Source organism: Ailuropoda melanoleuca, chromosome 2 (genome assembly GCF_002007445.2).
Source record: "Ailuropoda melanoleuca isolate Jingjing chromosome 2, ASM200744v2, whole genome shotgun sequence".
Classification (NCBI taxonomy): domain Eukaryota; kingdom Metazoa; phylum Chordata; class Mammalia; order Carnivora; family Ursidae; genus Ailuropoda; species Ailuropoda melanoleuca.
This window is the reverse complement of record NC_048219.1, coordinates 81313637-81457815: the sequence shown is the minus strand read 5'-3', so window position 1 is coordinate 81457815 and position 144179 is coordinate 81313637. Positions and strand designations below refer to the sequence as shown.

The 144179-nt window shown below is 43.6% G+C and overlaps 2 protein-coding genes across 2 annotated transcripts; one reads left to right on the top strand and one right to left on the bottom strand.

Moving 5' to 3' along the window:
* The first annotated feature begins 54018 nt into the window (after positions 1 to 54018).
* On the top strand, positions 54019 to 110922 carry TSPAN2 (tetraspanin 2). The gene is made up of 9 exons (XM_034641754.1): positions 54019 to 54036; positions 54754 to 54831; positions 71008 to 71110; positions 81430 to 81527; positions 83328 to 83402; positions 84694 to 84792; positions 86037 to 86108; positions 106006 to 106089; positions 108461 to 110922. Exons 1-9 carry the CDS (start codon positions 54019 to 54021, stop codon positions 108524 to 108526), a joined length of 693 nt encoding a protein of 230 aa, XP_034497645.1. The 3' UTR covers positions 108527 to 110922.
* An 8804-nt stretch (positions 110923 to 119726) lies between these two features.
* Positions 119727 to 124341, bottom strand: TSHB (thyroid stimulating hormone subunit beta). Its single transcript, XM_002925312.3, has 3 exons — positions 124279 to 124341; positions 120500 to 120662; positions 119727 to 120064 (listed from the first exon to the last, which is right to left on the bottom strand). The coding sequence occupies exons 2-3, from the start codon at positions 120659 to 120661 to the stop codon at positions 119810 to 119812; spliced, it is 417 nt and encodes a 138-aa protein (XP_002925358.1). The 5' UTR covers position 120662; positions 124279 to 124341; the 3' UTR covers positions 119727 to 119809.
* Between the last annotated feature and the right edge of the window lie 19838 nt (positions 124342 to 144179).

Here is a 144179-nt window from a genome sequence, read left to right as displayed (position 1 = left end):
GAAAGAGAATGACCTCCAGCCAATAGCCAGTGAGGAACTAAGGCCCTGTGACCAACAGCCCATGAGGAACTAAGTGCTGCTAAAAATGACACAAATGCACTTGGAAGCGGATCCTTCCTTGACCGACCCTTGATGTGGACAGCAGCCCAGCCCATGCTCTGCAGCCTGTGAGAGACCCTGAAGCAGAGGGCTCAGTTAAGCCATATCTCGAGTCCTGACCTACAGAAAATTGTGAGATGAGAAATGTTGATTCAAGCGACTAAATTAAGGATAATTTGCTACGCGGCAACAGGGAACCTAACACAGGATGGGTATCTTTGATAACGGATGTGTACACATGGTTCTAGTTTCAAAATTTCTTGTCCTTAAGAATGACCTTGGAGTCTATCAAAATGCAGATTCTGGGCACCAGACCCAAAGATTTTTATTTAGGTACTGGGGATGCAGCACTAACTGGACAGCACTCTTTGGAAAAGGACCCAAGGAATCACACTTGTAAAACAGCTGAGATGCTGGTATCCAGGTGGGGGAGGAAGGGCTGCATCTGGCAAAACAGAAACACCGTGCAATTCAGAGATGTGGGCTCTGATGCCCTAGAACAGGCGGGGCAAGAATCCAGGAACCCTGCGGAAGTTGGCCTTCAAGTCTTGACTTCTTGCTCTGAAATAAAAAGGAAGAACAACCCTATGGGGAAAGACACATAGACATTTTGAGAGAGGAAGGAGGGAAAGCTTCGGGCCGCTCCAAAAAAAAGACATGGAGCCATCGACAAAGCCTGCAGAAGTGGAACAATTGTTCAAGGTTTAAAGAGAGAAGAAAGGATTTGGAAGAAATAGACTCCTTGAGGAAGCTTTGGTAAGTCAGTAAGAATGTTTTAAACAATAGTCAAAAGATGGTGAGGGCCAGAGGATGACTAATGAGCATAATTTGGAGGAAAATGAGGGAGCACACGCACCTCACTCTCCTCACTCTGTGGGCCATTGCAAGTGGGAGGAGGGAGGTCTATGTTGGAGAAAGTTGCGGGAAGAGTATCCAAAGAAAGGCTGGCCTCTGCTGTGATAAGGAGGCAGAAAGAAGGCTTTAAGGAAAGGTGAGGGAGGAGTTAGTCCTCAATAGAACAAGGGTTCTCCTGGGCTCAATGGAAGGGTCCCAGAGAGGGGAAGCAAAGGTATCCTGGGTGGGAGTGGGGCTGAACTGAACAGAAAGAGAGGAGGACAGGAGACACTGCCTGAGGAGGTGAAGGCTGAAGGTGGGCTAGAGATTCCCGATCATAACAGAAAGACAGAGCAGATACCAGATAAATTCATTGAATTAACTTGTCCCCGTAATCTAAGTTAAATGTTGATCCATCATCAACATCTACAGCTCCCCTAAGAGCAGGTCCAGGATGATGGCTGACAGTGCCAGGATCTTGCAGGGAGGCCTGCCTCAGAGAACTGGTGTAGAGCAAGGTTCAGGTCTCAGGAGAGCAATGTGACATATTCATACTCAAAATGTTTAAAGTCTTATATCTATTCTTTACAACTTCCCCATGCATCTCACAGAGGAACTTGCCTGTGGTTAAGCTGATATGGAGGAAAGATCCCTAGGCTAAAGTCTCAGAGATTGGGTCCTTGTCCCAGCTCCACCCCAACAAGCTATGTGTCCTTAAAAAGCCGTTCACCTCCCTGATGCCATTTGTGCAGTGAGGGGGCTAAACCAGATGTTCCCTCAAAGTCCCTTCCAGCTCCAACATCCTAAGAGTCTGAAAACACGCAACCCTAAACCAGGTCTAGGAATCATGTGGTTTTGTTTTTGGAAATTTAGCTTCAAAAGAAAGAAGGAAAGAATTTCTGCCCTTATCTGTCACCTTCTGGAGACTTCCTATCCATTGGTAGGATTCCCAGTGGGAAATGTTTTGAAATAGTGGGTATTCATGAAATGAAATTCTGGGGATTAATCTGCAATAAAGGCTGAAAATTTTCTGAGTGATTTTTCCCAAATGTATGAGAAATCTTTATCCAGTTGGATGTGGGGCAGATTCTCTTCTGAAGCATCCTGTTTGCATTCTCAAGGCAGGGTTTGGTAGGAAAAAAGCACTTAGGCCCAGATATCTTGCCACTTACTCATAAAGCTGTTGGGGAAGATGCACTGACAATGACTGGTGAATCACGTCTGGGTCATTTCATGTCTAAGGTTTTAAACTATCTCCAAGTATTGCCACACACACATCTACATACACCTCACCACCAGAACCATGAGGCGGATTGTGAAAGAACTTCCGTCACATGGATGTAGCGAAAGTGGGACTTTCTCCTGACCTCCAGCATCCCTGAGGAATGCTCTCTCACCACCACTCACTTCTCTGATGGAAACCCTGAGGTCATTTAGTCCCATCTTACATCTTGGAAACTCAGGATAACCCAGTAGATGTCCCAACTCCTATCCCCAAACTTTACATCAAAGAGAAGGGATGAAAAACAGACATGGAAACTTCTTTGATTTCCAAATGCAGGAATTTTGATTACCCTGGCCAGGCACTTGGGGACTTTGCTTACTTTTTCACAATATATTGCCAGTAAAAATCAAAACACCCTTTACAATGGTACACTGTATAGTTGAAATATTTTATCCTTTTTTTCAATCATTCAACAAATATATATTTAGCACTGTGCTGGGTGCTGGGAGGGAACTCAGTATCTAAGCTATGAATTACTATAATACAATGAAATAAATTCTATAATAGTGGCATGTGAAAAGAGGTTCATAATTAATTCTGCCTCAGGGTAGGGAAGCTGAGGAAGGCAAGTCTAAAACAGTGAGTAAGAGTTTGAAGATGAGTCAGAGCTAGCCAGGTGATGAATGGGATTTGAAGGGCATTCAAGGCAAGAGAAATAGGTGTAGGGGGGCAGAAATGTGAGATTACCTGAGCAGTATTTGGAGACCCAGTATTTGGAGTCTGATATGGCTACAGCATGGGGTTCAAAGCTAGAAAACAAAGGGATAGAGAGGAAGATAAGCAGGTTTAGGACAGCCTGTAAAGGAACAACAGACTAAAGACTATGGTCTTCATTTTTTAGGCAACAAGAGACAAAGATAATAATTATCATGATCAAATTGGTATGTTAGAAAGGTCATTCTGATAGCAATGAAGACAATGGATCAGGAAGGAAAGAAGAAAGACAGAGAAAGGTCAAGATCTATTACAAGGGCTAGGAGAGAAAGGATATGTGTAGAACATAGCATATTTTACTGTCACTCTTTCTTTTTGCCCATCCAATTCCCACATACAGATAAACTCCTACAGACAGGTACCATGTCTCGTTCACCTTTGTATCCCAGCCCTGAACAGAATGCCTGGCATAGTGTAGGCATACAATAAATGCCATCCATAGGTGAATGAATGAATGAATGAATGAATGGGAACTTAAAGTAGGCAGTAACAGTGGGGATGTAAAAAAAAAAAAAAGGACATATTTAAGAAGTATTTTCTGTTTTCCAGAGTGGTTGTACCAGTTTGCATTCCCACCAACAGTGCAAGAGGGTTCCCCTTTCTCCACATCCTCGCCAACATTCGTTGTTTCCTGTCTTGTTAATTTTTGCCATTCTGACTGGTGTAAGGTGGTATCTCATTGTGGTTTTGATTTGTATTTCCCTAATGGCTAGTGATGTTGAACAACATTGAATATTATGCAGTTGTTCAAGAATCTGAAGAGCTCTATTATTTGCTTTTTTAATGTCCATGATATGATTAAGGGGAAAAATACTTGCAGGAATATATAGTATATAATACCACTTTTTGAAAATAAAATACACACATAAAAAAGAAATATTTTCTGGGGAAGATTCTAAAGAATTTGGTCTGAGGAAAATGGAAAAATCCAAAGTTTCCACATTGTATGACTAATAAGGTCTTTAAGATTTTTTTAAATATAGGAGGCTGAACAGGTTGAGAGAAAAAGGCAATGAGTTGAGTTAAGAGCACATTGAATTGGAGATATCTGTGGTCCAAGGCCCTAAAGTCCAGTAGACAGTTGGAAATATGCATCAGGACTTCAGAAGAGTTCTTTGGCTGATTTTTACTCATGACCATTCATAGAAGCAGGTGTACCAAATTTTTCAGAATCTACGCTTTTTAACATGTGCTGAAAACTTTGTTTCCAAAGAAAAAAGTCATTTATGGAACATAAGAAACTGGAAGATCGGTAGAAGAAGGAAGGGAAGAATGAAGGGGGGTGGTAATCAGAAGAGGGAATGAACCATGAGAGACTATGGACTCTGGAAAACAAACTGAGGGCTTCAGAGGGGAGAGGGGTGGGGGATTGGGATAGGCTGGTGATGGGTATTAAGGAGGGCACATATTGCATGGTGCACTGGGTGTTATATGCAAAAAATGAATCATGGAACACTACATCAAAAACTAAGGATATACTGTACGGTGACTAACATAACATAATAAAAAATTATTTTAAAAATAAAAATAAAGGGGCGCCTGGGTGGCACAGCGGTTGAGCGTCTGCCTCCGGCTCAGGGCGTGATCCCGGCGTTCTGGGATCGAGCCCCACATCAGGCTCCTCCGCTATGAGCCTGGCTTCTTCCTCTCCCACTCCCCCTGCTTGTGTTCCCTCTCTCGCTGGCTGTCTCTATCTCTGTCGAATAAATAAATAAAATCTTTAAAAAATAAATAAATAAATAAAATAAAAATAAAAATAAAAATAAATTATTTTAAAAAGAAAATGAAAACTGTTCAAAGATCCCTGCTTCATTACTCATGAAATAAAAGCAAAGAGGAGAGGAGGAGCCAAAGATAATCTTCTACTCTTTGATCTTTGAATCTGTCACAATGAAGTCCTCATATCTTCAGAATCCCAAGGGAAAGGTTCCCATGAGCAGCAGTTCTCCAAACATTAGTTAGCTAGATTACCACAGAGCATAAAAAACAATGAATTTTTCAGCAGAAAATCCTAAGATTCTTCCCTTTGTTTTCGTCTCACATACCACTCCTAAGAATTCTCAGGTAGGAGATGCTTTCTTGGAACCATGGAACACAATGGAAACCTAAGGCCATATAGTACCTGGATAGAGTTAGAAGAATTGGATTTAGCTCCTTCTCCACCACTAATTGGCCATGTGACCTTAGGCAATTCTCTTTACCCTTCTGAATCATGGCTTCCTTATCTGTAAAATGAGGCCAGTCTTGATTTTCTCCATGTTTGTGTGTGGGTGTGTGGGTGTGAGTGTGTGTGTGTTTCTTTTCTTAAACATTTACCACTGATCTAGATCCTTCCATATGTGTTACTCGTTAATGCATCCCTAGGTCCCTAGAGTTTTGCAGGTTCAACTCCAACTAATTCAGGGACTCAAGAGGAAGCCAGATGACCATTCCACTGAAAGAATCAGTATATGCCAAGGCACTTCTTTATTACCATCCTTTGGTTTATTAGACTGACCCCAAGAAGACCTAAAGATATATACCTTCTAGTGTTTTAACTGGTGCAAATTTTGGTACTGAAAATGAAGTGCTACCAAAATAAAAACATAAAATGTAGGGGTGGTGTGGGAACAAGTCAATAGGCAGAATTTGAATGGCTGTAAGGACTTTAAGGAGAGCACTAATGAGAGCCTGAATTACCTTGAACAGTCAGAATCAGCCTTTGAGGAAGTAGCTGATGAGGTCTTAAAGGAAAGTAAGGAAAATCTTGTTGGAAACTTGAAAAACAGGGATCCTTGTTATACATAGCGGAAAGTTTAGGAGCACTCTCTCCTGCAATAATGTGAAAGGTAAAAATATGTACCTGGTATACTAGCTTATTTAGTTAAGAAGTTTTCCAGTCCTAGTGCTGAAGGTGCCACCGGCTTCTTGTGACTGCTTATATTAAAATGTGAAAGGAGACAGATGAGCTAAAAGGAGGACAGTTAAACTGAAAGAAGATGGGATTTGCTGATTCTGAAGATTCTGGGGCTCCCCAAATGGCAAACAATACTAAACTTAAGAAATTGTTCCCACGCAAAGATCAAATCCAGGACATTCTCAGGAAACAATGTTCTAGAGGTGAAGCCAAGAATATATCTATAAAATCCTTTGTTAAGACCTCAGAAAGTTAAAAGATGGGTCTTCAGGGTACTTTCAAACAGACAAAAGGCCCTCTAAAGAGTTTAAACATTTGCCTCACGGCACCTATAAATAAAATAATATGAGTCCTAAGAAGCTTAAGCACTTTGTCCTTTATCTATCTTAGCAGAAGCCCAAAGTAGAGAGGATTTACCTCAAAGAGATTTGTAGGTGTGGGTTTGTCAAATGGAGCAAACCTCAATGTGATTCACAGGAAGACCACAAAGTTTGAGAGAATTTTATGACCAGAAATACTGCCAGCTTGAACGGAAAGTAACAAAAAGAGTATAAAATAAAAAGAGGCCTTTGAACCCCCAAACTTCTACAAGCAATAAACAGGCTGAGAAAGCCACCTAGCTGCAAACACATGATAATTTTCATGAAAAGAGAAGGATGATTACAAAGGAGGACTAAGAGCCCAGAGAATGAAATCAAGAGCATGGAAAGTCATTTCCAGGCGGAAGTAGGGCTGAGTCCTAGTCAAAGAACTTACAACATCTGTCTGGCTGGATTTCAGAATTGCTATGAACCAGTGAGTCCTTTGTGCCTTGGTTCCCCCCTTGTCTATATTGGCTATCCTCTGCTGTGCCAACATTTTATGTTGTATGGATAGGGGACAGATAACTTGTTTCCCTAGTTCAGAAGTCTACAAATTGAAAGGAATTATATTCGGGAAGCTGTACGGAAGGGAACAACACCTGAGAACCTGGATCTGCTTTAGAAGATGAGATTCTTGAACGTGGGGCTGATGCTATAATGGGATGAAACTTTTGTGGGCCTTGGGAAGGGATGAGTATATTTTCCATGTGTAGGGCACATGAATCATCAGGGGCCAAAGGACAGACTGTGGTGGCCAGATCCCAAGATGGCCATGTATGATTCTGTACTTCCTGGTATTCACATCCCATGTAGTCCCCTTGCACGTTGCACAAAGGTTTTTCTGTGTGACCAATCGCATATGCCAGAGGTAATAGGATATCGCTTCTGAGACGAGGTTATGCAGCAACTTCTGTCTTGGGTGCTCTCTCTTGCTCTTTCAGATCATTCATGCAGGGGAAATCCAGCTGTCATGTCATACACAATTTTATAGAGAGGACTATGTGGTAAAAAACTAAAGCTTCCAGCCAACAGCCACATGAGTGACCTTGGAAAACCATCTAGCCCCAGTTGAGCCTTTGGATGACTGTAGCCTTGGCCAAGAGTTGACTACAACTCATGATGGACTCTGAGCCATGATTACTCAACTAAGTCATTCCTGGATTTCTGACCCTCAGAAGCAGTGCTTGTTTTTTTTTTTTTAATATGCTAAGTTTGGGGGCAATTTGTTATGCAACAATTGATAACTAATAAGGTCAAGACAGATTTTTTGTTTTCTTCTCACACACCACCCCCGAGAATTCTCAGGTGGGAGATGCTTTCTGGAAGCCATGGAACATAATGGAAACCTGGGCAGCTGTCCTAACTTGGACTTGAATAAAACTCTCTTCCATATTTTTTTTTTTTTAGAAAAGCTAAAAGGTTTATTTATTTTGCATCAACAAGCAGGCTTTTTTTTTTTTTTTTTTTTTTTTGGTGTGGAACTTAATGAGCTAATTCTAAAATATGTATGGTAACTCAAAGGCCAAGGAGAGTCAAGACACTCTTGACAAAGACAAAGAGGGAGGAAACCTACTCTAAACTTATCACACTAATTCTAAAACCACAAAAATTAAGAAGAGTGCAGGTTTTTGTGCAGGGATAAACAGACCAATGGAATAAAATAGCAATTTCAGAAATTCACACATATAAAAACACTTGACTTGTGACAAAGGTGACACTGCAGATAATTGGGGAAAGTATGATATTTTTCATAAATGGCACTGAACTGGTTGGATATCCATATGGAAAAAAATAAATTGAACTCACCTTGCACCCTACACAAAAATCAATTCTAAGAAGAATGTAGTTTTAAATGTGAAAGGCAAAATAAAGATTTTAGACATTAACATATAGAATATTTTCATGACTGTGAGGGAGGATATATTTCTTAAGCAGGAATTTAAAAATGCATCAACTGTAAAGAAAATGATTGATAAAATGGGAACTAAAATTAAGAACACTAAAATTAAGAACATCTGCTCAACAAAAGACACAATTAAGAGGCTACAAAAGCAAGTCACAAAATAAAACAAGGTATCAGCTATTTATATAACTGACAAAGGGTTTGCACCCAGAAAAAAAATATAAAGAATTCTTATGTGTTAATAAAAAAAGATATACAGCCCAACAGAAAAATGTGAAAGAGATCTGAACAGGCACTCTATAATGGATAATACCCACATGGCCAGTAAATAGGAGAAGTTGTTCAACTTTATCAGTCACCCAGAAAATGCAAAATAAAACCACAATAAGATCACTAGTTTTACATTTCCACGAGGATGGCTAAAACTTAAGGAAGCAAAAAATAATTGGTATTGGTAAGAATTTAGAGCATCCTAATTTCTCATACCCTTCTGGTGGTTGCATAAATTGGCATAACCACTCTGGAAAATACTTTGACATTAAGTAGTAAGATAAAGACACTGATACCCTGTAACCTAGACGTATACTCAAGAGACAGAGTCAAGAATGTTCATAGTAACTTTCTTTGTAGTAGCCCAAACTGAAAGCAACCCAAATGTTCATCAACAGTAAATATGTGTAAGTAAATTACAGTATGTTACAATGTAACATTATATAGCAATGAAACTTACTAACCTCAGGCATGTTTAATAACATGAATGAGCCACAGAAAGCAGGCACAAAAGAAAAATTGGGGTATAGTTCTAGCTAGATAACCTTCAAAACAGGGAAAACTAAACTTACAGCATTAGATGTCAATAGTTAACTTTGAGGACGTTTCTAGTGTGCAGACAGATGAGTGGGCACAAAAGACATGCTAACAGTGTCCTTTTTCTTACCTGGTGGGGGCTACACAGGTATTTGCTTTGTTATAACTTCCTGAGCACATTTATTCTTTATTAAACTGTATATATAGCGTGTATATACTTCTCATGCTATATTTCTTAATAAAAAAGTTAAAATTGATTAAGTCCTGTCACATAGCAAGCACTCAGAAAATAGTTTCTACTATTCTCTCAGCACCACCCTCACCCCTGAGCATATACAGACTTTGTTCCCCCAAAGGGCCCTGCAAGGAAAATTACAAGCTGTCTCAGCAAATACTGATCTTCCCCTCCCTCCCTATTTGGGACCAAGTTCCAGATGATGGGAGGGCCCCAAAAGCAGATTGCTTCATCGTTCCAACAGGCCCAGACTCAGGGGGAGACTCACAAGCGACCTCATACACCATTGCCGTCTGTCCCACAACTTTGTGAACTGGCGCAACCAATCTCGACGATAATTCAGTCCTGCTCGTCAAGTCAAAGATGCACATTTCCAGTGACCCAAAAATTCCCCTTCTAAATATACATCTCAGAGGTGCTCTTGCACAGCACGCAGGTGCAAAGGTATTTAACGTAGCATTATGTATAGTAGCAAAAAAAGAGAAGAAAAAAACCCTGGAAGAACCTAAATATCCATCAATCCAGGCACAGGGAAATAAATCACAGAGAAGTCACGCAATGAGCAGTTGTTACAATGAATGAACTAGATCTAATTTATTAACGTCAATAAATCTCAAAAATATATATTGGAGTAAAAAAAAACAAATTGTAGTAGGATGCACTTTATATACATTGATGCATTCAAGACAATGCATGTTGCTTAGGAAGGTATAACAAAATTATGAGAAAGGACAAGAGAGGGGTTATTTATGAGATGGGAGGGTAATGGTATTTGGAGAAGATGGCTATAGCAGAATCTCTAATATTTTATTTCTTTAACTGAGTATTTGAAACAAATATGGGAAAATATTAACAATTGCTTAAATCTGGTGGTGGGTATATTGGGTGTCTATTACATTATTGTGTGGTCTTACGTTTGAAATATTGTCTAACTTTTAAAAAATGATGGATGTAAATCACCACTCTGAAAACATTCTCCAGGCTCCTTCCTCCTTCACAAAGGATAAACTGTCTGATTCTGCCAGATTTTCCTCCTTCTTCAAGAAGCAAATGAAAATTGATGATGAACAAAAGTTGGCAGTAGGGTCATCAACTCTCCTCCAGGCTGTTCCTGACACAGAAGCATCTCTGACCTTGGCAGACACCCCCCCACCCTGCTTTGCACCCTGGAAAGCTGATCTGTAAAGACAACTGTTCCCTTGCCTTCAGATGGGGTTTGGTAAATGGGAGACAGAAGCAGAGATGACTACACAGAAAGGGAAAAAAGGCCAGGTATTTATTCCCTGGCTTCTTCCTGTAGGCCTACATGTTGGAAGTGGCTGCGTGTTTCTACTGAAGACCATATCTCCTAAACATGGGTCTCTCCTGGGCTCCGCTGTGGCTCTCAAAGGGTTAGAGCCATCCCCCTGCCTCCCCTTTCTTCTACAGGCCTGGGGGTGTGCAAGGGCTCCTTGACGTCACTAGCCCCAGTGGCTTCACCATTCCTTCTGGTTTCCCTTCATTCTGACCACATCTTAAAAATAGTCCCCTCCTTAAGTTCTCCTTCATTTCTTGAATGTGTTCTCACATTTCTTGAATGTGCCTTCTCTTTCCTACTTGGCACCCTGACCTCATGGAGCAGAGGGATGTTCACGAAGCACATGGAGGACTGGGAGAGTCCAAGTCCTCAGGTGAAGTGCACAGATAAGGCTCATACCTGAGCAAAGGCTTGGAAGAGGAGCAGAAATTTGTCAGTTGGTCAAAGAATTATGATGGGGATGGGAGAGGATGACAAGAGCACCAAGACTGAGGGAACAGCTTCAGGAAAGACTTTTGTATTAGGAAGACCACATGAAATTGCCAATATGAGACCATTTTTTGACATATCAAAAAAAGATTAAAAAGTCAATTTCATATGGTTCAACCTAATAATAGGATTCCAGTTATGCTGACCTTAAAGATGGTCAGACTATGATGACCCCTTGGGGAGGGGGCCTACAGGAGCAAGAAGAATCGAAAATGACCTTGTCCCCAGAAGGATGTCATTTTTAAATACCAAGGAAGGATGGGAATAACATTAATCTGAAGAGGACGAAAATTATCTTTGTAAAAAGGGATAAAATATTCTATGTTTCATTTCTATTTGAACAGAACCTCGGATGTCTTTCTGTTCTCCCTATATCTGCATCTGCAATCAATTCTTACAAAGAAGGTAAATGCAGGGGTGCCTGGGTGGCTCAGTCAGTTAAACATCTGCCTTTGGCTTAGGTCACCATCCCGGGATCCTGGGATCGAGCCCCGTGTCAGGCTCCTTGTTCCGCGAGGAGCCTGCTTCTCCTTCTCCCTCTGCCCGCTGCTCCCCGTGCTCATGCTCTTTCTCTCTCTCTCTTTATGTCAAATAAATAAATAAATAAATAAAAATCTTAAAAAAAAAAAAAAAAGAAGGTAAATGGGTACAGGTTTCCACATCTTGAGCCATAGCCCTGTGACTAGACAGGTCCTTATTATACTACCCTTTCATTTCAAAGATTAAAAAAAAATAATGAGGCATAGGCATTAAGAGTCTTGCTCACTATTACACAACTGTGTGATCCTCCAATTGGATATCTTGATAATGGAAAACTTCTAGAAGGAATGATTTTGGGAGGATTCCAAAGACACAATTCTATGGAGAGAGGGTGAAGATTATTACAGAAGAGTCAAGCCCTGATACAGATGAAGGAATACAAAGTTGCCTCAGGAGAGAGGCTGCTGAGAGCCAATAAGCTTGGCTGAAAGAGTAAAGAATGCATATGGCGGACTATTTCCTTTCATTAATCTTATCCTTGGACCCAAATTAATTTTTTCTTAGACTTGTCAGGCTGACCAAATTTATTATGAGCCTTCCCAGCTTTGGGAAGAATTAAAAGATGTATGATATATTTTTCCTGAGCTCATTCCCAGGCCCACAGTGCTGCTCTTCAGAACTAATATTTTGACATTTAATAAGCCAGGGAAATTAGGCCATAGGCCCTGCAGTTGACATTGGACAATTAAAAAAAATAATAAATGCTGGTAATATTTAAAGTTGGAGTTGTTTTCATCTCATAATTTCTCTCTTGACATTTGAGTTAATATATACTCTGGAACCAGATTTTCAGAAGCCTGTGTTGAGGGCGAAAGCAGCCTCTCTGGATTCCACACAGTTTGGAGAACTTAACTATCCAAAGTCCTAAGCTTTATCTGAAGGTCCAGCATGGCGTAGTGCCTGGGCCTTTTGAAGCACCACTCAGACCATTATAAGTATGTGCTTCGAGAGTAAAGACTAAGGGGAACTCTTACAGAAGCAGGGGGTGGTGGCCAAGCCCTACACCAGTTTGAGGAACTTGCAGACACACCTGTCTTGGTAGACAGCTGTGAACATCAGTAGTATTCCCAAGCAGGAAGAATGGCAATGTAGATTAAAGTACTCCAGGAGGACATCGCTCATAAGACTGTCTATGGGCTCAACATAAATTGGCAGGTCTGTTGTGGTTTCTAGGACTTATATTTATAAATAGAGTACTGAGTTACTTATTTCAGAACTAAATCACCAATCATAACCCCATTCCTAATGGGCAGAGGGGGAAAATGACCACAAGTCAACAAAATAATCAAAGAATTGTCCCCTAGAAGGGACCTTGGAGATTATCTAGTTTTTAACCATCACCCTGAAAATGAGAAAACACAAGCCCAGAGATAGCTAATGACTTGCTCAAGGTCCTATAACTAGGAAGTATGGTATTGTACTGACTAGGAGCCACTCCGGGATCTTCCTTCAATATATAGTCTACCATCTCACAGTGCCCAGGAACTTCTTCACCCTCTTCTTCTATACTAATATTTTCCTCTCCTTTGTTCAATTATTTCTGTCCTATAAGTTTGTACTTGTCTTCATAGAAGATACTGTATGCATCTCAAAATCAGTATTTCCGTTTGGTATAATTTGGGTGACATTTATTCGGGGTCTACAAGTGCCAGGCCTTGTGCACATACTAAGCACTCAGTCAACATTTATTAAACTGGACGATATATGGGAAGCCATGCTAGCATCAGCACATGGAAGAAGAGAAATTATGGGGGACAGGGATGGGAAATAGAACCAGCTAACGCACTTGGTCGTGATGTAATCTGGTCCTAAAAGAAGGCCGTGGTGGCCATAATAGGAATAAAAATGTGGAATTCATTTCAGAGTAAAATTGGATTCAGGAGAGAAGAAAAAGAGAGGAATGATAAGAAATTATATTTTACATATTTCAAATGTGAGGTATGAACTGGGCACACATTTGGAGAAGTCCCACAAACAGGGTGAAATGCATAAGCGTGACTCAGGCAGGAGTCAAGGTCAGAGTCCAGAGAAAAGATGGCTTAAATGGTGGAAGCAAAGCTTGCCTTTCTAGAAGTTACCTCGACTGTCTGCTAAAATTCTACTGCTTTGAAATATTTGAACTAGATCAAGGACTGGCAAAGATAGCAAAAATAGACTAAGTGAATAGGACAAGACCAGGAGCCCATGCAGGTTACCCCAGAAGCAAGGGCAGCCCTTGACCATTCACCCAGCCAGCTTCTTTCTACCCATCATTCCAAATGCCCCATCTCCTCCAGGAAGGCCTCCTTGTTTTGATGAGAACCACTAGCTTACCTGCCTCTTTTCCTAGATTTGGGCATGTCAGTCATCCCCATGTTTCTATTAGTGTTATACATGGCACTCCATGGTAAGTATTTTCTGATGATGCTGATGATTGCCACACCCTCCATGTGCCCATCTCCCCGCCTTTCGTTGCCCATCCTCCCACTGCTGTCCCTTTCCTCAGCCCCTGCTCCCAACACCCTTCCCCTCCAGGCTCCTTGAAGCTCTCGCATCTACCCGTATCCCTGATAAGTTCCAGCAGAGAGCAAGTTTTATAAAACAAAATTTTAAAAATGGATTTATGTCACAAAGGAGAAACCTGCTTAAAATAGACTTTGGCTTTGTAAATACTCTGCATATGTTAGAGCTACTCCCTAAATGTGGCAAAGATCTCTGTTTGATAAACCTCTAACTCAATCTCATTTTAAATATTTGTAAAATTTCCGCTAGAACATGCAACCATGACTGGTGGCACTGATGTTCAAAATAGAAGCAAGGAAATTGGATGAAAACATCAGACCACTAAGGCCACCCAAGTGGGGAAGCCAAACCACAGAGGAGCAGGAAGCTTCAGGGACACAGCCCTCTGGGAAAACCTTCAGCTTCCTCTTTTCCAGAACAAAAATGCAGTCATATGGTAGTTTATCTTATCATGAAAGGGGTGCCCGGCCCAAATACTGGAAGGTCAGGGGCTTTGTACACGGAACCCCAACAGCACACAGTGTATCACCAACAACCATCAGTATGTTGGAATTCATAGTCTTATAGATTACCCCAACCTGCAAAACCTTCACCAACAACACCCCATTACTGGGTCTTAAGAGGAAGAATCTGAAATCTGAAACCCTCAAAAAATACAACTTGAGGAGGTGTCCTCCCAAGTGCTTAGCATTTTCTGGTCGATCCATCACACCTGCTGTGTATCAGAGCGAAATGAGCAATTTAAGGCGTCTCAACCGCGGCCTGGTGCTTATGTGAAGAGAAGGAGGGTTCCCCGCAGAACATTTCCCACCACCACCGCTAACAATAGCGTCTTGTGTCCTAAGGCAGCCCCTCCAGTAAGAGCCCAGGCCAGACCCCACCACACCCAGGAATGGGAACTCCGCTGACAAATGCTTCTCATCTGAACGCAATCAGTTTATGGGGCATTATACAGAGCTACGAATGTATTCCATATGCACTCCATCTCTGAAATTCTGAGGCCTCAGCCCCAGACCAAAATCATATTATTACCATTGTTGTTGTTATTTAACATTTGTTGTTTTTACTAGTGCAAAGTGCAGCCCAATCATTTCATTAGTGTCTTATCATGTGAAGCCCAGTCCCTATGCAGAGACTGGCAACAGAGGTGAGCTGGAGAAGTGCACTGGCCTTGGTGTAGCCCTGGTATTCTTGCCTCACCCAACCCACCCACACCTCCCCCCCTTACCTTCCAAAGGAATGGCTTGGCCTGAGGTCTGTGTGACGTTTGGTTAGCAGGGCTGCCCTCGTGCATAAATAACAGTGCAGCAAAAGCAGAGAGAGCTCCAATCCCTCGGAACATTGTGGGGACTGGCAGGGCTCACAACCTTCAGGCCACAGCAAGGAAGGAGGACAAGAAGATGAAGCCAGGTGCTCTCCTTCTCCCTCAGGGAAGATGTTCACCAGCTGGGGAAAATGATGGTCAGTGCGTCTGTGCCTGTTGGAGAACCTTCCAAGAAAAAGATAATCAACTAGATAATTTCTGGAGGGCAGCGGCCCACTTACAACATTATCCCCAACTGTTTCTAAAATTCCAGGCAAATAGCACCTCCCCACCCCCACCCCTACTCTAGCACACTCAGGCCAAGTTCATGGGCCCATCAGTGTGCTTGAGCATTTCAAATCATTTTCATAGTAACCTAAACAGAAGGGACCTGGAAAGTGAATTGTCTGCCTGTAAAATCTTTCAGAGTCCAAAAGAACAGATCCATCCTTTGGGAGGAGCCCTCCCCCACACACACCCATGTCCACCATCCACTCTCCGTGTGGCTCAGAATCCATGTTTCCGTGGAGGCTGGTGCCCCGGAAGCATGTCTGCACCGCTCATATCAACATCAGCAGCTTTCCCAATGCATTAAAAAAATGTGAACATGGACTTTTCTCAATTGTAGGCATTTCTCCCATAAATTTTTGTTCCGCCCTTGGTGCCTGTTACCACTTGCCTATTAGCTGGAGCTAGCATAAGACAAAATAAGTGAATGAGTAGACACTATTAATGAGAAACTCAGAAACAAATACTCTTGCATCCTTCAGCAGTTTGTTTTTTGTGGTCTGGACCGCTAGTGTTTGTGGTTGAATTCGATCATGTTTGCTGGGGAAATCACTCCTTGATCATTTGAAGGAATTCAAGAGATCCCGTTTTACGGCGTTCAGAAAAAAAAACCCAGGTAGACTCCATGACAAGACGTTGCGGAAGGGGATTTTGAGCCTGGTCTGGTTCCCACCCTGGGCAAGTTCTTCCACTGACCTGATCTCTCCAGCCTCAGTTTCCATATCAGCAAAACGGAAATAAATAGAAAGCAATTGATGGGGGAACATTCTGAGACTAAAGGTGACCATGCGTTAAAGTGCTCCGTGCGAGGCAGGCACCCAGTAAACGTCAGGGACTGTTATTACCAGGATAAATGAATATGCATTTTAAATATCCCTAGCCCAATTCCTCACCCTTGCAAAGTGATCCACAAACGCCTCTCCTTTCCCTTCCCTGCAGCCAGAGGGCTGTTTCTCCAAGGCTGCTCTGCCCTCAGACCTCCCCGAGCTCCGGGAAGTGCTTTATACTACTTGGCTTCCAGGCTGGTTTGGGAGCTCCCGCCCAGAGCCACCAGCTCCAGACAGCCACAAACAGCCCCCAGAGAGCCCCAGGGAGCTGAGGTTCAAGTACAAGTGAAGCCAGAGCGAGAGAAAGTGTCTGCACACCTACAACCAAAGGCGTCCTGCCCAGGCCAAACCCTGCTGTTTCCTCAAAAGAGAGCCCAGAGCGCTCTCACACGGGGTCCACCCAGGCCCCAGGGTCACCCTCTCACAGCTTTGCCTGGACCAGACCCAGGAGTCTGCCACTCCTGGAGCTTTAATCACATGCAAAAAAATGTAAATTGTTCTCCCTGCAACAAAGAGCCCGTGCAGCCATGCAGAGAGAGCTAACCGCTCAGAGGTGCACAGCCTGGTGTTCATCACAAGGTGTTAATCAGCTGGCAGAAGAGCACAGTTGGGAAAGGCTCTCCAGGAAGAGAGAAAAGCTGGCTGGGCAGGAGTGCTGGCCCCGGCCCCCTCCCCAAAGTGGTTCCAGTTTGGGCTTCCTTAAGATGAATCTGTTTAAACAAGATTAAACAGGCTTGGAATTTGGGAGGGAAAGGAAGAAATTTAATTTAAGGAAAAAAAAAAAAAGCAAGAGAACTTTTCTTACCAAAAGACCCAAAACAAATCTAAACTGTAAAAACAGCTTTAGCTCTTAGCAGCTAAAAACAACACAAAACAAAACACCAACTTCCAGGCTGAACGTGTCAGTGTCCAAGGGAAATTAATTTCCTGGGGTCAACATATGACAGAAGAATTACAAAGGAACAATGAACCCAGAGTCACCACCTTCACTTTGCTTTAGAAAAAAAAAAAAGAAAAAGAAAAGAAACACATAGAGAGCTTTCTAGCTCTAATGCATTTCTACTTAGAACACCAGCCTCGACCACTATAAAATAAGAAAACCATGTACTTTGTTAGGATCCTGAAAACCCCATAATAGATCCACACAACAGGATTCAGGGTCAGACCCTTGATTCATACATTTACAATTCCGTCATTAACAGACATTTTCCAGGCAGCTACTCGGTGCCAGGTACCATGCCAGGCCCTGGGGCTACAACCAGGAGCCTGACAGAAATGATGCCCTCCTTTAAGAAGTTTCAAGACTCATGGGGTAGGAGGCTTAGGAACCTGCCACACTGGGTGCTGTGCAAACAGAGGTAACACAATTGGTCCTGCCCAGAGGGGTTATTGAGGCAACATATTGCCCTTGATATCGGCTCAGGTCATGATTTCAGGTAGGGTCACCAGGTCAGTCTCCACATTCAGCCAGTAGTCTGCTTGAGGATTCTCTCTCCCTCTCCCTCTGTCCCTCCTCCCACCACCCTCTCTCAAAAATAAATAAATACATCTTGAAAAAAAAGAAGAATGATCACCTCAGCAAAGGTCTTCCCTGCCCCCACTCATCACCCCACCTTGTATATACTTCTATCCTCACCTGGGACAATGAATGTAGCCACTGGCTTACATGACTCTCCCCACAGAAGATGAACTTCTCAAGAACAAGGGCTCTGAGAAAATGCAAATCAGAACCACAGTGACATACTACCTCAAGCCAGCCAGATACCTTTTGATGGCTGGTATCAAAAAGGTAAGAAACAACGAGCATCAGTGAGGCTATGGAGAGAAACTTCATGCATGTTGGTGGGACTATAAATGGGTGCAGCCACTGTGGAAGACAGTATGGAGGTTCCTCAAAAATTTAAATATAGAATTACCATATGATCCAGAAACTCTACTACTGAATATTTACCCAAAGAAAGCAAAAACATTAATTCGAAAACATATATGCACCCCAATGTTCATAGTAGTGTGATTTACAACAGCCAAGATACGAAAGCAACCAAGTGTCCATCGACAGATGAACGGATAAAGATATTATATATACATATACATACATAGACACACAATGGAATATTACTCAGCCATAAAAAAGAGTGAGATCTTGCCATGTGCAACAGCATGGATGGACCTAGAGTATATTATACTAAGTGAAATAAGTCTGAAGAAGACAAATACCATATGATTTCACTTATATGTGGAAGACAAAACAAAAATCAGGAACAGACATACAGAGAACAAATTAGTGGTATCCAGAGGGAGGGGCAATGGATGAAATAGGTGAAGGGAATTAAGAAGTTCAGACTTCTAATTGTAAAACAAAGAAGTCATGGAGATGAAAAGCCCAGCATAGGGAACATAATCGATAATACTGTGATAACGTTGTATGGTGACAGATGGTAATTACACTTATCACGGGGAGCATTGTGTAACGTACAGAATTGTCAAATCACTATTTTGTGCACCTGAAACTAACGTACCATTGCATATCCACTATACTTCGATAATAAAACTTTTTTAAAGAACGAAAAGATTTAAAAAAGAGAGAACAAGGACTGTGTCTCAGTGACACTTGTACTCCTAGCTCCTAGGACTGTCCCCAGACATAGAATGCATGCAACAGACATCTCCAATTTTATTTTATTTATTTAACTGTTCTGATTTTATGCACAATAATACAGGAGTATCCTCTGATGGCCTTTTGGGAACTGGGGTCCCTTAGAGCTAAGTTAGATGCCAGAAAAGACCTGCCCAGCATCGTTTGGAGGCCCATCACCTTGTATATTCCCAACTTCTCATAACCGCACATCAGACCGTGGGAGGACAAGAGAGAGGGTGGGCCCCTCACACTTGCCCAGCAATCTGTCATTTTCGTATCACTTTCATTTCCTAGAAGCTATTGAAGCCCTCCTTCCAGAGCGGAACATCTCTCCCCAGCACCCTGGAGTGCCGCTTATCCAGATTCGGCTGTCGTACCACGTCATGGGGGAGCCTAGCCTATTCTGGACTGGTTATCAGAATATGATTCCTCGCATCACCCATATGATCCTGGAGTTTCCTGCGCTCCTGTTGTAGTAACACCTCATTCCAGAGAAACAGTCTCACAATACAGAAGAGGCAAAGATGCGATTCAAAAAGGGCCTGGAATTTCTCAGAGATCATCAAAAAGCCATCAAGTCATCAACTACAAACATGGTCTCACAATCCGATTTCTACGTAAATCTGTTTTGATCTCCTACTCAGTGCAGAGAACCCCCCCCCAAACTCTCCCTTTTAACCATTCCCAACAAGCCTGCCAGGGGACTGCAACCTCTTGCACAGTCCCCCACCTCCCACCTGCCTTCTGACTGTACAACTCTCGGGGATAATCTTAGCCCTCTAGCTCTTTTACTTTCTGTTGTTTTCTCTCTTAACACCACTCCCCAGATTCGTCGCTACAAAAGAAGGCCCAGAAGCTTCCTTGATTTTGAAAGCACTGGTATCTTCTATTCCTCCATTTTACAGTGATAAAAACAGAATCACCCACCCGACAGGAAGCTTTCACGTTTCCTTCGTCTTGTCTTCCGCTGTCTACACAGCCCCCAGTGCTTCATTGGACCCCCAGATGCCACAACCGTTCTGATCACCCTCCTTTTGATACTGTCCTTGGATAATTCCCACTGTCTTTAAAAAAGACGTGCCCATGACTGAACACAATAATTCAAGTGTGGTTTCACCACACAGAGCGCTGCAGAACTTTCCATGAAGAAGAAACTCTATGAAGGAAGCTAAAGAATGCATTGCTTTTTCCACATTTTCTGCACATTGAAAGCACCGCCCCGTTCAAAGCTGGACCCCAGCTTTCCGAGGTGGGCACTCCTCTCCGCAGGGAAGGCGAGCTGGGGGACGTAGGCTGATGGATGGGCGCCTTAGCGCGTCAGAAGGGACTGTGTGTGACTGGAGGGGCTCTGAGGGCGGCCCCACCCAACCGTGCCCACTGCCAGGGCACATACCGTGTGACTCAAAGGCATTGAAAGCCATTGTTAAGATGCCACCATGTCAAGAGGAGGATGAAACGCTCAAACTTGCTACAATGAGTCCTTTCCACTAAAGGAAGGAAGGAGAGGTGTGAATGTGCCACCGCTGAGGGTTGTGGTTTACATCCAAGGGGGCATGAGGTTAGGGAGGGGTAGTGAGAAATACAAAGGATGCATCTCACCGGAGTGACGGGAGGCTGGAAGGGCGGCGCAGCTCCCATGGTGGCCCTGGAGCTCGCCTGGAGAAGCTGTCTGAGGAGGACCAAGCCCCGGCCGGGCTCCCAGCGAAGCACACGGCGACAGTGCCCTCTAGCGGGAGCAACAAGCACTCGCCGCCCTCGGGTCTGCGCACAGCGGCTGGGGTCTACGGATCCGTCCCCTTCTCCGGGCACGCATTCCACAGATGCTGCTGGAATGCCCACCGTGTGCTCAACACCACCCTAGACATGCTAGTGAGACATCATCACTCCTGCAGGAGGGTTTCAGGCTGGCTGTGGAGGCCGGACAAGTCGCGGTGGCTGTGTGTGTGTGTGTGTGTGTGTGTGTGTGTGTGTGTGTGTGTTCAAGGGCTGTGGCCTTGAGGAGGCAGTAATGGTGACACAGGATGGTCTTCCTGAGACAGGTGACCCTCGGGCTGAGATGTTTGCCAGACAGACAGGTAAGTGGGAAACAGGCCTTCCAGACAGAACAGCACAGACTGGAGGTGTTGTAGTCCCGTCTGGGAGAAAGACAACGTGAGGGCCACTGCCAGAGAAGAAGCTGGAGAGGGGTAAAGTGGGTCAGGTAAAGGAGGGTTTTGCTTTCATCCCAAAGGTGAGAGAAGCCAGAAAAACACAAATCAATTTTACAGATTTAAAAAGATTTCTCTGGTAAAGGGGGTGGAAGTTGAATCCCAAGGAAAAACCAAGGGCCTAAACCAAAGATGTCGGAGGCACGGAGGAGATATGAAGGAAGGAGGGCCTATAGGCCTTGGTTGTAGATGGGGTGCGGAGGGTAAAGGACACAGGTTAGCATGACAGCAATGTCACCTGTCAAACCAGAAACAAAGAGAAGGAGCAGATCAGGATCTGAGAAGGTGAGCTCAGTTCTGAACAGGTAGAATTAGATGTTCCTGAGGGACAGCCACAAAGAAAATGCTGGAAAGCAGCTGTTCATTGACTATTCAGTCTGGAGCTCTGGAAACTGATATGGGGGTTGGGAATAATCTGTGGCACTGAAAGGGAAACCATCTCAGGGTGCACAGTCTATATGAAGAGAAGGGAGAGCTGAGGACAGACACTTAGGGAAAGCACATTGGTAAGAAGCTGGCAGAAGAAAAGTTGCCCCCCAGGGACACCAAGAGGAATGACTGAAGTGGAAGGAGAACCAGAAAGGACTGAAACCATGGAAGAGAGCTTCAAGAACCGTGTGATCAATCTTGTCCAGTGACCACCAGGACTACGTGTCTTGCAATGGGTTGAAGAGTCCCTGTGGTCTTACGCACACTCTTCAACTTGGATTCTGAAAATAACAGTCTTTTTCCTTCTACCACTCCATCCAGGACTACCCAGGTACAATATCTCCTAGAGGATGCAAACCCTTGGTTTGATAACACTCCTTACAGGACTATAAGAATTCAATAAAATCATTTATGGAGAGCACCTAGAAAATTGCCCACCGCATAATAGGCTCTCCAAGCTAGCTCCCTCCCCCACTTTGATAAAACAATTAGGAAAATAAATCTAGCAGAATACAGACCCACATTGGATTAGCCAGTGTCTAGGCTGACCGGGTCTTGGCTCCCACTCCTGAACAGGGTAGCGGAGACTGGGCTCAGCTCACGTGGACAAATCTCTACTGAGTGGCCATTGTGGTCAGGTGGCTCACACGTTCAGCTAGGGGCCAGAATTTGGGTCCTGAGATTTAGATCCATTAATGACCTCAGTGGCCCATCACAGCAGTGGTACGAGGTAAGTATTATCATGATTCCCTATTTACAGATGAGGACATCGAATTTATAAATATTACATAATTCTCCAAATGCCACACATTCTTTCTCAGGAACCAGGGTCTGTTTTTAAACTATGTCATCCCCAGTGTCATTCTCGAAGACTTAGGAGGACTAGAGAGGAACACGCATGCACGCACACACACTGACTCTACTGGATGGCAGCCACTCTGAGCAGGAGCCCAATTTTTTCTCAGCTCCTCAGCGAGTTCATCGCCTCATCCTTATTCAGCTCCTCTCATTCCTCAGTTTCTCCATCTGGAAATGGGATGAACCAGCCTATGCCTCCTGCTTCCCTCCAGGGAGTGGCTCTGATGAGATCATGTCTGCATTGTTGGCTTGGACAGAGGGAAGGCCTCCTAACTTCCAGAGGTTAAGCGTATCCAGAAGCGCAGGCCAATGTCACAATGGCTGCTTGATGACGTGGCTCACTTCAGAGGCCTGGAGCGAATGGGAAGGTTGTGTGTGTGTGTGTGGGGGGGGGGTTGATGACGGTTCTCCACAAGGAGCAGCAAGGAGCTAAAAGCTAATTTCAATGGTAAACTTTCAAAAGGAAAGGTGGTAAGCCAACTGGCCAGGCTCAGCCAAATTCTAGTAAGATCTGTAAGTCATCATATAGATCTTGGAACCTGGGTCCTTTACTCTGCCCACACCCCTAAACTTATCCCTACTTCTGATTTTAATATCACTCCAAATCCAAATTCTGAATCCAAACACAGAAGCTGGGACATCTTTGTTGGACATAACGCTCTTAATGGGGTTCCTCAGAAATATCTCATGCCTCAAGTTTATCAATCTCACACTTTCTTCATCACTCATCATACTTTCTTCTCCAACCTCACTGTCTCACTGCCCTCCTCCTTCTCTACCATCTACACACACACACACACACACACACACACACACACACACACACACCCCTCTAGCCACTCCAAGCGGTCCAAAGAAATGAAACACCCTAAGGGCACCTCAGCACCAAAGCCTGCAGAAACAACACTCATGTGCCTGGAATGTTCCCCCGCCAACTCTTTGCCAAGCCTATCTCTTTCTCCAATCTATCTGCTCCTGAAAGCCCACTTCCTCTGCAAGATCTTCTTACATTAATCACATAAGCAGTTACCCCTGCCCCACCCTGCTTCAATCTGTATCGTAAAGCTGTTCCCGCAAGCTACTTTCTTACCTCAATTATTCATTCATCACTTTTTCTAACCTCCAGAATGCACTTAACCTTTATGTGTAACTGATGTTTATTCTCCACTGGCACGTTATGAAATGTTCTGATGCCTTCCCATGAGCCTGTGTGTGTCCCTACTCATCCGTCAGCATGGCAGGGAGGGTGAGCTCTCTGTGCAGACTAGATGGGCATTAATAAGGAATTTCTGAAGATGGCAACAACAGTGATCACATTCAACAATTATTGAGCTGCCCCTATCTGCCCATCGGTATGCTAATTTGTTTGGGGTTGGGGTTGTGATAGAGCCAGTAAAAACCTTAAAGCAAAATCCTTACAAGAAGAACATAGTATCAGTCCTCAGATGTCATTGTTCCCATTTTATGGATGGGAAAATAGAGGTTCGGAGAGGCTCACAGCTTGCCAAAGGTCCCTCAGCGCAGAGTGCCCAAGCAGGAGCTCCTGACTCCAGCCCCAGGGTTCAGGGAAACAAAGAAAGCAATACACTGCCAACACAAACACAAACCTCTAAGGGCAGTGAACAGAAGTGTAGGTGGTGGGGGCCGAAAGGGTATGGAGAGATGACACATGTGAAACGTCTTTGAAGTGAAGAGGAACCCACCTCGGTGGAGGGTCTCAGGACAGCCGAGAGAAACACTGCTCACTGAGTCGCTGCCCTTCCGGTCACGTGTCCCCTGCTCCGGGACAGCATCACGTCGCCCATGTCAGACACAGAGAACACCATTAGCACTCCTCAATAAATCACTGTCTGGGCACAAGTATTAGGAAACAGTTTGACTTTAAATGACATCTACATCATGAAAGAAACTAAAATTAGCAGTTTCTACTGCCATGACCCATTTGTTCTTCCAACTGGACTACCTGGGAGGGGAACTTTGCGTTCCTGGCCCATCCCATCCGCTCCATCACAGCCCTGCTGCTCCATGCTGATAGAATGAACTTCCATATCTCAGCTGAGTCTATAAGTGCATTTAAATTAAAATGCACGTGTGTGGGGGCCTGAGTGGCGCAGTCGTTAAGCATCTGCCTTCGGCTCAGGGCGTGATCCCAGTGTTCTGGGATCAAGCCCCATGTCAGGCTCTTCCGCTGGGAGGCTGCTTCTTCCTTTCCCACTCCCCCTGCTTGTGTTCACTCTCTCGCTGGCTGTCTCTCTCTGTCAAATAAATAAATAAAATCTTTAAAAAATAAAATAAAATGAAATAAAATAAAATGCACGTGTGTGATGCATGTGTACGTGTGTTCTGTGTGCACAGGTGGACGTCCCCTAACCTTCATTCCCCAGGTTTCTAGGAAGTTCGTTAGTCTACTATATCTGTTGTTTGCATGAAACTGAAACTGACCAATGCTTCCTGTCTTCATGGGGGTTTCTTGACAGGTACATGGATGCAAGAACCTAGGAAAGCCAAGCAGTCTGGCCTCGGGGGAGGGGCAGCCCCTGGGGATGGTCCTGGGTCTGCAGCAGCCCTCAACAGCCAAGTGTGTACATCTTCCAGCTGATGGGCCAGGAACGTGATCTGGCTTCCTTCTGTGCCTTCCTCTCGTCTCCTACTGCTGAGCGGCTCTCTGGTTGCCTCTACTCTTTGCAGCTTCTCCCCACCTCACAGCTTCGGCTTCTCAGAGCCTCTTGCCCTGTCCATCCCGGCTGCCCTCCTGTCCCACGTCATATTCTTGCAGCTTCAGCTTCCACGGTTAGCTCAGTCTTCAGCTTTTTCCGGGTCAGAGCAGTTAGAGGGGAACCTCACCGGGCCTGGCTCATCTTTTCAGACAAACCAAGGCATGGGCAGGCCTAGGGGAGAGTTACACTTAGGGCAGATGTGCTGTCCGATCCGGGCCAGCCTTGGGCAAAAACGAAAGCCTTGGGCTCTTTCCTAGAGCAAGCAGCTGTGCGTGGGAGGCTGGTGGGGCAACACAGTGACAAGCCACGTCCAGTGCACTCGGACTCACAGGTGACCCACAGCCAGGCCCCGTGTCCTTCTCACCTGGGACTCCACAGCAGCCCCTAAGCCCAATCTTCAGTCCCCACACTGGGCCAGGATCGAAACTCTGCTCTGCCATATATTTTTTTTCCGCTCTCTCAGCCTTTAGACTATTCCCTGGTGCTCCCATTTGCCCATCTTCATTGTTTAGTTGACTCATCAACCAGACTGCAAATCCTCAAGGCCAGGGAGGATCTCACCTTTCCTGCGTATGACAAAGCCCTGAATATAATATGCTGTGCAGGCCAGAGGCATGAATGATTGAACATATTAATTTAGGGAGGAAAAAAGACTGACCAGATGACTTTCTAAAGCCACGTGGAAAATTAGCCATCTCATTTGATTACTGGAACTCAAGCCAAGTCCAGAAAGAAAGGGGCAGACATTAAGAAAAGAATGTCTTGGGGCGCCTGGGTGGCACGGCGGTTAAGCGTCTGCCTTCGGCTCAGGGCATGATCCCGGCGTTATGGGATCGAGCCCCTTATCAGGCTCCTCCTCTATGAGCCTGCTTCTTCCTCTCCCACTCCCCCTGCTTGTGTTCCCTCTCTCGCTGGCTGTCTCTATCTCCGTCGCATAAATAAATAAAATCTTTAAAAAAAAAAAAAAAGAAAAAAGAAAAGAATGTCTTGGGGAGCAGTGGCAGGGGGTGGGGCCTTGGGAGGATGCAGAGAGAGGGCCATCCTGGGGAGTCTTCAGTGCAGCCAGCAAGCGGGGCTTGTGCTCTGGGCCTGGGCCTGTTGCTACCCCAAGTGTGTGCTCTTGGTTCTCTCATCAGCGGTGCCATTCACCTCAGTAGTCCTTCCTGCCTCCGAGGGGTGCTGCGAAAGTCCGATGCAGTCACAGACGTAAGATGGGTGTCACTAGCGTTGTCGTCACCGTCACTGCAAGGCGGAACTTGTGCTCTGGGCAGCACCGAGTCCCTCCCACTCTGCCATGTAGGACAGACACGCTCACCCAGACACACGTGTTGGAAACACAGGCAGAGGGGAGAAATCAAAACGAGACCCAAACACTCATGTGTGTGTATATATCATGTATCAAATGAAGCTAAGTGGTTATTTACTTAGAAGGCAGGATTGTTCACAGTGTGAAGCCCATGCTCTGAGCACACAGTTGACTTGAAACGAAGGGGGGTGGGTGTCAGAGCAAGCCACCATCCCGGGTTCAGGTGCCCTGTGCACAATGCCCCATGGATTCCTCAGAGCAGCCTTGATGCTGTTATATTCTCTTCTACAGAGAAGGGAACTGAGCGTGTGGGAGAATTGAGGCTTGAACCCAGGTCCGTCGGACTGCAAAGCTGGGACCTGTCCACTCCAGGAAGCTCAGAGATTTTCCAGCCCAACCACCCTTCGGAGCGGTCCATGCAAACCACAGCAGTCTCCTCTGGCGACAGGCAGCTCTCTAGGCCCTAGGGTGGCACAGACCGTCCTCGTGGACCCCTGGGACCCAAAACACAGCTGTCCAGCAGCACTGCAGAGGGGCCCCATTCCCCCCCGGGGAAGTGACATGCTGCAGTCTCCCTTCACACTCTGTACAAAGGGACTTGCGTCAGTCCCCAGAGGAACCTTAACAACCTGATTTTCACGACTGCCATTCAGATCCCAAGCAGCATGTTCTGTTTTACAAATGGCCTTATTTTCAAGACGGTGAACAGCAGTGACCTAAACATTTAAACAAAAACAAACCAAAAAAACCACCCAGGAAAGGACTAGTGGCCCAGTGCTGCAGGATCAAATCGTGTCCCCAGCAGCCAAAGGGACGTTAGTGACTCATTAATCAGTCTCCGCTTCAGGGCCTTGGCGAGACCCCCACATTCATAAACTGGGCTTCTGGGCATTTTCAAAGATCCTAAGACCATAGCCCTGCTCGTCTCCCCATGAAATCGGGTGTCTTGGGGTAGGCAGGTGAGCCAGTGGTGAGGAGGGTGTGAAGTGGGAGTCCAAGAGGAAGCTGGAAAAGCCAGACGAAGGAGCTTTTGCGGGGCACCTAGAGGCACTTCATGCTGAGGCTCGAGGGCTCCCCCTCCGGCCAGGGTCCCGTGTGTTGTGTGCACCTGGTGTTTATAATCAGCAAATCCATTTTCATGGAGCTGGCTTGTTTTTGCTCAGTCAACCAGGACCTCCTACTTTTCAAATATGTGGAAAATAATGCAAATGGCTTTAATAACTGGGATGACTTTTTTTTTTTTTTGCCACAGCTTCCCCCAAATAGATGTCTGGAACCCACAAAGAATGGTCAGATAAGAAACAAGTGGGGACCCGTTTAGGACCAAAGCTGCAGGACAGCTGGTCCCCTCCCAGAATCTGGCAAGCCCACTTAGGCCCCCAGCCTGCTCCCCTCGAGTGACCCAGGCAGAGGAACTTTCCATCAAAGCGGGACCTGACTCAACCTCTCCCAAACAAACCAGACACACCAGCCACCAAACTGCTAGCACAAGAGTTTCCATAATGAGAAGCTTCCAGGAAAGCCCCATAAAACCTTTACTGTAAATTCAATAAACTGGATTTCCAACATGGTGGCGGGGCTGGGGAAGCCTGGGGCCACATGCCACCCTCCACCCCTCTCCACCATCTCTGCACACACAGAAGTAGGCCATTCCAGCCCTGACAGAGAGGCAGCCCCACCCTTCCCCAAGTCAGCTTCCCCAGGGTCTCCCCACACCAGCCACACTGCCAGAGCAGCGCGGGCCAGGCGCATGGAGGAGCCACTTCGATAGACTCTCCACACAGTGCTCAGCGGCTCATGGGGTGTGAAAGTCCAGCCCTTGGACCCCCTCGAGCACACCCATGTGCTTCAAGGACTTAGCCTGCTGACACTTGTTGGAGCCCCTCACCTGCCTTTTCTGTGTCCCATACCGTTAGCCCAGTCAAGGAGCCAGCCATCTAAGACCATAAAAAGGAAATACAGCGCCCCCCCCCCTCCGGAATCACTGAATCCAGATCCAGATGACACTTGGGGCCTGAGTCACAGCTTTTCTTCCCGTCCTGGTCGAAAACCTCACCCCTCACCAGGATTCTCAGCCAAATGCCTCACACCACCCCCACTCTGAGACCCTGATGTTCTAATCCACACAGCCTTCACCCCAGCCCGGCCTCACTCTGCCCTCCCACGACTGGATCCTGCAGGACGATCCAACACTTGCAGAGGGGCGACCCAGCCTGGGCTCTGTGTGGAGAGGCAGAGGCCAAAATAGGCCTCGGGCCTCCAGCTCTGTGCTCAGCCCACCTCACCAGGGCAGGCGGGCGTCGGGAAGGGTCACAGCAGAGTCTGAATGGACTGCGGAGGGATGGCTGCAATTGGCAGGAGCTGGCAAATCTGGGTTTGATGAGAAAGTCTCGCCCCTCCAAGCTTGAGAATGGGAAGGGGCTCAGAGATTGTCCCACTCCACACTTGGCATTGTGCAGATGAAGAAACAGAGGCACACAGAGAGAAAGCAACTTCCCGAGGGCATACATTCATTCTTTCATGCAGTCAAGGACCCACGCAGGGGCCAGGCACGGTGCCACAAGGGTCAGGCTCCCGACCCCAGAGGCCTCACTCCCCAGCACCTCCCACCTCTGAGAGAACGCAGCAGGGCCTCCACGGAGTGTCTGAGGCACAAGACTGAGGGGCAGCACCCAGTCTAGCAGAAGGGATGCTGGGCTCAAGGGAGACTGAGGTCTATGTGGCCCGAAGCAGACACCTGCCCTCCTGACCCGAGCCCCTGTCGTGTACAACAGACCCAGCAGCATCTGCTTTCTGCACCCCACCTCCCTGTTCGCAGCAAGTGTCACATGAGATCATGTGTAAACCTGTGAATCACTACCTAAGGTCAGGAGTGAGGCAGAGGTCACAGAGAGTAGGTTAGCACCGGGAGGCCGAGGCAGCCGCAGCATCCTTGAGAAAACAGATGCGTGTTCCAGGTCCCCACTGAGCATGTGGGGATAGGACCAGGTATCCTGACGCACTGAACCCCTGCCGTCTGAGGCAGCCTCTCAGGAGGCCATGACTTCCCAGCGTGATCCGGGTCCCCAATGCCTCCAAGAGCGGGCAGAAAGTGAAAGGCACAGCGTGCGCGTCTCCTCCCCACCCAGGCACCCCCGGGGCGCTGGGGTTTCACATTCCTTCCCTGCCTCTTCGCAAGAGGACCACAGGATCTCCTCGCCGGCTGCAAGCCCGTCTAGAGGACTTCCCACCCCCGCTCTGCAGACACTTGGGGTGTGGATTTTTTTCCACATTTTTTGTAAGCAGCTTTTTTGGGAAACTATTTTCCTCCAGCCCTGGACCAAGGACAAACGAGTCAGCGCTTGCTGCTGTGAGAACGGAGGGCAGCCAGGCGTTTGCCCAGAGGCCTGCGCGGCACCGGGCAGTCTGTACTTTTCCATGAATGGAGGGAAGGGGGCAGCGGCAGGGGCGGCCTCTCTGGGAACGCTGCCTGAGCGGCCTAGCATCCTGGGGATTTTCCCAGTTGGTTTTGGGGAACTTACTCCAACCTGAACCAGCTGTGGCCGAGGCCCCAGTGGGTGTGGGGATTCAGACTTTCAGCCCCGGTCTGAAAACCGGAGGTAGTCCTGTCTCCCCCACAGGGCCTTCGCTCCCTGCTGGACCGCTCACTCCTTGAGCCTGAGTTTCTGGCATTGAGCTCACTGCCTTCCAAACACCTACCCATTATTGGCGTGTCCTCAGTACCCCCAGCTTTAGGGCTGGTTCGGCCTCCCCGGTAACCTGCGGGCCTACCTCAGCCATCCCAGTCCCAGAGCCAGATGGGGAACGTGAACTCCTGCAGCCAACGGACCAGAATGATGCCAGAGTGTTTCAGGGGACACAGGCCATGTGCAGAAGAGGTTAAACACACGGGGGATGGGGTCTGACCTCCGTGAATTCCCCCGGCTCTGTCACTTCAGGCTGCTGTTACTTCTCTGAGCGTCAGCTTTTCGACCCTAAAAGGATGGATACAACTTATCTCAGAGAAGTGTAGGTCAGATTAATTAAAATGACACATATAAAAAGCAGTTGTCACCGTGCCTGATGAAAAATCGGAGATGGAGTATAATTATGAACGGGGGTGTAGGCCGAGGCTACAAGCTGCCCATCCTCTCACGCCAGAACTAGGACCTAGGGAGGGCGGAAGAGAGGCCCACGGAGCAGCGCGGGGCGGTCTCCCACACGATGAGCTGCACGCGATAGCTGGGTTTTTGTGGCGAAGACCTGCAGGGGAGGAAACGGTGTTGCCTCTATCTGTTCCCTCGAGAACTCCGGGAAACTGGAATCTTCAGGGAGCGCACACGAGCTTCCCTCCAAAGTGGCACCCTACTCCCATGGCCCAGACACGGCCTGTCTTCCTGCTGAGCTCGCTCCCTGGGGGCTTCTCTCTGTCCCCCAACCAGGCCCTTCAGGTTCTTGTCGCCTCACCGATGTTCGCTTCTTCCTGCAAAACCCGGGACAAAATCACCTGTGACAAAACCTGGATCAAAATCACCATGTGACACTATGTTTCTTGAGGGCTGATTGCTGATTGGTGACAAAGCAATAGGTATAGGGTGATTATGCCAATTATGCTGCAATTATCATACAAGTATTTGTCAGTGATTGGAAAACCAGATGCCAAGATTGCTATGGTCTAAGGTTAACAGCGATCACCTTTCGTCTTCAGGCAGTGGGATTAAAGGTGGTTTTTATTTTCTACTTTGTGCTTTTCTGTGTTCCAAGTGAACAATAGGTGAGTTTTATATTCATAGAATGCAATTACTTTATTTTTAAAAATAATAAAATTCATCACTGGCTTTTCTTTTTTTAAAGTTTTTATTCAAATTCCAGTTAGTTAACATACAGTGTAATATCAGCTTCAGATGTACAATGTAGTGATTCAGCACGTTTTTACATCACCCAGTGCCCGTCATGACAAGTGCCCTCCTGAGTCCCCATCACCTGTTTCACCCATCCCCCACCCTCCTCTCCTCTGGAACCATCAGTGTGCTCTCTAGTGTTAAAAGTCTGTTTCTTGGTTTGTCTCTCTCTCTCTCTTTTTACCCTATGATCATTTGTTTTGTTTCTTAAATTCCACATATGAGTGAAATCATATGGTGTTCGTCTTTCTCTGACTGACTTATTTCACTTAGCCTAATACTAACTCCATCCACATCATTGCAAATGACAAGATTTCGTTCTATTTATGGCTGAGTAATATTGCATTCTATATATATATATATATATATATGTGTGTGTGTGTGTATGTATATATATATGTATATATATATATATATATATATATATATATACACACCACATCTTCTTTATCCATTCATCTATCAGTGGATACTTGGGCTGTTTCCCATAATTTGGCTATCATAAATAATGCTGTTATAAAGTTCAGGGTGCATGTATCCCTTTGAATTAGTATTTTCATATTCTTTGGGTAAATACATAGCAGTGCAATGGCCGGATCATAGGGTAGCTCTATTTTTAACATATTGAGGAAACTCCATACTGTTTTCCAGAGTGGCTGCACCAGTTTGCATTCCCACCAACAGTGTAAGAGGGCTCCCCTTTCTCCTCATCCTCGTCAACACCTGTTGTTTCTTGTGTTATTGATTTTAGCCATTCTGACAGGTGTGAGGTGAGATCTCACTGTAGTTTTGATTTGCATTTCCCTGATGATGAGGGATGTTGAGATCTTTTCATGTGTGCGTTGGCCATCTGTATGTCTTTCTTTGGAGAAATGTCTATTTATGTCTTCAGCCCATTTTTTAATTGGGTTATTCATTTTGGGGGTGTTGAGTCTTAGAAGATTTTTATATATTTTGGATACTAACCCCTTATCAAGTATGTCATTTGCAAATATTTTCTCCCATTCTGTAGTTTCCCACTTAGTTTTATTGCTTGTTTCCTTCACTGTGCAGAAGCTTTTCAATTTTGATGAAGTCCCAATAATTTACTTTTGCTTCAGTTTCCCTTGCCTCAGGAGATATGTTTAGTAAGAAACTGCTATGGTCGATGTCAGAGAGGTTGCTCCCTGTGTTCTCCTCCAGGATTTTAATGGTTGCCTGTCACACATTTAGGTCTTTCATCCATTTTGAATTTATTTTTGTGTATGGTGTAAGAAAGTGGTCCAGTTTCATGCTTTTGCCTGTGGCTGTCCAGTTTTCCCAACACCATTTGTTGAAGAGACTTTTACCCATTGGATATACTTTCCTGCTTTTTTTGAAGATTAATTGGTCATAAAGTTGAGGGTCCATTTCTGGGTTTTCTATTCTGTTCCATTGATTTATGTGCCTATTTTTTGTGCCAGGGCCATACTGTTTTGATCACTACAACTTTGTAATATAGCTTGAAGTCTGGAATTGTGATGCTTCTAGCTTTGCTTTTCTTCAAGGCTGCTTTGGCTATTTGGGGTTTTGTGGTTCCACACAAATTTTAGGATTGTTTGTTCTAGCTCTGTGACAAATGCTGGTGGTATTTTGATAGGGATGGCATCAAATGTGTAGATTGCTCTGGGCAGCATAGACATTTAAACAACATTTGTTCTTCCAGTCCATGAGCATGGAATGTATTTCCCTTTGTGTCATCTTCAATTTCTTTCATCAGTGTTCTATAGTTTTCAGTGTACAGATCTTTCACCTCTTTGGTTAGGTTTATTCTTAGATATCTTACGGTTTTTGGTGTAATTGCAAATGGGATCAATTCCTTGATTTCTCTTCCTGCTGCTTCATTATTGGTGTGTAGACATGCAACAGATTTCTGTACATTGGTTTTGTATCCTGAGACTCGACTGAATTCACATCACTGGCTTTTCTACTTGTACATTAAATCATACACTCTCCTGCTTAAGTCTTTTCAATAGTTTGTCATGACACACAGAATAAAATTTAAACTCCTTCTCCATGGCCTACAAGGCTGGACAAGACCCAGACGCTCCTCAGAGCCCCAGCCCGACCTCCTACGGTCCCTGTCCTCACCTTCCGGTCCCAACCTCAGTGGCCTCCTCCTGGGTAAGAATCACAGGTCTACCATTTGCTGGCTGTGTGACCTTGGGCAGCTTACTTAACCTCTCTACACCTTGGTTTCCAATTCTGAAAAGAAAAGAAACACATAATAACAGTATCTACCTCACAGGATTGTTGCAAGGGTTCATTTTAAGAAGGCCTGGCATATAGTAAGCACCATGTGTTTTTATTAGTACCATTTTCTCCATTGCTGCTGTGCACACACTCTTCCCCCTGCCCAGAAGCCCTCTAGTCCATTCTTCCCCTGGCTGACTCCTTTCCCATCTTGGGCTTGGTTTATGCATCCCTTCCCTTAAGAGGCCTTTCTGATCACCTACTCTCAAGTCCGTCCCTCCTATTATTTTCTCATAACATTTTACCCTTTTCCTTCAGCACGTTTATCAGAATTTGTAATTACATGGTTATATGTTGGCTGATTTCACTTAATGCTTGCCCCCCTACAGACGATAAGCTTCACAAGGGTTGGTATCATGGCAGGTTTGCCCACCTGTGAATAACCAGAGCCTATAAAAGCCCAGCACACAGCAGGTACCCAGTAGATGTTGGCTGAAAGAACGAATAAGGAGAATGAATGAATGCATGCGTTCGGGCTTCTCTGATGGACCTCCACGGTTTACCTTCCTACTCAGAAATGCATCAGCACTTTGGTGTTCACGTTCAGTCTGCGTGTTGAAACGTGGCTGTGTGAAGGCTGTGTGAAGTCACAGTGTGTATGTGTTCTCCCTGACCTGTGAGGTGAAGTGACGGAACCCAGCTGATACTAGGCCAGGCCAAAAGGGGAAGTTATTGGAAGGAGGCTGGGATTGTGTAATCAAAGAAGGTTGCACACCACGCCAAGGGAGAGCGGCAATACAGCTGGACTTAGATGCCACCGGCTCACCAGCCATTGCCTGCTCTGCTTTTCTCTGCCCGCTGCTTCATTCTCTTCTGCTGACTGACCGTGTCCCTTGCAGGTTGCCTGGTGGCTGAGGGCCCAAGAGCCTCAAATTGGCTCCTACTTCCAATTCCAGCTTGGAAAAACTCTGAGGGATAACTAACAGGCCTGACTTGGTCAGATGATCAACCCTGTGGTCAGGGCCAGGGAATTCTCTGATAAGCCCAGATGGGTCAGGGGTTGACTTCTAGATCAGCCAGCCAGACGCTAGGCATGGGACAGGGCCAGCTGGAACCCACCTCTGCTGGCCCCAGAGAAGGAAGAATGGCCATGAGTCAAGCATTCCAGTGAACCTGCCACCAAGAGGCCCGAATCACTCTAAAGAGAGCCCTTGCATGTCAGGACTGCTCCCAGGAAGTGGCTCTTGGCTGCCCCCAAAATGCTGGTGACTCTCAGACTTAAACTTAGACTATTCTTTTCCCCTCTTTTATTTTATATATTTATTTTTTTCCTTTTACATATTCATTTGCTATTATTTGTTATTTTTATTATAATAAATTATATTGCTATATAATAAATATTTAATTTGTGAACCCACCCAGGGCAGCCATACTGTGCAGCTCTGGAAATAACACTCACAGTGTCATTTGTGATTTGCAGTGGTTCAAATTCCATCTTGCACGGCCATACCGGATGACCCTGCCTACCACCCATCCCAACAACTGGAACATTAAGCAAAATACACCCACGTTCCTTCCTATCCCACCTTTCTGCCTCTTCTTTCCTAAAGCGCTAACATAACCTTCTTGTGTGATATAAGTGAATATATGTTTGCTGTGACAGATTGTATTTTCCAAAGATGACCTCAACAATATTTTCCACTCACAAGCTCTTCTTCCAAGACGACGTTAATACTTCTCCTGTCAAAGCCTATGTCCTTTCCTTGAACCCAGGCAGATCTCTGGGACGACCTCAATCCGCAGAGTGTGATGAAAGTTATGTTGTGTGACTTCTAAGGGTAGGTCAAAAAATGCTGTGGGCTTCATCTCACTCTGCTGCGGTGCTCGCTCTAGGGGAAGGATGGTGCCCCAGAAAGAGGCCACCATGCTGTGAGGAAGCCCAAATGGGCCCATGCGCATCAACACATGGAAAGTTCTTAAAACTACGCAGAGAAGAGAAGACCCTCAGCTGCTTCCCATCCCCACCACCCCAGCACCACCCACCCTGACTGCAACCCCTCAACCTCCCCAGAGACCCCGAGCTAGAACTGCCAAGCCCAACCCTTCCTGAATCCACAAGGGACAGAAAATGATTGTCCTTTTAAGTTTGAGGGCAATGTGTTACGCAGCAACAGATAACCGGAACAGAGGTTGGTACCTGGAACTGGTGCACTGCCTTCACAAAGCCAAACGCTTGGCAGTGGCTTCGTAACTGGCAGGTGGTTGGAGTTGGAAGGACCATAAGATGCTGCCCGCAGCAAAGCCTGATTGCCTCTAGGCGTCTGTCAGTGCAGGCTTAAAGGAAAACAGGAGGGGAAGCGGAGGACAGGGCACTCTTTCTCTGCCATGGCAGATTCTGGTAATACGTTCACCTGCAGTAACATGGAAACTAGGACACGTACCGAACTAACTTGATCTGCGATTTGCAGGCAGAATATTGGCAGTGCCACCTGGCTGCTTCTCAATCCCTGTGAGTCAATGTGAATAGGGAGAGACAAAGTGAAGGATGAATTGCTATATACAATGGAGCGTTTGAAAATAAAGCTTCCTCACTTCCAACCTCTGCACCATCAACAATTCTCATGTTAAGAAATGCATTGAACCCTAGAAGGGGCTATAAGGTCCTTTGTCCAAACTTCAGGAAGGTTCGATTGTGCCACTAGGCCAATGGCGCTCCACCAGGGACTTTTTTGTCTCCCCCGCCCCTCAGCCTAGGGCACATGTGGCACTGTTTAGAGACACTATGGGTTGTCACAGCTGGGGAAGACCACTGGCGTCGAGTGGGCGAGGCGATCACAACACCTTCTGTAGAGCACAGGGCCGGCCACACGGACAGAGGATCATTTGGCCCAAAGCATCAAGAGTGTTGAGTTTGAGAAACTCACCTTAGACAGACAAAAGACCTTCTAAGGATATCTTTTGTGAAGTATGGTTGACACACAGCGTCACATTAGTTTCAGGCGCCCAATGCAGCGACAGGACAATCTATACCTTACGCTGTATCCCCCACAAGTGCAGAGATAGGGTACATTTTTCATCCCACAAAACTCTCAGCCCATCCCATGTACTGGACACCGTACTAGGCACTGGAGATACAACAGTGAATATAAGCAGTCCCTGCTCTTGCCCTCAGGAGACTATCACTCAAGTTGGGTAAACAAAGGCTATCATAGGAGAAGAAAAGTAGTATTGGGTATTGATGACAGTGAGGATGGTCATAGGCTCGGCCCCACTTCTCTTGGAATGTCCGAGATTGCTTTTCTTTCTCTAGTGTCTTTAAGTGGAAGGTAATTTTGACCTGAGAGACACATATTTGTTTCATGTGTTTACACCCTTTCAGCACTGCCTTCACCGTAAGCCATGAGTTTGGGTATGTCGTGTTTTCATTTTCATTCATCTCCAAGCAGTTTTGTGATTTCTTTTGTGATTTCTTCTTTGACCCACTGGTTATTTGATAGCGTGTGGCTTAATTTCCATATAGTTACACATTTCCCAACTTTGTTTCTGTTATTGGCTTCTATTTCATTCCATTATGGTCAAACCACAGATTTTATGTTATTTCAATTGTATTAAATTTATTGAATTTTAATTATTTACAATAGACAAATTATGGAAACAGCCCAAGTGTCCACCGACTGAAGAATGGATAAAGGAGATGTGGTATATATACACCATAAAAAGGAGATCTTGCCATTTCTAACAACATGGCTGGAGCTAGAGAGTAGGAAGCTAAGTGAAACAAGTCAGTTGGAGAAAGACAAATAACTTACGATTTCACTTGTATGTGGAATTTAAGAAACGAAACAAATGAGCAAAGGGGGAAAAAAGAAATTGAGAGAGCCAAATCAAGAAGCAAACTCTTAATTATAGAGAACACACTGATGGTTACCAGAGGGGAGATGGGTGGGGGGATGGGTAAAACAGGTGATGGGGATTAAGGAGGACACCTGCTGGGATGAGCACAGGTAACATATGGAAGTATTGAATCACTACATTGTACACCTGAAACTAATATAATACTGTAAGTTAGCTATACTGGAATTAAAATAAAATAAAATAAAATAAAATAAAATAAAATAAAATAAAATAAAATAAAATAAAATAAAATAAAATAAAATAATAAAATAAAAATTTAATGAACTTTGTCTTACGGTCAGTCCCAGAGAATGTACTCTGTGCACCTGGGAAGAACTTGTATTCTGCTCTTGTTAGGTGCAGGGCTCCTTAGATGTTTGTTAGATCATGTTGGTCTGTAGTCTTGTTCAAGTATTGTACAAATCTTTCTCAAATGTCACTTTCTTAATGAGATGTACCTGACCTACTCCATTTAAATTGAAAATTACCCCACCATCCCCACCACCATCATGCTCAATTGTCCTTAGCTTCCTTTATATCTTCCTTACTAGCATACTAGATAACTAGTATTAATTATTACATTTATTTCTCACTGTCCGTCTCCTCCCAGGAGAATGTAAGCCACCACAAGAACTGGCATTTTTATCTTTTTGTTCACTGCTATAGCCTGGACACCTAAAAGAGGACTGAGTGCCAAGTAGGGCTGAATGAATTTTTATTGAATAAATGAACAAATGTCTGCATCTTTTCCAATTTCCTATATTAACAGGCTTTGCAATTCTTACCAGTTAAACAGATAAATTAAACAGACAACTCGCTGTTGTCTTAATTTATTTTCCTTGATAACGAAAGAAGTTGAATACCTCTTCGTGTATATATTAGCCATATATATTTCCTTTTCTGTGAAACCCCTATTCATGTGACTTATCTATTTTTCTCTTGAGTTATTTGTTCTCTCTTTATTGAATGGTAGGCATTATACATACATAATCTTGAAACTAATCCCTTGCAAGCTACATGCACGCTGAGTATCTGCCCCCACTATGCAACTTGTCTTTAAGATGTCTAATAAACAGAAATTATTTAATCTAATCAATGTTCTGGTAAATTCTTTTTATATCTTGTATAAGAATAAACTATTCTTCTCACACTACAGCATCAGTGCTGGGGGCCAGTCCTTTCGAAAACTTTTTTTTTTAATTAAAAGCTTACTTGATTGCCCACAGAGGGGTCCATGCACAAAATCCAAGGTATTACAAAAGACCTCAGGCCCCTCCAAAGAGTCAAGCCCACCCACCCCCAAGCCCAGGCCCCCTTTCTCTCCTTCAGCGTCGTCACCTTCTCCCCTCTAGCAACGTAAGGAGAGACAACACCATTAATCACTCGCTGAGAGCTGCCAGGTGGGCAAGAAGTGGGGGAAAGTGGGAAAGAGCCCAAGGGAAGGGCTGCAGTTTAGAAATACCAACCAGCGGGAGGACCCCTCCCTCTTGCCAGGGGAACGGCAAGTCCCAACACAGGATTCTCAGGGGCACTTAGGGATTTGAAATGTAGCAAAAAGGCTGATAATAAAGGAGCGTGGGGGTACTGCACTAAGGAAAGCTCAGGCTAAAGCGGTGAGGCTGTGCTTTTAAAGAAAGAGATCCTCTTTCAGACGGGCCCCACTGAGGCAGGGGACAGTTGGGGTGACCTCCACGCCTCTAAGAGCACCAGCGTTGGGGTGATCTGCACATGGGCGCGGGTTCCCGGAGATGAGTGGACATCCAAGGCAGGGGAGGAGGAGGGGACGGGGTTGTTTGGGTCCAAACGCTATCAGTACTATTCAGACCCTGACGTAGTCACTCACCAATCACAGGCTTCCAGAAAAGTCCTTTTTCCTGGATGGAGGAGAAAAGGAGACATTTTTAAACATAAACACCCAAAAATGCCCTTGTCCATCTTCCTAAGATTAGCCGGGCTCTCCATGGGTAACCAGCAGGCATTCCTGAGCTGCCCACGACCGAGGAGTCACTCAATCTTATTTGAAGTGTTCAGACTTAGCCTCGAGGGAATTTTTGGCTTTGACACTTTCTGTCATCTCTGCCGAGAAGGGAAGCGATAAGCAGTCACTGCCAGCAGAGCTTGGGCCTTGGATAAACCTCCTGTCTCAGCTCATCCTCTACCCCACCTGCCCCAGCACCCTGAAGAGGTAGCCTCGTGCTGAGCCCCGCACTGAGAACCACAAAACCAGATCCCGCTCGAGCTAGTTCCTCTCATCTGTCTAAAGAAGTTTTGAAATGAAACACAACCCAAAAAATTGAAAGGCCATCGGGCAGAGAATGAAGTCCCAGCCTGGTCTTTGTCCTCTACCACCTGCCACAGAAAAGTTTAAAGGGGACCTCTGTGCCCTACAAAATACCACGAGGCACCCAGAGGGATTTCCCTCAGCTCAGAGCCCGATCTGCCGGCCCCACAGACATCACTAGACCTGTGAGAGGGGGCATTTCCCCTCCAGGTTTCCCTGCTGCTCACCAGTCTATGGCCATTTCAGGCAATGGGGTCCCTTGAGCAGGCAGGACATGTGTGGGTTTAGCTCTCCCGAGTAACTCTGTAAGAAAGGGAGCCCCACACCCAAATTGTTCACAATGAGCTGAGCCCTGGAGCCCCAGCTCGAGACTCTGTACACACAGTGGGGCTTACCCAGAGTATCTGAAGGGTGGGAGTGGAAGACGGGGGTACGTGCCCTATCTTCAAGGATCTCCCAGTCCAAAGAAGACATCATGGGTGACAAGTCTCCTAATCTGAAAGGTGGAGGCGAAGCCCCTGCTGTCAGGAGGGGAGCCTCCTCCGGAAAGTTCCCAAGCCCCTAGAGGCCCCTAATGGGGCCAATGAGCACAGAGTTGCCAGATTTAGCAAATAAAGATACAGGGCATCCAGTTAAACTTCCATTTCAGATAAATAAGGAATCTTTTTTGGGTATGTATTATATAGGCCATACTTAAACTAAAGAAAAAAAAAAAGATTCCTTGCCTATTCGAAATTTAAATTTAACCAGACATCTCGTGTGTTATCTGGCAACCCTAGAACAGAACAAAATCACAAGGCCCAAACCTCAGTCTAGTATGTGGCAACACACGAGCAAATGAAAATTCAAAAGGCATGGGGTGGTAATGCTGTGGGTCTGTGGGCAGCCAGGGGACGCCTCGGACTTGCCCCATCACTGCAGGTTGCTGCCGGGTACATCCCTGTGCAGTAGGCAGCTTGGGACCCAGAGAGAGAAGTCCGGGCCTTGGCAGCCAGCTGTGTCCTCTCAAGCCAGAACTGAGGCCAAGCACACCAGGAGGGAGAAGATCATGGGTGGGCCCCGGGGGAAGGCAGACCAAGATCTGGGGGAATGCAGATGGGTGCCCAAGGGACAGTGCGTGCTTTCAAAATGAAGAATAATGGGAGGCCTTCTTGATTGCCAGGAAAGAAACCTCCATTAGAACGCTGCTGCTAGGGGTGCTGGTAGCAGGGGAACTTCGAGTGGGGGAAACAGGAAAACAGGAAATGGGCACCATCCAGACCTGAAGCCACAGACTCTGAAGGTCTGAGCTCCCTGCCACGCTGGGCGGCCCAGTCCCTAGGAGCCCGGCACCAGGAAGCCCTCCGGACAGGTTTCTGCCCCCACACCCATGGTTCCCCAGCACCCACCATGTAAGGCAGAAAAGCAGTTCACCAAGTCCAGAACTACTCTGAAATATCTAACCACTCTTCTCAATCAGATCAGTGAACTCAGAGTGCCCCCATCTAAGGAGGTCAGGGGTCTCATCCTGTAAGAAGGGATAAGACACAACGTTCAAAAAGGCAGGGGTGGTTTCAGCAACCTCAGCTCTCAGTGGCCCAAGGCCTGAGAACCACAAACACCAACGAGTTAGCCGACTGGATGCTCATGTCCAGGGAGCTGCCTGGCACTCGCCTTGCCCCAGCCCAGCCTTCCTCTTCCTCTCCTCTTCCTTGGTTTTGGGCACCAAGCTCATGGCTCCTGGTGCACTCCTGTGAGGAGGATGAAGAGGGCTGAGAACGTCTCAATGCCGCAGAACATCCTGGAGTCAAGGAGGCTCTCCTCACCACTGAGAGTCCCACCCAGGGCTGAGGAGCTTTGAAAAGGATCACAATTTGATCACTACTGTTATTACTATTTACCAGTCACGAACTGTATACCAGGCAATGTTAAGAACTTTATACCCTGCCTCGTGAAATGCACAACCTGTGAAATGGGCACCATCAACACTATTTTATAGATGAGGATCTGACAGCCACAGGCGCCTACCAATCTAGACAGTTAACACTCGGGGGTAGAGGAGACCAGTGAGACAAAATCTCAGGCTTTGGAATTGAGCATCGGGGTTAAACCCCCAGTTCTTGGGAGAACAGTATCAGGACAGAAGTTGCTACTAGCAGGTTCCAAGTCCTTACAACACTGATCTCTGCCAGCAGGGGGCGCCAATGCCTGCAAAAAACTACTTGCCACAGAAAATGTAGACCCCATCCATGCAGCGGAATACAGATAGAAAGGGAAGAAGGGGAGATGATCCCTCTGAACCCCAGGAAGGAAAACCAAAACAAAGGTGGCCTGTGCAGCAGGCCCAGATTTAGAGAGAGCTAGATCCCGGCTTATTGAGACTTCTTATCAGCTCCTCGACAGCTCAGCAAATGCTCCGTGGAGACCAGCCTTGCCTTCAGGGCCCCTCTGGTTTCTCTGGCCTACCAGCCCCTCCAGATGGCCGCATCCTCTGGTTTCTCTTTCCCTCCGTGGAATCTCTGCTCACTCAGACCAAGTGTGCACCTGTGCTCCCTCCTGGCAGATGCCCGCAGGGAAGAAAATGAGAGGGGATCAGCTGGCCTAGGAAAGGCTCTTCCTTCGCTAGTTTAGCTGCTTCCTACTCATTGCCTCCCAGGCTCTCCATTGTCTTTCCAAACATGCTTTGAACAATGTATCCAGTTTTCCTCTAGGTACCGCCTTACTGCAACAGTTGTGGTGGCCTGTTGCAACTCCATACCTCACCCAGAAGTCCAAGTTCCCTCTCTCAGCTTCGGCTTCCTCATTTGTGAAATGATGATGATGGTGTGACTTTAAATGAGCAGAGGTCTGGCAGTCAGCCACCCACAGTGCCCAGAGCACAGTGGGCACTTAACAGCGTCTGACCCGCGGTCAGCCACCTAAGGGATTTGCAGGGAGAGGCACTGTGGGTCCTGCTGCAGAGCACTGGACTTGGAGTCCGTGGGTCCGGATTTGAATTCCAGCTCCCCATTTTGCAAGCTGTGTGATCTTGAATAAGTTGCCTAACCTCTCCTAGCTTCAGTTTTCTCCTCGAAGGAGGAAAACTCATGTCCCTCTCACAGTCTTGGTCGCATGAAATGAGATCCCATACGTGAAGCCTTCAGCAACCTGCGTGCCTGGCTCTCAGTGGGCATTCGGTGGTAACTAGTAGTATATCTTCTCTCACTTACGAGATGAAGTAAGGGCAGGTGGATTAAGGCGTTACAGCATTTGGAGAGCATCTAGAAAAGACTAAATGTTATAATGGATATCAGAAAGGTATAAGGTGGTGATAAATATTTCTCACATTTTATATCCACTTAGCAATTTTCCCAAGTGTTTTGACACTAGCTCTTTGTGTTCTCATCACCACTAGGTATGAAACAGTAGAAACAATATTAACCCCATTTTAAAGATGGGGAAACTAAGCTTCAGTGTGATTAACTGAATTAGCTAGTCAGGCACAAAACCAGAATAAGAATAAGTCTTCACACCCCTGGTTGCTGCCTTTCAAGATCTAGTAATCCATGAAATGAGCCTCTGTGGGAGAATATAATCAGGTGGTACAAGGTGAACATTAAGCAGGGGTATGAGAGAAGGTCAAAGAGAAGAGAGCTGTGGGAAAGCTTGCCAGCCATGACTGTGTTCACGGGTTTGATTGCAACTCCAGCCATCATTGCCCAGTGCAGACAAGAGCTCTAAAGAGAACAGACGAAGCCCAGAAATCCTGATAAGATGGAGAATGGGGGCGAGTTCATATCTCAGATGGTCTGGCAAGGTCCAGTTGCACGTTTTTTCTGTATTCATTCAGCAAAAATGTTTTGGACTCTTACCCTCTAGCAGGTGTTATGTTAGACACAGTCAGGAGCAAAAACACAGTTCTATCCTCTTGAAGCTTATGGTCTAGTGAAGAAGACACACAATGATCAAATAAGCCACATGCAGATATATGATTACAAAATACATGTTATGATGAGAAAGTACTAGATGTGTTAAGAGAGCCCCTAGCCGACAAACCTGGGCAAGGGTTGGGAAGGGCATGAGAAGGCCAAATCCGAGAGCACCGCAGGCAGAAGGCAGCACGGCTGAATCCCCACCCAAGAGTGCGTGGAACACACAGTGAAGGAGAGAAGGCCAGGGAGGTCGAAGACAGACTGATCACCCAGGAGCTGGGGCAGGGAGGCCCCCGGAGCCCATGTGGCCTGGGCCTGCAGGCTTGCTCTAAAAGAAATGGGAAGCTGCCAAAGCCGTTAGCAGTGGGGGAGCTACAAGAGACAGAGAAAAGAGAGCAGAGGGTGGCCTTTTCGGGGTTCTTTGATCATAAACAACAGCAACAGAGTCTGGCTTACTTCAGAAAAAGCTAATTTATTGGAAGCAGATGTTGTGGCATCAAAGGAAAGGCTAAACAACGGGGTCTTGAAAATGACAGGAACAAAGGAAATGACACAGATCCCAGAAGTGGGGATTATAGACAGTCACCATCGTCCCCCCAAGAAGCTGCCTGACCATGTTCCAGTCCTTGTGCACGTCTCTCGGACTCCAATTCCCCAGAGACAGACTCTGACAGCTCCGTTTGTGTCACAAGAGCGAGCACTCTTGGCCACACAATGACACACTTACACTGGCAGACCGTCAGTTAGACAGCTTCCAAGGGGAGGAGGGTTCCCCCAAAGGGAAACAGTAGAGATATTGGGGAGATGTTCCCAAAGAAGTGGGAAGGGATCCTGGACCCCCCCCAAAAAAATCAGACATTTAAAACAGACTCTGAAAAAAGGTTAGAGGATCATTAAAGACAAAGTGAATTTACCTGTGATTTTGCCTAAGAAACAAAGTCAGGCAGCATCATGTCAAGGCGTGGGCCATAGGGGAGGTTTGGGAGACGGGAAGTAGAAAAAAGAGGTACCAGATGGCACCTCATATCAGGTCACACGCCACACAAGCCTTCCCAGGCCTCGTTCTCTGACTCATCCGTAGCATTCAGACAGATAAGGTAACCAACCACTAAATAAATAAGCCGCCAAGCGATGGAGGGGTGGCAGAGGAAACTGAAAAGGAATGTATTTATTCCACCAATAATTATGTATAAACATGTCCATCTAAGGAAGAAGGCTGACTCTGAAGTGTCCCCCTCTTTGGAAGGTTGAAGGAAGGGATAAGCATTACCCATCCATGATATTCCAGATGTCAGAACAGAAAGCCAGGAAAACAAGCTGACAGACTATAAGCAGGAAGCACCCAGAGACAGCCCAGAGCTACTTCTGCACCTTAAAATCTATAACGTTAGAAGAGCACCGTAGTTTCCTTCCTGGACAGGCAACTTCCCTCACCATACGCTAATTCAGTGCTTAATTGCTCACAGGAAGAACATTTCATTGTGGGTTGCAGGATCTTAAGAAATCCACAATGCTTCAAAGAAAGTAGGCATTGCAAAAGAACTACAGATAAAAAGGGCACAGGCTTGGACGTTAGGGTGGGACGGAAAGCCTTTGCTTGCCTTTGTGCTATTTTGTTTCTCTGGAATAGAGCTCAAGGGTTTTTGTGCAATTCCAAGGCATCAGCCTGACAGTTTCAGAAACTCTTATTGCTCCCCACCCCCTCCCCCCCCACACACACACTTTTCACGGAAGACTTCTTTCACTGCAATGAGATGAAAACTTTTTGGTGCAGAAAGAGTGGCATTGATTCTAAGGAAAGAGCTCAGAGATGAAATTGACGTGTTATGTGTCAAATCTTCAAAACACCGCTGCCAAAACCAAGAGATGTCTATTTGCAGAAAGGCAGTGCGGAAAATTGCGGCCACTTCCCACGGCACATGTTGTTTCCACGTGAAGCAAGATGATGAATGCACAATAAGACCTTGAATATAGGAACGTGTGAAGGAAAAGTAGCGCGTGCTCCTTAAAGAGGAAACTCTTACTACTAACACGTTACAATAGTTTCCTTACTGGTCTCTCCAGCCTAGATCTCTTTTTCCACTTTACTCCACTTTATACCAGCTCCCAGATTGATCTTTCTACCCAAGCACCACCCTGAACACTAGTGTGCCTACCCTCCTAAATCATTCTAAAATTAGCCCACTTTCCCTGAATTTTTCCTTGATGATTTTTGTCATATCTGTGCACCATCCAAATTATTACTTCGTGAACACTGATTCAATTGCCTCATTTTCTTTCCTTTCCCTGATTGTAAGCAATATTATCATTACTGTTTAAATATTTCCAATGTAAATTAATATAAATGCCTAACTGATAAACTCTAAAGTGTCCATCATATGCCACCAAAAACCATCTCATACGTCGTCTAGTGGCACCACACTGTCCCCGGCTCCCACCGAGTGCCCTTCATTCATACACCCTGCACTCCAGCCAAAGCGGACAATTTGCCATTCCCACACACACACCATTCGCTCCAATGTTTGTCCCAACACCCAGCTCTGCCTCTCAAATCACACTAATTATTCAAACCCTCCACTGCCACCCCTTCCTGAAGTGTTCCCAGAGTCACTCAGCTGGAAGGAATCTTGTCTCCCTGAGCAATCACTACCCTTGGAGCAACTGGAACTTCTCACTTAGGATTCTCGGCTGGCCTCTTCGAAGTACAAGGTTTTGGTAGACACCTTTTCTTTCAGAATATCCGGAGCCTTGCTGAGACCAGAGGTCACATCCGGTTAGTTTGCATAAGGTCTTGTTCAGTTAACACTTGCTGAATAAAAGCAATCTCCTCGCTGTCCAGTGTTCTTTTTGGCAAAACACAAATCTGCTCATATCATTCTCCTGCTCCCCACAAAATAAAGTTTTGGTAACTTAGTAGACATAAAGAGACAGGGTCCTTCGTGATTTGGCTTGAGTTGCAGGGGAAAGCATTCTCTTCCCTCTCCCCTCACTCTCCCCTCACCCTCCCCTCACCCCTCTCTTTCCAGTTTGTCGATGTATTTTTCTCCTTCTTTCATAAAGCCAAAGTGATGAGGGATGCCCTTAGCTAGCAGACTAGGTTTCATTTAGTCCCTTTGTGAGTCCTGCACAGAGAGAAGGATGGTTATTTTTATCTGTCAATCGGACCAGGGACAGGGTGCCTAGATATTTGGCCAAACATCATTCTGAGTGCGTCCGTGAGGGTGCTTCTGGACAAGATTCACAGTCGAGTTGGTAGCCTGAGTAAAGCAGATTACCCCCCAATGTGGGTGGGCCTCATCCAAGCAGTTGAAGATCTGAACAGAACAAAAGGGTTGAGTAAGAGAGACCTCCTCCCACCTGACTGCCGTAAGCTGAGATATTGGTCATTTTCTGCCTCCAGATTTCTACTGAAAAATCAGCTCTGTTTCAATCTTTTTTATTTTATTTATTTATTTGAGAGAGAGCGAGAGAGCAAGAGAGGGGGGAGGAGCAGAGGGAGAGGGAGAAGTAGGGTCCTCACTGAGCAGGGAGCCTGACGTGGGACTCGATCCCAGGACCCTAAGATCATGACCTGAGCTGAAGGCAGATGCTTAACCCTCTGTTTCAATCTTAAGCCTGCCTGCTTTTGGACTAGAAGTATGCCATTGACACTGCATCTGCAGACTACAGATTTTAGGACTTCTCAACCTCACTGATCATGTGAGCCAATCCCTTATCATATATATTCACATACATTGCTTTGGTTCTGTTTCTCTAGAGAACCCTACCAATACAGACAATCATACAACTTGCTTTAGAATATAAAGGTCCTTAAGATCTTGCTCTCAGTTTTTGGGGCCTCTGTCAAAACTTAGAAACAATAAGAAAAGTCACACAAAATTAAACCAGTTTATTGTTCTGTAATTTTTTGAAGTTTTTCCTAATCCAGGTGATGAAAATCTGTGAGATAGGATCATCTATGAGATATGATAAATATTCAGACTTGGGCCTTGAATGGGTTATGTTCTCTCCCTTCCCGACCCCCTATAAAAGTGAAAACAAAAGTGAATAGGTTATTCCCATAGGGCCCAATGGAAGCAATCAATTATCCTTTGCATTTGTTCCCTCTCCTGTTTCCTGGTGCCTTCTCTTGCTTCACACATGTCTGCGCAAGCAGGTGTGTGTTCCTTCCCCTCACCAGCAAACACAGAAGCGAAATAAGGATGAAAGGGAGCTACTGTTGCCCACACGCTACATTGAAAGAGGAGATTCCAGTGACCCGTGACCAAGGGCATGGGCTGTAATCAGGAAACCAGGGCCCTTGCCTTCCCTCTCTCTCTGAGCATCCAAGAAATGGCTGGTTTACAAACGCTGAGCCCACAGACTATTTTCCAGCAACAATGGCATAGCAACAGTATTCATGCATTGCAAACCCAGGAGTCAAAAACTGTTCACATCCTGCTTATCAAAACCGAAGTTATGGGCACGTGGGTGGCTGAGTTGGTCAAGCATCTGCCTTCAGCTCAGGTCATGATCCCGGGGTCCTGGGATTGAGCCCTATGTTGGTTCCCTGCTCAGTGGGGAGTCTGCTTCTCCCTCTGCCTCTTTCCTCTGCTCATGCTCTCTCTCTCTCTCAAATAAATAAAATCTTAAAAAAAAAAAAGTTACGATAGCAGAAACACCAGCGGTAGAGCAGACTTGATATCCCAAACTACTTTCTCCATTGAAACTAAAACACTGGATAAAATACACCAGCATCTTTTCAAAAACACGTTGCTTAGCTAGCACAAAAGAAAAAGAATCTACGAAGGCCTAAATGAAGTGAAAGCAAGAATCCTGCGAAGTAAAGGCGCCAAGGCCGCCTCCAGCCCCAAGTTCCTGTTTCAACAGCTGCTAAGTCTTACAGTTCATGAAGTAAAGCGTGAAATCCCACTAAGGTCAAGAGTCTGTTAGGAACCCCTACCCAAACCTGGTGTCCCTGCCCAAGGGCTATGCTCTCAAGGTAGGCATAGTGAGGAAATAAACCCAGCCCATGAAAGGGGCAACAAGGAAATGGATGTTATGATCTTGAGGTCTGGGGGGGCCTCAGGGGGAACCTCTCCTGAGAACTTGTAAAGCCAGCCTTGAAATGGGTTTGCAGTCTGAAATAGTACGCTGTGGCTGTACCTTGAGGTGACTGATTTGCAAAAGTCCAAGTAAATCCACTCCGGAGAAACAAAACCTCAACTCAAGACACAAACATTTCCACAATCTTCCAAGGAAAATGGAAGATTTACTTACCATAAAAAAAGAGAAAGAAATCACACAATTCACAAGGAAACAAGATACTAAGATCAACAGGCAGAAAGTTCCACAGGCAGCAAAATCAGGTCACAGAGAGCTCAAGGGTTGAGATTAGGCAATCTAGAAAGTTGGCTTTTCCTACAACACCATCCTTGTCTGTTTTCTCCTGTTTCCAAATGTAAATTTCCATCAGTCTCCATCTCTCCACACCTTTCTATTTCTCCCCAAGGCTCTGCTCTTGCTTCTCCTTCAACCTGTCTTTCTCCACAGGCACCTTCCCGAAGCACTAAAAACATGTCCAAATCTTTCTGTTGAGAAAGGAGGGAAAGAATAGAAAATCTGCTTCCCCCGTCCCGACTTGCTCTACCACTCCTATAGCTGGGCTTCCCAAAGAGCGGCTACAGTGACTCCCCCACTGTCCATTTACCCCTAAGCTGCAGCCCAGCTTCCACCCCCAACCCCACTCTTCTGATGTAGCCCTTACCCCAGAGTCCTGAGGGACCAGAGCACCAAATCCAGTCAACTCTTATCTCACCTGTTCCTGCTGAGGTTCACACATCGTGGCTATTCCTCCCATTCAGAAACTTCTTCCTCCCCCCCCCCAAGCCTCTATGACCTCACTTTCTTCTGGTTTTGCTCTTACATCTCCAGTCATCCCCAGCCAGTCTCCTTTGAGTGCTATGTCTCCTCTGCCCACTTCTTAAAATGTAGTTGTTTTAAAGTTTCCTTTCTCAACACTTTTCACATCTGCCCTGGCCACATCATCCACTCTCATGGCTTGGAGCAGCCGTCCCACCTCTGGGGCATGCATAACCCAGCAGTTTAAGAACTCCAGTGTGAATAGTTTCAGAGAATCCATTTCCAGATCCCTCAATCGCCATGTGTATTCCTTCCTAGAGTCAATCTGCTTTGAGAATATGCGTGGGATCAAGCCGTCTTCCGTCACAAGCTCCTTCTCACGCATCCTAAATCTGAGAAGGGTACATCTCTTCAGAGTTTACGGAAAAATCTCTGGGCCAGCAACTTAAAAAACAGCTGTCGGAGAAAAGAGTCTGGTGGTTGCCAGATGGGAGGTGGTGGGGGATGGGCAAAATGGGTGAGGGGGAGTGGGAGGTACAGGCTTCCAGTCATGGAGGGAGTAAGTCACCGGCATGAAAGGCACAGCATAAGGAATAGAGCCGACCGACGGTACTGTGCTGGCGTTGTGTGGGATCAGATGGCAGCTACCCTCGTGGCTGAGCACAGAGTACGCAGATGGACTTGTCAAGTCACTACGCTGTACACCTGAAAGCAATGTCATATTGTCTGTCAACTATACTTCAATTAAAAAAAAATTGCCATAGACTTTGAGACTACCTACAATGACTGTAATACAGTGAATGACTATAAATGGGTAATAAAAGCTCTTGTGAGTTAGGAGGGCTCTGGCTCTGCTTTCAATAAAACTGAAGAAAGACCAAATGGAGTTGTCAGCTTATTGATCATTTGATGATAGTTTTTGATGAGACATCTGTATGTGAATTGGGGTTTATAATTCAGAAGGGGTTTAAAGAACTGGTTGGCATTGCTATAACAACTTCTTCCATCCTCATCCACTCACTTATCTAAACAACGTTTCTCAGCATTAATATCAAAGCAATGAGAAATATTAAGAGAATTTATGCTGAGCCTTGTGTCGTTCTAGCAATAAGGAATATTCATCCATGGATACATGAAGTAGCAGAAAAAAATCCCAGCCCCACCAATCTCATTAAGAGACGCAGCTCCAGTAATAGTTTACTTTTATGTTTACTAATTATATATTTAAACTATATTGTTATTTTAATCAGTAATCAATTGTGTACTAAGAATAGTTTTAATGACAGCTCAAGCTAGAATAAATTAATTAACACTTAGAGCATTAGGGTCTTAAGAAGCAAAATTTCTTTTGATAAACATATAATAAGATTTGTTCAGGCAAGGGTGGAAGGAGATTCAAGAAAAATGTTTCAAGCATAAAAATTACTTTAGGATGACATTTCATGGAAAAGATGGAATGGAAACACAAGTTCAGGGAGAAAAAGGAAAGCTTTCAAACTTTTGATCTGTTGAGAGGAGTTTATACATTTTTTAAAAATGGATAATGAATACGTACAAATATCGAATCATTATGCTGTACATCTGAAACTAATATACTGTTGTACATCCATTACACCTCAATAAAAAATTATTTTGAGTTAAGTCTCTCGTCAGTGAGAAATACTTAAAAATTGAGAGATCAGCATCTACAAGCTTTGATCAAAAATTTCCTGTTGTCATTTCAAGCATTAAGCCTGATACATAAAAAGAAATGGATGACAGAAGGTAGCCGATCACACTGGCACCAAGTTTCTTCCAAGTGCATTAAAATGAGGGACGTGACCTTTTTTTTTAATGTCAATATTTAAAATACCTTAGAAACAACATCTTTTGCGAACCTAAAAGTTAAAGAATTTTATACGTCAATCGAAAAATACATGAGGGCAAATACTGCAAAATTCCATTTATATGATGTTACAGAACAGGGAAAATTAATCTATCATGAAAAAAATCAGAACGGTGGTTGCTTCTAGGAGGGATGGGGGTGTAGACTGACTCTAAATGGGCTCAAGGGAACTTTCTGGGGTGATAGAAATGTTCTATACCTTAACAGAGTTTGGGGTTAGAAAGGCAAAATCATCTGTCAAAAATCGTCAAATGGTATATTTAAGATTTGTACATTTCATTGAGGTAAATTTTATCTCAAGAAAAAAAGAGAAACTATAAACAAATATATGAACTCTAGTTCATGTTATGCATGCCGAAGAATTTAGGGGTGAAATGTACTGGTGTCAAAAATTTATTTGGAAATGTATAAAAAATAAGATAGATTGACAAATGGACAGATGTAACTAAAGCAAAATGTTTGTAGTAGAATCTAGGTGGTGTGTATATGTTGTTCACTGCTCAATTATTTCAACTTTTCTGTATGTTTGAAAATACTCACAAAAAATTTGGAGGAAGTATACAAACAAGAATATATTTTTTCGTAATTCTTTAAGGGTTGTGTGGGCAAAAGTTTGAAGACCGTTGGTTTCTATTATCACCATTTGCTAATGAATCTCTAACCTAAACTTACAGCCCAAACCTCTCTCCAGAATCACAATCATCTTTCCATCTGTCTCCTGGACCGCTCCATCTGGATTTCCCATCAGATCTAAAACTCAACAGATCCAAATATGAATTTATTGTCTTCCTGAGTCGGTTAGAAATACCATCAGCTACAAGTAACAGAATAGAACAAACAAAACGAGGGCAATTTTTCTTACATAACAAGAGATCTGGAGGAAGGTGGCTGTTGGTGTTGGTTCAACGATCTCCTGGCTGGCGGGTCTGCCTTCCCTTGTCCTTCCCTCATAGTCATAAAGTGTTCTGCTGCTCCAGGCATCATGTCTGAGTTCAAGATAGGAAAAGGGGGAAGGGAGCAATGCCAGTGACAACTGAACTTTTATCAACACAACTTCAGATTTTCCAGAAGATTCCCAGCAGACTTCCCCACAAATCCCATTAATCAGAACTGTAACCCAAGCTGCAAAGGAAACGAGGAGGCAAGTACTTAACTTCCCTATCCTCTAAATTCGATGTAGAATTGGGTGATGGGTGAGCCGGCCTACAGTATCTGTAACATTCTCCCCAAACCCTCTCCACCTCCTATACTCCCAGTCTGTGTTCACAGTTCCAAGACCTGACTAGCTACCCAAGTAAGGAGTCCCAGGAGTCATCCTTAGCTCTCTTTCCCCTCTACTGCTCATATCTACCATCTTGATCTTTTCTCAGTCTTTGAATCTCTCACATCTGAGCCTCCTTCCCATACCTGCTGCCCCCGTCTTGGTTCAGGTTCTCACTTCTTCCCTGAACTGCTCTAACAGTCTCTTAGTCTCAAGTCTTTTTTTTTTTTTTAATTTTATTTATTTATTTGGCAGAGATAGAGACAGCCAGCGAGAGAGGGAACACAGGCAGGGGGAGTGGGAGAGGAAGAAGCAGGCTCACAGCAGAGAAGCCCGATGTGGGGCTCGATCCCACAATGCCGGGATCACGCCCCAAGCCGAAGGCAGACGCCCAACCGCTGTGCCACCCAGGTGCCCCTCTTAGTCTCAAGTCTTGACTTCAAACCATGCTCCATGTGGCCCCAGCTTGACCATTTGAAAAACAGACCTCTAACCATCTTATCCCCTGCCTAGACCTTGTCTGTGGCTTTGCATAACACCTAGTTTAAAGGCTAACTTTCCTAGTATATCATGTAATGTAGTCCCCCAGTTTCCCTAATAACGTGCTCTTGAAAATGCGTGCAGTTAGAGTGCCCCAGTCCTGTCAAGGATCAGCTCCTCTAAGACACAACTTCCTAGAGGGTGGAGCTGGGGAAGTCAATATTCAAATTCCAAACCTGTTGTGCTAGGCAGGCAGCCGTCTGTCTTCAATACGTTTGTGCTAAAACCTAAAACCATAGTATAAAAGAACAATAGATTTACATGCTGTAATAGGGGTTCTGTTCCCAGAGACTACAGAATATATCATCTCTAAATCCATTGTGTCTTGGAGACATGAAAGTCAACAATATATTTAAGGTATAATATCATTGCTATTCATTCGGTTCAGAGATGTATTGAATGCCCACTATGTATCATATGCTACATTTTAGTGCTTTTCCTTCATAGTAGAACAGAGATGACAGTTCTAGAACAGTGTTCGACTGAAGCTATCTGCCTCCTTCTGCAGACCTAATGACTTCCATCTTGTTCTCTATTGCACTATTTAAGACTTATTCTTATCACCAGAGTCAGCACTTTCATTTTTCTGTCTTCTACTCATTTTCATAAATAAAATTCATTAGATATTCAAACAAATGTCTAAAGACACAGATGGAGGCAAAGACGGCAACATGGTAGAAACTGGTTGATTGATAGAGTGCAACGTGATAATAGCTAAGCTTTATAGAGTATTTATGCTGTGCCAGGCACTCCACAAATAGTAACTCCTTAATCTTCACAACGCTATGAAGTAGGTACTATGATCACCATGTTGCAGGTGAGGAAACTGAGGCCCAAGGGTCGTTTTGCACCTTTGTCAGCTGAAAGCTATGCCCAGGAGCCCCCCCAGACTCAACCCCTGTCTGCTCCACTTGAGCTAACTACATTTCTCCCGGTTCCAGGGGTCCTCGGTCTCTCCAGCCCCGTGCTTTTGCACATGCCGTCCCATCTGTCTGGACTGCTCCTCCTCTGTTCACAATCATTCTTAGAGACCAGGTGAGGCCCACTCTCCTCGGTAAAGTCTTCCCTGTCTAATGAGGTGAGGTCAGGCTGTGCACGCCAGCGCCTTGCCCAACCTCTTCACCCTGCTCTATTTATGTGCTCACAGCTCGCTAGCTCTCTACCACAAGATGATGCTACCAGGCCTGGCTGTCTCCTCACTGTTGAGTCCCCGGGGCTTGCTACTATGCCTGGCCTATAATAAGCACTTAAAGTTTTGCTGAATTGATGCATAGGATCCCTGGATTTTACACTTTCTTGTCGCCCCCACGCCGTCTGGCACCACGTACTGCAGACACTCAGTCAATGGGAGCGGGAGCCTGGTTTCCCAGCCAGCAGCCTAACTTAATAAAACAGAGCCTAACAAAACCCGCCCCCTTTTCTCCTATCTCCACATCACAATAATCCCCGAGGATTTGAATTCCTTTCCAAGCCCTCCCATCAGTCGAATCCAGGGGGACCCCAGGGGTCTGAGTGACTCCCCTCCCCTGGGTAGGCGGAGCAGAGTGGGAAGCAGCCGTCAGGGCGAAGGGCAGCCGCATCCCGCGCCTTCTGCCAGTTCTTGCCTATTAAGGTAAGGTAAGTTCTCAGAGGAGCGCGGGAGGGACCGATGCAGGGCCCCCCAGAAGGGGCCCCGCGGCCTGTGCGCTCGCCCGGCGCCGGGGGGAGCACAACCCCCGGCCAGGTGCCCCGCGACGGGTACTGCCAGTTTCAGGGCGGCCCCGGGTCCTACTTTGCTCTTTTACCCGAGGCCACCTTCCTAGGTTTCCATAGCCACCGGGGCCGCGTCCTCATTCTTTACCGCCACCGCAGGCCTTCAATGAGGCTCTGCTCAGGGCGCTGATTAAATGGGTCTCGGGTCCCCAGCGGACGCTCCTTCCGCGCAGATGCCCGCAGAAGAACCGAGGGCGCTGCGCCCGCTGAGTCCTGCATCGGGGGGACAGACTCGAGCTACGGGGGCAGAGCGGGGTACGCGTCCTTCCGGCAGCCGGATCTCCACCTCGTCTGCGCCCCCACCCCACGCCAGCCTCTTGGGGTCCCCCGGCGACCTCTCCCGCCAGACGCCCAGCCCGGGCCCCGCCCCTCCGCCCCGCCCCCCNCGCTGCGGCGTCCGCGCCGGGCTCCAGGGTGTTCTAAAAGGCGGAGGTGAGGAAGAGGCAGACAAAGAGGGAGGAGAGGGATAGCGGGAGGGAGGGAGGGAGGGGGGAGCGCCGAGAGAGGGAGAGATTGAGCAACAAGAAACGGTGGAGGGGGGGACACCTTGTGGCTCTTCCCTTTGAGGGACCTCTGCCTCAGCTGGTGACTCCAGGTGCGGGGACACCAGCCCCTCCTCACCTCCTGAGGAGTCGGCTCCCCCCTGCCTCCGGGGCACTCACCCCTTGTCGCTCTGCCTTTCCGCCGCAGCCGGGGCCTGGCCAGGGCGCTGGGAGAGAAACCCCTGTGCCCGTGCGGGGGCTGCCAGGGGTGGTGCCCCAAACGGCGTGTGTGGAGACACCACCTGGCGGTGATGGTTTTGTTTAAGGAAATTGGGGTAGGAGTGAAAATGGTATGGGGGGGGGCAGGTGTCGTCCTTATTCTGGATGTCAGAGGAGAGCACCTGTCCGGGAGGAGGTGGTGGTGCTCTTCCGTGAAGGGGATGGACTGAAGAGAGGGGCTTCCAAAGGACAACAGCATCTCCCCACAGCCTCTGCTAAATACCACAGATGATCTCATTCAACTTTGCATTGAACAAACATTCCCCGGATTAGTGGTTCACAGAGAGATAGGGCCATGCCCCTTGTTTGCTCCATTATTGGGACAAGGTTAGGGCCACACCATCCCTAGATCCCTCCATACCCTGTCTCAGAGCCTGGAGGACCTTAAGACAAGGTCTAAAAATTATCTTGTCTGCACATTCCTCTTGGGCTTTCTCAAGAAACCGTCAGTCAGTATCACCGCTCAGTTAGACCCTGGGGGAAAATATAAATCTTGCTTTGGGTGAACAGGTTCCCAGTGCTAGTGGGGAGCAGCAGTGGCCTTTGAAACCACTGGGAGAGAGGAGGATGGCTATCGTCCTATCCGCTCCAGGGAGTTTGTCTTCCCATGACTGCAACTAATTAATTATTGAATGATGGGCTCTGTTTGCGTATGCCAACCCATTAGTCCAGATGCCTGGCTAACTCCAGCAACTCTAACCTCTCAGAAGACAACTTGACAACTCAGCATCCTTCAATGGGGGACGGTAGGAAGGAGGCACCCCAAAGATGGCCACTGAATTTTAAAAAAGCACATAGTTTTTGTACACCTGGCATTTACACTCAGCGTACTATAGGGAGGGACATTTCTAAAGGTCCTTTATGTTGTGCTTTTTAATAGTCTGGCTTAATTTTAAAAGCTGTTAATTATAGATGTCGTGCTTCGGTGACACCCTTCGCTCTCACTGCTTACAAATTCAAAACAAGTTTCCTATCAGCCTCAGAAGGACTTCTCAGGCTGGGCTCAGTGCTTATTTAGTGCCTGATGTTGTGCCAGCCTTTCCAGGGATCATAGGAAGCATTTATTGAACGTTTTCAGTGTGTCAGGGACAGCGCTAAGCACACTGCATTCCTTATTACACTTAATCCTCACAATGCTCGTGTGTATAATATTGTTATCCTCATTTTTACGGATAAGGAAACAGACGCTCACGTCGGTTGACTTGCCCAGGGTCACATAGCTAGTGTGTGGCAGAGGTGGGACTCAGACTCAGGCTCCGTGGCCTAAGCACTGTGGCACAGGACACTCGTAAGCAGTGGTTCTCGGAGGGTAGTTCCTGGACAAGCAGCATCAGGATCTCCTGGGAACTTGTCAGAAATGCACGTTCACGGCTCCATTCTAGGCCTGCTGAAGCAGGAACTCTGGGGGAGGGACTCAATAACCTATGTTAGCAAGCCCTCCAGGGACTTCTGATGCCTGCTCACATTTGAGAACCACTGTTAAACAATTATTAAATAAGTATTGTAAAGATAATTTATAATATATAAATATAAATAAGTATATGTAATTTGTAAATCTAAAATGCTGTCCTCTGAGCTGCTAATGTTGTTAAGGAAACAAGTCCAAGGCATATAGAACAACAGCAAGTTAATAAGTCGATAATCAAGTGACAAATATCACACTTCTGGCCATAAGCATAGTAAAGAAGGGAAGTAGGAACAAAGTGATGTTTGAGCGTCTGCCATGTGTTAGCCACTGGGGTTAGACATGACCTTTTTTATATATGATCTAATTAAGGAGTTCAGAGAAAGGTGGGGCGCCTGGGTGGCTCAGTCAGTTAAGCATCTGACTCTTGATTTCAGACTCAGGTCATGATCTCAGAGCTGTGAGATTGAGCCCCACATCGGGCTCAGTGAGGAGTCTGCTTGAGATTCTCTCTCCCTCTCCCCCTTTCCCTTGCTCTCTTTCTGGAATAAATAAATCTTAAAAATAAAATTAAAATAAAATAAAATAAAAACGAGTTCAGAGAATGGATCACAGCAAGAGTGAGGCGTCAGGACAGTTGTCCTGAAGAATAGGGTGCTTAAGCGGGACCTCAGAGGACTATAGAATGAAGACTGGCAAGCCGGGGGGGGTGGGGTGACAGGCCACCCACCAGCAGAGGAACAGCACAAGGCTGAGTGTGACTATCATCTGACAAAGGGGTCAGGCTTGAGAGCAGAGAGCCCAAGCAGGGTGCGCTTGAGTAAGCCACTCTTACTTCTAGGTGTCTGTTTGTTCAAGTATACAATTGCGGTGACAGGGTTGTCAGGAAGATTAGAAGGAAATGTGTAAAGTGCCTGACCTCCTCCTCTTATGAATCTAGCACGTAGTAAGTGCTCCAAAAACATTGTTATTACTGCCTGCACATAGGAGCATTCAGTGAAAGTTAGCTCTCTCTCCCAAGTCCCTTAATTTGGGGGAATAGCATCTATGTTTGCCAAGTGACTTGCAGTTTGTCTTTGTTTTGGGATGACTACACATTATCCTCTCAATTTGTACTTGTGAATTTTCCCCCCTAAAACTTGGAATGCTTTGAGAGCAGGCATTTTTCTTTTCCTGTGATGTTCACAGTTACACCTCCAGTGCCTAGAACCGAGCCCAGCACGCAGGAGGCGTAAATATCTGTAGAAAGAATGAATCAGTCAATCTGCAGGTTAGAGCACTTGGGACAAATGGCCTTCCCAGTTTGCACTGATAGTCAATGATCTGGAGGACTGATCCTACCTCTTCCTGCACGTTGCCTGTTGATTTGTTCTTTGTTTACACAGACTGAGCCCAGGAGGGGGCTGTGGGGCCTTCCTCTCCCCCAGCTCCATGGGAGGGTGGGGACCAAGGGTGTCCGAACAGCAGCAGTTACCGGAGGCCTTCCCAAGTCTTAGACATGCAGCCTCCACAGGGAAAGGGCCAACCGAAACCAGTACATAATGCTTTAGGGGAAGGTGATTATTGGGGATAAAGTATCTAGATACCTGCCTTCACTGTACCTGAGGGAACCTGATTCCAGAAAAGCCCCACCCTAGTTTCTGAAGTTGTTTTTCCTGGTTGGAGGGGTTTGTGGGAAGTTCTGGAAGGGGCAGAGGTTGGGGGCTGGTTTTCCTAGAAGGCTAGACTTTATCTGTGACTCCAAGTGTCTTATTCACTCATCCCTTTGCATGCTCGGGTGCCTGCCCTTCCGAGATATAAGGTCCCCCTCAGTGACCTCACTCTCTTTCCTATCAGGAACTCACCAGAAAGCAGGCAAGGAGGTGGGGGCCAGTGTGTTCTGTGATCAGCAATTTGTCCCTTTCAGTGACCACACTCTCTTTCCTATCAGGAATTCACCAGAAGTCAGGCAAGGAGATGGGGGTGGGTGTGTTCTGTGATCTGCAATTTGACAAATCGATTTGCAGCCTCCGCTGGCAGCTCGGTTTAAGGAAGTTTCCCTAGGCTGTGCTCCTGATTTTATAAACATTCAGCTAGACCCTGTCAGAGCCAGCACAGCACTGCCTGGCCCGGGGCCGCTGACTGTATTCACCACTGCATTTTTAAAAACAAAAATAAAGCCTAGCCGTGAACCCCACTAAATTCATTTCTGTTATCATGGTTGATGTCTAACATGGAACCCCTCCCAACATCTGTCATGTCTAAATTCGGACGCTATAATCAGCACAGCATATGCCCATGCCTCTCATTGGAATCACCTTTATTTTTTTTTTCCTCTGTTGCATAGCAATATAAATAAAACACCACAGTCCACCAAGCCGCATATGTTGGTTTAGAGAAAAACCTGGGCGCTGTTTATTCCTTGCTGTATTGTTGTGCGCTCAGTGTTTTCCTATCATTGTGCTGTACTGAGCAACTCGGTGTTAGCGACCGACAGGAAGCAGGACTGTTCATTGTTGAAAGTCACATGCCATATATGGCTTGTCTGAACTTGCTCTCCTTTCCTTCTCACCAGCATTCGTGCAGCTTTGGGGGTTCAGTCAGTGATGCCTAATAGGTGCTGTTAGGAAAGATCGTGCCCCGCGAGCCCGGGAGTGGAAGATGTTTGATGCTCCCGTGGCTTACCCAGGTTGCCGCCTCCTCTTTCTCAAACTGACTTCAAGCAGTAATTTCAGAGCTACCACCTGTTGGAAATACTGGTTTAAAAAAAAAAATACCTGAAGAAAGTATTCTTTGGGGTGCACCCAAAAGCTAGGCCACCCCAGAAGGCAGATAGGAATTTCCTTGGTCTTCTTGTACGATAGTCTTCCTTTCTGGTTTCTGTCAAGGTGGGAAGACAGCAGTAGAGGCCAGCCTCCCCTAACGTGGACGAGAGGCGCCTGGCGTGGCCGGGAGGGGCAAGGAGTCTATGATAGGGGCCAGGGGGCAAAGGCTAGAGGTACAGTGTCAGCAGTCCAGCAGACCTCGGACAGGCTCAGGCAGGATGGCTGGTCAGAGCCAAGAACTCAAAGCCAGGAAGGTGGATGCTGGCATCACACTGCCTGGGTTGACTCTTGCCTGTATTATTTACTAACTAGGGGACCTCGGACATGTTGTTTGACCTGTTTGAGCCTCAGTTTTCTCATCTGGAAGATGGACATAATTAGGTACCAACATCGATCTGTGATTTTTTGTGCAGATAAAATGAGTTAATACATGTCAAGTAGTAAGTAGTATGGTCCACGTGCATAGTTAATACTCAATAACATAAGATATTAGTAGTAGTCATATTTAAGCCCTGGAAGCACAAGCAGGAACCAGAATCTAAGAGGTTCGTAAAAATAAAGAGAAGTGGCAAATAGGTGTCCTAGGTCCAACGCTGAGAAGCGTTCCATAGCTTCTCAGGGGCATGGAATCCCAAGGAGAGATTTCCTCTCCTGCAGGCACCCGGGAAGCATATGCTGACAACCTACTACGTGTCCAGCACCCTGCCAAGTGCTTCGGCCTTCAAAAATGAAGATACAGTCCTTGACCTTGAGGCAGTCATGCTTCTGGAATCTGTTTTGCCTTTGACTGTAGTTTATTTCATCTCTAGAGTCTTTGCTCCTTGCATCAGTGACTGTTTCTTGCTGGGATCCTCCTTGTCGCATCCCTCAGCCCCTAGATGAAGTTCAGCAGTCACTGGCAAGGCTCCAGCTCACAGGACGGCATGCACGGACGCCAGCACAGGTGCAGCCTGCTTGTGTCCTGCCCCGCCTCTCTGCGATGGAGGGCAAGCCTTGGGAAGGGGTGGGAAACCTTGCTGATTGGTGCCCCTCTGATTTCAGTGTGTAGACACATCATCTGAGGGTTTTGTCCAGATGTACAGTCTGTTCAGTAGATCTTTCTTTTTTTTTTTAAGACTTATTTATTTATTTCGGAGAGAGAGAGGAAGAGAGAGAGAGCACATATGTGCGCAAGCATGCAAGCTGGGGAAGGAGATAGAGAATCCAAGCAGACTCCCTGCTGAGTGCAGACGAGGAGCTCAGGCCCAGGACCCCAAGATCATGACCTGAGCTGAAATCGAGAGCTTCACCGACTGAGCCTCCCAGGTGCCCCAGTAGGTCTGCATTTCTAACAAGCCTCCAGGTGATGCTGATGCTGCTGGTCTAGGGAATACACTAGGAGAACCATTGGTAAAGACCTACTGATGGCTCTCATTTGTGAAATGGGCCAGAGATTGCCCTTTGTCTTGGCTTCCTTATAGCACTTTTCTTAATTCCAGTTACAATTTTACCATACCTGTTTTAAGACATTTTTTTTAATATTAAGATTTGATGGTTCCTAGAATCACCAGATGGCCACGTGTTCATTGTCCATTGCATTTCACTGTGTAATTCTAGAACATCCAAGCAGTGTCTGTGGGTCTCCAATTAGTGTGGCAAAAGAGAACATAACCTCTGTCCCCTACCTTAATGTTGACAATTAATATCACAACAGGGCTGTTCTCCTAAACTAAGTGATGCTGTACTGACTACTGAGACCATGTCATGGTTGCTAAGGAATCAGGAGAAGGAATGGAGGAAGAAGCAAGTAAAATGAGAATATCAGATCGGCTGGGGACACATCTTACACATGGGTCAGGGTTACCTTGGCCCACCTTTTCATCTTCTTTGGATATAATTGGGAACAAAAATAATAATGCTGATTAACGTTCATATGGTGTTTTATTTTACAAAATGCTAAACACATGCATTATCCCATTTGATCATGAATTGCAGCAATCCTATGAAATAATGTAATTACCCCCATGTTACAGATATAGAAGCTGAAAGTCAGGCCCAGTATCTGAGAGAAGCAGGAGAGCTAGGTTGAAAACACTACAGATCAGTTTAAGGCAGAGGAAAAGCAAGATGGGAATTCAGAAAGGGTGTGTATCAAGAGACGTTTTTAAACTTAATTTCAGTAGCAAAAACTTAAAGACTAGTAAGTGTGATATAAATGCAAGTTGTGTGCTGCTGCTTTCCTGAGCGCATTTTGTACATTGGCTTTAATCCTCACAGTGACCCCCTGAAATAGCAGCTGTTGTCACTGCCCAGTTGACACAGGAGGAAGCACAGGTACAGAGTTTAAGAGACTTGCCAGGGACTCCGAGCCAGCCAGCGGCAGGGCTGGGGTTCTGTGCGTGGCTCCAGAGTCTATGCTGCCCGCCACTGTAATCTGCAGAGGGACCGAGAGAAGGTTGGAGCAATGACAAGCATGTGAATTCCAATATGGCGGCCATGCTACTAATCACATGTGGCTATTCAAATTTAAATTAATTAGCACTAAAAGAGATTTAAGATTCTGCTCCTAAGTCACAGTAGCCACATGTCAAGTGCTTGGTAACTATAGGTGGCAAGTGGCTGCAATATCGGACAGCACAGAGGGAGGACGTTAGATGTACATCACTGGAGAAAGTTCTATTGGAAGGCTTTTAGCCTAGATATAGTTATTCTTTCTCTCTAAACCATTTTTGTTTTTATCTCTTATTGGGTCTTATAAAACTAAAACTAACAAGAGAGGGGGAGCATAGCTTCTAGAAAGGGGCACTGACATATTGAGTATAGATGATTTAGAAAACTGAAGGGATTCTAGCTGTCCTGGAAAGAGCGTAGAGCTAAAATAAAAATAAGTAGAGAAAGGCAGCAGAGGACTTTGTTATTGGTACTATGGGAGTGGTGTTTCCTACCTTGGGTAGGATTCAGTTTTCGGTTTGAATGTAACATTAGCAAGTCTACCACCATAGTAACACTAAGTGCCGGGCACTCCCCGTTCTAAGTGTGAAACTCGAATTTGTTTAACCTCTTAAGGAGGCTCTATTATTACCTCCGCTCTGCAAAGGAAGAAGCTGAGGATTTGAGCAATCAAGTGGCTTGCCCAAGATCACAGACTAGTAAGTGACAGAAACCAATTCAAATCTAGGACGCCTAGAAACCTCCCCCCTCCTTTTCTCTGCTGCAGCTTCCCGACACCACAACACCACAGCTCTGTGCAGTGGATGTTTTTGTTATTATTATGCCTCAGGGCATCACTATGCAGTCTGAATACTCAGAAGAGGTAAAAGTTTCTAGAAGAGCAGTCGGCAATGTTCCAAAGTGCATGCCAAGTCGTCTTCCCCACCATGATGGTGATTGGGAAAAAGTCACCTTATAAACTGGGGCAAGGGAATGGGGCAGGGACGGCAGAGCCCCCAGCGGGGTAGAGGCTGGCACTCAGCCAGGAAGCCCACTTGCTTGCCCTGCACATGCTCGAATGGGTCCGGCCCCTCAAATGACCCAGTGCTGCCTGCCTTCAAGACTCAGACGGCTTCTGGCAAGATTGCTGTGAAGTAAAAGCTAGCACACCAAGTTGGACTTTCATGATTTCTCCGGGATTCCATCCAAGCTAACTTTGTAATAAACCCAAGCTTTTAGGCTTGTTCCAGGATAACCTGAGTTCTACCTGAAAGGTTGTTTTTTTTTTTCTTTCTGCCCTTGTCTCCTGGTAACAACTAAAACTGGGTGGAGATCATTTTCATTGATTGATATGTAAGAATCCTACTTATCTCAAGAGTAGTTCTCTCAAACTACCTTGAAAAATGCTAGGCTGTAAAACAAATATTGTTAAATGCCCAGTCTTTGCTCATAGAAAACTCGATATAGATGAGACATCACAGTAGGCATTGTAGCCTCGGGATAAGTGTTTACTAAGAGGGCGAGCCTGAGATAAGAGTCAGCCGATGCTGCCGGTGTTGCCAGGAGGAAGTCAGAGAATGTCGAATGTCGACAATGCCATGACTGTCCTGGAAATCATCCAGTAGGGGAGGGAAGGCAGACATTGGATTTCGTTCACTTCGGTGACTTAGTGGATTGGGTCTTAGTTCTGTTTGTATTTGATCTTCACTTAATCAAGCCATCTGCTCACCGGAATCATGAGCCAGCAGTCTGTGATATTTGTGTTGCTGTCAAAGACAACTATCCCGCCGTTCCCTTTCTCCTAATTCTTGCTGATCTCTCCTCCCTCCTCCTTTGCCCTGTATTTCTTTAGAGAAAAGGCCTTGTGCAGAACCACTGAGTAAACTCAACACGCTTTCTCCCACCTGTCTTGTATCTGCTTGGTCATAACAGCAAGCTTTCCCCCACCCCAGGTTAGTTTCCTTCCCCTGAGCCCAGAACATCCCCAGCCCTTCTACCCTGCCTCCCAGCAATGCCAGTCGATCTACACAAGTCAATTCCTAACGACCTAAAAGCAAACAGAAGAAGGTATGTTTGGCTCAAATATATAGCCCAGCATTCCTTCCAGAGATGAATTGCACACTCCTGATTTGGTCATGGTCGTGATTGCAGAACGCTACCATCGGTGCGGAAAATTCAACACTGATCAGTTTTAAAATACATCCTTACCTGAAGGAAGTCTTTCAGGAATTTCTTAGCATGTGCTTGTTCTCATGGAATCATTATGAGAAAAAGTAATAGGGAAAATCAGAAACCTTGGTCTCTGACCAGCACATTTCCAAGCTAACGGCCGCCTCATACACGCTGCCCCAGCACTGCCTCCAGTCCCACCTCACCTGCTCCTGACGTCACGGCAAAGGCGGCAAGGTTCCTCGCAGGCGATTTTGCGTGGATGTCCTATGGCGTTGGGCTCTTGTATTTCTTCGGACAGAATCCTTGATCTTGAGAAAGTGCTGTCTGACTTCTTGCCTTGCTCTCCCTAAATAAGAGGATGAAAATCTTGGGAGCTGGCTTTCCTTGGATAAAATTAGTGTCATCTTCCTGAGCAAATGTGCTTCTGACTTTCGCCTGCTAAAAGGATGGAACTCCATTACCCTTATGGTATCGTAATGCGGTTTGCAATCAGATCAAGATTGTGAGTGCTCATTACCTGATTGCGTCTGGGATGGGAATTGCCGCCAGGAGCAAGTATTAGCTTAAAAGCTTTTAATGAAAACTCTAGGGTCATAGTGTCATTGCCAGCTTTGTGTGACTTCATTGCAAAGAAGAGAATTGCAGATGAGCGGGGTTGGGTGAATACCTGGTGTTCACCCTGGGGACGCAAGAATACCGAATTGACCCTGTTCATTCTTGCATTCAAGTGCTGCTCTAATTGCATTAGGTGTTCTAAGCCCCTGCCTCTAAAGGGCATGTGCGGGTGTACCCCGGGTGTCCATGCAGGCTGCACGACACACGTCACCACAGACTTAAGAAAACACAGAACTGATACTACATGCACTAGTTTTGGTTTGTTTTTCTGTGGGAAAGTATTTTGCTGAGTCTATTCGACAGTGTTCACACCGTGCCTTCCGAGGTGTCTGTACGGTGTTTCCCAGGTGCGGATGTTTTTGAAAATAGTACTTTGCAAAGGATTCCCTGGGTGGGGAGGGGTGGCAATCACTCCCATCAGCCTGTCTTAGTCAAGTCAGGTTGCCATTTAAAAAACAAAACAAAACACACAGAGTGCCTTACACAACAGGAAGGGATTTCTCACAATTCTGGAGACTGGAAAGTCAAGATCAAGGCATCGGCTGATCAAGGTATTGGTGAAAGCTTTCTTCCTGGCTTTCAGATGGCTGCCTCCTCACTGTGTCCTCCCATGGCAGACAGAGAGACAGAGAGAGAGGGAGCGTTCTGGGATCTCTTAAAAGAGAATCCCATCATGGGAGCCTCCCTCCTGACCTCTAAAACTAATCACCCCTCAAAGGCCCCACCTCCAAATACCATCACACTGGGGGCAGGGCTTCAACAGATGAATCTGGGGGGTACACAGTTCTGTCCATAGCACAGCCTAAGTGGTACCTTGTGAAGGTCCTCCACTCTTCCCTTGAACAGATGTCTATTGGGAGCCTGCTCTGGACAGCAGAGGGGTAAGTGCAGTATACACCCTGTCCCCATCCCCATGCAGCTCAGGCCTTTTGGTTTTTTTTTTTTAATTCCAGAAATATTTAAATAGAAATGGTTATATGAGACATGAAGTCAGGTACATACCCAGGCCAGGGTAGGCTTCCCAGAGGAAGTGACTTGGGAGCTGACTACAGGTTGCGGTGGAGGTGGGGGGGGGTAGTGAGCTCGGTGGGCAGGTAGGGAAAAGAGCTTTCTAAGCTAAAGAAATAGCAAGAGCCGAGACCCCCAAGTGGGAGAAGGAACTGAAACTGTGTGGCTGGAGGATCTGAAGACAATTGTCTCCCATCGAGGTGAAAAAACATGTGCTGTGTGAGAACTTCCCCAAGGGAAGCTTTTCACCCAGAAAGGGGGCTTTCTGCCGGGGTTAGACATCAGATAGCAGAGCGGCATGTCTCAGGGTTGTGATCAGGGTTGGCGGGACTCTTCTGGGTGTGGGCAGGGGTGGGGGGAAACTACGCAGCCTGGGGGACCCAGGTCTGGCCAGCGATCTTGGCACTTTCACATCTCAGCACTGCCCAATTTCCAACTTAGTGCCTTCCAAAGAACCACGTTCGTGATTCATGAAATCTTTTTTTTTTAAGTGAAAAAAAAAAAAAAAGCGACCTCAAGATAGAACATTTCATCAGTGATCCCAGGAAAGTAGAAGTAAATACAGTTAAATAAAACTGAAATCCTTTAACAAGTTCTGCTTTGTGCTATTCTGACAGATAGCCATCACTTAAAAGAAACTTCTGGCCCATCCACTTTGCTTTAAATGCTTTCTGAGCAGGTCCATAGTCCTCTCTTCTGCTATTTCAGTTTTCGGACACAAATCGCCTTCTCTAAAAACATATGCTTACAATTTGCCACTTTGTGTCCTGCATACTCTCTGGAATATGGTTAGAAACTGAAATCACTTGCCTATACGATATATAATGTAATATAATATAATATAATATAATATAATTGTATCTGGCGTATCCTATTTAAGGACGTGGATTGATATGTCACTATTCCTTTCACACGCTGCCTTTTTTTTTTTCTTATTACTTTTTAAATAACGGGCATGCTTTTATCCTTGGAATCCTGTTTCATCACATTCTCTGAGTTCCTAACACACAGTTGGTACTCAGAAAAAAAATGTGACACAAAGAAATGATGACATCCCGCATCTCCTTGTGGGCTGGATCTGTGATTGAATTCTTACCTGCAAGGTTAGTGTCCCTCCTGGAACACCCAGTGGGAATCAACCTCTCCACGAGCCCCTGACACCCACCTGAGAAAGAGCTGAATCTTCCTTTCCTATGAACCCTTGGCTACTGGCTCACAATAGATGCTCGATAAATGTTTATTAAGTGACTAGCATCAAAGTCCCACCCACGCTATTGTACAAAAAAAGTCCATTCCTGAAAAAACAACATTTCTAGTGATAATTACTCCAAAGGCATGGGGATTGGTACCAGTCCTGGAAGCAGGGCAGCCCTCAGCAAAGTTCTTTAGTCAGTAGAGGGGATCCTTGGTGGTCCTCACTGCTCACCACACCCACTCCCCGGCGTCCCCACTCTTGCCTTCAGCCATCACGTCTTTCTCTCTGGCTCCTCACTGGCTGGCATCAGGGAGCACTCATGCTCCTGAATGTTCCCATCAAAATGAATAGGTCCCACCTCCCCCTCCTCAAGGCCCTGCCATGGGCTTTCCAAGATGGTAGCAGGCTAAGAAGAAGCTGTGGGCCAAGCATGGTCGGCCCCAACTTGCCTTTTCCAGCCCCAGATTCTTCTCTCTGCCCAACACAGTCTCCAGGAAAGGAAACGAAGCCTTACCTCTGCTGTTGCCTCTGCGTGGTGTTTGCACCTCCCTCCAGTCCTCCCCTGCTCAAGGACTTTAAAATTCATTCTTCAAGGTGTAAATCAACAGTGTCTTCCGCTGAACACCGTTGTTGTGCTTCGCTCTGCTCCCTAGGCAGTGTGACGCTCTTCCCCTGAGCACGCTTCCTGCATTATATTGCACGTACCCATTGAGGGGATTAGCTCCATGTGAGACTGTAAGTCCTGTCTTTCATCTTTGATTCCCTGAAGCCTAGCACGTCCCCGACCTGGGCCACAGTTGATTCCTTGAAAGACAGGGAGGAAGGGGAAGGAGATGAGAGCAGGGGCAAGAGAAGGTAAGGGCAGCCTCTCATTCCTTACTTGTTCTAATGTTGCCTGAGGGTGAGTGCTGTGGCTGAGATTAAGAAGAGAAGAAAGAACAGGGAACAGAGGGGTTTGGGTCTAGGACTCGCGGGCTCAAAGCCTTTCCCCACATCTTTTAGTGAGATGTCTCTTCCGAGATGTCTCTTCCTGGGCTTGGGACACACAGAGCAGTGGGCCCTCATAACACTAGCCTTGCTCACTTTCCTCCTGACTGGTCTGGAACTGGAGTGAATTTTTTCAGTTCAATTCCATTTCGAGGGTGAGGCAGATCAACCAAAGTCCAGCGACCAGAGTATTACAGGAGCCTTACAGGAATGGTGAGTTTGGAAGGACCAAAGGGCTACGTGGTCTTTGTTGATGTCACTTTCCAAAGCAGTGATGGCTGTTGTCATGAGCAACCTCAGGCCTGACGGGTCCTCACCCACGTATTCCTGATCTGGCCAGCGGCTGCGTGCTGGGAGGATTCCCTGCACACAGTGATGACATTCAGTTAAGCCGCAGTTTCCTTGACTCAGGAGGAAACCCGTGTGGTTTGGGGTTGGGGCTGTGGATGAGCAAGCGCAGATTTTTTTCTCGTTGCCCCGTGGCTTGAAATTGCAACCTCTCTTTTCATTTTCCATTATGCATCAAGTACATCTGTGCCAGAAGTGGACAAATGTATTCCGTCTGGAGGATGATCCCAGACAGCAATAAATTAGAGTCTGTGTACAGACATGCCAAAAATGTGGCCGCGTGGTAGGGTGTCCCTGGGACCAGTCACCTCCTCCACAGTCTGCTTGGTGGCTGCAGGCCTTGGCCTGACGCCTCTGTCAATAGATTTTGCTTTGTATTTGGAAACTGTCTTTCCATCAAGTCACCGCAGAGTCAAGATGGGGAGGGTTGCCTGCGAGGCTTTGCTGGACACAGCTGTCCCAGGCAGCCTCGGGGAGCTTCTAGGACAGTGCCTTCCCAAGGGCATCACTCTCTTTCCTGCACCAGAACAGCAGTGACCTCAAAGCTGGTTTCCTCCCAAACTAGAGCACGGCCCAAGAAAACCCTCCCCGCTTTTTCTGGATTGAGCAGATTAACTACCATATAATGCATTGAAAAAACAACATTTTTAAATGGACAAGAGTAATTACATGCTTCGTGCGGACAATTTAAAAGATAGAGTGAAAAGAAAAAAGCCACCTATCATCCTACCTTCAAAGATAAATACTGCGAATGTGTTAGCACGACTTCTTTCAATAATTTTCCATGCCATGCTACCCTTTTAAAAGTGCAAAACTCTTTTAAAGCTGGTTGAGTCCAGCTCCTGTAGCTGCCCCTCACATTATCCAATTAGTGCTTTCCTCTGAGTACTGGAAACTTTTACTTATTCCACATGAGAGAGTCCAGCTGGTAGAGATCTAGCCCCTCTGAATCCTCAGTGAAGTCACGCCGCTCTTCTGAAGATGCTGGCCTGGAGGGGAGAGAAGGGAATGGCTAAGTCCTCGTGTAAGTCCAGCCAGAGAGCCCCGAAGGGCAGCACCAGGCCTTGACATGTAGCCCTGCCGATAGAGGGACCCTGTGTGCACAGGGCTCTGCTCCGACCCTGCATTTGATACCAGTTTTCCTTATTAAACCTCTACTTGTCGGGCTGCATCCTGTCCTCTTGCCAGCGTCTGTGTCTGCTCTTCCCTGTGGGGACAGGGACAGCCTCTAAACTGTTCATCTGGTGACAGGTAGGGACCCCCACACTAACAACAAGATGGGTTGGCGAAACCAGGAGGCAGTCTTTACATCTGCTGACTTCCCCGGGCGCCTTGAGTCCAGAAGGTGCCCAGCGAATATCTGTTGACGGATCAATGTGATACAATTCGGGATGGGTGTTTGTGGTCGGAGCCTGCCGGCAGGCCGTCACAACACTCCTACGATGGTAGAAAAGACCCAGCGTTGATGCAGAGCCTCACAAAAGCCTTCAGAGTGGCCCAGAGGAAGCAGGCGATGACTCTACCAGCTGCCAGCCTGCCCAGCCATGGCCTGCACCAGCCACATGGCCTCACCAGGAGCCGCACAGCACACAGACCATGCTTTTTCAGAAAATTATTTTTTCCTTTCTCACTTTCCATGGAAACTCAAAATAGCAACCAAAAAAAAAACAAAAACACCAAAACAAAACAAAACAAAAAAACGGCCGAGCCACCTCTCTGCCTGCAAAACCATCCCCAGGCAGTACAGTGACCATGGAGGCCCCGGGGAGAAAGGATTCTGGATGTTTCTGAAGCAGCTTTCTAACTGGCACTGCACACTCATGTGGTGCGGATGGGTTCTGAAGGTTGTGTGTTTCATTCCAATTTAGAAGAATGGGTTTCCCCCAGGTCTGAGAGTTCGTCTTACTGTTGGCGACCCAGAGGCTGAAACACAGCCTCCTCTCACGGTGATGTTGGTCAGGAGGTCCGGGGTGCCCAGCAAGGGACAGCATGGCAGGGGGCAGATGCCTTCCAGGGGGATTGTGATTGGAACATTCTTTTTGAGACACCTCCCCAGGCTGTGCTATCTATGCCCAGCAACCACAGGGCAGCCCAGCAGAACAGGGACAGCTCAGCTTGGAATCAGGAAACCCCAGTTCTGATATCCCGTCTGGGGGCCTGGGGAGCTCTGAGTACGTCGTTTCTCCTCCCCCAGGAAACATGAAGGGCAGACAAGCTGATTTCTAAAGGGATAGCCTCTTCCAGCCTCTATGCTCTGTGCCCCCAGCCCACTCTGGTGCTATGGGCACCGTCCTCTTCCCTTTGCTGAAAACCAGTGTTGTTTCCCTTTCAGTTGGCAGGGTCAGCTGTCATTGGTTTCGGACTATGGTTTCGGTTTGGAGGCACCATGAAGGACTTCTCATCGGAGGACAAGTCCCCAGAGTATTTCTACATGGGTGAGTGACTTCAGCTTCCCCGAGCGTTAGCTGGAGCTGCCCCAGAGCCTTAGAGCAGAACCCGCACCCGGACTTCCGTGGGAGGGGGAAGTAAGGAGGCAAAACCTGAGCCCAGGGCTGGAGGGGCCATGTCGTCAGGGCGGGTGAGGACCCTGCCCCCCACCCTGCCCGCTCCTCACATGGTTCATCAAAATCAAGAAAGACCAGTGTGGGAGCGCGGACCCACTGTGCCTCTTTCAGCCACACTCATTTCCAAAGAATTTGAAAACTCCCTTTTGCCCGCTGAGTGAAGTGGATACACCAGCAGTCCATTGGGCTGATGGGGCCCCTGTCGAGTCAGGGGTTTATTCGTGATCTTGTATTTTAAGTTGTCTACGAGGGAGACATAATTCCGAGTGAAGAGACAACTCAAGGTTCAGAGGTACTCAGTCCTTTCCTAACTAGGGACTGCAGAGGGCAGGGCTTCCCCCAGCTGTGGGGAAGGGCTGGGGGGGCGGGGAGGGGGGGAAGGTGGCCTGCAATTCTGAGACTACGTGTAAGTAGGGGCTGAGTGTTTCCCTGGGTTTAGTCCCCCTGATCTACTTCTCGTCCTCTTCTGCGGGCTGTCCTCACCCCCCAGCTGAGTGCACCCGGACTCTAGACTTCCAAAAGCCTGAGACCGTTGTCACTATAGGTCACAGCCCCGTGTGACGGGCCGTTGCATGGTCTGCACCAGCCATGGAGTACATGGGGAGTATGGGGAGAAGCAGGATCCTGTGCAGGGCCTTTGCTCCCTCCCGTGCCCAGAAGAGCGCCGTCAGCTCCCTGGGACGGACGGAGCGCCCAGGCCCCCTCCGAGCCTTGTCAAGGGCTGCTCACAGCTCTGCTGCCTCCTCTTCCCAGCGACCTTCCCACAGCAGGGCCTCTTGAGGAAAGCAGCCGTAGCAGCGAGGATACTTCTGGAGGAAGGGAAAAGCAAACGTACTATAACATGGGCGGCAGTAAGGACTGTCCGCATTTCACCAAATCTTAGATGCAGTCTTTTGTAAAACACACAGTTCTTTTAAGTTCCACTAAGAGAAGAAGAAATGCTGCCAGCTCAACCCTGACATACCAGAAAATATGCATCGTAATTTTAGGGACATTAAAATGTGAATATGTCAGATGTATATCGAAATTGATGAAACACGGTGAAAGAAGTGTGGAGATGGGGACTCTCCAGAGTTAGCCCAGAGTTCAACAAAGTCATCAAGGACCCGGGTTTTTTCCATCTGTCCATCCTCGGGATGACCTCAAATGCATCCCCTCAGGTTTAAAAGATAGCGATGGTGGCTCCAAGTATCATATCCTCATACAGCAACGTCCAAAAGAGAGAGAGGGAAAAAAAAGGAAGTTTCACCTCACATGGCCCTTTTAGGAATGAACACAACCTTTGTCAGAAGACCCCCAGCAGACCTCTCCTTGCAGCTTACTGGCCAGAACCATACTGTCTGCTCATGCTGAACGAGTCATGGCCAAGAGGAGAGCTACTGTGACTGGCTCTTGTGACTAATGGAGAGTCACCCTGGGCTTGGGAAGGGGCCCAGGCTCCCCAGAGGGCCTCTGACACTTGGACAAAGTCAGAGTTTTGTTGCAAGAACGAAGCAGAGGAATCTGCCATCGTACTTGACACCAAACTGCTCTTTTCCACCCACACGGTTTCCAGGTAGCACACACCCCTCTGTCCAAAGCTAACACACACACTGAACATATTTCTCCTTGAGGAACTCCTGGCTCTGTGAACCTCCTTGGAAGCGTTCGCCGTGCCAGAGTGGGCCCCAGTGCCCCTGGACAAAGCTCAGCCTGTCCTTGTCCTGCGCCACCCCCAGGGGACAGACGTGCAGGAACAGTCAGGGGAGGGTAGCAGAAGGCATGCACCTCCCCTTGTGTTACTCATGGTTCCCGGGCGGCTTAGTCTGTAACTGTTCCCTGTGATTTCTAACTCCGTTCGGCCATAGTCTCACCTCAGTGCCCACTGGACTAACCACAACAAAGGTTTGATCCCGTCATAATGGGATTCTTGCCTCTCCAGACATAGGCGCTAATAAATAGCAGACAATAATCACAAGCGTATGTTAAGTGCTAATGGCTGGTACAAACAGAATCACCGAATTGAGAAGTGAGAAGGGGCGCCTGGCTGGCTCCGTCGGGAGAGCTTGCCACTCTTGATCTCGGGGTGTTGAGTTCAAGCCCCACGTTGGGCATAGAGCCTACTTAAAAAAAAAAAAAGATTCTGTGTGGGAAGAGTGGTGATATGAGCCTGTGACTTTAGGGGTCACATTTAAAAAAGCATCACGGATTTCGGAGAAGCTTCTAACAACCCCCTGGCTGGCTCAGTCAGTGCAGCCCACTACTCTGGATCTCAGGGTCATGAGTTTGAGCTGCACATTGGGCCTAGAGCTTACATTACAAAAAGAAGAAGAAGACGAAGTGAGAAAGAACCACTGGGGGCTGGCAGGACAAGCCTCAAGGTGGAGGGGTGTTTGAGTGGGGCCTCAGAAGACAGTGCGTTTCAGATAGACTGAGTTGGGGAGAGCCTTTGTGACTCGGAGTTAGCGCTGGCCAGTGTAAGGCGGCCGCCGCCCATCATTTCTCCAGCCTGAGCAAGAGACGGCTCACTCAGGATACTCTTTAGGGTATCTTCCTCACCTAGGTCCTCCAACCACTTACAACTGACCCTCAGGGTGAAAGGTATTTTCTCTCCCTACTCTGAATGCAGCGCTTACTTGACGTCCTAATGTGATGTCAGTCGCAATAAACTGGTGGAAATCTTTTGCTCCTGTAATTCAGGCATGTGGAGATTCAGGGTATCAGCCTTCAGCCTGTCTTCCCTTTACGTGCTGCCGGCTCTGCACTGGAATCCTAGTTACCTCCTCTTCCTCCGGTAGGACTCAAGATTTTCCCGCAGAAGCTGCATTTGTGCCCGCGGGTGGATGGGGACGAGTGCGCCCTTCGTTAGGACCAAAACGTGGGAAAACATCCACCCATTCACGTAGAGGCAGACATTCTCCTTCAAGTCGTGCGGCAATAACTCATTGCCTAAAACCCGGCAACCCACCCCCCGTCACCCCCAAGGTCGAGGCTGCAAGATGTGAATCTCTATAATGTAATTGTGAGCTTGAACTGGGACTTTGGGGCAGCAGTAAAGAGAAACCATTTTTAAAAGACCATGAAGACCTGGGTTATATGAAAAACATGTAAGAAAGGCTGTCTCCCTTTCAGTGAGGATAAACATCTGGCTATCTAAAAATCTCTTCATGGTGTTTTTAATTTGGGGATTTCATCAAGTATTTGGGTTTATGCAAACATAGTTATGCATTGAAGCAGGGGCTCCTCTATTCTTTCCCCCCCCCTTTTTTAATAGCCTCCTCCATTTAGGAAAAAATGTAATCTATTCATGGATATATCAGCCAGCATCTATAGTCCTGGGCTCTGGAGTCACACAAAAGAGGATGAGAACGCTGTGCTTGCTCCCATGTATCTTTGCGATCTATTTGAAAAGACTCACAGAGTTAACAATTTAAATTCTAATGGAAACGAGTGTGGAACTAAATGCCAGCTAAGTGGTATTTGCCGTGGGTGCAGCAGGGGTCATTCTAAATCGGTGAGGCAAGGATCTGATTTAGGTTTGAAAGACCAGGCTGTCATCAATGAGTGGAAGACAAACGAGGACAGCAGAGGTTGTAGGGCAAAGACTGCAAGGCGCGTCCACGGGACAGTAATCAGCAAGCCTAGGCTGGGCAGACGACTCTGGTTGGAGTGGAACAGATTGGGGCAGGGTGGGAGGTAGGATTAGAAGCTCCAGGGAGGGAGGGGAAGGAGAAACACACAGGGCCCTGAATGTCAACGCTCGTTCATTTAGTAAAGCAACAGAGGGATAATTCAGGGTTTGGGGGAGGGATCGGGACTGCATTTTAAAGAGATTTTTCTAGCAACAGCGGGATGAGAGGGGAGACAGAAAAGAACATGCTAGGTGACTGATACCGTCAGACAGAAGGGCATCACCGTGCTGGCTGTCAACACTAGGAACTGAAGAAAGAGGAAGACAAGAAACGTTATTTAACGTTATTATTGAACAGTATGAAAGTCAGGGACAGAAGGAATCAAAGTGGTAAAAGATATCAGTGATAGAAGAGTCAAGCCTAGCAGGAAGAATTCATGACTCCCCGTGGGAACCCGAGTTACAGGAGGAAGGGCTCCTGCTCGGAGGCGGCAAGGTGTGCAGACCTGAGATGTAGCGTGGGAGCAGCGTCTCCTTATCCCACGAAGTGCTGAGAGCACTTTCACACGTGTCGATTTGGGTCCAAGGTAAGAAAACCTTTTTCGTGATTTTGTAAGCCAAAGAAGCCGAGCAGACTCCCACAGATAAAGCTGAACTTTCCCCTACGTGGGTATTTAATTCACCACTAACGTGGCAAAAATCAGAATGGAGTGTTTGTCAATTCAGGAGATTCCTGGGTCGAGTAGGAGGGTGAACGAGTTCGAGGCAGACATTCCTGATTCTATTTGCTAATCTAAACTGAAGCAATATGAACGGCCCAAGAAGCAAGAAATGTCGTATCTTTATGGATTTGTCTGTCAGACTCTTTAAATGGCAAATCACAGAAACTTGACACAGGCTGTCTTGAGAAAAACAGAAATTTCCTGACTCGCAAAACCGAGAAGTCCAGGGTTCGTGCTCGTCTCAGGGGTGCAGGTGATGTGGTTGGAGTCCAGCCTGTACCCATCTCTTGGCTCGGCTCCCCTGTGGCTCCATTCTCAGGCAGGTTTCCTCAAGATGTGATAACATGGCTGCTCACAGCTCCAGGTGCCAGCTTCCAGTAACCGTGGCAACGGAGGTACCTACTTCTTTCACCCCAGCAGCTCCGACTAAAGTCCTGAGCCTCACTGCCGTTGGCCGTCTTAGGCCCGGGGCCTGTTCCCACACCAGTCATTGGGATGGGCTTGTTGGCCGAAGTCTGGCCTTCACGTCTGCCTTCAAGGTTAAAGTCCACAGGGACGGGGCAGAGAAGGTTTATGTCTCTCACAGAGGTGAAGAGGAAGTGAATGCTGGCTAGGGAAAACAACAGTCTATACGGCAGGGCCTGAGTCCTTCTGGAGTGTTCTTGGTGGCCTGGGACAGGGGATGTGGGTTCACCCACCCTTCGTTCTTCTTCCTCGGCCACACCTCCCCTCCCCGGGTCTGCCCTTCAGTGGCTAGTGGTGAAGATGCTTGTGGTCAGTGCTCAAAGTTCAGGGAACTGTGTTATCAAGAATCGTAGCACTAGGTAGAATAAGGAGACAAACCAGTGGAAAACAACAAGGGGTTGGCAGTCGGCCATGGTTTTCCAGCTCTTGGTGGTGGGGCTCAGCCTGCAAGCCAGGTCTGTGCTGCTTTTGTTTCCCCTGGACAGTGGAAACCACAAACAGTCCTGGGACGTCAGACACCTCCTCTCCACTTCAGATAGTTCTTATAATACAAACGGACCCACACACATGTGTGCAGAAATTGATATTTCTTCCCTCAATAAATAATTGTCCAAATAGGAAAGATACCTGCTCTCTGGCAGTAAAATGAGAAGGAAAATACACCAAGAGACCATTTATGGACTTACAGAGCCAACGGTGTGAGGTAATAGGACTTTAAAAAAGAAGCAGGCCCAGATTTTGGACAATCTCGCTTCATGTCACAGGGTGGCAGTCACTAAGCTGTGTGTTTTCTTTTCAGAAAAAGTACCAGAGCAGTCCGCCCACGAAACTCTTATCAGCCCTTTGTTAAGGAGTGTTGGTGAACAGGCTTGGCACATTCAAGTGGCTCTTAAAGAAATAGAGCCTGGCAACGAGACGGGCCTCGGGAGCACACACAGCCTAGCTCCCTGCTTCTGGGCAGATGACTGTAGAACTTTCTCTCTGTCCTTGGGTGGGGGGGGGGTATGCTTTCCTGTCTGGGATCCTTGCTTCTTCCTTGTGATGGAGAGAGGTTCCCTTCTTGCAATAAAGATCTACCCTGACATCACAGCTGGGGACAGGGCGGAGAGATCCAGCCCTGAGCGCTGAGGGGAGCAGGCGCTGAGAGCTGCCACCTGCCGCCCCTTCTCAAGGTCCTCTGAGTCCAGGCCAAGGTCTGGAGGCGGATGCAGGATATCTGTGTCCCTGACAGGCTAGCGTGGAGAACGGAGAGCCTGCAAGAGGGGAACTGCTGGGATAACTGGGGGTTTCCTGCACTCTCTCTGCTGTAGTCTCTCAGCAAACTCCTGGGGAAGCTCCCCTACCCCCTGTCTTCCAAATTCCACCAACCTGCCCCTCAGACTTCCTGTCTCCAGGGCTGCCTCCTGGAGGGACAGACACGGCAGGGGGCTCCTTCCAGGACTGCTGAGTGGGGAGCCGGCCCCTCAGGCCTAGGAAGCCTGGACAGGGCTGGAGCGCATGAAGTCCTGCCTGTGAGCCGAGGACGCTGGCAGGTTTTCTCCACGAAGGGGCTGCCCACACAGACAGCAGCCCTTTGGCTCTCCAGGGTCACAGGCTGCCCCGTAGCTGTCTCTCCCTGTTGAATTCAGAGTCCGGGAGCCTGATTTCAATTGTGGCTGGACATTATGTGTAAGGAAAAGGTTCCAGGGCTGAACGCTGCCTTTTTGAAAACTCTGACTCACTGCGATCCTGTTTTTTAACTTCTTGGTTTTCGGTTGTCCCTGAGAGTCATGGTGGCTGCAGAAGAGAGGTGCGATAGCTTCCGTGGTTGAGACAGTTTCTCCAGAGCATTTTTACAAGATAGAGTAGCATTTCCATATCGCAGATAACAAAACAGACGAATAAGAGGATGTACCTCAAGGTCAGCTGACAGGCCTGGAGTTCTAGCTCCCAGCCCTGTATTTTCAGAGGAAAACCCGGACATCATCCTTTAGAGGCTCTGCAAGCCCTTTTCTCAAGGAGGAAGAAAGAGCACCCTCCTGACATTTATAAATTGCAAAGTGAGCAGCCTTTTCGCTGAGAGTCCCCATGCTTCGGAGTTCCCACTGGACCTGTGCCAGCGGAGTTAGGCCGTGCACTTTGGAGCCAACTCCCTAGCTCGGTGCCAGGGTCGCCCCTCACCGAGCTGTGCAGCGTCTGGCAAGTGTCTTACATTCTCTGTGTCTCAGACTCCCCCGCTGTGAAATATGAACCCTGATATGCCACAGGCCTCACAGGGGAGGGCGTTCGCGGGAGAGCGCAGCACCTGCCGTGTGGCTTGATTATGGTTACGGAGGTAGGTTACCGGTTTCCTCGGTGAAGGAGGAGGCGCGATGACGGGGCGGATGCAGGGAAGACAGGTAGAGGGTTGAGCCGTTTAGATGCCCTGTAGTCAGAATGAGAGAATGGCCGATGGCACTGAGGCTTCTCGGCGGCAGGTTCCTGCGCTGATGCCTGTCAAGTGCACGGTGCGGATGCTGCACAGAGCAGGCTGAGACGTCAGGAAGTGGCGGTTGTCCCCTAATGCTGAATGACTCTGTGACTCAGACACGTCAAGCTCCACCCCAGCGCTCAATACCGACAGCTGAGCCTTCACCTTCCCCATACGCGAAGCCCCGTCCCCTAGTCTAGAGACAGGCCAAGTATGTGCCCCCAGGGCAAGCTGGGAGGGAGGAGAGCTGCACAGAGGCAGAGGAAAAACAGTCCTAGATGAAAAATGCTCATTAGCCAACTATGTAAAACCATCTGCTGCCAGAAAGCCACGGAAACTGATGACCATGCCACTCTCCAGTCCCCAAAAGGGGAGAACCATTTTAAAACGAGTTGATAGGGACAAGGATTTCTGGTTGCAGGGGAGAGAGGCCTCAGGAATTGGAGCTGCTGGGTCCGTTCAGCGTGTTTTTGCTCTGAGCTCTGGGATTCCGATAGCCTAAGAATAGCCTGCTATACAAATAAGCAGATTTTCTTGGGGACGTCAACACCTGTGCCCTCCTCGGCCCCGTGCCTATGTCCACCGCACCCCAGCCTCCTCAGGAGCAGCCCTCTTTCCCGCATTCCGGACCCTCAGGAACCCGTTCTCCGGGTGAGCAGCCCCGCGCTCATCTGCCTGACCTGGGGGGAGCCCAACCCCGGGCGGCTTTGGGAGGTTTGCTGACATGTATTCCTAGCATCGATCTCTCAGCAAAGATGGGCAATGGCAGACAGCTAGTCTGGTCAAGAATCCTGTCTTGTGCTGGGCACCGTCTAGATGGGGGGATAAGGTTAGTTGGTGGCCTTCACATCTGCAGAGAAAGACAAGTACGAGAACCTGCAAAGCACAAAATAGAAAAGGGCAGGGCTGGGTCGGGTCCTGGTGAATTCCCCGGGGGCCAGAGCCCAGGCCAGAGAAGGATCCAAATGGGCCCGGTCCCTGGGCTGTAACTCAGCACCGTCTGTAGACTGTACACACTTGCAGTGGGAAATCACTGTAACAACGCAGTCCCCCCGTGAGACATTTTGTGAGGGGACTGACGAAGGTGGCAATGCTGCTGCCTGCGGCCTGATTGAGCAGGATGAAAATTGGGGCTCCAGGCCTGTGTGTCCTGCCTGGAGCCCTCATGCCTCTCTGACTCCCAGTAGCAAAACAGAAATAGAACCCTTGCCTCATCTAACAGGCTTGTTCGAGAAGCCAGTGAGATGATGGAAATGAAAAAGCTTTGGAAAATAAAAATTTTAAAACAACAAGCTGTGGAGCCAACAATAGCCCTGTTTTTATGACGGCATCATTTCTCTCGTGACCACATCCATTCCACATGAACTCATTCTTTTAATGAAAAGGAAAGGGGAGGAAGGGGCCAAGCTGGCAGGGCAGGAGAGAAATACCTGCCACGGGACTGCAGACGCAGCAGGGCTTCCCCGTCCCCGTCCCGGAGGCCCTGAGAAAAGTCTGGGTGGCTGGGTGGTACAGGAAGGGGAGCAGCCTGGCCTGCCACCCATCTGTGTCAGGGACCTGACAGATCTGCCCACAAACCACCAGCAGCACCCCAGAGGGGCCCCCCCAGAGGCACCCCGCGGGCACGCTCAGGCTTTCCCCACAGAGGTGGACCGCCACCAGCGCCCCACCCTTTCAGAGAATGGGAGGGGTTTCCAGGTGACTCATATGAATAAAATGCAAAAAATAAAATAGGGACAATTAGCATTATTCTAAGCAAGTCAAGAACTGGGCGTCATATTGTGTTCTAACTTATCTCCAGATCAGAAAAGGAAATAAGAAAGGGCTTGGCTTCATTCTCTCAGAACAAGAACATTTCTGTGCTTTTCTTTCTCTGTGAGAGCAACGGTTCCTATGGCTTGACTTCAGTAGTAAGGGAAATTAGCGCCCAAATTAAGGCTGCTGTCGTTGCTGGACAGGCAGGGCAGGTGAGGGTAATGGTGATGGGACAGCTTTAGAGGCAGATGAGTATTTTTATCCCAGCTCTATGATCTTGAGCAAATCGCTTAACCTTTCGGGGCCTAGTTTCTCTAGAAAATGGATATAATAATGGTACCTTGCCTCATGAAGATTAAATTAATAAATCTGTGCCAGTTGCTGTGCTGGCAAAAATAAGCCCTTAATAAATGTAGCTAAAATTGTATTAGTAACAATGTTTGGTGTGTCGCCTCCTCTCCTTGGCTATTTTCTTGGAACACTGCAACCTCCCCTGTGCCCAGCACGCACGGTGATGCCCTCTAAAGTTGGTGATTCTCACAAAACTTTGTGGCCTTATTGCTGTGCCCCTTCCCCCGCCCTGCTCCGAAACCAGAGCCTCCCTCTTCTGTCCGCTGTGTCCCCGCTTCCCCATCTGGGCAGACCATCAGCCCTCTTCCCTCCTGGACACTTTGTCCTCCGGGCCTCTCCTGTGATGGAGACAGCCATTAATTCCAGAGTGCCATGAGAGCCCACGGGGCTCCTAGGGAGGTGTGGGTTTGTGTCCCGGCTCTGGTTCCCTCTCCTGGCCGTCCCCGGACTCAACTGCCTCACTTTCACGTAAATGATAGTAATAGCCACTTTACAGGGGCGGTAGAGGTCAGAAAGGAGAAGTGCCTGGCATGTGGGAGGTGTGTGGAGGTGATTCAGAGCATGCGCTGTGGGACTCCTGAGCCTTGCCGCTCAGGTGATGGTGAGGAGGCCCCTTCACCTCTGCAAGTACCAGCTTTCTCTGTTCCCTGGGATAACTGTAGCCCCCGCCTATCAGGATCCCTGTGCAGGTTCGGTCAGGTGCATTCAACAGGTGTTACCTGTTACCTTATCAGCAGGGGCTGTGACACCTCCCTCAGCAGGGGTCGGACGCCTGGCCTGGAGCGGCAGGGAGCCAGCCAGCCCAGTGGTCAGCGGCTCCTCTGTCTCTTCCCCGCAGGGCTGTATGTGCTGGTGGGAGCAGGGGCCCTGATGATGGCCGTGGGCTTCTTCGGGTGCTGCGGAGCCATGCGGGAGTCGCAGTGTGTGCTGGGATCTGTAAGTGGGGCATTGGGGGAGGGAACTGGTCTGAAGGGGCCCGGAGGTCTGGCCTCCAGCGCCAGCGCCTGGGGCCCACTGAGACCTTGGCACTCACTCCCTCTTCCCTGAGTCTCCGTTTCTCCATTTCTTGCTTAAGAATAATATTATCTTTGTCCCTGCCTCATATGGAAAGTATGAAAAAAATGAGATCATTAGTGTGAAGATGTTTGGGGAGGAAAAGTGTCTAATAATTATAAGGGGTAATTATGATTGTTCTTTCAAAATTATTTCACAGGGAGGGAGGCAGCTAAGGTTCCTATAGGCAGGGAAGGGCTGTTAACTAGAAGAAAAGAATTGCTGTTTGAGATCAATAACTTGACCAAACATCCCTCTTGTGGTTTATTTTAACAAGCAGCCTCTGACTTAAAAAAAAAAAAAAAAAAAGAAAGAAAAGAAAAGAAAAAAGAAAAGAAAAGAAAAAAGAAAGAAAGAAAAAGAAGAAGAAAAGAAAAAAAGACTGAATTTCAGTTACTGCTATACAGCCAATGCCAGAGTGACCTGAGAGAAACAAGGAGAAGGGAGAGGGGCCGGGAGAGAGAAAGATTTTGTCTTTCTCCACGAGGGGTCAGAAACAGCGATTTTAGGGGGCAGTCTCCCCTTGGTCATTGCGATCTTTGATTTCTAACTGTGGCTGCTTCTCATCTCTTGCTGGGTAAAATCTCTAACTCATGTCCTCAGTCCTCCATTCTTCCTGTCTTTCCCCTCTTGTCAAGCATCCTTGTTGTTGGTCACTGAACACAGAGCAGACCCAAGAGACCAGAACAGAAATCCATCCGGGAGGGCACCCCTCACCGCCACTCCCGCTCCCCAGAGAAGCCTCACAGCCCGCACAGTCTGGGCCACACCTTCCCCAAGCCCAGGCCCCACCAGTCCCTTCCTATCTCCTGGCCTTGTTTACACCTTTAGGGAATCTCTTTGGTGCATAAAATTCATTGAGCACCTAGGAGCCAGGCACTGTTCTAAGTGGCGGGATTTCTTTATCACTACCTGAAATTATCTAACTCACTTTTTTATTGCTTTACTCATTTATCATACTTCCCATTTTCTTTTTTTTCTTATTATGTTCAGTTAGCCAACATATAGTACATCATTAGTTTTCGATGTAGTGTTCAATGATTCGTTAGTTGTGTTTAACACCCAGTGCTCATCCCAACATGTGCCCTCCTTAACACCCATCACCCTGTTACGCCATCCCCCCACCCCCTCCCTTCTGTAACCTTCAGTTTGTTTCCCAGAGTCCAGAGTCTCTCATGTTCTGTCTCCCTCTCTGATTTCTTCCCATTCAGTTTTCCCTCCCTTCCCCTGTGGTCCTCTGTGCTATTCTTTATGTTCCACATATGAGAGAAACCATATGATAATTGTCTTTCTCTGCTTGACTGATTTCACTTAGCATAATCCCCTCCAGTTCCATCCATGTCAATTTTAATGGTAGGTACTCATCCCATTTTTTAATATGAGGTCCGTGATAGCAGACACGTGGGAATCATATCTTATTCACCACTGTGTACCCAGTGCCGAGGACAGTGCCTGGTGCAGGGTAGATGCTTAATGAACAATGGCTGAATGAATCAATGAGCAAATGAATGAATGAACAAACTACAGGGGACTGGGGGTAGATGCTTCCTACCAGGTCAATTCAAACTAATAACCTTGCCTAATGTGTGTTTTTTTTTTTTTTCAAATGGAACTAGCATTAAAGAGGCCAAATAATTTGAAAGGTATTGAGTTAATGAAGTGAGTATTTTCTCTCCTCTACAGTTCTTCACCTGCCTACTGGTGATATTTGCTGCTGAAGTAACCACTGGAGTATTTGCTTTTATAGGCAAGGGTGTAGTAAGTAGAAATTACAGTTTCTTTTTACGATGGTTAAAGTGTTTCCTTACGGCAAAGGCTATGAGACTGGTACACTCACAATGATACTGGAAAACTAAATAACCCCCACAGATATCCTTTACACAGAACTTTTTAACCTGAAAGTGTTGTGCAGACCTGTGCATATTGTATGTGTAAGTGTGCATACATTTACATGCACACATTTTTCTGAGGAGATAATTCATAGCTTTCATGAGATCTATAAAAGAGTCTATGATTTCTTTTAAAGGATCTCTAGTTTAAGACGATTCCATTTCTAACGGGGAAGTGGGTAGATTGCACACATGAGAAAGAGGGATGGAGAGGAACATGCATTTTCATCCCTTGTTAGACTGTCATTTGTCCACAGGGCTTGGCCTGAAAAAAGGCCACGTCATCCTCAAAGACTAAAGCCTGACCTGCTGCTGTGTGCTAGTGAGACCAGTTTATTTAAATTGGTGCTCAAACGATAGGTGTCCAAAATAGGTTATCAAGAGAACCCACAGAGGATTTGACCTTTTCAGAAGGGACACACTGTTAAGACACATTGTGGGAAAGAAGGGCATGAAAAGGAGGAAGAATGGAATCTTAAGTTTACTTCATTTCACATAAATTCATGTACTATCAGTATTGTGTTTATGAACTTTAGATTTTTTTTTAAATGGTAAACGTGTAAAATAAGTAAATATCACCTCCTTTGGAATATTTCTAAAGTAGTTGGTTCTGTTTATAGGTTGGAGGAATTGGATCTTAGGACTTTTTGAGACCACTATGGATGTCAGATCGCATGCCTTTATACCAGAAATACGTTGTCTAAGTTTCATATGATATTTGTATACTGAACCAGTTTTCCTTGGTCATGAACATCTTTCAAACGACATCATGAATAGACTTGAGTATTTTTAACCAGTAGGGTCCCAAGCATGCGTAAGTCCCCACCCTAGTTGTACGTCAGAATCTCCCAGGTGGGCCCAGGGATCTGGGGGCTGATGGGTGCTGATGTCCATTCAGGCTTGAGAACCTCTGGTCTAAGAAATCTTTCTAGTCTATGAAAGTTATCCTTGGTTAGTCTATCCTTCCATCTCCAAAAGTGTCTGAGAAACTCCTGAGTCTGTAACCTGTCCCATATATGCAGAATTGTCTTAAAATACAGATAAGCGCAGGGAAAGGCTGTATTTTCCAAGGGTAAGGAAGAGGGGGTTTCTCTTGATGAAAGGAAAATGTTTGAAACTTCCCACTCACTGTCCCCTTGGTTTCCTGGCATTTTTTTCAGGCTATACGACATGTTCAGACCATGTATGAAGAGGCTTATAATGATTACCTGACAGACAGGGAGAGGGGAAATGGGACTCTCATTACCTTCCACTCAACAGTAAGTAACTCTACTTCTTCCTTAAAATCGTTACCTTCTAAAGATCATTCGTTAGCCAGGTTCCCTCTCATCACGTGGATTAAAGATCAGAATACATTTGGTGACATGAAGCTGTATTTCAGCCCTCGCAGGAGCCGCAGCAGGCACTCTGTGTAGAGCCTAGAAGAGGAAGAGGCCTAGCGCAGAGGGTTCAGGAGAGGAAGTCAGGCAATGTGCCCCAGAGAGACAAAAGAGCACAAGTAAGAACCCCCAGAAAGCAGCCCGAGTGAATACCAAGGTCTCTCAGAAGGTGGCCTACTGGTGTAACAGAAACGGCCTTGACCTTCAAGATGGGAACGCTCCTTTCTAGCTGCAGCTGCGCCACTGAGCGGCTCTGTGACCTTGAGCAAGCTCCTGGTCTCCCTGATAATCGCTCGGCTCCCCATTTGTAAAATGAAAGGACATGGAGATAGCCATGCTCCTTGTATCCTGGAACATTCCGTGGGACTGAGCTATCAGTGCAGTGCTGAGGGCTGCTCACAGTTAACCAAGGAGGGCGTACAGAGGAGATAGGCCAGGCCCGAATCCTAACCCCAGCAATATGGAGAAGTGGCTATGAACTCCTGGGCCAAGTGCTTTCAGGTAGCCCCATTCTTGTTCATCAGGGGAATGTCCTGGAAGGTGCCAACCATTTCTTCTGCTCAGTCTCAGCTGCCCCACAGGCATCAAGCAGCACACACTCTCCTTTGTCCTTGAGGGGCCAGCCATAAGACAGGACACCTGTTTACTGGCCAGCCTTCGGGCCCTGGCCTTTCAGCCCCTGGGGTTTATTTACTGTGGTCACGTCTCCTCTCCGTGCCAGGATGTCTCCAGTTAATGAGCCCTTCCTGAAGCTCATAAAACTTTAGCTACTCAGCAGGTTAAATTACTCCCAGGCTGGAAAAAAAAAAATCTAAAGACCCAATTCCTGTCTAAAAAACAGCAATTTACACAGACACCATCAATTGGCTTCTTGCTTTGTTTGGGTTGCCTTGAGCCACTTCCCATTGTAAAACTCAGAAAACTTTACAGAAGTCCTTTTCTTGTTTTGCTAGCATGATTATGTGACTCTTCACCATCTTTCTAGAAATGGCAGTTTGAGTTGCAGTGACTGGGTCCCCTAGCTGATTTGCTGCTCCATCCCCCGGTCCTCAGCAGTGATGCCCAGACTTGCAACTCCCACTTCTCCCTCCTGTGCCCTAAAAACTCTTTTTCTGACTCTCTAGTTTCAGTGCTGTGGAAAAGAAAGCTCTGAACAGGTCCAACCCACATGCCCAAAGGAGCTTCTAGGGCCCAAGGTAAGCTTCTCTACCAGGGTCCCTATTCTACCTGTTGTGTAAGATTGTTCTAGCCCGTGGGGTGACGGGTGTGATTCTAGGAGGCCCTCTCCCAGTGGCTTCTGTGCATCAGCTATCTTCTTTGTAAACTAAGTGACGCAATGCTGAGTCCCGGTCTCCTGGTACCATGGGAAATGATGGTATGCTGACTTGCCCATAACGGTGCGATTGCTATGTGGTTAATTAAACTTGCCAGGGCCAGGGGTGTGAACCCTGAGAAGGTTGCCCCCCACCTCTCTGTGGAAGTCACTGATAAAGGCTTAATTAATTAAGTGCTGTGTGTCGGGCACTGTGCCGGGTTCTGAAAATTCTAAGATGAAGAATGGGTCTCTTGTGTCCGTGGCCTTGCAGACTGGTCAAGGGAGATGGTTCTGTCCCTGGCCTGTACAGGGTACAGTGGAGACAGAGGTATTAGGAAAGCTGCACACGGATTGGAATCCTTGAACTGCGTTTTGACAAGGGAAGGTCATCTCAGGCCCAGAAAGCAGCAGGAAGAGAGGCGTGGCAGAATGGAACTCGAGATCAGCAGGAAAAGAGGGACTGCAGAGGGGATGGTGAGGGACGTGCTTGGGGAGGTAGACAGAGGCATGATTTTACACCTGGCAGTTTGGGAAAGGTGTTGCTTTTAGGGGATTAACATAGTCAGTCGTGCATCCTAGAAACAGTTCTCAGGCGGCTGGTGTGACAGACGGTTGGAGAGTGGTGGAGGGAGGCCACTTCAGTGGCACTTGTGGTCACCGTGGCAGGAGAGGATGAGGAGCTAACACAGGTGACGAGAAGTGGGAAACGAGAGGAAGCAGCAGATTCAGAGACATTCAGGGCTGGAATCCGCAGGCCTCTTACATGTGAGTGGGGAGTGGAAGGGAGGAGGTAAGACTTCAGACTTCTGCTTGGGCAGAATGGGTGGGTAGAGGCTCTGCTCCCCATGAGAGGTGACTATAAGGAAAGGAGCAGATCCTGGGGTGGTTTGGGTCAAGTTTGCCCTTTAGATGCCGTGGGACTTACACGTAATCTGAGCTAAAGATAAGTGTAAAAATCCCAGCACAGTGATGGTAGCTGAAGGCACAGCAGCGGAAGGGAACCCCCAGGGAGATTGTGTGGAGTAAGGTAGAGGTGCGCTGAAAACCCTGTCATTTAGGGGGAACGCAGAGGACAAGAAGCCAGAAGACTGGGAAGGAGGAGTCGAACCGGGGAGAGTCCAAAGGCAGTGGTGCCTGGGAAGTGAAGGAGATGGTTTGTCTGTAGAGTCCAATGCGAGGAAGAAGACAGAAACATGAAGGCTGGGAATAATGTGTTGAATGTGGTCTTAGGAGATCGTTAGTGGTGTTTGCTGTGCGATTTCAGTGAAGGGGTTGGGGAAAGCAGAGCTACAATGTGGGAAATAAGGGGGGGGGAATATGAGACTGTGGGGACGATGACATGGAGGCTCTCAGCGTGCAGCTGTGAAGGGACTGATGAGGTCTTCACTCCAGCTTGTGTCGAGAGTCCTACATTGAACACTGCTGACTCCCTGTGAGCTGGAGCACAGCCGCTGCCCTCAGTGTCCTCACCATCTGCTGGACAGACCTGCAAGGGGGCCAGCACCACACACGGACCCGCACTAGTAAAGCTTCATGAGAGGGAGCACCGCACACTCAACAGGGGGCCTGCGATTTGAAGGGCTGCAGGAGGCCCTCCTGATGTGATTCGTTTTTGTTGTCGTTTAAGTATCATTAACATACAGTGTTAAATTCGTTTCAGATGTATAACGATTCGATACTTCTGTACATTACTCAGGGCTCATCACAAGTACACTCGTTAATCGCCTTTGTCTATTTCACCCAATCCCCCACCCACCTCCCCTCTGGCAACCACCAGTTTGTCTTCTGTATTTAAGAATCTGTTTTTTGTCTTTGTTTTCTTTGTTTGCTCATCTGTTTTGTTTCTTAATTTGTACATATGAGTGAAAGCATATGGTATTTGGCTTTCTCGGACTGTGTTTCTCTATTTCACTTAGCATTCTACCCTCTAGGCCCATTCATGTTGTTGCATATTTCAAGAGTTCGTTCTTTTTTATGGCTGAGTGATGTTCCATTGTGGATATATACTACTTCTTTATCCATTCATCTCTTGATGGACATTTGGGTTGCTTCCATATTTTCGTTATTATAAATAATGCTGCAATGAACATAGGGTGCCATATATCTTTTCATATTAATGCTTTTCTTTGGGTAAATACCCACTAGTAGAATTGTTGGATCATATGGTATTTCTATTTTCGATATTTTGAGGAGCCCGCATACTGTTCTGCACAGTGGAGGTGACATTCCATTGTGGTTTTGATTTGCATTTCCCCGATCATGAGCAATATTGAGCATCTTTTCAGGTGTCTGTTGGCCATCTGGATGTCTTCTTTGAAGAAATATCTATTCAAGTCCTCTGCCCATTTTTTAATTGGATATTTGGTTTTTTGGTATTGAGTTCTACAAGTTCTTCAGATAGTTTGGATATTAACGCCTTATCTGATACACCGTTTGTAAATGTCTACTCCCATTCATAGATTGTCTTTTTCTTTTGTTGATTATTTCCTTTGCTGTGCAGAAGTTTTTTATTTTGATGTAGTCCCAATAGTTTATTTTTGCTTTTGTTTCCCATACCTCAAGAGACATAACTAGAAAAATGTTGCGACAGCCAATGTCACAGAGATTACTGCTCATGTTTTCTTCTAGGAATTTTATTTTTTCAGGTCTCATATTTAGGTCTTTAATCCACTTTGAGTTTATTTTTGTGTATGATGTAAAAAGGTGGTCCAGTTTTCCAGCACCATTTATTGAAGAGACTATCTTTTCCCCATTGCATAATCTTGCCTTCTTTGTCATAGGTTAGTTGACCATAAAAGTGTGGGTTTATTTTTGGACTCTATTCTGTTCCATTGATCTATGTGTCTTTTTTGGTGCCAGTACCATACTGTTTTGATTATTGCAGCTTTGTAGTGTATCTTGAAATCTTGGATTGGTTTTCTCCAGCTTTGTTCTTGTTAGTCAAGATTGCCTTGGCTATTTGGGGTCTTTCATGGTTCCCTAGAAATTTTAGGATTATTTATTCTCATCCTGTGAAAAATATTGTTGGTATTTTGATAGGGATTGCATTAAATGTGTAGATTGCTTTGGCTAGTATGGACATTTTAACAATATTTGTTCTTCCAGTCTATGAGCATGAAATGTCTTTGTGTCATCTTCAGTTTCTTTCATCAATGTTTTATAGTTTTCAGAGTACAGATCTTTCACCTCCTTGGCTAAGTTTATTCCTAAGTATTTTATTATTTTGGGTGCAATGGTAAATAGGATTGTGTTTTCCTAATTTCTCTTTCTGCTACTTCATCATTAGTGTCTAGAAATGCAACAGATTTCTGTATATTGATTTTGCATCCTGCAACCTTACTGAACTCATTTACCTATTCTGGTAGTTTTCTGATGGAGTCTTTAGGGTGTTCTATGTATAATATCATGTCATCTGCAAATGGTGAAAGATTTATTTCTCCCTTACTAGTTTGAATGCCTTTATTTGTTTTTGTTGCCTGATTGCTGTGGCTAGAACTTCTAGTACTAGGTCGAATAAAGTGGTGAGAGTGGGAAAAAAAAAAAAAGAAAAAAAAATGGTAAGAGTGGATATCGTTATCTTCTTCCTGATCTTAGAGGAAAAGCTCTCAGTTTTTCACCCTTACGTAAATTTCAGCTGTGGACTTGTCATATATGGCCTTTATTATGTTGATATATGTTCCCTCTAAACCTACTTTGCTGAAGGTTTTTATCATGAATGGATGTTGTATCTTGTTAAATGCTTTTTCTGCATCTATTGAGGTGATCATATGGTAAAACCTTTCTTTCACTGTAGTGATATATCAAGTTGATTGAGTTGTGAATACCTTGCATACCAAGGATAAGTCCCACTTGATCATATGGTGAATGATTTTTTTAATGTATTGTTGGATTTGGTTTGTTATTATTTTGTTGAAGATTTTTGCATCTTTGTTCAACAGAGACGTTGGCTTATAGTTCTCTTATTTTGTAGTCTCTGTCTGGTTTTTGTATCAGGGTAATGTTGACCTCATAGAATGAATTTGGAAGCTTTCCTTCCTCTTCTATTTTTTGGAATAAGTTGAGAACAGGTGTTAATTCAGGGAGCCTGGGTGGCTCAGTCAATTAAACATCTGACTCTTGATTTCGGCTCAGGTCATGATCTCAGGGTCCTATGATCAAGCCCCACATCAGGCTCTGTGCTGAGCATGGAACCTGCTTAAGATACTCTCTTTCTCTCTCCCTCTACCCCTCCCCCCCACTCATGCAGGCTGTCTTTCTCTCTCTCTTTCAAAAAAAAAGAAAATACTAAAAAAAAAAAAAAAAAAAAAAAAAAAAAAAAAGGATAGGTGTTAACTCTTCTTTAAACAAGTGGTAGAATTCACCTGAGAAGCCATCTGGTCCTGTACTTTTGTTTGTTGGAAGTTTTTAAATTACTGATTCAATTTCATTGCTAGTATTCAGTCTGTTCAAATTTGTTTCTAGGAATTTATCCATTTCTTCTAGGCTGTCCGATTTGTTGGCATAAAATTTTTCATATTCTCTTATAATGTTTCTGTGATGTCAGTTGCTTTTTCTTCTCCTTTTTTTCTGATTTTATTTATTTGATGAGTCTTCCTTTTTGATGAGTCTGGCTAAAGGTTTATCAATTTTATTGATCTTTTCCAAGAACTAGCTCCTGTTTTCATTGATCTGTTCTACTGTTTTTTTTTTAGCCTCTGTTTCATTTATTTCTGCTCTAAAGTTTATTATTTCCTTTCTTCCACTGGCTTTGAGTTTGGTTTGTTTTCTTTTTTTCTAGATCCTTTTGTGTAAGTTGAGGTTGTTTGAGATTTTTCTTGGTTCTTGAGGTAGGCATGTATTGCTATAATCTTTGGTCTTAGAACAGCTTTTGCTGCATCCTGAAGATTTTGGAACATTGTGTAATCATTTTCATTTGTCTCCATGTATTTTTTAATTTTCTTTGATTTTTTGGTTGACTCATTCCTTGTTATTTAGCCTCCATGTATTTGTGTTCTTTCCAGATTTTTTTCTTGTGACTGATTTCTAATTTCATACTGTTGTGGTCGGAAAATATGTATGATATTATTTCAATCTTTTTGAATTTATTGAGATGTGTTTTGTGGCCTAACATGTGACCTGTTCTGGAGAAATGTCCTGTATACACTTGAAAAGAGTGTGTATTCTATTCTTATTGGATGGAATGTTCTGAATATATCTGTTAGGTCCATCTGGTCCAATGTATCATTCAGAGCCACTGTTTCCTTGTTGATTTTCTGCCTGGATGATCTATCCATTGATGTAAGTAGAGTGTTAAGGTCCCCTACTATTATTGTAGACTATCAGTTTCTTCCTTTAAGTGTGTTAGTGGTTGCTTTATGTATTTGGGTGCATAAATATTTACAATTGTTATATCCTCTTGTTGGATTGTTCCCTTTATCATTATGTAGTGACCTTCCTTTGTCTCTTATTACAGTCTTTGTTTTAAAGTCTATTTTGTCCAATATAAGTATTGCTACCCCAGCTTTTTTGCTTCCATTGGCCTGATAAAGGTTTTTCTAGCCCTTCACTTTCAATCTGCATGTGTCTTTAAGTCTGAAATGAGTCTATTTTAGGCAGCATGTAGATTGGTCTTGTTTTTTTATACATTCAGTCCCCCTATATCTTGTGATTGGAGCATTTAGTTCATTTACATTCAAAGTCATTACTGATAGGTATGTACTTATTGTCATTTTGTTACTTGTTTTATGGTTATTTTGTGGTTCATCTCTGTTCTTTTTTTCTTTTTGCTCTCTTCCCTTGTGATTTAATAATTTCTTCTGTAATTTGCTTGGATTCCTTTCTCCTTATGTTTTGCATATTATTACAAGTTTTTGATTTGCAGTTACCGTTAAGCTCACACACAACATCTTATGCACATAGCAGTCTATATTAAGCTGGTGGTCACTTCAGTTTGAACCCATTCTAAAAGCACTAAATTTTCACTCCCCCTTCTCCACATTTTATTTATGTGATGTCACACTTGACATTCTTTTATTTCATGAATTCTTTAATTTTTACAGATATAATTGATTTTACTGCATTTGTGGTTTAATCTCTGTACTGTTTTTATAAGTGATTAATCTACTACTTTTGTTTGTTCGTATTTACCTGTGAAATTTTTGCCTTTCATAATTTTCTTACTCCTGTTTATAGCCTTTTCATTCCACTTAAAGAACTCCCTTTAATGTTCCTTGTAAGTCTGATTTTGTGGTGATGAACTCCTTTAACTTTGTTTATCTGGGAAACTCTTTATCTCTCCTTCTATTCTGAATTATAGCCTTGCTGGGTAGAGTATTCTTGGTTGCAGGTTTTTTCCTTTCAGCACTTTGAATTTTTCATGCCACTCCCTTTTGGCCTGCAGAGTCTCTGCTGAAAAATCAGCTGGTAGTTTTATGGAGTTTCCTTTTTTTTGTAACTGTTACTTTTCTCTTGCTGCTTTTAAAATTCTCTCTTTATCACTACTTTTTGCCATTTTAATTATTATGTGTCTTGGTGGGTATCTCCTTGGGTTCATCTTGTTAGAGGCTCTCTGTGCTGCCTGGACCTGTTTCTTTCCCTATATTAGGCAAGTTTCCAGCTATTATTTCTTCAAATAAGTGTTCTGCCCCCTTTTCTCTCTTCTTCTTCTCTTGTATTCTTATAATGTGAATTTTATTATGTTTGATGATGTCACTGAATTCCCTTAACCTGTTCTCGTTTTTTTTTCTTTTTGCTCTTCAGCATGGCTGCTTTCCATTACCCTGTTTTCTAGCTTTCTGATCCATTTTTCTGTTTCCTCTAATCTACTTTTGATTCCCGCTAGTGTATTTTTAATTTTGGTTATTGAGTTCTTCATCTTTGATTGGTCCTTTTTTCTTTTTCTCTTTGTTGAAGATCTCAGTGAGATCCTCCACTCTTTTCTCAAGTCCAGTGAATATAACCATTGCTCCGAATTCTTTATCGGGAATGTTGTTTATATCCATTTCATTTAGTTCTTTTGCTGTGTTTTCATCCTATAATTTAAGATGTTTTCTCCTAATGTTGTGTGACTCTCTGTTTGCATCTATGTATTAGGAAAGTCAGTTATGTCTCCTGATCTTGAAAGTGGTGGCCTATGAAGAAGAGGTCCTGTAGCATGCTGCAGTGCAATGTCCCCTCTTCACCAGGACTGGGAGCTTCAGGGGTGTCTTCTGTGTGGATTGCACAGGCCCTACTGTTCTGGATGAGCCTTGTTTATCTTCAGTCCAGACGACTTCAGTGGGCCACTTTGCCTATGGTTGACAGGGTTTGGTCCCTATGCTGTTACAGGGTCAGTCTGGGGCCACAGTGGGCTTATTCAGTGTCAGCAGTCAAACCAGATGTCTGCCCTCATCCCATCTACTGAGGCTGTGGTCATGCCACACTGCAAGGCACTATCTCTGCCTTGTCCCCTGAGAGGCTTTCATTGGTGGGTGGGGCCTGCAGTCAGACCAGATGTCAGTTCCCAATCCATCTGCTGATGCTGCTGTGACCATGAACTTCAGGGCTGTCTTCCTGTGAGGTCCCAAAGAGGCTTTTGTTGGTGGGCAGAGCCAGTAATGAGATCAGATGTCTGCCCCCAGTCTGTCTGCTGGAGCTGCAGATGCACTGATTGGCAGGGCCCGCTCTTTAAACCACCAGTTATAAGGTTTCGCTACTGGGACTACAGCTGAAATGGTGGGTATGGTTATCTTCCCCTCTTCCCTGGGCAGGAGTTACTTTGGAGTGGTGGAGTCCCTGCCTGGGCTGATTGAAGGTTGAGATATGGCAGGAGCCACTCTGGAGGGACTCCTGCCCAGTGGGGCTGGTTGAATGGGGTGGACCCAGGTCCACAGGGGAACGCAGAGGCAGGCAATGTGGCAAGTGTTCTCACTGGTTCCTGTAGGTATCTAGGTATTTCGGCTGGGGAACAAGGTGAGAGAAATGGTGCCCACCAGATCTTTTGTTCTTGGAAACATCTCCTAAAGATCCCGGCTCCTCCCGCACACGTTCTGAGATGTAAATAAATCTTTTTCCCGTATACCTCAGGTACTTTCCAAACTGCTGCTTCTAAGCTGTATCTCAGTAGGCCTGTTCGTTATGCTGGCTCTTTAAGGATAATGACTCAGTTTCCTATCACCCTCTGGCTCTCCCAGAGCAGAGCATGCTGATTTTTAAAGTTCCTGGTGTTAAGCCCCACTGATTGTAAAAACTCTCAAAATTAAGCCCCTCTGGTTTTCAAAGCCAAATGTCACAGGGACTTATCTTCTCAGTGCCAGTCCCCTGTGCCTGGGATGCCTGGGATGGGGTCTGTCTCTCTCCTTTCTCCATGCTTGTGGTGCCCCTCCTGATTGTGGTTAGTCTAACCAGGGGTTTCTTTCCCAACAGCATCTCTGCCCTCGCTATCCTTTTCAGTGTAGCCTCCTCTCTGTGATGAACTGTGGAAAGCCTGTTCTGCTAGTCTTTGGGTTTTCTGGGTTGGTTGCATGGATGTAGCTATTATCCAGGTGTGTCCATGGGAGGAGGTGAGCTTAGGATCGTCCAACTCTGCCATCTCTCCAGAAATCCTCTCCCCTGATGTGATTCTTGGGATGAATGTTAAAGGATGAATTGGAGTTTAGCAAACAAAAGAGAAGGGTATTCCAGGTAGAAGAGATAGGGTAAAGGCATGGAGGCAAGAGAAGGTAGTGGTATCCAGAAAAGTGCCAGCAGTGGGGAGTGACTGAAAGCTCAGGTGCCTGTGGATATGAGTCCTTCAAGGAGGAGGGACCTGTTCTTGAAGAGCCTTGAATACTCTTGTGAAGCCAAAAGTCTAGATTTCATGCTGTATGCTTAGGAAAGCACCAAACGTAGGATCTGGGATGGGATTTGCATTTTCCTGAGTTTGCTGTGGTAACAGTTTGGAGGATTGATGGCAAATGAATAATCTGGAGCCAAGGAAACCAATTGGGAAGGTTGCTATCTCATTGTCAGCCAAAAAATGTTAACTGGTAACAAGCTGGACTGAGCACCAGGAATGGAGAGAAGGCCATTTAGAAAGTAAAATCTATAGGGGCGCCTGGGTAGCGCAGTCGTTAAGCATCTGCCTTCGGCTCAGGGCGTGATCCCGGCGTTCCGGGATCGAGCCCCACGTCTGGCTCCTCCGCTGGGAGCCTGCTTCTTCCTCTCCCACTCCCCTGCTGTGTTCCCTCTCTCGCTGGCTGTCTCTCTGTCACATAAATAAATTAAAAAAACCTTTAAAAAACAAAAAAAGTAAAATCTATAGGACCTGGTGACCAGACCAGTTAGACATGAAAGAAGAGGGATAGATACCAGCAGGATAGATAGTATCATTTATTGAACTGAGGACTAGAGAAGGAACAAATTTTGGAGAAAAGAAAGTGAGTTCAGTGCTTAACATGGTAATTTTGAGGAACCAGTAGAATTTCCAATTGGAAATGTCCAATAGACAGAAAATCTAGCTTGCAGCTCAGGAGAGAGGTTTGGGTGTCAGTACTTTATGGGAATCTTAAAGCTGTAGATAAGAATTTGATCCATTAGGTTTGGAAAAAAGAACGGCAAGGATAGAATTACAGGGAACAAGAACATTTAAGGATGAGGAGAAGAAGAGCTGCCAAATAAGAAAACTAGAAAAAACAGACACACATGTGAAAAGACACATGGTGGGGGGAGGGATTGGTCACCAGGGTCAGGTGCTGCCACTGAGGTCGGCTCTACATTTATCAATATCTATCTTATGCCTGGCACTGCAAATACAAAGATGAATGATACGAAGTCCATACTCTTGAGGAACTTGCAGTTTAACAGGAAAGATAAACACAGAAATGAATAAAGTACAGGAACAGAAATATGCACAGAATGTACAAGTGCTATGAAAACACAACGGATTCCTTAGTAAGGCCAGAGGCTGGAGGGGTCAGGGGAAAGCTGACTGGAGCAATGATGCCTCAGCTAACTCTTCGGTTAGCTGAAAATGGAAGCATTGGACAGGAAAGGCTAGAGGGAGATCTGCCTGCAGAGGAAATAACAGAAGCAATGGCACAGAAGCAGAAAACATGACGGTTTGTATAGGGAACTAAAAGTCCAAGGATGTCCAGTAAGATAACTACTGAAATGTTGACAGGACTGAGCATTTTAAAAAGGTGCCTTGATGTCAGGGGCAGAGTGAGGACAGAGCCCATACTGCATGAAATGAAATGTAAGGAATAAGGGTGCTCTTTCAAGTAGTGTTAGGACAAAAGACAGGAAAAGAGAGTTCAGAAAAGATGAAATCCAAATTACCATTAAACACACAAAAACATAGGCAATTAATAGCAATGTTTAAAAAAATGCAAATTAAAGAGCTGCCATTGTTTAACCTATGAAATTGGCCAAGGTTTTTTATTCTTATGAATTATATACGATGTTGGCAAAAATTATATGAAACGAGCATTTTCAGAGAAATCGGTACAAAATTTTTAGAGGTCATTATGACTATAAAATCAGTGAGTTAAGAGAGCTTGCTAAGATGGCAGAGTAGGAGGACCCTGACCTCACTATGTTTACAGCTGGATATCACCCACATCCAAGTCTACAAACTGGAAAGCAATCCAAAGACTGACAAGACAAACTGCAGAACTAAATATAGAGAAGCTGCATCTGAAGGGTTGGGAAGGTCAGAAAGGCAGAAGGAGAGTGCCTGCAGGAGGGAGGGAGCCGCACATGCAGATAGGACAGAGAAATGGACTCATGCACCAGGGAGCTCATACAGGGAAGACTAATCCCCATAACGTTTCACTTTAAAAACCAGAGAGGCTAAATTCCATGAGTTTGTAAAACCTGTGGGACTTGGAGCCTGGAGCTGTAAAAGTCAGCTGACTCAGCACTAGGCAAGCTGGGAGGGTGAGAGATAGCTGGGTTACCATCATTAAAGAGCAGCCTGTATGGAGAGGCAACATGAAAATAGCAGTTTACACAATGCCAGGCGAAAACAGGAGACAGATCTGTTCATACTGATTTCAGAGCATGTTGGGTGACTTCGAAAACAAAGGAGTTGGCAGGTGCCATTTTCCTCCACCACCCACCAGCATAAACACAGAGTCACTTGCAGGAAGCAGGACTGCACAGATACTTGCAACCTAACCTGCTAGCAGTGCACCATGACCGCAAGATCTCCTGAAGACTCACCCACTCCAAGCCTGCTAACCTTGGCCCTGGGCTCAGAGCAAATTTTGTTAAAGCTGCCTGCACACCTGCCCAGCCTCTGAGTGCCCAACGGCTGCACCATGGCCAGCTGAGTACCCCTAGCCACCATCATGTGCCAAGTCACAGCTGCATACCAAGCCCAGCCTCATATCCCTGGCTGACCTGGCACATAGTCCCCAGCTACCAGAGTGTTTCGGGGGTCCAGCATAGGACTAGTGGCCCAACACAATATTGCTAACACTGCCACCCTACTCCCAAGTTTTCCCTGGTAGGCATGCCCACTCAGAGTTGGCCTCCCTGGGTCCCAGACACCACAGAGAGCAACCACAACACACAACAGGCAGAAAGCCAATGTAGATGATTGCATGGAAAGAAAAGGTGACTCAGACACAACAACAACGTAAGCAACACACACAGGATACTCTCCTGAAGTGCCAGGACCTCTTTTTTTATAAAAGAGCAGTTTCAAGAACAGAAGACACAACTGACTGTCTTAACACCCAAAAACGGACAGAGAGTCAGACGAAATGGGGAGACAGAAATTTATCCCAAATGAAATAAAAAGACAAGGCCGCAGCCAGAGATCTAAGCAAAATGCATATAAGTAACATGCCTAATAGCATATTTAAAGCAGTGATCATAAGGATACTCAATGGACTTGAGAAAAGAGTGGAAGACCTGAGTGAGACCTTAGCACAGAGATGAGGAATAACATAGCAGAGATAAAGGATTCAATAAACAAAATGAGAAACATGCTTGATGGAACGAACAGCAGGATGAAAGAAGCAGAAGAATGGATTAGTGACCTAAAAGAGTAATGGAAAGTAATCAAGCTGAACAAAAGACAGAGAAAAGAATTATGCAAAACGAGAATAAACTCAGGGAACTCAATGACTCCATCAAACATAATAGCATTCCTATAATAGGAGTCCCAGAAGAAGAAGAGAGAAAGGGGGCAGAAAATTCATTTGAAGAAATAATAGCAGAAAACTTTCCTTATCTGGGGAAGGAAACATATCCAGATCTAAGAGACACAGACAACTCCCATCAAAATCAACAAAAGCAGATCCACACCAAGATATATTATAATTAAATTGGCAAAATATAGTGATAAAGAAAAAAAAATTTTAAAGCAAGACGAAAGAAGTCAGTACGAGGGAAAACCCATAAGGCTAGCAGGAGATTTTCCAGCAGAAACTTTCCAAGCCGAAAGAGAATGGCATGAAATATTCCAAGTGCTGAATGGGAAAAATCTTCAGCCAAGAACACTCTATCCTAGAAGAATATCATTTAGAATAAGAGAGATAAGGAGTTTCCCAGGCAAAAACAAAACAAAACAAAAACCGGGGCATTCATGATTACTAAACCAGCTCTGCAAGAAATATTAAAGGGGACTCTTTGAGTGATAAAGAGAGACCAAAAGTGACAGTATAGAGGTAGGATATACAAAAGGGGGAAGAAATGAATATTTCTGTAAAAAATCAGCCCAGGAACTCTTACAAAAAGGACATAAAATATAATAATATAATAACTTATAAAAATATGGGGAAGAGAGGCAAAAATAATCGATTCAAACTTAAGCAACCATCAGTTTAATATAGACTGCTATATGCAGAAGAGGTTATATACAAACCTAATAATGGTAACCATATGTCAAAAACCTCTAATAAATATGCAAAAAATAAAGAGAAAGAAAGCCAAATAATCCTAAAGCAAATCAGCAAACCATAAAAGAAAGACAAAAAAGTTTCAGAACAACCACAAAACAAATAATAAAATGACAATAATTACACATCTGTCAATAATTACTTTGAATGTAAACAGACTAATCAAAAGACACAGGGTGACAGAATGGATTAAAAAAGCAAGATTCATCTATATATTGCCTCCAAGAGACTCATTTTAGACATAAAGACACATGCAGATTGAAAGTGAGGGGACAGGGAAATGTCTGACATACAAATGGATGTCAAAAGAAAGCCGGGGTAGCAATACTTAAATTAGACGAACTAGATTTTAAACCAAAGACTGTAACGAGACGAAGAAGGGAATTATATCATAATAAAGAGGACAACCCAACAGAAGATATAACAATTGTAAATATTTATGCTTCCAACAAGGGAACACCTAAATACATAAAACAGTTAATAAAAAACATAAAGGAACTAATCAATAAGAATACAATAGGAGGGGACTTTAACATCCCACTTACAACAATGGACAAATCATCTAAACAGAAAATGAATAAGGAAACAATGGCTTTGAATGATACACTGGACTAGATGGGTTTAACAGATATATTCAGAACATTCTATCCTAAATTTTTTAAAGTGCACAGGGAATATTCCCCAGAAGAGATCACATATTAGCCCACAAAAAAAGCCTCAACAAATTCAAGATCAAAATCATACCATGCATATTTCTGACCATAACGCTATGAAACTAGAAATCAATCACAAGAAAAAATCTAGAAAGACCACAAATACATGGAGATTAAATAACGTGCTACTAAACAATGAATGAGTCAACTGGGAAATAAGAAGTTAAAAAGTACATGAAACAAATGAAAATGAAAACAAATGGTCCAAAACCTCTGGGATACAGCAAAAGCAGTTCTAAGAGGGAAGTTTACAGCAATACAGACCTACCGCAAGAAGCAAGAAGAATCTCAAATAAACACCTAACTTCACACCAAAAGGAGCCAGAAGAAAACAAACAAAACCTAAAGGCAGCAGAAGAAAGTAAATAATGAACATTAGAGCAGAAATAAATGAGATAGAAGCTAAAAAACAATAGAACAGACCAATGAAACCAGAGCGCTTCCTTGAAAAATCAATAAAATTGATAAACTTCTAGCCAGACTTACCTAGAAAAAAGGAGAAAGGACTCACAATAGATCACAAATGGGAGAGGAGAAATAACCAACACCATAGAAAAACAAACAATCTTAAGAGAATATTATGAAAAACTATATGCCAACAAATTGGACAACCAAGAAGAAATGGATAAATTCCTAGAAACATATAACCTCCCACAACTGAATCAGAAAGAAATTTTTAAAATGTGAACAGACTGAATACTAACAATGAAATTGAATCAGTACCTTAAAAAGTCCCAAAAAACAAAAATCCAGCACCAGATGGCTTCCCAGGCAAATTCTATCAAACATTTAAAGAAGAGTTAATACCTATTCTTCTCAAACTATTCCAAAAATAGAAAAGGAAGGAAAACTTCTAAATTCATTCTATGAAGCCAACATTACCCTGATACCAAAACCAGATGAAACACCACTAAAAAAGAAAACTACAGGACAGTATCCCTGTAGAACATGGACGTAAATATTCTCAACAAAAATACTGGTAAACCAAATCCAACAATACATTTAAAAAATCACTCACCATGATCAAGTGGGATTTATTCCTGGGCTGCCAGCGTGATTCAATATTCCCAAATCCTTATCACATCAATAAGAGAGAGGATAAGAACCATATGATCAGAAAAAGCATTTGACATAGTATAACATCCATTCATGAAAAAAACCGACAACAAAGTAGGTTTAGAGGAAACATACCTTAATAATAAAGGCCATATATGGAAAAACCCACAGCTAACACCCTCAATGGGGAAAAACTGAAAGCTTTCCGCTAAGGTCAGGAACAAGACAAGGATGTCCACTCTCACCACTTTTATTCAAAATAGTACTGGAAGTCCTAGCCGCAGCAATCAGACAATAAGAAATAAAAGGCATCCAAATCAGTAAGAAGTAAAACATTCATTATTTGCAGATGATATGATACCATATATAGAAAAACCTTAAAGACTCCACCAAAAAAACTGCTAGAACTGAAAAATTCAATAAAGTCTCAGGATATAAAATCAATGTACAGAAATCTGTTGCATTTCTGCACACCAATAATGTAGCAGCAGAAAGAGAAATTAAGAAAACAGCCCTATTTATAATTGCATCCAACATATTAAAATACCTAGGAATAGACCTAACCAAAGAAGTGAAAGACCTGTACTCTGAAAACTGTAAAACACTGATGAAAGAAATTAAAGACAAGGCAAAGAAATGGAAAGATATTCCGTGGTTATGGATTGGAAGAACAAATAGTGTTAAAATGTCTGTACTATGCAAAGCGATCTACACATTTAACGAAATTTCTATCAAAATACCAACAGCGGTTTCAACAGAACTAGAACAAACAATCCTAAAATTTGTATGGAACTACAAAAGACCCTGAATAAGTAAAGCAATATTGAAAAAGAAAAGCAAAGCTGGAAGCATCATTATTCTGGACTTAAGTTATAGTAATCAAAACAGTATGGTACTGGCACAAAAACAGACTCATAGATCAATGGAACAGAATAGAAAATCCAGAAATAAACTCACAACCAAAAGACCAATTAATCTTCAACAAAACAGGAAGAATATCCAATGGGAAAAAGTCTCTTCAACAACTGGTGTTGGGAAAACTGGACAGCAACTTGCAAAAGAATGTAACTGGACCATTTTTTTACACCATACACAAAAATAAACTCAAAATCTATGAAAAACCTAAATGTGAGACAGGAAACCATAAAAAATCCTAGAAGAGAGCACAGGCAGTAATTTCTTTGACATTGGCCATAGCAACATTTTTCTAGATATGTCTCTTGAGGCACGGGAAATAAAACCAAAAATAAACTATTAGGACATCATCAAAATAGAAAGCTTCTGCACAGCAAAGGAAACAATCAACAAAACTAAAAGGCAGCCTACAGAGTGGGAGAAGATATTTGCAAATGACATATCTGTTAAAGGGTTAGTATCCAATAAAGAATTTACCAAACTCAACACCCTCCCCCCAAAAAAGCAAATAATCCACTTAAAAATAGGTAGAAAACACGAACAGACATTTCTCCAGAGAAGGTAATACAGATAGTCAACAGGAACGTGAAAAAATGCTCAACATCACTTATCATGAGGGGAATGCAAATCAAAACTACAATGAGATATCACCTCACACCTGTCAGAATGTCTAAAACCAACAACACAAGAAAGAACAGGTGTTGGTGAGGATGCAAAGAAAAAGGAACCCTCATGTACTATTGGTGTGAAAGCAAACTGGTGCAGCCACTGTGGAAAACAATATGGAGGCTCCTCACATAGTTAAAAATAGAACCGTCTTATGATCTAGCAATGGCACTACTGGTTATTAACCCAAAGAAAATAAGAACACTAATTCAAAGTGATACATGCACCCCAATGCTTATAGCAACATTATCAACAATAGCCAAAATAAGAAAGTAGCCCAAGTGTCCGTCAACTGAATGGATAAAGAAGATACGGAATATTATTCAGCCATTACAAAGAATGAAATCTCCCCATTTGCAATGACATGGATGGAGCTGGAGAGTATAACGCTAAGCAAAATAAGTCAAGAAAGACAAATACCGTATGATTTCACTCATGTGGAGTTTAAGAAACAAGCAAAGGGGAAAAAAATAGAAAAATCAAGAAACAGACTCTTTCATTTTTAAGATTTTATTTATTTATTTGACAGAGAGAGATAGCCAGCGAGAGAGGGAACACAAGCAGGGGGAGTGGGAGAGGAAGAAGCAGGCTTCCAGTGGAGGAGCCCAATGCAGGGCTCGATCCCAGAACGCTGGGATCACGCCCTGAGCCGAAGGCAGAGGCTTAATGACTGAGCCACCCAGGCGCCCCTCAAGAAACAGACTCTTAACTATAGAGAACAAACTGATGGTTACCAAAGGGAGGGGAGTGGGGGATGGGTTAAATAGGTGATGGGGATTAAGCAGTGCACTTGTGGTGATGAGCACAGGTGACGTACGGCAGTGTTAATTACTGTACTGTACACCTGAAACTGATATAACACTGTATGTTAAGTAACTGGAATTAAAATTTAAAAAGACCAGTGAGTTAAGTATGTTCATGCTCTCCTATTTAGAAATTCCACTCCTCGATTTATTTTAAGGAAAAGAAATCAAAGATATGGTATCATTGCAGTGTTATTCATAAGAATAAAATACTGAATAGGCCATTAATATATAACAATAGGGATTGTCTAAATTATGTACTATCATGATGAATTGTTTTACAACCATTAAAAGCCACTATTTCTAAGAATTTTTAAAGAAATTAATTTTGAAGTCACAATTTTAAATCTAAAAAACACATAGTTGGGTATAAAGAATGAACTAAGTGTGTGTTTGTGTTTAAGAATACACCAGGGGTGTCTGGGTGGCTCAATCAGTCGAGCGTCTGACTTTGGCTCAGGTCATGGTCTTGAGGTCCTGTGATGAGCCCCACATTGGGCTCCATACTCAGTGGGGAGTCTGCTTGCCCTAGTCCCTCCTCCTGCTCCTCCCCCCCCCCCCCCCCCCGCTCATGCTCTCTCACTCTCCCTCAAATAAATAAAATCTTAAAAAAAAAAAAAAAGAAAAGAATATACCAATAGGGGTGGCTGGCTGGCTCAGTTGGTAGAGCCTGCAACTCCCAATATTTGGGTTGTGAGTTCAAGCCCTGCGGTGGGTATAGAGATAACTTCAGAAAAATAAAATCTTCAAAAAAAGAAAAAGAATACACCAACAGTGTTAGTGATTATCTTTAGTGTAAGAATACAAGTATGTCTTATTTTTTTTTTTTAATCTGCAGTAGTTTCCCCTTATCTGCGGGGGTTTGTGGCAAGACCCCAGGGGGTGGCTGAAACACGAATAGCACCAAACCCTATATAATCTGCCTTTTTTCCTGTACATACATACCTACGATAAAGTTTAACTTATAAATTAGGCACAGTAAGACATGAACAATAAGAATAAAAGAAAACAGTCATAATCATATACTATAATAAAAGTTATGTTAACGTGGTCTCTTTCTCACTCAGAATATCTTGCTGTACCATACTCACCCTTGTTCTTGTGATGATGTGAGACGATAAAATGATGCGATTACTAGGTATCGGACTACTAATGACCTAACAATATGTTAGGAGAAGGGCCATCTGCTTCCAGACCCGTGGTTCATCACGGGTAACAAACTGCAAAAGCAAAACCACAGATAAGGGGAAACTACTGAATTTCCGAAATTTGAACAGTAAGCACATATTTCTTTTACAATGAAGCAAACCAACACATTAGTTTCTCCACAAAAAGAAGCTGGGTGTGAAAGCAAGGAGGGAATATGGGCAGAGCTAGAGGAGGACAGTAGTAGAGGGGATTGTTTTGTTTTAGACTGGAGAACATGGGCCTGGCATTATACGATGAGTGGAAATGTCAATGGAGAAGCAGAGGCTGAATGTATAGGAGAAAAGATAACTGACAGCACAGGCTTCCTGAGGTGAGGAGAGAGAAAGAGATCCGGTTCTAGTAAAGGGGTTAACTTTCAACAGAGATGGGTACTGCTTTGGCTTTGAAGAGAGAGAAGGAAGTAAGAAGCAGTGCTGCCTTGTTGACTTTGCATGCTCACTGCCTACAACAGTGCCTGGCACCGAATGGAGCATATAAGTTCATAGGTGAAGGAGAAGAAGGTTGGAGGATTTCTATAGGTTGACTCCCATTTTCTCCAGGGAGAGCCACTATCTAGTGCAGTCGTTCTCAAACTTTTACCAGAATGTATTATAATGTAATATTTTTTGTGGGTCTATATCATGTGAGCTCCCTAAGGGCAGAAGAAATCATGTCTTATCGCCGTATCTACCACACTATTCCAGTGACTGCCTGATGCAAGGTAGACGTTCAAGAACTGTTTGTTGAATGAATGAATGAATGAATGAATGAATGAATGCAGTATGATAGGAGACATAAGAATAGTGGTAAAGTTTTCATATAGCTTATGTGCGTATTGAAGGGAGTTGACCAGTGACAAGTAAAAAGACCTGGCAGCCTAAATACAAAATTGCATAGAGAGCATACCTCTGTACTTAAGAGGATTCCAGATAGAAGCTGGAGAAACTAATTATAATTACAAGTGATCTGTTCTGCTCCCTGTCCAATTATCCCCCATTCTTTGAACCTGCCCTGCACAAGTCTCTATGGGGCAGATGAAAGGATAGAGACCCACCCAGCCCAGCCATCATAGAAAAGAGTGGTCCTCTAACTGTTAACATTCAGTTTTCCTTTGTTTAATTTGAACCTGTACAGACTTTTAAGCCTCTTACTAGGTAATACCTACCTTGCATAGTAAATTGGACCAAGTAGGTAGAAAGTCTTTTAAATTATTAATAACATTACAAAAGCAAGGAACTTTATTTGGGGGATATTTTACTTATTTTTATACGCTGAAAGCAAGAAGATGCCCCAAATTTTTAAATGCTTCAGGTCCTAGAATAGCCTCCTCCAGCCAGTTTTCAGGGTTCTGAAGCAGTCGTTGGCCTAAATAGGAACATTCCACCAAAAGGAGAGGATTGTATTTTTTCCCCGATACACATTTTTGCTTGGAGGTTATCAGGATGGTGCTATGTAAGAGGAGTGGTAGATGTGAGCCGATGCTGACGCGGATTAACTTTCGCAGGACGCTCTGTAGAGGAGAGGGTTGGGTCAGAGTGATGACTCACAGGTACCATTGTTTGTTATTCCTGACTGTTTTTTTTCCAAAACAGAATTGCATTGATGAAATTGAGGCCATAATCAGTGTTAAGCTCCAGCTCATCGGAATTGTTGGTATTGGGATTGCAGGTCTCACGGTGAGAAAGTTCCAGAACTTACCTTTTTTGCTTTCTAAGAAGCCTTTGCATCTTTTTTGTCTTCAAGTGTGATATGGCAGTATCTTAGGAGAGATTTCTCTTAAAGACAGACATTTGTTGACAGGACATCTTCTAAGAACAAAGCTCATTTGATGTAGCAATACTCAGTTCTCTAAAATATGATGCCAATTTTAACTTTAACCTAATTATGACCTTGAGTTTATCATTGCAATAGGCCAGCAAGCTGAAACGAGACAAGTCCTTTCCAATTCTCGGTCTCTTCTTACTGTTAGAAATTGAAAATAGCCTGCCGGGTTACTCTCTCTCACGTATGATTTGCAGAAGCAGCATAGTGACTGACAGTGCAAGCTCGGGCAGCACACTGTCGGGGTTCGCCCCCTAGCCCCACTACTCACGAGTCCTGGGATCATGGGAAAGTTTCTTAATTTCTCTATTCCTCAATTCCCTCATCTGTAAAATGAGGACTTCAATGTACCAACCTCGTAAGATTGTTGTGAACTAAAATGGGGTAATACATATAAAGTATTTGTAGGAATTAACTCATATAAAGTATCTGGAAGATAGCACTCAATAAATGCTAGCTCTGTACAGAATCCGAGTACTCCCAGACACAGAATCCAGAGCGAGGGAATAACAGACGCAGAGTGTGATGCCTAGTGCACCCGGGCTCCTGCACACGGCTCTGGGCCTCCAAAGCACAAGAGCGTGCAAGAATTGATAGGGGCCGAAGGGAGTGACAGGAGCAGCAAGAAGTGACAGTAAGGAGGGTGTGAGGGCCGACGTAACTGTGGTCTTTGTGTGCCCTTGAGAGACTGGGCTTTATCCTTAAGGTACAAGGAAGCCACCAAGGGTTAGAAGGACCTGTGTTGCCGTGTGGAGGTAAGTGGGGGGGAGGCAGGATTTGAGTCAGGCCAGTAAAGAGGTGATTTCCACTGTCCAGAGGTTGAGCGACAATAGCTAATGCTGAGGCAGTACTTACCCTCTAGCTCTCTACGTGGAGTAATTCATGGCGTAAGCTAAGGAAGGGACAAAGGGAATTACAAGGAATATTAAGGAATTGGCAGTTTTCCAGAACACACAAGCATCTTCCCTCTTTTCTGTGTTTAGAGCACAGAGAGGTGAGGCAACGGGTGAAATACTGTGCTGAGGACCTCCCAATCCAGGGACATCTCTCAGGCCCTCCTCACCGGCTCTGGGGCTAGCCTGGTTGCTATTTTGTGGCTTCCTGAGGACAATTTTGAGGCAGAACATTTGAAAATGTGCTGCATTACAGAGGTATCAAAGAGACACTCCTAACAGTTCTACAGTCTCCGAGCGCACATCCTGGAGGCAGTCATCCCCAACTCATGACAGTGGCAGGACGGTGCTGAAAAAGTTCCTTTCTGAGGGGATCCCTTTCGAGTACAACCAGGACAGAAGCGAGGGTTGCATCCAACCTGACAACCACACTAAAGGGGGAAGGCCCTCTATTGGTCATTTTGAATCAGCACCCCCAAAGTTCCTTCTGTAATTCCTTTCTTCTTAAGATAAAGAGTTGCACAGTGTAATCAGTTAGCCAAACGTCCATTAGGTGTCTCCCCTGCCATGCACTGGTGCTGAGTTCTGGCAGCCAGAGGCTTAGAGCCCTGCTCCCGGCTCTTCCCTTACTTAAGCTTACCTCTTCCCTTCCATAATAGCAGATAATACATGGATTTTAAATTTAACATTTATCGATTCTAGTCTGATGTAGGATAGGATTGAGGAGAGAATCATAGGGTTATGGTATAGATTTCTTTAAACAAACATTGACAGTAGTTTATAAACTTCACACCCACAGATAACATCCTATAGGCTCTGCGAAATTGTAGGGGAAATGATTGACAACAAGCAAGATCTTTTGACATCCTTCTATTCAAACCATACCAGTGGCCATTGGTTTTGCCAAGTATTTGGCTTTTCAAAGAATTATCCAAGAGGCAGAAGACATGAGTAATACCATAGTTCCAATACCTCAGCTTATGCTTTGGGAAAACTGTAGGGTTAAATAGTGAAGCGTCATTTGTACCTTAAAATGGAGCAGGAAAAATGAAGAGATGCTCTACTTTGTAATATGCGGTCACTGTTGCACAAGTTCAGAGCTTTTCCAACAACAGGAAACTCTTTAGACCAAAGTGTAAACAACTCGTAGTCGACAGGTTAATACAGCAGTCTTCAGCCAGCAGCCATAATTAAGTAGTATATATAAAAATGCCACTTATAGCCAGTAATTATTGGTTATAATTATTTGTTAGACACCCATGCAGTTTGCTTTTTTTTTTTTTATCAGTTTCTATCATTTGAAAGTCACTAACCAGTGGTTCCTTCTTTTCAGATCTTTGGCATGATATTCAGCATGGTCCTTTGCTGTGCGATACGAACCTCACGAGACGTGATCTGAAGCTACTTCTACGTGAAAATCGCGATCTAGAGCTTTCATACGGCTGTCACCGGAACTGTCTCCTGGCTCATTTTTAATATTCAAAGGACACTCGGATCTAAAATAATATGCTGTTAATCGTACATTTGCACATGTATGTATGTTTGGCTCATTACTCGTTTACCCCTCGAGTGAATGCTGTGTATATTGACTGAGAGTCATGTGTGATCTGTGTGTTTCTGGTGTATGCATTGTACATAATGAAATCTGTTTGCTGGAAATTCCTGGTTCTTGTTATATCAGAGGAACAACCTATTTGACTCTCAGAAAAAGATCATCAGACTTTGAGAAACTTGAAAAACGTGGCTATTCAGAAGAAATGATAATGGGTCATTTTCTCAGATTCTAGCCATAGAAAGTTAGATACGGAGAGTTCAGGATTTCTGGTTAACAGAAGCAATAAACTACAGGACTTGAGAGATCGTGGTGTAGTGCTAAAATTGCGTCTGAATTAGGTGTAAGGGTTTCCTGGGATTTTTTTATATACATACTCTCCCCAGAACACAGTAAACCACAGTTTTAGAACTAAACACATCTGTAAAACTAAATATAGCATGGAAAATCTAATTTGAATAAGTCATACTTTCCTAGTATTTAAAAAAAAAAAAAACTCCCTCTGGAAAGAGTGGTCACACAGACAATCATGTGCCCTATAAAAGTGAGTGTTTTTAGGACTTGAAAAAAAAGGCTTTTAGTAACTTTTTAAGGAAATTTTTTGTTCTTATATAAATACATTTAAATATCACTTTATTACTTTCTTTTTCTGACTCTGCTCGTAACTACAGCAGCCCTCACGTGAACAAAAGGGCTTTTATCTCAAATTTTTCTGTGTTTCTCCAAATGTACAGAAAGACTAAAGCAAGAGATCTGGCAGTTGCAAATAGTAGGAAAGAGAATTTTTAATGGCACTGTTGTATCTTTGAAATACCTCATAACTTGAGTTTACATATTTTTCTAATTTTTTGTATTTTCTTATTCACCTAGAGAATTCTTCTTTATAGATTTTGACCTACAATTTTCACCCCTTAAGATAAAACAAAATCCTTCCTTATTCAAATATTATATCACAAGCATCCTTGGCCAAACTGAAAGAAAGAACGAAAAGCATCTACTAGTTGTGTGCACACAGCAGAGACAAGCTAAGGAAATTAAAAGACTGAAACCCACAAAGCAGAAATATGTTTTTTCTGTGTAAATATCCTATAAAAATAAAATTTTCATATTCTTTATGGTCTTGATGCTTCAATTTAGGTAAGTAAACCCAAATTTAGAATCTAAACTGATATCTATGTCAATTTTTAACAACTTAGTACGTTTAGTAGATCATGGAGGGTTTTTAATTGCATTTTAAAAGGCCACACAAAAGTGAAAGTACTGGGGACTCTGGAAACCCCGGTAAGTTCATACACCTGTGAGAACACAAGTCTTTGGGTACGCACTAAAGGAAAGTGTGCACTCCCAAGAAACTTCTACAAAACGTTTTGCTGAAAAGACCTAACCACTACAAATAGTCTCATTTGCATAGAGAACCACACTTCTGCCATGCTTGCTACTGCTACTAACTTTGGAGGAAGCTTTTCTGAAAAAAAAAAGATTGGAAGCAAGCTAAAAATGTAACTGTACATGGCTACTTTACTGTGTCTATAGCTAAAGAAAAGATTATTTTAAGAAAATGACTTCATGAAATAGATGTTTATATGCCAGTAGGTGAGAAATATAACCTCTTAAGTAAAGAACAAACAGCCCATCTCGCTTCATGGCTTTAGTTCGTCCTCTACCTGAACACAGGCCCAAGTGCATAGGTTTCTTCCACCTCGGAGTCATCTCTGATTCAAAAACACTGAGTTTCATTCTATACCTGAATTAACAACCATGAGAAGACTACAATACTTAAAAGTGGAAGAGTAGAAACCCATTCCATCTATGGTTAATGTGTCCCTTTGGGAGTAATTTTTCCAAAATATGTGCCATGAGTAAAATTAGAGAATCCCACCTCTGCGTGAGGGCAGATTTTTATATATCATAAATCTGTATATATCTTGAATTCCTAGATATCTTGAATCTATGTGTCTTGAATCTATGTATCTTGAATATATAACTCTTGAATATATATACATATATGACTTGAGTATATGTATGCATGAATGTGTGTACACGTATGGACCTGCATACGTGTATACATATATGGGTACATATATATGCACACAAATATATATATAAAGTTTTGGTTATATCTGTTTACCTGAACTGATTTGAGATCAGACCCAAACATATTCTTAAGCATCTGGTTCCAAAGCACTGAATTAAAATTTCTTGATTAACTATTTTATTTCAAATTAAATTTTCTATGTGCTGGAGTTGCTTGTTTGATTTATCTTAAAATTCTATTATATCTTTATATGCACCTTTACACAATTTATCTAAATGTGCAACTACCAAACAATATAGTTTAAAAAAAAAAAGAAAAGAAAGAGAGTAACCCTTCTGTAGTGTTACTATGAGGAACTAGACTTAAAAGCAACACCCTAAGGACCTTTGTGCAAGTGGATTTCAATTAACATTGTCTTATCCAAATTATACATCTTGTCCCCGGAACAGCTCCTGTGTTGTCCGTGGTTCAATCCGTAAAGCCGCAGCACAGCCATCCAGGAGAGTGGCTCTCCTTTCCCCGGGTGCCCCATTAATACGTTTACTTGATGAGAACGAGTCTTGTGGGAAGTGGGCAGTGAAGGAGATAGCATATCTTCCCTTCTGAAGTAAGTACCAAAGATAAAAGGAAGAGGCATCCTTGGGAGTTCAGGAACTTTCCTGGTTCACTGTTCCATTGACATCCCCTTTGACCACCAGCCCCCTGATTTCAGCAACCCTATTTTACCCACCCCGATGAGGGAGCATTCGTGGGCCCCTGAAGCCAGTCAATTAACTACATCATCTCTTCATTTGGACTCATCAAAATCAAATTTATATTAAGGTATATTTTAAGGGGCACAAAAAGTTTCTACTTTCTTTCAACATGACTATTTTTTCCTATAAAATGTACCTGTAAGTTATTATATGTAGGTATCCATTGAAAGGTAAAAAGACCACACTACTGCAAAATGTTATTAATCATTTTGTTGGTATCCTCACTGTCAACAAAAGTTAAATACATTCCAGGAAAGCACTATTCCAGTGGCTATCTCCTGGGAAAGGGAAAGCATGAAGCGTAGAAGTAATACGTCCTGAACGTTGCGAAGCAAAATCTATGCTGATTTCACAAAATTTTTAGCTAATGTGCCAGAAACCCATCTGAAGCTTTGGGATTTGTTTTCATTGTTTTTTTTTCCTTGTGTAATTTAATGATGGTTTTACTTATATTAAATAGAAGAAATTTAAATTAAAAGAAACAACCAACTATGAGGTTAGCAGACCTGGCAATTAATGAATATTATCTAAATTGTTATAATTATTATATTGATGAGAGTCTCTGTTGATTATAAATCAAATGTGCATCACCATGCACAACTGAAGATACTTCTGCATGATACCAAATACCTATTTGAGCACACTAATTTGTTGAATTTAATGAATAGCTTTTGATATATTTCCCAATTCTATCTTAATTCAAAGACTTGTATCAACAGCCATAGCCAGAGTCCCTATATTTTCCTCTGGGCCTGCTCTGTCTTATAAGATACAACCCACTCTAAGAATTTTTTTTACTTTGCTTGAGGACTGCTATTTTATACATTTGAAAAAACTCTTTAGAAGATAGTGATATGCTAAGATGAACAAGAGAATTCTGCCTTCAAGGAGCTCAGAGTGGGGAAAAAAACAGGGAAATATAATTCCCACAAGGTAAGTGCTATGATATTCATTAACCAGGAGTAGACCCTCTCTACTTTGGAGAAGATGGTCTGGGGAGAGAGATTTTCTGACTTTTGAGGTCTCTAAACTGAGTCCTGAAGAACTCATACAAATTATCCAAATAAAAAGTAATAGCAGTAGAGAAGAAAAGTGGATCACTGGGGGAAAGACATCAAGAAGACCCTGAAACAGCACGGAAGCATTCCAAGAGGGCATGTCAAGAACTGGCGAGATGAAGGGCTCCGTTAAGCTGTACCAAGGAATCTGATCTTTGTACAGCCAACACGGCAAAAATTTTAAACAATGATGGTGGGAATGCAAGTTGGTAGAGCCACTCTGGAAAACAGTGTGGAGGTCCCCTAAAAAGTTAAAAATTGAGCTACCCTATGATCCAGCCATTGCAATACTGGGTGTTTACCCCAAAGATACAGACGTAGTAAAGAGAAGGGCCATATGCACCCCAATGTTCATAGCAGCAATGTCCACAATAGCTAAATCGTGGAAGGAGCCGAGATGCCCTTCAACAGATGACTGGATTAAGAAGCTGTGGTCCATATATACAATGGAATATTACTCAGCTATCAGAAAGAACGAATTCTCAACATTTGCTGCAACATGGACGGCACTGGAGGAGATAATGCTAAGTGAAATAAGTCAAGCAGAGAAAGACAACTATCATATGATTTCTCTCATCTATGGAACATAAGAACTAGGATGATCGGTAGGGGAAGAAAGGGATAAAGATAGGGGGGATAATCAGAGGAGGGAACGAAACATGAGAGACTATGGACTATGAGAAACAGACTGGGGGACTCAGAGGGGAGGGGGGTGGGGGAATAGATAGACTGGTGATGGGTAGTAAGGAGGGCACGTATTGCATGGTGCACTGGGTGTTATACGCAACTAATGAATCATCGAGCTTTACATCGGAAGCCGGGGATGTACTGTATAGTGACTAACATAATATAATAAAAAATCATTAAAAAAAATTTTAAACAATGAGTTACAAAATCAAATTTGAACCTTTTTTTAAAAAATTATTTGTCTCAGAGAGAGCACAAGGAGGGGGAGCAACAGGCAGAGGGAGAAGCAGGCTCCCCAGTGAGCAAGGAGCCTGATGCGGGACTCGATTCCCAGGCCCTGGGATCATGACCTGAGTCGAAGGCAGGCACTTAACCAACTGAGCCACCCAGGCGCCCCAAATTTGAATCTTTTAAAAATCACTCAGCTTTAGTATGAACAATGATTGGAGGGCAAAGGCCAGAGGAATTCGTGAGGATTTCTAACTAACATACTGGGATTCCTACCAAGAAGTAGACAGATACAGGGGTAATCGAGGGAAAGGGGAACTTGGAATCATTCCCAGGTTTCCTGACAGCTGAAGGATGGTGGCACCCCGGAGAAAAAGCAGACTGCAGTGATGAAGCAAGTTGGAGATGACTATAGGACATCCAAGAAGAAACATAATCAGGCATTGGGTTCATACCCTGAAGCTCAGGAAGGGAGTTTGACCTAGAACTATAGTTTAGGAATCTGCAACATGAAAGTAGTAGTGCCCATATTTGAACAATATGGGCAGCCTTTCACATTGAAGACCTCAGTGAGAAAGTTTCAAAAACTAGAATCCTCTACCAGTAAAGTTTAAAGCCCAAAACAGCTCTTTACTCGCCATCCATTCCTCCACCTCAGGCTGGAGGGTCTCTATCAGCTACCTGCACTCCTTCAATAGCTGCCATCTAAACCGTCTTTTACTGAAATGGGTAGTTTCTCATATGTTCTACATTTAACAGTGTCCAAAGGGTCAATAGGTTACACAAGATTATCACAGCACTAGCACTTCTTTCACAAAATGTGCAAATTTCACTCCGATAGCACAAAGCAAAATTACATTTCCAGAAGAAGTACAGTTCAGAACTACATTACAGTTGCATGCTAGACCACAGCATGGATTTCTACTCATCATAGAGAAGGGTAGCGAGAAAAGGCGTGAAAAGAGAAAATGTTGACTCTGGCCTCATTAGGACTGATTATAAATGCCTTAGATGTATTGTGTTGTGAATCCAATATGCTACCTCCACTGGGCCCTCTAGGGTAGCACAGAGGTCAGAGAAGATCAGGACCTGTACATTGGAACTTTGTCATTGTCAACTTTACTTGAAACAGATTCAAGGGAAGATAGGAGTAGAAGTCAAACCATAGTGGGTTGAGAAGAGAATGAAAGTGAGGAAATGAATGATCAGTGTAGGAGGCTTGCTATTGTCTGAATGTTTATGTCTCCCTAAAATTCATGCGTTGAAATCCTAATGCCCACTGTAATGGTATTAGGAAGTGAGGTCTTTTGGAGGTTCCCAGGTCATGAGAGTGGAGCCCCCATGAATGGGATTAGTGTTCTTATGAAAGAGACACCACAGAGATCTCTTGGCCCTTCCACCAAGTGAGGACACAGTGAGAAAAGACCGGCTATGAACTAGGAAAAAAATCTCTCACTGGAATATGACCATGCTGAGCACCATGACCTTGAACTTCCAGCCTCCAAATAAGTGTCTGTTGTTTATAAGCTACTTAGCCTGTGGTATTTTGTTATAGCAGTCCAAACAGATTAAGATAGGGTTTTTACACACATACACATACACACACACCACAAACTGGAATAAGAATTCAAAGAGAAAGGAGCAAATAAACAGAAGTTTGCAGAGTCTCACAAGATTATTTGCTTGTTTTTGCTTTTGCTTTTTTATTTAGGAAGAGATTGAAGAACGATTCTTGCTGAGGAGAAAAGGTCAATAAAAAGGAAGAGAAGATAAAAGAGAAAACAAAGTCCTGAAGGAAATGGGGGATGCGATCTTTTGAAACTAATGGGAAAGATGCTGAATTAGTCAGTACTTTTCAGTTGGAAGTGTCAGAAACCCAACTCCGACTAGCTTAAGCAGTTATGATTAAAGGTTACAATTTCATTTAGAGTTGAAGCCAGCTTCTGATTAGACTCGAATGTTATCATTAGGTTTCTCTCCTTCATTCTCTCTTGCTGTGCTCTGGGTTGGCTTTATTCTCGAGCTGGCTGCTTCCAGGAGATGCCAAGATGGCCAGCAGTGGCTCTAGGCTCTCAGAGCTTACAAACCCCAACAGGCCAAACATTCCTCTTTGTCCAATAGTTATAATAAAAGTCCTGAGACTGACTCCCACTGAAAGAGATTAGTTCACATACCCATCCCTCAGTCAGGGTTGGTTGAGCCTAAATAGCATGCCCACCTCTGTCATTTGAATTGAAAATGTGGGTGGGGGTGGTACAGGGCAAGGGGCACTTGGAGGAATGTCAGGGAGGAGTCCCGGCTAGGAAGTAAAAATTGGGATGGAAACAGACATGCATACCCCAGTGGAACGCACTACACTTGTGATCCCAATGAAAGTCAACCCCCTACTCTATCATCAACATCCCACACTTCCAGGAGGTGCACCCCTGCCCCCAGACCCCAATGCTGAAGAAGAAAGCACGAACCTGCCCATGTCCAGCAGGTACTCCATGCCCTGTGCCGCACCCTGCAATCAGCCACTCCACCTGCTGGCCTACTCCAGCCCTGTTGTCAATCACTCCGGGTCCCTGAATGAGGAAGTGCACTCCCAGGAGATAATGACCCTAAGCAGCATACCTTGCAACCTGGGGATTTCATCTGTTGGAAAAGACACCTCCAGAAAGACTCTTTGACTTCGCAGGACAGGCCCATGATGATCAGGAATTGCTAACCACCTTTGTGCTGCCAAACTCCAGGGAATAGACTCTTGGGTTCACATGATGCATCTAGCACCAAAGCCTGACTGCACACCATCTGGTGACCTGAAAGTGAAGATTTCCTGGAATTAAAGCAGACATATCTGATGAGGTAGTTTTTCCAAGATGTCTGGACAGGCATGTATACCTTTTTCTCACTGTTGCTTCTTCTCTCTGCTTCTTTCATGCAAAGACCACGTCCTTGCCCACATTTCCCAAGCCCTTGCAAAAGAGGAGAACCTAGCCTTTTGATTATGGCCTTTCAGAAACAACTTCATTTTGATCCTGCGACACATTAATTTTCACTTGCTTTTTCTGAAGGGTTAGAATTTTCAGAATTCACAAAAGCCTTCTCTTATCTAAACTATTAACTGACTTTGGATTTTTATCCAGATTATGGTTCCTGAATTTGCAACCTTACAGGTTGTGTTATCAATAACACATTTCATTCCAAGCAGTTCTTTTGAGATAGTGTTTTAAAACATCTTTGAAGTTTTGCTGTTTTTTCAAAAAGTTCATCAGCTATTCCTTCAAGTTTATACCTGCACTCAGTCTTCCCAAAAACACTCAGTTAATTCTTTCAGTGTGCTCCTGCAGCATTCACTAGTCTGCTTTCAGGGTCGCTTTAAGCAGAGACTTCTAGAAGGCATGCATGACTCCAGGTTTGCCTTCACAGGGAGAACATTTCTCCCTTAATTGGTATAAATGCCAATAAATATTTCAGTTGGCTATTTTCAGACCTAGAGTCCTGGTTTAAAACCATCATACATGGGGTGCCTGGGTGGCTCAGTTGTTAAGTGTCTGCCTTTGGCTCAGGGCGTGATCCTGGCATTCTGGGATCGAGCCCCACATCAGGCTCCTCTGCTGGGAGCCTGCTTCTTCCTCTCCCACTCCCCCTGCTTGTGTTCCCTCTCTCGCTGGCTGTCTCTCACTCTCTGTGTCAAATAAATAAATAAAATCTTTAAAAAAAAAAAAAGATAGGGGTGCCTGGGTGGCACAGTCATTGAGTGTCTGCCTTCGGCTCAGGGCATGGTCCCGGTGTTATGGGATCGGGCCCCACGTCAGGCTCCTCCGCTATGAGCCTGCTTTTTCCTCTCCCACTCCCCCTGCTTGTGTTCCCTCTCTCGCTGGCTGTCTCTATCTCTGTCAAAAATAAATAAATAAATAAATAAATAAATAATCTTTAAAAAAATAAAATAAAATAAAAATAAAAAATAAAAAAGATAAAAAAATAAAACCATCATACAATTTGGAATTGTTTTGTTATCTCTTTTGTGTATAGTTATGTTAAGTTTTGTATTTTCTTTAACGTCAAACTTCTTTTAAAAACCATGTACCAAGGGGCGCCTGGGTGGCACAGCGGTTAAGCGTCTGCCTTCGGCTCAGGGCGTGATCCCGGCGTTATGGGATCGAGCCCCACGTCAGGCTCCTCTGCTGTGAGCCTGCTTCTTCCTCTCCCACTCCCCTGCTGTGTTCCCTCTCTCGCTGGCTGTCTCTATCTCTGTCGAATAAATAAATAAATAAAATCTTTAAAAAAATAAAATAAAATAAAAACCATGTACTGAATAAGGTGATGCTGGCTCAAAGCTTCAGGGTGACTTCCAACACTTAAAACCTTGAAAAAATAAGCTTTTTTTTTTTTAAGATTTGTTTATTTATTTGAGAGAGAGAGCATGGGGGGAGGGAGAGAGAATCTTAAGCAGACTCCCCACTGAGCACAGAGCCTGACACTGGGCTCAATCCCACAGACCCCGAGATTATGAGCTGAGCCAAAATCAAGAGTTGGGACACGTAACCAGCTGACCCACCCAGATGCCCTGAAAAGATAGACTTTAGATGAGAAGTACCTGAGAGCTTCTCCCTGCTAACTTCCTTGTTGCTCAGATGTAGTCTTAAGTGGTTTCTAACTGCTATGCACTTTCCCTCTGACATAGGACAGGACAACCAGGAAAAGTCCTTCCTGGTACCAAGGGACAAAACCATTAAATAGAAAGAACTTGACTTTTGATCAGTGATTCTTTCAAAGAAAGATCTTGATAAAAATGTGAAAATTATTAAAAGGAAATCTTGTTCAGAATGGCATCCACCAGCTAGGAGGGGGAGCTCTCATGCCCCAACATGCCTTGTCAATTTCAGCTTCCATGAAAGTCATATGTGATTAGTGCCAGTTAGGTTTGAACATCAGACATTTTACTCATTAATCAGATCTATGTTTGACATACAGTTTCTAGAAGGGATGTTATAATCCTGCAGCTTTAAGTATTCATGTTATCAAGCGATATGAGAACCTAAACCCTCAGATTAATATTTGAAGACTACGCTGATGTCAACCTCAAATATTAAGGTAAGCATAATGTGGATCCCTGACTTCGTATATAAATGTACAACTATTCCCTCCCCATTAGCAGATCATGAGCCTGGTACTAATCCATCTACACTATCTCACCACCTGCACACACACACACACACACACACACACAGGGCATTGTCAGCATATAGGCATTTACAAGATGCCCAGCTGAATGCAGCCAGTGACTGTGGGATACAGCAAAGCCAACCATCCCTGTTGATAATTGATGATTTTTACCCTGATGATACCAGTTTAGATGGAGAAAAATGGACAAATATAGGATAATCATCTTTTTGAGGTCAAGTCTGCAGGGCACTAGGTCTGTCTCACTTCATGCATCTGTTGAAACCAGACTCATGAAAGAGTACCTAAGGAAGGAAAAAGAAATAGCCACTTGCCAAGTGCATTTGCCAGAAAACAGTGTTTCAATATTGATGAAGGTTTAGATTAGAATTTAGGATGATTCTATGTTATTTAATCACTTAGCACTCTCCCCCGTCCCTAAAATCTTTCATAATCATACTAATTTTTCAGGTCATCAAAAGCTAAAACAGCACAAGTTGCTTTTGGTATATATACTGAAAATTGTCTTCTATTACTTGAAAGAATACAAAGGATTTAGACTTCCACATGTAAAATGATCATGGCCTCTTTTCTAGGCTTTTGGGGTATAACTTTCATAAGTCAGTTGACCCATCAAAGTAATTAAATTAAAGAGAACAGCTTTTAGAATAGAATATACTGTCAACTGAGTTTTGGTTAAGTTCTATCCTGTGCATTTGAATAACTAGAATAAAGTGCCACATTGCAGATTTCACATATCTTTTGCTCTCCATGTCCTCTTCAGTCCTGGTTCTAGCCTTTAGAAACAAGTGTCTCTAGTACCCTGATGCCCTATGTTCTTTCAGCTTCTGATCGCATTACCCTTATAACTCTGCAACATCCCCACATTCATTTTCTATGTAAAGACAAACGTCATGTAATGGCTTTCTGTTAAGAAAGCCTGTTCAAGGCTGTCTTTAGTTAGTATTTCATATCCCTGTTTGCCATTTTACCTGCAGCTTGCCCTTTCATGGGGAAACTATCTCATATGAGTTCCAAAGGCTCTTTCATTCACCTTTTCTTCTAAAGCCTGTAGGCTCTCCGATACATGTGTGGGTATGGGTTTGGATGAAATAGTACTCAAAATGTACACAATGTGTTGTGAAATATATTGATATTTTATTCATTTTATTCCAGATGAACACATTTAACTGAATTGCAAGTTACATCACTATTGAAGTTAGATAGAAAATCCCACCGCATAGGACTTCTGAGGTTTGGTACAATAGTTTGTCTTGATGGACTCATGTATACAGTCACTATAGTCAGTATTACACTTGCCACAGTTACAGCTTACAGCTACAGGGTAGGAGAAATAGGGAGTAACATGGCGTGGGCATCCTGGTATTTCTACAGTCTTGTACATGAAGTCTTTATATGTACAAACATCCTGGGACAGAGCATATTTGGGAAGAAACAGTTTGCCGTTGATATCCTGAGGAAAGAACAGAAAAAGGAGTGTAATGTTAATTCACTTATATTCCTTTGACACAAATAAGACTGGGGGAGGATTATCCCATTCCCCAGTACCAATTCAATATATCCACACTGAATCCTATAGAGACAAAAATCACTCACTCACACACATACACACACACACACACACACACACACACACCTCTCTTATTCTTGATCATGGGGACAATATAAGGTTTAAATAAATTCTGGGAATAAAACTATTATAAAATTATCTGTACCAATTGTGCTAAGTAGATCCATATAATATTATAACCTGGGGCCTCTAAGGAGCCAATAACCAGTAAATTTAGGAAATGAGGTTGTTATTTATCTCATTTCCTTTCTGGATAGAAATGGACTGAGTCTAGGTTTATCTAATTTACAGCCAAAAGAAGTGAGATGAACTACATACCCGTGTCATACAATATCCAGCACAGATGGTGGTGTTGATGGTTAGGCAATAAGCACACTCTTTCCTTTCAACATGCATCGTATACTCAGTTGGGAAACAAAAAGACATTACTTGCCCACATGCAAGGCCAAAAAGCATGGACATCAGGTAGATAGCAGTCATGCTAAATCAAAGACAAAAGTAAAGAATCTATTACATGTATCCTTTAGGACATTCAGGAGGGACATTTAGAAAGAGCTAAAGTGTGTGTGTGTGTGTGTGTGTGTGTGTGTGTGTGTAAATATTTGTATTTATTGAATGCCTACTTCATTCTAAGCCCTATATTAGGTGCTTTTATATAGTTAATATTCTCAATAACCTTTCTTTATGCATTTAGATGTGACTATGAGCCACATACCTCGTAATGTAGGAACTCACATAGTGAAGGTCCTGCTTGCAAAGTGCCACTTAGCAGCACTGGGCACTGAAAAGGAAAGCCTGAAACATCACAACAGAACAGTGGCAGAGACACGTAATGTCAATTAAGTATAAAACAATTCACTCAGTGGAAACAGTCCGAATACCTGCCTCTAATTGTAAGAAGTCAGCTAAAAGGGAGGCTTCAGTAGGGGCTTTCTCAGAACTGTAGTTTTCTAAAAACTTTAGTTTGTTAACTTAAAAGGTCAACAGACTGCTCATGATCAGAAAGCCTAAAGAAACCAAGAAAAAGTATAATCAAATTTCAGTACCATCTCAGCACAAATCATCTTGCATATAATTCTATCCAATGTCTATCGAGGAAGAAAGACAAAGCTAGAGAACTTCCAGAATAGATCACCTAAAATCACCACTGGTGTTAAAGGGCTAACCCAGAAATCTAGAAACCATGGTTGAAATAAAGTGGAGTTGGACAAACAAAAATTATTTCATTAAGAAAATGTATGGAATGTATTATCTTAAAAAAAAAAACTATAGAAGCAAAAAATATAGGTTGACACAGAGAAATACCATTACAGACAGACCCACTGTGGGTTAGCCAGGAAAGTAGAATAAGTTTTGGCTGAATGGAAGACAACAGAGAGTCCATTATGCCTCAGACAGAAGGAGAATATGTATCTCAATAGAACCTGTCTAATGAAGAGTTTGTTCAATATCAACTGGTTATTATAGTGAGCTAGATAATATTATTATGACTAACATCAGATAAATTAGATAAATATATAGAAGGCATTTGAACCAGGCAATGAGAAATACAAAATGGATAAGTTATGATCCTTGACTTCAAGGGCTGATAGAGGAGGTAAGTATGAGCACTAAAAAGAAAAATATGGCTCTAAGTGCTCTGAAAGGGTCCAAATTATGACTCTGAGACACAAAATTATCAAAAATTTCTTCTGAATAAACAAGTGAAGTGAATCCATTAAAAAGTTTCCCTGGTTAACTCCTTTGGCTAAAATGTTGCATATTCAAGTATTCTTCAGAATTTTTTGGTATTTCAATTAAAGACAAAAATATCAGAATTCCTTGCTCATGGAGTCTGGTTTTCTCAAATGTTTCGCAAATGTGAGCTCCCTTTATGGTACAGACTTGGTTCCATTATTTTAGAGCCACAGACCTAGAGGATCCTCTAAAAATGACATAAAATACTCAGCCATCATGATCATATGGCTCTTGACTCTCTAGCCAGCCAACTACTGGGTTTTTGCACAAAAAATAATTAACTTACATATTCTAGCTCTGTGATTCTACATAAAATAGATGTGTGGTGATCTAGTGGTGAGTCCTGGAGTTAAGGAATAGAATTCTATTTCAAAATTTCCCATGGATCTATGAGAAATTGACTAAAATATTTAATCTGTCTGGGCCTTTTTTTCTCATCTAGAAAACACAGAGAGACAAACCCAACCAATTATTTTTCACTGTGTTATGTTAGTCACCATACAGTACATCATTAGTTGTTTTTTTTTAAAAGATTGTATTTATTTATTCGACAGAGATAGAGACAGCCAGCGAGAGAGGGAACACAAGCAGGGGGAGTGGGAGAGGAAAAAGCAGGCTCATAGCGGAAGAGCCTGATGTGGGGCTCGATCCCATAACGCCGGGATCACACCCTGAACCGAAGGCAGATGCTCAACCGCGGTGCCACCCAGGTGCCCCTCATCATTAGTTTTTGATGTAGTGTTCCATGATTCATTATTTGTGTATAACACCCAGTGCTCATTACAACGCGTGCCCTCCTTAATACACATTTCCGGGCTACCCCATCCCCTCACGCCACCCCTCTGAAACACTCAGATTGTTTCCTGGAGTCCCTAGTCTCTCATGGTTTATCTCCCCCTCTGATTCCCCCCTTCAGTTTTCCCTTCCTATTTTAAATTGTAGGATAAAACACTGTTTTAGAACTTTTACCCGTTGTTGTCATATTCATTACAGATACTATATTTTTTCAAAGTTCCTCTTATAAATGTAAAACTCTAAAAAAGGAAAAATTAAAAATGCTGAATTACTAGCAATGGTAGCTGTATAATTTTGTGGATATAAAAAAAAGTAAGAACTATTCTTTCCCCTTTATCGCAAGTACTGAAACTTTACCTACAGAATCTTTCTGAGTTTCAATTGCCTCATCTATAAAAGGAAGGCTTAGAACCAGTAGATGATTGAGAAGTTCTTTTCAGCACAAAAAGACTGTGATTCTATGTGATAAATTAGTGTCAGGTCCCTATTCTTTGAGAGTCAGTGATCTAGAATTCTGCTTCTAGATTTTTATTACAATTATGTGTAACTGAGCAACTTAACATCTTTTGCCTTCATTTTTCCATATGCTCCTTCCTAAAATCATAAAAAGAATAAAACAATATCTGTGAAGCTCTTGGAATGGTATGGAAGAAAGACCAGTAACTATATAACACTATATAAATCAGTATTAGTTAATACCTCCCTATATGATCTGCCATAATTTCTCCTTTATTGTCACCTGGATTCTAATCTCTGCAACTTAATTGCCTCTTTTAAAATCATGATAAATGATTTATTGAACTCCTAAACACAGAAGGCATGATATGATTTCAGGCCCTAAATAATGTGAGATGTCTTTTTCAGTGGCACAACCATCTGTCTACACTTTCAGCATTTTTCTTTATTACAAGATATCTTCTTTCCTTTGCCACTTACCCCACCTTATCCTCCCTTCCTCCCTTTTTTTGCTCTTACTACCTTCATTCTTAATAAACACATTGTTCTCTACTTTTCTAATTTCCTTTGCCAATCTTTTCTCTCCAAATTCCTTACTATGTTATGAAAAGAATCAATTGCCCACAATCCAGGAACTTCACTAAAACATTTTTCTAGAAACCAAAATGTACTATAAGACAGGGAATGTACATTGGACACTATCCAAAGTGAATTTACTCTAAGTTTTCCTAGAAGTATATGATCATCAAAGATAACCATTAGTAATTGACAGGATTTAATATACAGATTATTCAATTGATAAAAATGTTTAAATCAAAACATAAATAGAAAGAGAAAGCCATGAACATCAATTAGCCTTCATGAGGGAATTGACCAGTTGTTCCTCTTAAGTCAATGAAATTTTTTCTTATCCTTATATATGTAGTTCACCTACCTTTACCCACCACTGAACAATTTTGAAGCAATAATTAGAATTCTCGGAATCTATAGAAGCAAATTATCACTTAGCATTTGCCATTTTTGAATATCAACTAAAATGGTGAAAATGAAAAAAAGAATTAGAATAAGAACATTTCATTTCACAAAGCCTTCTTAGCGTAGACACCTACCTTACTTTGCATTGGGGAGCTGATCATATAATGACCCACAAAAAAGCTCTTGATTCATTTTATACCCTTCAGGATAAATCCTCTCTGATCTCCTTGTTTATATAATTGTTTGAATTACTGCTTTCTTATCTGAAAAAACATCTATTGAAAATTCATACTGAACCCCAAATAAAATGTGTTTAGACAAACAATTTCACAGCATACTCCTCTGGAAACTCTGACATTATTACAGCATGAATTTTCCTCTCTCCTATTTCAAAATAAAATTACCCTTTTAAATACATCCTTTATTAATATTTATTAATATTAACAAAGGATATACATAGAAGGAGAAAAAACAAAAAAACTTAACATCATCTAAGTAAGTCTTGGGAATAAAGAATTTATTTCAGCCTTCAGTGCACCAAATTTTGCATAAACGCTCATTTATAGATATATAAAATTACTGCTTATCTACAAAACAAAGGCAAATTTTTAATGGAAATCCAGGGCAAATAGCATATGTGTGGCTGATTAAAACAAAAAGGAATCCTTAATTAGTTCAAAATATTTTACTGTTTTCTCTTTGGATTTGAAAAAATAACAAATACAATTTACATGTGTGAAAGAATAGTCAATTTAAGTAAATGACCAAATCCGACAAGATGTCAAACTGATATGAAATCAATCCTGGCTCTGCCATCTACTATGACATTGGCACGCTTGAGCTTTATTTCAGCTTTGCCACCTACTTAAAAGTGATATCAGTGCTTATGTAAAGCACTTAACACAGTGTCTGCCATGTAATAAGTGCTCAGTAAATGATAGCCAATTTAATAATTCAATACTTATTTGTTTAATAACAATTTAGTCAGAATGCCTAGTATGTAGCAGGCAGTCATTATATATGTTTAACGCATAAATAGCTGAGGGAGTGCATGAATAAACAATTATTGAATTTTTGAAAACAACATACACTTTTCTCCATCTCCACAGCTGTAACTCAATTTTACTTCTTTCAATCCATTTTCCTCACTGTTCAAGGTAATAGACCAAAAGTTCAATGAGAATTTTCCATTGCCCTCAGAAAGAAGTCCAAACTCCTTAGTATCATTTACGAATCCCTTGCAATCTATTTTACCTGTCTGGTTTTATCTATCACCCCTTCCCCTATCCTCTCCACCCCCCCTCCACTTTCTAAGTTCTTGAGCCAAATTAAATGGAATTCCTCAAATTAGTCACTTTCTTTCTTGCCTCCAAGTCCTTTCATATGCCATTCTCTCTGTCTAGAACATCTGCCTGGTCCTCCACTCCATGCTCATCTCGCCTAATTCCTACTCATCCTTCATTAGTTAACTGCGAAAGCCCTCTCTTGATTCCCATAGGCCTTCCTCAAGGTTTTGTGGTTTTAAAAGAATTAGAGAAAATAATAGAACATCTGGCACATGGTAGATACTCAATAAATCATAGATACTATTCTTGATTATTGACAACCTCATTGATCTTCATTTATCCTAATCTTCATCAAAAGTTAATGAAAAAAATGAGTTCTGGTATAGGTGAGTCTTCCTGGAGGTACTCAAAGTCCTAGCCACAGCAATCAGGCAAGAGAAAGAAATAAAGGCATCCAAATCAGAAAAGAAGAAATGAAATTATCTGTTTGCAGATCACATAATCTAATATATAGAAAACCCTAAAGTCTCTATCAAAAATATATTAAAATAATGAATTCAGTAAATTTGCCAAATATAAAATAAACACACACAAGTCACTTGCATTTCTATACACTAATAATAAACTATCTGAAAGAAAAATTAAGAAAGCAATCCCATTTAAAATAGCATCGAAAAATAATAAAATACGTAGGAATACATTTAAACAAGGAGGTGAAACAAGATCACACTGAAAACTATAAGACACTGTTGAAAGCAAATGAAGAAATCACAAATTAATGGAAAGATACCCTGTGTTCATGGATTGGAAGAAATAATAGTGTTAAAATGTCCATTTACCCTAATCATTCTACAAAGTCAATGCAATCTGTATCAAAATTCCAGTAGAATTTTTCGCAGAAATAGAAATGATCCTAAAATTTATATAGAACCGCAAAAGACTAAATAGCTAAAGCAATTTTGAGAAAGGGAAACAAAGCTATAGGAATCACGCATCCTGATTTCAAACTTTTTTACGAAGATATAGTAATCAAAACAGTATGATACCAACATTTTCAAAAGCACGTAAAACAGTAGAACAGAACAGGGAGCCCAGAAATAAACCCACATAGTGAACTAATCCTTGACAAGGAGGCAAGAACACACGGTGGAAAAGGATATTCTCTTGAATAAATGATACTGAAAAAAAATAGGATAGCCACATGCAAAGAAATGAAACTGGATTCTATCTTATACTATTCAAAAAAATTAACTCAGAAGGGATTAAAATTTAAATGTAAGACCTGGAACTAGAATTCCTAGAAGAAAACATAGGAAAAAGCCCTTTGACACGTGTCTTGTCTATGATCTTTTGGATCTGACTCCAAAAGCACAGGTAACAAAAGTTAAACTAAATAAGTAGGACTATATCAAATTTTAAAAACTTCTGCAAAGCAAATGCAACAGTCAATAAATTGAAAAGGTAACCTACAGAATGGGAGAAAATATTTGCAAACCAGGTATCTGTCAAGGAGGTAATATCCAGTATATATAAAAACTCATACAACTAAATAGCAAAAAAAGCAAATAATATAATTTAAAAATAGGAAAATGACCTGAAGAGACATTTTTCCAAAGATGGCAACAGATGGCCATAGGTACATGAAAAGGGGCTCAATATCACTAATCATTAGGAAATGCAAATCAAAACTGTGAGATAACACTCCATACATGTAAGAAGAGCTATCATCCAAAAGACAAGAGGTACAAAATGTTACCAAGGATGAAGAAAAGAAAATCCTTCTATATTGTTGATAGGAATGTAAATTGGTGTAGCTCCTCTGGAAAACAGAATGGTGGTTTCTTAGAAAATTAAAAGTAGAACTAGCATATGATACATTAATCCTACTCCTGGATATATATCCAAAGGAAATGAATCAGTATTTCAAAGAGATACCTGCACTCCCATGTTCATGGAAGCATTAGTCACAATAGCCAAGATATGAAAACAACCTAAGTGTTTGTCAACATACAATGGATAAAGGAGATGTGGTATATATGTATACAGTAGAATATTATCCAGCCATAAAGTAGAAGGAAATCCTGTCTTTTTCAACAATATGGATGAACATGGAAGATGTTATACTAAGTGAAATAAGCCAGACAAAGACAAATACTGTACAGTATCACTTACATGCGGAATCGAAAAAGAAAAAAGAAGCCAATTTCATAGAAACAGAGAATAAAACAGTGGTTGCCAGGAACTGAGGATAGGGAGAAATGGGGATATGTAGGTCAAAGGGTATAAAGTTCCAATTACAAGAAGAATAATTTCTGAGGATCTACAGTACAGCATAATGCCTATAGCTAATTTAATACAGTATTGTATATACTTGAAAGTTGCTGAGAGTAGATGTTAAGCATTCTCAATACATGACAAAAAAGGACTTTACTATGTTAGATGATGGATGTATTAATTATCTGGATCTCGGTAATTATTCTACAATGTGTGTGTGTGTGTGTGTGTGTGTGTAAAATCATCATGTTGTATAATTTTAATATATATAATTATTTTGTCAATTATTCCTTAATAAATAAAGTTGGGGAAAAGATATTATAACTAGTTTCCATATATTCAAGTAGTTAGAGGAAAGATTAAGCATATAGAGACATGAAGATATAAAAGGCCCACATTGAACTTTTAAAGATGAAAACAACAATGGTTGTTACGAAAAATACATTTAAATGAGTTAACAGTAGAGGAGACATTGCCAAGAAAAAAAAATTAGGAAAGCTAAAGACATAGCAATTCAAACTATTCTAAATAAAATACACAGAAGAAAGAAGAATGAAAAAAATGAACAGTAAATGATTCAGTTGTGGAACAACTTCAGGAACAAAAAATGTATGTAGTTGGACTCCTGAAGGTAAGAGACACAGAAAAAAAATAAACCTCTAAGATATAATGGCCAAAAAAGTTTACAAACATGATCAAAACTATAAATCTACAGATTCAAAAAGCCCAGTGAGCCTTAAACATAAGAAATGTGAAGAGAATCAAACCAAGACACATTATAATTAAATTGCTTAAAGCCAGTGAAAAAGAGAAAAATCTTAAAAGCATCCAGAGAAAAAGGCACATAATGCAGAGTAGAACAAAGATAATGATGACAGGAGATTTCTCACTGGAACAATCAAGTCAAACTAAAAGGCAGTGGACCATCATTTTAAAGTACTGATAGAAGAAAAAACAACTATTGACACAGAATTCTTAAGTCAGCAAAAATATCTTTCAAAAATGAAGGGAAAATACACACTTTCCCAGACATACACAATCACAGTCTGAAAGAATTCATCACCAACAGATCTGCACCATAAGCAGAAGGAAATGATACCAGATGGAAACCTAGACAAAAGAATGAAAAGCACTGGAAATGGTAACTACATGGGTAAAAGATTTTTGTATCATTATTTACATTTCCTTAAAAGATAATTGAATGCTTAGGGGAAAATAATAATAACATAAAGGTCATAATATATGAAGAAGTAAATTATATAACAATAATAGCACAATGGCCAAGAGGCAGAAATGGGAGTGTTCTGTTATTATGTTCTTATGCCCCATGTAAAATGATATAATATCACCTGAAGGTAGGTTAAGATTAAGTTAAAGGAAAATAAAGACAGAAAACTTAAACTATTAAAATAACACAACAAAGAATTATAAGTAATAAGCCAAAAAAGTAAATAAAATAAAATTATAAAACATGCTCAATCCAAAAGAAGTCATAAAAGAAAGGGAAAAGTTAATGACAACAACAAAACACTAGATTGGTCAAATAGAAACCAAGATGATAAATTTAAATCCAACTATATCAATAATTGAATTAATTTAAATAGTGTGTGGTAGGCAGACTCTCAGAGAGTCCCTAAGATTCCTGACTCCTATTATGTACACCTCATATAATTCCCTCCCCTTGATTATGGGTAGGCTCTTTTATTTTTTTTACTATGTTATGTCACCATACAGTACATCATTAGTTTTTGATGTAGGGTTCCATGATTCATGGTTTGTGTAAAACACCCAATGCTCCAAGCAATACATGCCCTGCTTAATACCCATCACCAGATTACCCCATGCTCCCACCTCCCTCCCCTCTAAAACTCTGTTTGTTTCTTAAAGTCCATAGTCTCTCATGGTTCATTTCCCCTCTGATTTCTCCCCCTTCATTTTCCCCTTCCTTCTCCTAATGTCCTCTCTGTTATTCCTTATGTTCTAATAGGTGAAACCATATGATAAGTGTCTTTCTCTGCTTGACTTATTTCACTTCGCATAATCTCCCCCAGTTCCTTCCGTGTTGATGCAAATGTTGAGTAATCATCCTTTCTGATGGCTGAGTAATATTCCATTGTATATATGGACCACATCTTCTTTATCCATTCGTCTGTTGAACGGCATCTGGCTTCTTCCACAGTTTGGCTATTGTGGACATTGCTGCCATGAATTCTGGGGTGCATATGGCCCTTCTTTTCAGTACATCTGTATTTTGGGGGTAAATACCTAGTAGTACAATTGCTGGGTCATCGGGTAGCTCTATTTTTAACTTTTTGAGGAAGCTCCATACTGTTTTCCAAAGTGGCTGTACCAACTTTCATTCCCACCAACAGTGTAAGAGGCTTCCCCTTTATCCACATCCTCTCCAACATTTGTTGTTTCTTGCCTTGTCAATTTTTACCATTCTAATGCATAACATAGTACCTCATTGTGGTTTTGATTTGAATTCCTCTGATGGCTAATGATTTTGAACACTTTTTCATGTGTCTGTTGGCCATTCATATGTCCTCTTTGAAGAAGTGTCTGTTCATATCTTCTGTGCATTTTTTGACTTGATTATTTGTTTTTTTGGGTGTTGAGTTCAAGAAGTTCTTTATAGATCTTGGATACCAGCCTTTTATCTGTAGTGTCATTTGCAAATATCTTCTCCCATTCTGTGGGTTGCCTCTTTGTTTTGTTGACTGGGTAGGCTCTTTTAAAAGAGGATCAGAAACAGAAAAAGTGAGAAAGACTCAAAGCTATAGAAGATGCCCTCCTCTTGGTCTTGAAGAACCAAACTGCCATGTTGAAGAGAGGGCCAAATGGCAAGGACCTGAGAGTGGCCTCAAGGAGCTGAGAGTGGCCCCTGATCATAAGCAAGAAAAAGGACCTCAGTCATACAGATGCTAGGAACTGAATTATGCCAACAACTTGAAGGAGAGCTTGGAAGTAGATCTTTCCATAATCAAGTCTCCAGATGATGATGGAGCCTACTGGTACCTTGATGTCAACATTGTGAAGCCCTGAGCAGAGAGCCCAGGTAGGATGCCCCAGACCAGTGATCCATGTAAACTATGACATTATAAATTTATGTTGTTTTAAATGGCTGTCTGTGGTAATTTCACACTCAGCTAACTAACACATGTTATAAACGTACCAATTAAAAGGCATAGACTGTCAGAGTGGAGGGGGAAAAAAACCTACTCAATTACATGCCACCTATAACAAACCTACTTTAAACATGAATAAATAGGTTACAAGTTAAAAGAATATAAAATGATATACTATACTAGCATCAATCAAAAGAAAGCTGGAGTAATATATTAATATAAAACAAATTAGATTTCAAAGAATATTACCAGAGTTAAAAAGGGTCATTTGAAAATGATAAAGAAGTCAATCTGTCAAGAGGACATACAGTAACAAAATTTCAAATTACATGAAACACAGATAGCACTTCAAAGAGAAATTTGTAAATCCATAATTATAAGTGGAAATTTCAACGCCTCTCTCTCAACATTTGATAGATAAGGACAGAAAAATTATTAAAGATAGAGAAGATTTAGGGGTGCCTGGGTGGCTCCACCATTAAGCATCTGCGTTCAGCTCAGGTCATGATCCCAGGGTCCTGGGTTATCAGGAATAACCTTAAATATTTAGAAACTAAATAACACACTCTATATAACCCCTGGGTTGAAAAAACATTTAAAGGGAAAATTAGAAAGTATTTTGAATAGAATGAAAATTAAAACACAACACATAAAAATTTGGGATATGCAACTAAAGCAGTACTTAGAGAGAAATTTATACCACTCCATGCCTGGGAAGATAATGCCTTAGAAAAGATAATGGTCTCAAATCAGTGACTTCAGCTTCCATCTTAAGAACCTAGAAGAGCAAAATAAGCCCAAAATAAGCAAAGGAAAAGAAATAAAGGTCAAAAAGAAAATCAATAAAATAAAAACAAGAAACCAGTAAAAAAATTAGTGAAACTAAAAGTTAATCCTTTGAGAAGATCAATAAGACCAATAATCGTCTAGCCATACTGATAAGGAAATAAGGATAAACACATATTACTAGGATTAGAAATGAGAGAGGTGACATCACTACAGACTCTACAGGTATTAAAATAATAAGTTGGGGGGGTGCTGGCGCTCAGTCATAAGAGCATGCAACTCTTGATCTCAGGGTCATGAGTTTGAACCCCATGTTGGATTTAATTACTTAAATAAAACTTTAAAAAATAAAAATAGAAAATAAAATGATAATAAGGGAGTATTATGAAGAACTTTATGTCAAAAAAATCAACAATTCTGATAATATTGACAGATTCTGTGAAAGACACAAACCACCAAAGCTAACTCTGAAGAAGAAGAAGAAAAAACTTGAAAAGCCCTTTATCTATTAAAGAATTGAATTTGTAGTTAAAAACATTCCCACAAATACTATTCCAGGCTCAAATGACTTTACTAGGGAAATTCCACCAAACTTTTAAAAAAAGAAATACAACAAAATTTACACAAATCCAGAAAGTAACAGACAATGGAACAGTTCTCAACTCAAGTGATGAGAACTACATTACCAATTGTATACAAACTCATATTCTTCAAAAACGGGAAGAGAAGGAAGTACACCACAATACATTATATGAAGCCAACAGTATCCTGATACCAAAGCTAGACAAAGACATTACAAGAAAAGAAAACCATAGACAATAACCTTCATGAAATTTTTCACAAAATTTTAGCAAATCAAATAATATGTAAAGGGATAAAACATGGCCAAATAGAGTTTATTCCAGGATGCAAGTTTAATTTGCATTCAATCAATGTAATTCACTATACTAACAGACTAAACAATAAAAACTATGCACTGTGGAAAGCAATTTGGAGGTTCCTCAAAAAATTAAAAATTGATATACCACATGATTCAGTAATTCCATTACTATTTACCCAAAGGAAAAAAAACCCACTAATTTGAAATTATATATGCACCCCTATCTTTACTGCAGCATTGTTTATAATAACCAAGATATGGAAGCAACCCAAGTGTCCACTGATTGGTAAATGGGTAAAGAAGATACAGTATATATGTACAATGGAATACTCAGCCATTAAAAAGAAAGAGATCTTGCCATTTGCAACATGGATAGACCTTGAGGGTATTATGCTAAGTGAAATAAGTCAGACAGAAAAAGACAAACACCATATAATTTCACTTACACGTGGAGTATAAAAAATAAAATGAATAGACAAACAAAAGGAAGAAAAAGACCCATAAATAAAAGAGAACAAACTGATGGTTGCCAGAGGGAAGGGGATGTGAGGATGGGCAGAATGAGTGAAGGGGAGTGGGAGATACAGGCTTCCAGTTATAGAATGAATAAGTCACAGGAATAAAACATACAACAAAGGGAATATAATCAATGGTATCATAATACCACTGTATGGTGACAGACAGTAGCTATACATATGGTGAGGAGAGCGTACCTATAGACTTGTCAAATCACTTTGTATTCCTGAAACTAATGTTACATTGTATGTCAATAAATAAATAACCAAAAAAAATGTTCATCAAGAGTCTTAGGAAAATGCAAATTAAAACTTCAGTGATGTGCTACTGCACACTTCTTGGGATGTTTAAAATTTTTAAATTGACCTATCAAGTATCAGCAAGGATGTGGAACAACTGAAATTCTCATACACTGCTGGTGGAAATATAAAATGGTATAATCTGTCAAATAGGCAATTTCTTAAAAAGTTAAACATACACCTATGTTATGACCCAGCCATTTCACTCTTAGCTACTTATGCAAGACAAATGAAAGGACATGTTCCTACAAAGACTTGTACACAAATATTTATAGCATCTTTGTTTGTAAAAGCCAAAAACTAGAAACAACTCTAATGTCCATCCAAAGGTGATTTTTTAAAAAATGACATATACAATGGAATATTTTTCAATAAATAAGAATAAACTAATGATACAGTAATAACATGGATGAATCTCAAAAAATAATTGTTATGTGAAAAAGCCAAACCAAAAAAAAAGTATGTCTCAATATGATTCTGTTTATAGAAAATACAAATTTATCATAAGAGAAAAAGCAAATTAGTGAGTGCCTAATATGGGGAATGGGAAGGAAGAGCAGAAAAGAGAGGTTGCAAAGGGGCAGAGGAAACTTTTAGGGGGGATGAATATATTTATTATCTTGATTGTGACAGCATATACATATGTCAAAACCCATCAAATTGTGTACTTTAAATATACGCAGTGTTATGGTTTGAATTGTGTACCCCAAATTTCATATGTTGAAGTCCTAACCCCTAATATCTCTGAATGTGACCATATTTGGGAAACAGGGGCATTGCAGATGTAATTAGTTAAGATGTCATTCTGGAGTAGGGTAGTCCCCTAATCCAATATGATTGTTATCCTTATAAAAAGGGGAAATCTGGACACAGACACATGGTCAGGGAGAATGCCATATGAAGATTGGATTTATGCTGCCACAAGGCAAAGAACTATCAGAAGCTAGGACACAGACCTGGAACAGATCCTTTCCCAGCACCCTTCAGAGGGAACCTGGCCCTACTAACATCTTATCTCAGACTTCTAGCCTCTAGAACTGTGAGACAATAAATTTTTGTTGTTTAAGCTACTCACTTTGTGGTACTTTAATATGGCAGCCCTAGGGAGTGAATACATGCAGTTTACTGTATGTCAACTATTCCTCAACAAAGCCAGTTTTAAAATCCAGTCTGTAGAACTGATCTGCGCCCACTTCTCTGGCTTCATGCCATACCACTCTCGCACTCTACCTATTACTTACAATGTTCCTTTGAATATTCTAAACTTGTTCTCGCAACAGGGCTCTTTCATTTGCTATTGTTCCTTATGAAGAGCTCTTTCACCAAATCTCCAAATGGTTTCCTCATCAGGTCAGCTTAAAAACTACTTTCTCAGAAAAGCCTTCCTTCACCAAGTCTACTACAACACCTTGGCCCTGTCATTTATATATTTTTTAAGATTTTATTTATTTACTTGAGAAAGAGAGGGCATGAGCAGGGGGAGGAAGAGGGGCAGAGGCAGCAGGACAAACAGATTCCCTGACAAGCAGGGAGCCTGACTCCAGACTCAACCCCAGGACCCCAAGATCATGATCTGAGCCAAATTCAGATGCTCAAGCAACGAAACCACCCAGGTGCACTGACCCTGTCATTTTTAAAAATCCATTATCTTATACTTTCTTCATAGAACTTAAAATTTTGATGTTCTGTTATTTGTTTACATGTTTATTCTCTATTTCTCCCCTCCCAAGCAGGATGCAAGCACCCGCAATGGAGGGGATTATCTGTCTTGCTCATCACTGTATCCTTAGAATTCAAACCAGCCTATTACACATACTAGATGTTCAATTAATATTTATTGAATGCATAAATAAATGGAAATAGATATGCTTTTCCTAGAGTTTATAATTAGAAACATAGAGATGTTACTAACTGCTCCGATGTTCTGGCTTTTTTTTTTTCTTTTTTTTTTTTTCTCAGTAGGCTCCATGCCCAACATGAGGCTTTAACTCACCACCCTCAGATCAAGAGTCACATGCTTTACCAACTGAGCCAGCCAGGCGCCCCAACTGCTCTGATGTTCTATAGATAGTTACAGGCAAAGGCAGGCTAAAATTCAAGTTTCCTGATGTCCTTATATTGCATTAAAACTTTAACTCATTTTGAAAGGAAAAAAAATAAAGCCACCCACAATCTTCAATTAGCTAAACAGAGGAGCAACACTGGAATATGAATCAGACTTACTGATTTTTCAGCTTGCTCTACTTCCATAAAATTCTAAAAACCCTGTACAACAGCTCTTTTTAAAAAATCAGTTTATCTATCTGAATTCTGAGTTATCAAGAAGGGTCACGTTAGAATGTCTGCCATTTGAAGCAAAATCTGTTTATTAAACTCTTTCTAATGCTTTTTTTTACAGATAAATGATTGCAAGTAGAGTTGGACCTAATGTGTATGTTGATCATTTTGTTATCCTGAAGCTCCCAAGTGGAGGGACAAAATTGATTTAATATGTATAAAAATTATGTCGATTTGCTTCTCTCTTCTGGGAACATGTTAAAGCCCCTAAAATGCCAGATTTATATGAATTTACATAAGCTTTTTCCATCCATTTCAAAACATTTTTGAAATTAAGGTTATATATAAATGTTAATAGGAATTGCTAGCATCTTCAGTAATAAAATTCATAGTGTTATAAAGTCAGATCAGGATCAAGTTTTCTTTCCTGTATATAAAAACTTATCTCTTGATCCCTTAGTGTAATATTATTCACTCTATTTTTGTTACTTTATATAAACTCTTGGTAATTAGATATTATTTCTCTGGCTGAATAATGTGAGCAGTATTAACTGTACTCATAATAACATGTGTAGCCATTTCTTAGCAGCTAATCAACAATATTAATCAACAATGTTTAACACTAATTTTTGGCTATTAATCTCACCAAAAATTATTTCAACTTTTCTTATCTTTGTTTAGTATGCCTTTTATTTTAAAAAAGGTTCACAGCGTTTTATATTCAAAAATCAATGAAAGATTCTGTTAGCAAATTAATCTGTAGTAGCCAAGAAATAATAAATAGTGCAGTTAACTTTCTTCACTACATGCATGTATAAAACAATTGAAGTGAGAGAAGCTAGACAAAAAGATCACATATGTGCAACTCCATTTATTTGAAATATACAGAATAGGTAAATCCATAAAGACAGAAAGCACACTGGTAGTTACCAAGAGCTTCAGGGAGTGGGAATGGGGAATAACAACAAATGGGTACAGCAAATGGGCATTCTTTGGGGGTTATGAAAATGATTTGGAACTAGGTAAAGGTAGTGTCTCTCTCTCTCTCTGTGTCAAATGAAAAGATAAAATCTTTTTAAAAAAGTAAATTATATGTCAAGAACAGAACAAAGGACAAAAATGGGAAATGGAAATGTATTTCTATGAAGTTCTTATACTATGTGTGGAGTGCTATAATATTATTTGAAGGTAAGCTATGATAAGTTGAAGATGTTGCAAATCTTAGAGCAATCGCTAAAAACAAAAGTATAGCTAAAAAGCCAAGAGTGTCAAAAGACTGAGAAGACAGACTGGGAGAAATATTGGCAAAAGACACATCAGGTAAAAGACTGTTATCTGAAATACACAAAGAACTTTTTTTTTAAAGATTTTATTTATTTTATTTATTTATTTATTTATTTATTTATTTATTTATTTATTTATTTATGAGAGAGAAAGAACACAAGCAGGGGGGAGCAGCAGGTAGAGGGAGAAGCAGACTCCCTGATGAGCAAGGAGCCTGATGCAGGACTTGATCCAAGGACCCTGGGATCATGACCTAAGTTGAAGGCAGATACTTAACCAACTGAGCCACCCAGGTGACCTACAAAGAACTCTTAAAACTCAACCATAAGAAAACTAACACTCTGATTTTAAAAACAGAAAAAGGACCCAAAGAGACACTGCAACCAAGAAGACACAGAGATGGAAAATAAGCATATGAAAAGATGCTTCACATCATACGTCATCAGGGAAATGCAAATTAAAACAGCAAAGAGATATCACTACTCACCTATTAGAATGTCCAAAATCCAGAACAATGACATTACTAAAAGAATTTGGAGCAACAGAAACTCTCATTCATTGCTGGCGGAAAGGCAAAATGCTGCAGCCACTTTGGAAGACAGTTTGGCAGTTTCTCACAAAATTAAACATACTCTTACCATATAATCCAGCAATCTCACTCATTTGAAAACCATGTCCACACAAAAACCTATACACAGATGTTAATAGCAGCTTTATTCACAACTGTCAAAACTTGGAAGCCAACAAGATATCCTTCAAGAGGTGAAGGATAAACAAATTGTGGTATATCCAGACAATGGAATATTATTCAGCAGTAGTTAAAAAATTGCTACCAAGCCATGAAAAAATATGGAGGAACCCTAAATGCATGTTACTAAATGAAAAAAGGCAAACTGAAAAGGCTCCATACTATATTATTCCAATTATATGACTTTCTGGAATTCTGTAAAAGGCAAAACTAGACAGACATTAAAAATATCATTAGTTATTCACACAACTCAATATGAAAAAACAATCCAATCAAAAAATGGGCTGAGAATATGAAAAGACATTTCACCAAAGAAGACATACAGATGGCCAACAGACACATGAAAAGATGCTCAACTTCACTAATCATTAGAGAAATGCAAATCAAAACCACAATGAGATATCACCTTATACCTGTCATACTATTACCAAAACACAGGAAATAACAAGTGTTAGGAAAGATGTAGGAAAAAAAGGACTGTAATGCTTTGTGGGTGGGAATGCAAAATGATGCAGCCACGACAGAAAACAATATGGAGTTTCCTCAAAAAATTTAAGTAGAGGTTGGGGGAGCTAAGATGATGGTATAGTAGGACTCTGGGCTCATCTCATCCCTTGAACCCAACTAGGTAACTATCAAATCATTCTAAATACCCCAGAAATCAACCTGAAGACAGAACAAACTGCATAACTAGAGGGAAAGAAGAGCCCACAAGGAAGGTAGGGAGTGCAAAGATATGGTATGGGGGGAAAACTGATGTAGGTATTGTGGAGGGGAGGGAGCCATGGTCATGGAGAAAGGCGAGAAAGAGAGAGAGAGAGAGAGAGAGAGGAGAATACAAGGAAACTCACAAGGGGAACATTTGCCCAAAGCCATTGGTTAGGAAAATGAGAGGGGCTGATTTTTGTGAGTTCTTGCAACCAGGAGGATTTAAAGACTGGTGTTTTAAAGGTCAGGGGGCTTGACAGAAATAGAGCCCTGAGGTTGCTCCCCTATTCCTAGGGAGAAGGCAGGCAAAAAACCTGGGGGCAGACCATGTGGAAACAGGGATCTGAAGAACTTCTGGAGCATACAGTGAGGAGATTATTTACTCTTCTTGAAGCACATCCCTGAGAGGTAACATTCAAAGACACCTCTCTGAAGACAAAGGAGTTGACTGGCACCATTTCCCTCCCCTGCCCCTCAGCATAAATGTAGAGCCACCTGTGAGAAGCAGCTTAGCCCTGACACTGACTGCCTACATCAAACCTGCTTACACCAAAGTCCACACCCCTGTGCTCTGGCACAACTGCCCTTCTCAGGCAAGCCTGCCTTAGTCCCAGGGTGACAAGACACTTCACAGAAGACCAATGCAGGCCCTTGTCCACACTACATCCCTAAAGCCTGGAGTTTTAAAGCTTAGCAGGCTTGGCTGGGATAGGTCCTGGAGGGCACTGCCCTGCTCCTGGAGAGAAAGCAGTCAAACAACCCAGAGGCAAACAGTATGGAAATATTGATCTGAAAAATGCCTGGGGCAAACCAGTGGGGGAATTATTTACTCTTCTCAGAGTGCTTCCCTAAGCAGCAGTATGCATGGAGACTCCTCTTTGGAGACAAGGGGGCTGGCTACCCCTCTGTATCCAAATACAGAGCCAAGTGTGGTAAACAGCACATTACTGACACTGGCTGTGTACCCTTCTTACACCAAGTCCGACACCCCTGCACCCTGGTGGTACTGCCTTTCTCAGTCAAGTTTGCATCAGTCCCAGCATGGTGGGCCCCTTCCCCAGAAGATCAGCAGAACGCCTGCCCACACCATGCCTCCCAACCAGAGAGTTCTGCAAGGTTTCAGTTCTAGTGGAAGTAGTATCAGTTATCATTCAACAAGCAGATGAGAGCACACCTGGTAAAACACACCACATTATGGCCAAGGACCAAACATTGCCCACCTCAGGCAAGGAGAGCCTGGGAAGCCAACTGGCCTAAAGGATAAAGCAGCCAAAACACAACAGCAAAGTACATGCAGGACACACTGGAGATACTCTCAGAAGCACCATGCCATGGACACTATATGACCTTTTCTTCATAAAGCAATTGCTCTTCAGAGCAGGAAACATAATGGGCTTTTCTGACACAGAGAAGAAGACAGAGACTTAGACAAAATGCCAAGATGGAGAAATTCATTCAACATGAAGAAAAAGAGAAGGTCTTAGAGATTTAAACAAACAGATATAAGTAACATGACTGGTGGAGAATTTACAGCAAGAGTCATAAGGATTCTCAGTGGGCTTGAGAAAATAATGGAAGGCTACAGGGAGACCCTCACTGAAGAGATACAGAGTTAAAAAACAGAAATGAAGATAGGTTCTGGTTCCAAGATGGTGGAGGAACAGGAGACCTAAAGTTCGTCAGGTCCCAGGAATTCAGCTAGAGAGCTACCAAACCAATCTGAATACCTATGAACGGAACTGGAGAACAAAGAAAAGAGTAGCAGAAACTCTATGAACATAAAAGCTACCACTCTCTGCAAGGAGGAGAAAGGATGGCGGAGGAGTAGGGGACCCCTTTCTCAGCTGGTCCCCTGAGTCGAGCTGGATATGTACCATACCATCCTGAAAACCCACGGAATCAGCCTGAGATGCAGGAAGCTACATCTGGATATCTACAAACGAGTATCTCCAGTGCTGAATATTGAGGTACGAAGCGGGTAGCCATGAATCCACGCACAGATATCGGAAGATAAATGGAAGGGGGAGGGAGCCAACATGCTCAGGTGCCAGGAAGCAGTAGCCTCCTGCACTGGGGAGTGGGCCAGACTCGTGGACCGGCACCTGAGAGAGAGCAGACTGAGACCATGAGCTGGGGAATGCACGCGACCAGACTGAAAACCAGAGCTCCAGGGGTGCCTGGGTGGCTCAGTCATTAAGCATCTGCCTTCAGCTCAGGGCATGATCCCGGCATTCTGGAATCGAGCCCCACATCAGGCTTCTCCGCTGGAAGCCTGCTTCTTCCTCTCCCACTCCCCCTGCTTGTGTTCCCTCTCTCGCTGGCCTATCTCTATCTCTGTCAAATAAATAAAAACTCTTTAAAAAAAAAAAAGAAAACCAGAGCTCCGGAGTGCTCACTGGAACCGGACTGATACCAGGAGCTTGGGAGTGCGTGCACAACCAGACTGAAAACCGGCACTTCAGAGCATGCATAAACCACATTGAAACAGGGAGCTCGGGAGCATGCATGGGAAACGGGGTGGCTGCTGGTGTTAGAAGCACAAAGGACAGAGACATGCTGGCCCTGGAAGTGAGGGCTGGGAGAGTGGCTGTGGGACACACAATCCAGGACACTGCAGGGTTTTTAGCAGCACCGACAGTAACAGAGTTAAAGTGGCCAAGAGCTAAGTGGAGAACGGACTGTGATCTCTCTGTTCTGAGACAGAGGCTAGGATACGGCCACTGCTGCTCTGACTCTCAGAAGAGGCACAGAAAACCACCAGGGAAAGCCACCAGAGAACAAAAGCCTGGAAATACCAGCTCACATTGTGCCCATCACCATCCCCCCTTGCAGGGGACAGGGCGACTCTACCCAAACAGGGTTGCCTGAGTATCAATGCGGCAGACCCCTCCCCCAGAAGGCAGGCTGAAAAATCAAGAAGCCCACATCCCTAATGTCCCTATAAAACAAGTGCACACTGCCTGGGTCTTGGTCAATAATTGGGGCTCTGGGCATCCCTGCAACCTCTCCTCATCAGAATGACAAGGAGGAGAAATCCCCCCCAGCAAAGAAAAGATAATGAGTCTGTGGCCTCTGCCACAGAACTGATGGATATGGATATAACCAAATTATCAGAAATGGAGTTCAGAGTAACAATGGTCAAGCTGATGTGTAGGATTTAAAAAAAATTAACAAAAATATTAATGAGAATATAGAATCTCTAAGGGTGGAAATGAGAGCAAATCTGGCAGAAATTAAAAATGGTATGACTCAAATACAGTCTAAACTAGATGCTCTGACGGCCAGGGTAAATGAGGCAGAAGAACGAATTAGTGAGGATGGGATGGTAGAAGAGAAAGTTAAGACAGAAACTTGGCTCAAAAAAATCCAATCTCAAGAATGTAGGTTACGGGAGATTACTGACTCAATGAAACGTTCCAATGTCAGAATCATCAGCATCCCCAAGGGGGTGGAGAAAGAGAGAGGTCTAGAAGGATATTTGAACAAATTGTAGCTGAGAACGTCCCTAATCTGGCAAAGGAAACAAGCATTCATGTCCAAGAGGCAGAGAGGACCCCTCCCGAGGTCAAAGAGAACAGACCTACACCACGTCACGTCATAGTGCAATTCACAAATATTAGATCCAAGGATACAGTCTTGAAAGTGGCCAGGGGGAAGAAAACCCTTACATACAGAGAGAAAAATATCAGAGTAACGTCAGACCTGTCTACAGAGACCTGGCAGGCTAGGAAGGGTTGGCAGGGTATTTTCAAAGCTCTATCTGAGAAGAACATGCAACCAAGGATCCTTTATCCAGCAAGGCTGTCATTCAGAATTGATGGAGAGCTAAGGACCCTCCAGGATCATCAGAAACTGAAGGAATTCATAACCACCAAACCAGCCCTACATGAGATATTATGGGGGGTTCTATAAAAGTAAAAAGGCACCAAGAATGATACAGAACAAATTTACAATCTACAGAAACAAAGACTTCACAGGCAACATGACATCATTAAAATCATATCTCTCAATAATCACTCTCAATGTGAATGGCATAAATGCTACCATAAAACACCACAGGGCTGCAGATTGGATAAAAAGACATGACCCATCCATTTGCTGTCTACAAGAGACTCATTTTGAACCTAAAGATACATCCAGACTGAAAGTGAAGGGATGGAAAACCATTTTTCATGCCAATGGACCTCAAAAGAAAGCTGGGATAGCAATTCTCATATCAGACAGATTAGATTTTAAACTAAAGACTGTTGTTAGAGATACAGAAGGACACTATATTATTCTTACAGGATGTATCCAACAAGTGGATATGACAATTATAAATATCTATGTCCCCAAAAGGGCAGCAGCTAGATACACAAGCCAAATCTTAACCAGAATAAAGAGACATATAGATAATAATATGTTAATATTAGGGGACCTCAACACTCCACTCTCAGCAATAGACAGATCACCTAAGCAGAAAATCAACAAAGAAACAAGAGCATTGAATGACATACTGCACCAGATGGACCTCACAGATATATATAGAACACTACACCCCAGAACAAAGAATACTCATTCTTTTTTGAATGCGCATGGAACTTTCTCCAGAATAGGCCATATACTGGGTCACAAAACAGGTCTCAACTGATACAAAAAGACTGAGATTATTCCTTGCATATTCTCAGACCACAATGCATTGAAACTGGCACTCAATCACAAGGAAAAATTTGGAAGAAACTCAAACACTTGGAAACTAAGAAACATCCTGCTCAAGAATGATTGGGTAAACCAGGAAATTAAAAATCAGTTTAAACAATTTCTGGAGACCAATGAAAATGAAAACACATCAGTCCCAAACCTCTGGGACACCACAAAGGTGGTCCTAAGGGGAAAATACATAGCCATCCAAGCCTCACTCAAAAGAACAGAAAAATCTAAAATGCAGTTTTTATATTCTCACCTCAAGAAGCTGGAACTGGAAGAGAAGAATAGGCCTAACCCACACATAAGAAGGCAGTTGATCAAGATAAGAGCAGAGATCAATAAATGAGAAACCAGAAGCACAGTAGAGCAGATCAACAGAACTAGAAGATGGTTCTTTGAAAGAATAAATAAGATCGATAAGCCACTGGCCAGACTTATTCAAAAGAATAGAGAAAGGACCCAAATTAATAAAATTATGAATGAAAGGGGAGAGATCACAACCAACACCAATGAAACAGGAAGGATCATTAGAAACTTTTATCAACAGCTTTAAGCCAATAAATTAAAGAACGTGGAAGAAATGGATGCCTCCTGGAAACCTATAAACTACCAAGACTGAAACAGGAAGTAATTGATTGCTTAAACAGACCGATCAATTATGAACAGATTGAAGCAGTGATCAAAAATCTCCAAAAAAACAAGAGTCCAGGGTCTGACGGATTCTCTGGGGAATTCTACTAAACATTCAAAGAAGAAATAATACGTATTCTCCTGAAGCTGTTTCAAAAAATAGAAACAGAAGGAAAACTACCAAACTCATTCTATGAGGCCAGTATTACCTTGATCCCAAAACCAGGCAAAGACCCCATCAAAAAGGAGAATTACAGACCACTTTCCCTGATGAATATGGACGCCAAAATTGTCAACAAGATCCTAGCTAATAGGATCCAACAGTACATTAAAAAGATTATCCGTCGGGGCGCCTGGGTGGCACAGCGGTTAAGGGTCTGCCTTCGGCTCACGGCGTGATCCCGGCGTTCTGGGATCGAGCCCCACATCAGGCTCCCGTGCTATGAGCCTGCTTCTTCCTCTCCCACTCCCCCTGCTTGTGTTCCCTCTCTCACTGGCTGTCTCTACCTCTGTCAACTAAATAAATAAAATCT

What these genes read in the sequence shown, in the direction of transcription:
- TSPAN2 (XM_034641754.1), top strand. An exon ending in TCATTACCTTCCACTCAACA is followed by an intron (nt 84,793 to 86,036) that starts GTAAGTAACTCT and finishes CTGACTCTCTAG; the next exon opens with TTTCAGTGCTGTGGAAAAGA. An exon ending in TTGGGATTGCAGGTCTCACG is followed by an intron (nt 106,090 to 108,460) that starts GTGAGAAAGTTC and finishes CCTTCTTTTCAG; the next exon opens with ATCTTTGGCATGATATTCAG.
- TSHB (XM_002925312.3), bottom strand. Translation starts at nt 120,661, where the DNA reads ATGACTGCTATCTACCTGATGTCCATGCTTTTTGGCCTTGCATGTGGG. An exon ending in CTGGATATTGTATGACACGG is followed by an intron (nt 120,065 to 120,499) that starts GTATGTAGTTCA and finishes TTCTTTCCTCAG; the next exon opens with GATATCAACGGCAAACTGTT.